General features: G+C 31.8%; 5 protein-coding genes and 1 long non-coding RNA gene across 16 annotated transcripts; 4 read left to right on the top strand and 2 right to left on the bottom strand.

Moving 5' to 3' along the window:
• The first annotated feature begins 8881 nt into the window (after nucleotides 1-8881).
• LOC112639140 lies at nucleotides 8882-10426 on the top strand. Its single transcript, XR_003123311.1, has 5 exons — nucleotides 8882-8929; nucleotides 9022-9426; nucleotides 9515-9736; nucleotides 9812-10007; nucleotides 10365-10426. It is a non-coding gene; the product is annotated as an uncharacterized LOC112639140 (long non-coding RNA).
• Nucleotides 10427-17347: 6921 nt separating this feature from the next.
• LOC105259422 (golgin-45) lies at nucleotides 17348-19588 on the top strand. Its single transcript, XM_011271336.3, has 6 exons — nucleotides 17348-17545; nucleotides 17840-18381; nucleotides 18471-18670; nucleotides 18838-18966; nucleotides 19050-19272; nucleotides 19348-19588. Exons 1-6 carry the CDS (start codon nucleotides 17497-17499, stop codon nucleotides 19510-19512), a joined length of 1308 nt encoding a protein of 435 aa, XP_011269638.1. The 5' UTR covers nucleotides 17348-17496; the 3' UTR covers nucleotides 19513-19588.
• Nucleotides 19589-20486: 898 nt separating this feature from the next.
• LOC105259436 (S-methyl-5'-thioadenosine phosphorylase) lies at nucleotides 20487-22553 on the bottom strand. The gene is made up of 6 exons (XM_020030040.2): nucleotides 22383-22553; nucleotides 21851-22011; nucleotides 21381-21601; nucleotides 21054-21256; nucleotides 20758-20967; nucleotides 20487-20654 (listed from the first exon to the last, which is right to left on the bottom strand). Exons 1-6 carry the CDS (start codon nucleotides 22398-22400, stop codon nucleotides 20616-20618), a joined length of 852 nt encoding a protein of 283 aa, XP_019885599.2. The 5' UTR covers nucleotides 22401-22553; the 3' UTR covers nucleotides 20487-20615.
• A 1165-nt stretch (nucleotides 22554-23718) lies between these two features.
• On the bottom strand, nucleotides 23719-26153 carry LOC105259423 (immunoglobulin-binding protein 1). The gene is made up of 4 exons (XM_011271337.3): nucleotides 25931-26153; nucleotides 25435-25776; nucleotides 24950-25356; nucleotides 23719-24857 (listed from the first exon to the last, which is right to left on the bottom strand). Exons 1-4 carry the CDS (start codon nucleotides 26051-26053, stop codon nucleotides 24644-24646), a joined length of 1086 nt encoding a protein of 361 aa, XP_011269639.2. The 5' UTR covers nucleotides 26054-26153; the 3' UTR covers nucleotides 23719-24643.
• Nucleotides 26154-26428: 275 nt separating this feature from the next.
• Nucleotides 26429-27371, top strand: LOC105259424 (splicing factor 3B subunit 6). The gene is made up of 3 exons (XM_011271338.3): nucleotides 26429-26600; nucleotides 26749-26867; nucleotides 26959-27371. Exons 1-3 carry the CDS (start codon nucleotides 26568-26570, stop codon nucleotides 27182-27184), a joined length of 378 nt encoding a protein of 125 aa, XP_011269640.1. The 5' UTR covers nucleotides 26429-26567; the 3' UTR covers nucleotides 27185-27371.
• A 1746-nt stretch (nucleotides 27372-29117) lies between these two features.
• Nucleotides 29118-122950, top strand: LOC105259426 (solute carrier organic anion transporter family member 3A1). Of its 11 annotated transcripts, XM_025412169.1 has the most exons (14): nucleotides 29118-29772; nucleotides 30163-30416; nucleotides 30914-31204; nucleotides 105340-105788; nucleotides 105977-106353; nucleotides 108117-108337; nucleotides 108701-108841; nucleotides 110929-111051; nucleotides 116703-116867; nucleotides 118734-118929; nucleotides 119825-119975; nucleotides 120624-120864; nucleotides 121198-121326; nucleotides 121629-122950. In XM_025412169.1, exons 4-14 carry the CDS (start codon nucleotides 105465-105467, stop codon nucleotides 121796-121798), a joined length of 2238 nt encoding a protein of 745 aa, XP_025267954.1. In that variant the 5' UTR covers nucleotides 29118-29772; nucleotides 30163-30416; nucleotides 30914-31204; nucleotides 105340-105464; the 3' UTR covers nucleotides 121799-122950. The 11 variants fall into 11 exon arrangements, with proteins under 11 accessions (XP_025267954.1, XP_025267952.1, XP_025267953.1 ...); XM_025412167.1 differs by lacking the exons at nucleotides 29118-29772; nucleotides 30163-30416; nucleotides 30914-31204 and adding exons at nucleotides 56543-56902; nucleotides 57083-58761; XM_025412168.1 differs by lacking the exons at nucleotides 29118-29772; nucleotides 30163-30416; nucleotides 30914-31204 and adding exons at nucleotides 56543-56968; nucleotides 57747-58761.
• Nucleotides 122951-127593: the final 4643 nt, after the last annotated feature.

Raw genomic sequence — 127593 nt, 5'->3', positions numbered from 1 at the left:
TCGACTCTGATAATTGCTCATCTCAGGATACTTTTCATGTATAATTAAACATATAGTGCATTTAAGGCAAAATAATAATGCGCGGAAACAATAAACGCGTATCAAATACTTAGACAAAAAAAACACCAAAATAATGTAACAATAAATGCGAATAGAATATGCTAAAATTCGCGATTTTTTACAATTAATTTTTTACAATTATTATTAATTCGCCTATTAATTATAAAAAATCGCGAATTTTATATTTTATATTTATTATATTTTATATTTTATATTTTTTATATACCAGTATAATTTATATATATATATATATATATATATATATATATATATAAATTATACTGGTATATAAAAAAATAAAAATTTTCTCTTTTCTTTATAAAATTTACCAATTCTTTCTAAAAATAAGAGAAAAAATATGATATTATAATATTTTTATAGAATTTTAAGTTACGGGATATAATATTCAATTTTTTAACAAAGTAAAATACTTAATTTAGTCAATTTTGTGAAAAATTTAATATATATTATTATATTTATACGATGTTTCCCGATACATTTCAATTTCGATTTTAAAATATCTTTACCGGTCTCTAGGATATATTATAATGGGATAAGAACAGGCAAGTCGTCTCTCTCTCTCTCTCTCTCTCTCTCTATATATATATATATATATATATATATATATATATATATGAAATTATTTGTATATATGAAACTATTTGTACTAATTGTATAATTGTTGGGATATTTAGATTGTTCTACTTTTTTCGACATTTCATGTTAAACAGAGAAAATACCATGCAAAAATAATAAATACTTTCATGAACTATAGGCTTTTATTATCATAGGAATCGCGAAAACCATTGATCATACATTACTTTTCAATCAATCATAAACATCTATTAAGGGAATAATTACACATTTCTAATATGAAAAAGCCATTTTACCATACATATAATAAAAACATATAATAAAAATTGTCGACACATTTATGCAATATCTTGAAAATGAAATGTAAAATAAAGCAAAAAGATTGAAAAATAACAGTAATCTCACAAAAAACTAAGTTTGTGCTGATTCAACAAATAAAATAAATGTTAACAATTGGCACTCTCGGTGTCCCCAAATATTCATTTTTCGTAATTTCACGTAAATATTCATTTTTCAGCATTTAACAAAATTATAATTTTGTCAGGATTGACGATTCACACAATATATGTGACAAAAACGTATGTATACTGACACATGTATGTCTCTACTTCTTCTTCTTCTATGTATTTAATTGGTCCATGTTCAAAAAAACGTCAAATTGTCTAATTTATCTAATTTGATTGCCCATCAACAAGTAAAAATAAATACAAAGAATGAGTATAAAAAAAATAAAAGATAGATCTTCAGAAGCCTTTGTTAAAAAAAGAATAAAATTTAAAAATAGAACAATTCAAATAAAGGATATGCATGTAATCCCTCTTATTGTATCCACAGACGACAACACTTTATACTATTTTTGTTATTATTTTGTGACAAAATTTCTTTGTATTCTGTTGCTTATGTATAATATATGTATAATATATTACAATAAGAGCAATACTATTGAATGCATTCAATAATTTAAATGAAATGATTGCTTAGATATTGTTAGAGACTTGACTTTTTGCAGTATTTCGATTTGAATCTTAGTATTTTAATCATAACGAAATTAAACGAAACTATATTCGTGGCGAACGCTTTATCAGTATTTTGAATGCTCACAAGAGGACGACACCGATCAAGCATACATGAAAGACGGGATGTGTAAGGTGTCCCATATGGTTATATCTTACTTTATTTGTCAAATTTATAATCTCCCTTTACTATTTTAAGTTATACTTATTACGATGTACTATTTGATTTGAATTGAGTTATACCATAAATTTGCAATTTATGTTACTGTTTGTTAAAAATAAACTATATTTCATTTCTTTTATCTTTAATTTAACTCTATTCGTAATAACTCTATTTATCATTTTAATTCTAAATTATATTTAACCAGGATTAATTATAAGGAAGATTGTAATTTTCTTTCAATCTTAATTTAAATTTTAAAATCATTTTATTTAAGTGTTATGTTTTTGTTTTCGTTTATATGAATTTTAATTTTAATTCTGTTTTTAATTTTATTTTCAGAAGCATTATTGCTTATATTGCTTATATATATATATGCTTTCATATATATATATATATTAAAAACTAGAATGTATTGTGTTATTAAGAATTAATAATTCAAATATGTAAATAAGATATTTTTAATTACACAGTTCGCTATTAATATGTTTATACATAATTTTAGTTTAGTATTATATAAAGAAAAAAAAGAAAGTTTAATTAATATATAAATTACTTTACGGAAAAAAATATATATTCGAATCACAGAGCACAAAATCTTTTGCTATATATTCCAATGATATCATATGCATATTCTTTCATTTTCTAAAAAATTTCTAATGTCTATGTCAAAATAAAAATTAGTTCAAATAATAATAATCAAAAAATTAATTAAAATTTAGCAAGGAATCAACTGCTGTAAAGAAAACATATAATTATTTCGGAGAAAAAATATGTAATTATTAATTGCAAATTACATAATTTTTTCTTCGAAACAATTATATATTGCAATAATTCGCGATATATTTAATCTCTAAGTATATATTTAATAAATAGTTTAATAAGCTCTGCTTTTTTTGTCTACGTAATCAATTTACTATATGTAAATAAATGAATTTATTAATACGTTCTATTAAATGTATATGATGCTCGAAAATTACATATAATTCGTGTAACATTTTCTATTTGTAACTTTTCAATAAATAATGAACGATGGCTAAAATCTTTTAATAGTTACTTAAAGTAATAACTGATAATATTTTCAAGATGATTCGACTTGATTGTTTTATTCTAAATATAATATTTTTACCAAACATTTTAATTAATATTTCAATGAATATTATTCTATCTATCTATTTTTATATCTATTCTTTATACTTGAATGATATGTATAAATATCTATTCCTTACGCAACTTGAATGATTTGTATGGAATGAAAAAATAACATTTTATGATCACACATATTACGAGCATATTTATGTTTGTCTGCTAATGGTCAGTTGGCAATATAAATTTTTCTTTCAATTTTTGAGTAAAAAATCCAAGAGAATCTAGCCGAGAATAATGAAAGTCTAATACTAATATATATAGGTCTAATACTAGCCAAATATACCTTTATATAGAGTGACATACATCGAGAAGAATTTAGATCTCTTAAAAAATTTCTAAAACCTGTGTTTAAAGCAAAATTAAACGATAGTAATAGATTACAATTAATCAAGAGACGTCTAACGTAAGCAAAAAAGTCAATGAGAACAAACACGCGACATTGCTTCTTTCCATTGGATTCACTAAAATAACTTCGAGGTCGAAGCAAAGATGTGTGTGCGTGTTTTATTTTTTGGTCGAGATCGACGAAGAGACTTGGCCTCGACGTCGGCGGACAGAAGGACTTGTCTTAACTCCAATCACGTTCCGGGAAAAACTTCGTGTTGCCCCCTGGGTACTATTTCCTATTTTACGATATCTACAGGGTGCTATAAACAAACTCTTCCTAGGAATGATGTAGGGTATGAAAGGAACCGAATGCGAAGTCGGAAAGAGGTCCTCAGATGAAAAGTTTGCTTAAAGTGCGTAGCCTCGCGTATTTTTTGACGATGCAGAGATTCAAAATCATCCTCAGGAGTATCACTCGCAAACCGCGAACTTTGCATACATCGTCCCAACACGAAAAGTTCACACCGCTGTTTTATGAATGATCTACAGAGATCGTTCTATTATTATACAGTATATTGTAGTCCAAATTTTATTATTGTTATCAAATTTTATTATTATTATCGACTGAAATGTAACTTTCGTTACATAAGAGCTAAGGTTGCTTTAATACTATTGCAATCTAAAGCATTTTTAAAAATAAAAACTTTTTTAAACAAAAGAAAAGTTCGCGCGGAGAGAGAAAGAATATCAGTTTAACTTTGGATGTAAATGCTAAGGCGATATGAAGGTCAATCTAATTTTTTTAAAGGATCTTAATTTGTTTATGTAAGCCGATTTACAATATGTGAAAAAAAATTACAAGATAATTAAAAATTGAATAGTTTATGAGATGTTTCATATGTAATAGATATTTTATGTAAAATTATATCAAAAGAATCTAAAATATCTTGTAATCTACATATACATATATATATTTAATTTTTAGTTATCTATAAGTTATGCATAATCAAACTTTTGATTGCAATGTGACACTTCCCGTTGATATCTTTTTTAATTAATATTTAATAATTATTGCCAAAATTACAAAATAGTAAAGGACTTTTCTATTCATTTTATTGCCCTCTGTTCCCTAAATGTTGGTTTAATCTTTATCAAACTCTGTATGTATCTTTCTATCTTGTTTATTTGTAAAAGTAAATTTTAATTATGTAAATAAATTTAAATTTTGTTAATTTAATTCCGAGAGAAATAGAAAAAGATATAACAAATTATATTAAAACAATAAGATTCTTATTATGCAGAAAATAATTAGCAGTAAATTATAACTATATTTTTAGTATTCTTGTTCCGATTTATCGTCTATGAATCATGTATGGGCAATGTGCTTGTCTAATAGCAACTATCAACAAATTTTCCATATACCATTATAAAATTTATTGTAAACCGATATCTTTTTGTCAAAACAATGTGCGCTGCGAATGCAAGCGTGATGGCGACCATACTTCCTAGTTCGATATTAACATCTTCGTCGACACTGTAATTTTCGTTGGGTTGATATATTGCTACGTCTCGTTGTGTAGCGGTGGCCGTATTACGGCTAATATTTCTCCTCCTTACAGAACGAAAATTGAGTACTTTATAAGGAGGCGGGACATTAATAACTCGTACCGGCCGGTATTTTCAGGACAGCTTAAAAGCTTTTGCCGCATCGATGATATATTGTATGCTCAGAAAAGTAGTGACACGGGCTCTGCAACACGTAAAAACTTGCAAGTTTGCGACGAAGAACCGGACAAAATTCATCGTGATTCGTATTTCGCTTATTGATGATACATTAACCAGACTCGTTTATTCGTTAGTTACTGTATGTACATAATTTGTAGAGCCTATGAATGTCTAAAGAACTCATGGAAATGTTGGATATGATCTGATAAAAAAGATTTATCAATTCTAAAATACAAAATAATACATAATTTAATATACTTATAATATAATAATAAAATTCAGTTATATACTATTGTAATTTTAATATACACTTATATTCCGTAAAAATCAGCATAGGACTCAAAAACAAGAATACTAAACGTTCATCAAAAATTAGGAACACCTTTAGATGGCTCTGACACGTTAAATTGTAGCACGATTATTTAATGCCCATCATTAATCAACGTGATTACATTTTTATGGCTAAATTCTATATGTATATAATAAGTCTATATGTATGTAATAAGAAAGATTAAAACAGTTTTAAATCGAGAATTATTCAATATAAAAAATGTGTATAATTAGTTTTAAAACTGATTATACTAGATAAAAACATATATTTTTATATTATATTACTCATCATATTGATAATAATTGTTTATTTAAAAAAATATTTTTAAAAAAATATAATAATAACTGATCATTGATATTCAAATCTGTGTTTTATATAATATTATGATATATTTATACACATAATAATATTCAGAATTTAATTTTACATATAATTTTATTTTAAAATTTTGTATTTTATATATGTATATGTATATTTTTTTAATTTTTAAATATGTCTTCTATGTGTGTGTATGTATATATATATATGTATATATATATATATATATATATATATATATATATATACACAGGGTGTCCGTAAATATTCATGGACGGACAACCTGTATGAAGAAGCAGATTTCGGATATTCACTGTAAGTCAGCCGCCCCTCGGGCGATCGGGACGAGATTTAAACAGTAGTGCCGCGAAATGGTGTAGAATTTTATGCAAAAAGAACGAAATCGCTATCGCGTCCGGAAGTCGAGATATAAATTGGCCGTTTTTCGTCTGCGCGCGGATGATCGAAATCGTGCACGACGCCGCGCATGTTGCCTGCCTCTCTCGCGCGATATTCACTGTAACGCGGCGAGTAAAATGGCAAGCCGAATGCAATCCGTCGAATAGTGAATTAAATATTTATATATACCAAACGAAAAGATGAATCGGAATGCATTCGTTCGATTAATTCGTTAAATATTTATATATATAAATTTTATATAATTAATTATTGTGACAATCCCAAAACAATACAGGTCATTCCTTCTTAATTTGAGCCAATCTACGTTTTTATTTCGTTAAGATCGAAAATTGGCGGACACCCTGTATATATATTTTACACAATATGTAAAATTATAAATCTATTTCAAATATTTTATAATAAATTATGATTTGCCTAAAACGATCTCTCTAATTTATTATTTCAAAAGAAATAATATATTTTATTATTAGATTAGTATACAAGATTAGTATAAGAGCTTTTAAATGAAAATATGGATTTGAATCACTTTGCATCCCTTATTTGCACTCTATTTTCTAATATTTCGTTATTTTCTTCTATGCACGAATTCAACCTTAAGTCTTGATTGATATAATTGATCAATCTTATTTTAATAATAATCTCTTCATGATTAATGAAAGTTCTGTATTCATGCATAGTTGTTGGCATGAGAACAATTTTAGCACGTTATACATTATCGAGAATTTGACAATTTTATTCGTGTCAGACTCCAATCGGAAGAAATGGCGCAATTAAACCGGTGCGGTTTATTATGCTAATGATATGTTCGATAATACTTTCAATAGTCCATTTTGTCGGTGATTCTGCATTCATATAATACGCGAGTAATTAAAGTGTGTTAAAAAGCGCTTCTGTTGGCGGCACAAGCAATGTGTCCGAGCGTATAAACTTTCACAGTGACATATCAAACGCAATTACCGATCAGGCCGTATTGCAAGAGCTATACCGCCCTGCTCAGATTACTCGGACTACAAACCCCTTAATTACGATTGCTTGTGCCTGGTACATAAATCAATGTATGATATTCGATACAGCAAATTTCTCGCACGAGTTGCAGTATTCAGTTTTCTTGTCGTTAAAGCACCAATCACAGTAGAGTCGTTCTTTAAATCTTCCTGTCTCTCTTTCTTTCCACGTTTATGTATATACGTGCGTATGTCTTTACATATATTTATAAAAAGAGAGAAAGCTTGAATGTAATCAAACTTATAATTGAATTTAAATAATTGAATAATTAATTATAATAAATATTTAAATATTATTATAATAATTATTTATACATATATACATGCATACAAATATCATATTGAAAATTTAAGAGACAGAGATGACTCTACTACACATATGATTTAAATAAATGTACATGTTAAATATGCAACTATTTCTACCCAATTTTATACTATTTGAAAGCCATTAACATTATTTAAATTATATTACATTAATGTAAAATCATAATATTTTATATTACTATGTCGCATTTCGAAAGTTGGTCCATTATTAAAGATCAAATCTTTAAAGAAATTTATACGTGATTGGATCCCATTTGTTCTTTTAAAATTAAATTACTCTAGTTCAAATTTGTTCTTTTAAAATTAAATTACTCCAGTTCAAATAAGTAATGGATTTTGTAAATTTTTCAACGAGGAGCAATTTTATTAATTAATTTGTAATTAGGATATTTAATTTTAAAATCTATTAATATTAATTTTCTTGATTTAAGTTTATTTATTTCTTCTGGGTTATTTTCGATTTGTGAAATGACGTTTTAGAAAAAGAAAAAGTGAATCTTGATCCGGTTAATAAAGCTTGTTTAATTTGAAAATTAACCCTTTTATGTATATTATATAAATTTATTTCATTACTAGCATATATTGATGTTTATAATATATGCTTGAATGAAAAAAGAAATGGCGCTAATGAAGCATATTAATTACATATATATGCGAGACGTATTTCTGGTCTATAAATTGTAGATGTAGCACAGACATGAACCAACCGACTATTTTATTATGGCATCGAAAAGTGGATGTAGCCATGTAGTTCCAGGCGGCGTAAAAGGTAGCAGCGTGACTCTTAGGCTAAAGTCACTAGATTAACAAAGTACCGCAATTTTGATCTCAATAAGATAAGATGGAGCAAAAATGGCGTCCGATAGTGCAGATAGTGCACACTTTGTGTAGCTATCTATACTAAGTGCAATTTTTCTAACCTTGATCCTGGTTTGTCCTATGTCCTGTTATGTGTGAGGTGAGAAAACTCCTTCTGTTGCGCAGAAAAAGAAGAAAATATCAAAAATGCCAGGTTGTTGCATGGAGAAATGCAATAATCGCAGCCTATATCTATACTATCGGACACCATTTTTGCTCCAGCTTATCTTATTGAGATCAAAATTGCGGTACTTTGTTAATCTAATGACTTTAAGATCGCCTAAAAGCAGATTATGATAAAAAAAGAGTGAAAACTATGAACAACTTTGTTGTTTGTTTTATAGATTTTAAAAATGGCTTGTCGTATACTACATATTTAGAGTTGTAAATAATTTGATAAAAAATGTTCAATCTGTAAACAATGGTAACGCAAATGAAATATATCATTGTCTCTAAATCATTATATATAATTAACATATGTGTATTTAAAATTACTTTATCAATTTAACTCTAATAAAATTATGAAATTTTTTTCAGGTATATTATTGTTTAATATTGTTTAATTTATTGCTTGTCAGTCATTCACATTTATTAAAAATAGTCACTTTATTAAATAATGTGAGAAACTCTATATTTTTTGCGAATAGTAAGTAGAACTTTTATGGATATAGCATTTTGATAATAGTTTATATTTACAGTAGAAAATAATTTGTATTTCACTGTGCTTTTGTTCTATAGGACCTGAAGATGAATTATGAAAAGGTGTGACAAGTATCAGTAATGCAGGAAGACGCAGAGGTAGAGCAAGAAGAGTAGTGAAAAGAGAGAACTCCTAAATAAGGAGCAAATTATTGGCATGGGAAAAATTCCGATACAATTTCCTGGTCTAAACACTCCTGTGTTTAGAGGAAAAGAATTAATTCAACAGCAAAAACTGCTTGTAAATCTTGAAAGAAAGCAAAAACTTATGGAATTATCACAAAGTCAGACCAGATCAATGCAAATAAAATTATTGCCATTGGATATGGTTGGACGAGTGTTACAATGGATGGCAGAAGCATTGAATCAGATCTTAGTGGAAAAGATTAATATTTATGCTATTACTGAATTATAATGGTTAAATCACACACATACAAAAATCATGTGATACGATGTCTATTTTCAATTTTTTTTTTATGTTTCAGTTCTAAATATTAGAATCTTATATAATTAATATCTTTGTTTTCTGCAGATACATTTGAAAGTTTTGAAACCTGGATTTTGGAAAACAAAATGATAACTTGTATGACCGGTAATTTAGCACGTAAGACTAGAATCAGTTCATTTATAGTAACTGGAAATGGAAATGGATTAGCTGGATTTGCGTTATCAAAAGCCAAAGCATCCCTAAAGACGGTTAAAAATAGGGCTGGTCAAAGACTAATGTATATTCCTACATATAAGGAATACACTGGTAAGAAAATAATTGTCAATACTATATAATATAAAATTTATTTCTTCTCTTTTAATATCACTTTGTATTTTTCAGTATTACATGATTTCTTTACACAGTTTGAGAATATAAAAATATTTGTAAAGAAAATTCATGAAGGATAATGGGCTTGTTTGTCATCATGCGATAAAAGCGTGTTGCGAGATAATTGGCATAAAGGATATGTATGCCAAAGTATAAGGAGGAATGTAAAACCATTCTTTACTGGTTTTGCAACAGATATGTATATAAAGTATTTAAAGGCATATTATACTTTTTATTTAATTTATATTAGAAAGAAACATTTTTATTTATAAAAATATATTAAAAATGATAGATCTATATTTAGTAGTTGGAAAGAAAGAGAGGAGAAATTAAAAGTGCATCTAGTTAATTTAAAAGAATAAAAATCTAAAAATAATACATAAAAATTAATATTATGTATTTTTTTCATGAGGAATGTGGGGCGCACATTTATGCATTTATTTATTTAGATGAGATTTACTTTAGAGCACATTCAGTATTCAACTTTAATTTTATTTTCTCTTTCTTATGATATATAAGTATAACATAATTACCTGCAAATGCTATCATTTTTGTGTGCTTACAGTGATACAGAAGCAACATTACAAGTACTATATTTACAGATAACATCTGTATAATAAAAAAACCAAAAATCTAATGATGAAAAAAGGATAAATATTGTAGACCAGCATAAGTATCAACCAATTATTCCACCGCTCTGTTTCATTAGAGTTGCAATTTTCTTTTATATCATAAATATTATAAATAAGATAAAGATTTTTGTACGTTTCAAATAAATTTATAAATTTTATGTATGTAATACTGCGCACATATTAAAAGGTGATAATATATCGCAGTTATAATAAGATACAATCGTGGCAATGTAGTGATTTTTGGATCCTACTTAAAATAATTTAATTTGATTTATTTTTGAGAAATGCGCACAATACTTGAGAACAAATTATTTTTGTGCCATGTATTACCTGTGTAAAATTGCACACACAGTATCATATTGTCTGCGATATATGAAAAGCTTCATCGATGAAATATGATTCAGATATAAGAAAAGTAATATAGTACTTGTAATGAATAACGTTAATGTGTAATACATAAATATTTTATATTTTAATTTCATATAATCAAGATGAGATAAGACACTCATGATTACTTTAAAAATGTGTCCACAAATATCATGTAACTTCAATAGCTGCACATTCGTCAAATTAATTCTATTGCGTTAAATGAATCACAGCAGCTTGTTTTAATTTAATCTAACCTAACCAATTATATTATATGCTCCTCATTAAAATGTGTAAAACTGTACGTCGCACATTTAATGCGATTAATATATTACGTACTAAAATGTAATACATTAAGGAAATAATTAAATATTATTTTTTAAAGCATGATACAATCCAGGCAGCATACGCTTGTATTTACATTCGATATCCAAAGCCACTGAGAGATTAGGTTAGGTTAGGTTAGGTTAGATCAAACAAATTTATCGTTTAACAGTTGGCAGCCCTACGAGATAGCCTGTACAGTACTGCGCGCGCGTACAAAATAAATTTGAAATCGCTTCTAGCATAACCATCTTCACGCGATCGACTTTATTTGAATTGTACCGAATCGAATTATGATGCCGATTTGTCCGAATGCAATTCGGGACATCGCGATGCTGTATAAGCGTCGAATGAGCACAAATTATCATGCAAATATGATAAATCAAATCTACTCACCGGCTGTTCCACAGGCCGCTCCTCCTCGGGACAGTTCGCTCGCCTCGGGACGTCCCATTCCGATCTTGATGCACACAAATCCACACGATATCATCAACGCGAACGCGCGACACTTTATTCGGCACTCCCGATACTCGCTCGCATCCGATAATCATCATCAAAGGCCCGAATAACGCGACGCAATTTCGCTCCATCTTCGCAATGACGCCATCACTGAATATCGTCAAAAATCGCTGTCGCGCGTTTCCATCGACACACTATAAAAGTCGCGCGATCATCCTTGGACACTCTCGACGCTCGTTCACTCGCGATATTCGTTTAAAAACGGTTAAAAGATGCGAAAAATGCGGATGTACGACGATCCGTGTAACTGCGTGTGACTCCGATTCACGTATGACGCGTATGACGTAGCAGTGACGTAGCAGTCACGCGCCAACATGGCGGACGAACCACTGCGCATTCGTTTCTGCGCATGCCCATTCCTGTGCTCAACGTTCGCGCAACTTTGATTTCTGAAAGCACATAATGATAAATATATAAAGATAGAATCAATTAATCATATTGGTCATATATGTAAACTTGCCCGAAGAAACAGAGAAAAAATTGAGAGATATTTTTAATTTCTTTTTCTTTTAGTAAAGGATGGAAATGTCTATTCATAGGCTTGTTCTTTTTTTCCTCTTTCGTGCAATTTCGATTCAATATATAACGTAAAAAATTCATAGTATATTATGCTAATGATATGAATTACGAATGATTCGATTGTTTTATCGCGCTTTTCCAAAGTCAAATCTTATAATATTTACTTTTGCATTTTAATAGATTGAGAGCGATTCATATACAGAGTTTGAAGAGATATCCATTGCACGACAAATTATACTTACGTTGATTAGTATTCATCAATACCGAACTGTTAATCGCGAATACGTACAACACTTTCACACATTTTTTTCGCAAAGAACGATATATGAAATGCAATATTTCGCGCATCGCGTTTCACTCATGCGGCCATTTTTCTTTGCTGTTTAGTATCGCCACCTGCATTCGCGTTAAACGCCAGAATTACGTAGTCTAGATACTTCGACTGCCGGTAAAGTCATCATTTTGTGCATGTCGGTAAATTGTTAAATTCACGTCGCGCAAGCATAATTTTTTTATTTGTAGTATAACAAAATATGTAATTAAAAATTCATGTAAGAAACGTATTTTTAATCAAATTACATATACTTATTCCGTTACTCTAATCTTGTACGTTAACAGATTTAGGTTACACACATTGCATAAAGCTTCCAGAAAAAAATATCCAGAGGCACAAATATTGTATAAACGAAAATCATGCGAAGATGAAACAATAGATTAAAGAAGCCGTATAATCATTGTACTTTTATGTATAAACGTTTCACAAAATAAAATCTTTATAAATGAAATGTTACATTAAAAATATTAGTATAAAATTAAATATCAATGTGAGATTTAAAATTTTTTGTCCTTTTTTTTCTTTAGAATTTTTTTATTTTTTTTTTCTAAAGATTCTTTAAGCAAGAACTGCTTCTTTCGCAAGACTATTGAACAATTTGAATATTTGATATTTTTCTAGTAGTTTAAATTTCGAGAAAAAATTCGAGAGAAAATTAGATTTTATCGTATTACTGCACATATCGATTAAATGCTATAGCAAATATGTAGTGTAAATATTTTAATTTTTTTGTATACGATCTACTTTTTATTCTATCGATGTTTTCATAGTGATGCACCTTGAGCACTTTGCTTCACGTTTGCAATAAAAATATATTAAAGCAAATTATTTTGCAAATTTATTATTCTAATTTTTATTTAGAAAGACTAAGATTAAAAAAGACGTATGCATTTTTTTCAGATATTCCTATTGAAAAAGACGCATCAGATAAAACTTTCCTGTACATTTTAAATGCGCCAAAAGATTTGCTCTTTATTCCACTTACTGCAATAATGTACACTAAAAGTGACAGATCTATATTAAAAATGATAGATCTATATTTAGTAGTTGGAAAGAAAGAGAGGAGAAATGAAAAGTGCATCTAGAGAATTTAAAATAAAAATCTAAAAATAATAATACATAAAATTAATATTATGTATTTTTTTCATGAGGAATGTGGGGCGCACATTTATGCATTTATTTATTTAGATGAGATTTACTTTAGAGCACATTCAGTATTCAACTTTTATTTTATTTTCTCTTTCTTACGATATATAAGTATAACATAATTACCTGCAATTAACCAATCAACCAATTATTCCACCGCTCTGTTTCATTACAGTTGCAATTTTCTTTTATAATATCACGAATATTATAAATAAGATAAAGATTTCAGTACGTTTCAAATAAATTTATATTTTATGTATGTAATACTGCGCACACATATTAAAAGGTGATAATATCGCAGTTATAATAAGATACAATCCTGGCAATGTAGCGATGTTTGGATTCTGAAAATAATTTAATTTGATTTATTTTTGAGAAATGCACACATTACTTGAGAGCAAATTATTTTTGTGCCATGTATTACCTGTGTAAAATTCCACACGCAGTATCATATTGTCTGCGATATATGAAAAGCTTCATCGATGAAATAAATGGTTGAATATGATTGAGATATAAGAAAAGTACTTGTAATGTAGTAATATAGTACTTGTAATGAATAACGTTAATGTGGAATACATAATATTTTATATTTTAATTTCAATGTAATCGAGATGTGATAAAACACTCATGATTACTTTAAAAATGTGTCCACAAATATCATGTAACTTCAATAGCTGCACATTCCTCAAATTAATCCTATTACGTTAAATGAATCACAGCAGCTTGTTTTAATTTAATCTAACCTAACCAATTATATTATATGCTACTCATTAAAATGTGTAAAACTGTACGTCGCACATTTAATACGATTAATATATTACGTACTAAAATGTAATACATTAAGGAAATAATTAAATATTATTTTTTAAAGCATGATACAATCCAGGCAGCATACGCTTGTGTTTACATTCGATATCCAAAGACAATGAGAGGTTAGGTTAGGTTAGATCAAACAAATTTATCGTTTAACTGTTGGCAACCCTACGAGATAGGGCTATGCAGCACTGCGCGCGCGTATACAAAATTCAAATCGCTTCTAGCATAATCATCTTCACGCGATCGACTTATTTGAATTGCACCGAATCGAATTATGATGCGGCGCCGATTTGTCCGAATGTAATTCGGGACATCGCGATGCTGTATAAGCGTCAGATGAGCACGAATTGTCACGCAAATATGATAAATCAAATCTACTCAACGGCTGTTCCTCCTCCTCGGAACAGTTCGCTCGCCTCGGGACGTCCCATTCCGATCTTGATGCACACAAATTCACACGATATCATCAACGCGAACGCGCGACACTTTATGCGGCACTCCCGATACTCGCTCGCATCCGATAATCATCATCAAGGGCGCGAATAACGCGACGCAACTTCGCTCCATCTTCGCGATGACGCCATCACTGAATATCGTCAAAAATCGCTGTCGCGCGTTTCCATCGACACACTATGAAAGTCGCGCGATCATCCTTGGACACTCTCGACGCTCGTTCATCGCGATATTCGTTTAAAAACGGTTAAAAGATGCGAAAAATGCGGACGTACGACGATCCGTGTAACTGCGTATAACTCCGATTCACGCGCCAACATGGCGGCCGTATGACGCGTTTGACGTAGCAGTGACGTTGCAGTGACGAAACGGTCACGCGCCAACATGGCGGCCGAATCAGTGCGCATTCGTTTCTGCGCATGGCCATTCCAGCGCGCAACTTTGATTTCTGAATATTGTCTACGGCTTTAATTAATAGCACATAATGATAAATATATAAAGATGGAATCAATTAATCATATTGGTCATATATGTAGACTTGCCCGAAGAAACAGAAATAAAATTAAGAGATATTATTAATTTCTTTTTTTTTAGTAAAGGATGGAAATGTCTATTCATAGGCTTGTACTTTTTTTCCTCTTTCGCGCAATTTCGATTCAATATATAACGTAGAAAATTTATAGTATATTATGGTAATGATATGAATTACGAACGATTCGATTGTTTTACTGCTGCCGCTTGCCACCCGTTGCCCGCTGCCCGCTGCTGCTGATGTCGGCTGAGAGACCCACATTCTGAAAAGAAAAAAAAATAAGAAAAAGAAGGGAACAAATTAGAATAAAAAGAGAAACAAATTAAAATAAAGAATAAAGTTTAAATAAAAGGCTCCTTAAACATAAAAGTAGGGAAATAGAAAAATTAGAGACAAAAGACAGAGATGAGCGAAAGCTCGAAACTGTAAAAGGAAAGAGAATTTATTATTTATATACACTATTTTTAAAATAGATATATTGCTTATTATTTTATTATTGTTTTATTTTTCGATCATTTAAATATATAATTCGGATTGAAATGCAGTAAAACAATCGAATCGTAGATCTAAATAATTAACTTAACGAAAAGATCCATAAAAGATATATTAGTTCTTTTAATAAATAATATCGTATACTTAGTCTATATAAAAATGGATTTATCTATTTATTTATTTCTAAAATCTATTTATTTCTAAATATTAAATACTATAAATTTAATAGTTATATATTTTGTAAAATTTAATTATAAAAGAATCTTGAAGATATTCCAAAAGAAACGAAGAACTTTTCTCAACGTAGAAAAAGTTAATTATAAACAAATTTATATTTAATCATTATAATTAATTTGTATTTAATTTTATTGGAATTTTATTATTAATTTTATTGCATTGTCAAACTCTACGCGATCTCTGTAATGATAGCTATTCAGGAATTAGGTACAGTAAAATAATCAATTATTATCGCTGAAAAGAGGCAATAATATACTTTTAAATCTAATTTAAACTTTTGATAAACGATATAAAATTTTTTTATTATAATGAGAAATCTTTATTAAAGATCATAATTGCAAATAAAAATGGAAATAACTTCACGAAGTTTATTAATCGTTTAATAAATAATTAATCCGTGTGTACGTGTACGTGTATGTGTGCGTGTGCGTGTGCGTGTGCGTGTGTGCGTGTGTGTGTGTGTGTGTGGGTGTGAGTGTGTGTGTGTGGGTGTGAGTGTGTGTGTGCGTGACTTTAAAGATATACTTGTATATAAATACAATTGTATATAACTAAAAATATATATTTCCGTTATGTTAATTATCCGATTTTTATTCGATCGTTTTATTGCGCGTTCTGAATCAAATTATATTTAGATCAAATAATATCAGAGAGAATATTTATTTATTATATTAGAATTCTAAATGTGTATGTGTGTGTGTGTGTACACATATATATTAGAATAGAAACGAAATAGAAATAGAAGAATAATCATTGCTCATAAAGATTGCAACAAAGTAATAATTTATAATTTTGATTCCTGTATCGTATAATCGAGTATCGTATTTCGAGAGCAATCAACTTTATTTATTAATATTAAAATTGTATATAACTTACGAATATATTCCACTTATTTCGGACGTTAATATCGCGACAACGAGGAATAAACTTTTCAAAAAAGTTCAATTCAACTATTTCATATATGAGACAGTTCTACCAATCACTGATACAAAAAACTCGTCAATTGACCAGTTGGTGAAACTGTTTCAGTCCTGAGTATTTTCTTAAAAGAGCTGTTGGCGCACATACATACGTGTATTATGTTTACGCGCGTCACGCGTTCGAACGAACCTTTACATTCTCGCGGGAAGACTCGAGCTCCATCTTTATTGTCCGTATACACCACACACAGACCCCATCACACACACACATGTGGAATTATCATTAACTAAAAGCCCATTTGCTTTAGACTTACGTAAAGTGTTATAAATATAAGTATGTTATAAAAATTAAATATATTAAATTATAAAGAATTGTATATTTGCAATAAGTTTCTACACTGCCAAACATGAGTAACTCTGCAAATTTTAAGAAACACAATACTCACTATCAACCAGGTTAGTTCTATTAATCTTATTGCAATTTATATAAAGATAACGTGTAAACTAACAAGTATTAATAGTTGTACGTGTAAACTAACAAGTAGTTGTACGTGTAAACTAACAAGTATAAGTAGTATTAATAATTGATAATAATGAGAATAAAAGCATATTATTAGCATTAATTAAACTTTTTTGATTATGTGTATAATGTGTATAATAATTTGATTATGTGTGTGGATGCAGAAAGAGAAAGAAAGTTGTAATATTTCAATTAATAATTATTATAATTATATTTCTCTCCTTTTCAAGATGTTCACATAATGGGTTGCGTCGAACGAACACAGGGAGATGGCATGGAAAATGTGACAGCAGACAAGATTGAGAGTAAGCAAAGCCGAAGTCGTCTAGGGGACACTCTCATTTATCATCCTACAAATCTGAAACAATTAAGATCAACACCTCCAGTCACTCCTACCGGTACAATAGTAAATTTAGTGCCAAAGAATATTGATAATATAAAACAAGAGAAGCGTATTTTGCATTCTTTAAAGTCAAAAGAACCAAAGTTTGTACCATATGAGCCTTACAAGGCAGCTGTTAATCCAATAGTACCATTTGAAAAAAAGAAGAAATTATCTAAGAATGAATCTCGCATGAACGCTACTATTACACAGATTGCTACAATGAAAATCCAAAATAATGATATGAGATTAAAAGATTGTGCAAAGGAAAATAAGGAGAAAATATTGGAAAATGAGTGGGACAGTGAGAAACAAATGTATGAAGCTGAAATTCGCAAACTGAAGGAAGAAAATAGTCAACTTGAAACTCAATTGAAATTTCAAGCACAGGTACAAAATGATTATCCATTTTACAACAAAAACTTTCATATATTTAATATTTATAATTTATATAAAAATGTATATTCTTATATGCATAGGTCAATGGTGAATTAAAGAACTTGTTGGTTGCTGCGGTAGGGGAGGATCTGGAAACAAGAGTTCATCTTTTAACCGAGGACAAATTGCAACTTGCCAGAGCCTTACTGAGTTCAGCACAACATTTATCTACGCATCAAGAACAAACAGAATGGTTGGCAGGCCAGTGTGAAGTTTGGAGAAGTAAATTTCTAGCTAGTAGGTAATTGACAGTTATTTTCAAGATTACATGGAATTTCTTCTTAATACTTATTACATGGTATTGTTGCAGTTTTTATTTTGATTTCTCTTGTAAAATTTTTATAATAAATTGTTCATTTAAGTTTTAATGAAACACCAATATGTCACTCAAAACAAAGTTTATTACAGCTTAATGGTGGAAGATTTGGCAAGATGGAAGGCAGCACTTTGTCAAAGAGCAACAGAACTGCAGGAAACTATAAAACGATTGTTAGAAGAACATAATATTATTCGTGATACCTCCCTTAAAACATACAAGTAGATTATACGTGCTTATTATTTCTAATTATCTATATTATATTTGTATAATCAAATTAATGAACAAATTTTTTGTTTTTTAGAATGCTTACAATTCTACGAGAGAAATTTGATCCTATAGGGACATCTAGCAAGAAACATGAATTAGCGAGTACTAATATCATAGATCTGGCACAAGGATGTTGTCAACTCACAGAAATTCTAAAAGTCAGTCTTCTCAGCGGTATTCCAGATTCAGAATTACGGAAGGAAATTAATATAATTGGTTTAGATATGAAAACACTTGCAGAAAATAACGCGGAAAAGGTAGAGTTGACTATTCAATCTTTTGAGAAGATATACCATTTTGATCGAATAATATTTAATATTTAAATGTTGCAGTTGCTAATGAATCAAAAATTACCCATGACTGGGAGAGAAGATATTGCCTGTTCCGCGGTGATGGGAGCGGCGGTTGCAGTTGGCGGGCAAATGTTTCTTCCACAATGTGACACCAATAACATGACATGTTGTCCGCATTGCAGTGGCGAGATTAAACAGATTTAAAAATGATTCCACTTTTATATCTTCCATCTGACATTTTTTACACTAGATATATAGAATATTTGCTGATTCTTTTGTTTATAAGTTATGATTCTTTTATTTATAATTATTTTTTTAAAATATATAAATACAAAATTATACTAATACTTGATCTGATTATGTTTAATCTTTATATAAGCTAAGGTCAAAATTTATAATTCTTTAGTTAATTTTTATACAATATATGTATTTATATATTTCCTACATGTATAAAATTTTTCTCTTATTTCAAATAATAAAGTATTTATTTTATCTTATGATTATTTATTTTCTTATGGTGATACCACCAATGAGATAATGTTAATAATTAGTAGATAGTTTATCATGTTAGGATGTTATACATCAGCTAAATCAGCATTTTTGAGTTATCATTGATAACAGACTTATGCAAACTTACTTGATGGGTGCATAATTGTAAATCTTCAGCAATATTGACAATTATAGTGTGTAGAAATTGAAGTAAAAATTGCTTTAATTGACAATATATGTATCAAATATACATAATGAAAAATTCGAGACCTAAAATCTAAAGTGAATCTAAACACAGTCTTTTTTGCCTGCTTTTAAATTATTATTTGTTTAGGTGTTTTTTCTGCATATATTTAAACTATAGTTTACAAATCTTTATATTTTAAAAATTGTTTAGAATTCTAAAAATTTCTTATTATTTAATTTTTTTATGACATTTTCCTATTATATTTTGGCATTAATTTGGGGATATTATGTGTAGATGTAGGTATATGTATATAAGGTATTTTTTTTATTTTAATCAATACATAACATCATACATACACATACACTACATATATATATATATATATATATATATATATATATATATATATATGCGTATATTTGTAATTATATAAAAATTACTGTAATATATAAATGTGACTTTCTTCATATAAAAATTCTCTTATACAAACAATATAAAGATTTATGCATATGGAATGTGTATATAATAAAGTTTTGTATCTTTTATACACTCTAATGATTATTTTTTATGATTATGTATATAACATATATGTATATATATGAAAATATATTTCAGTTTGTAAATAGGAGCTTTAATTTTTTGACGACATATTACTGGTTTCAATTAGGTCCTGGAAATCATTTCTCTTTTATCATTATGTTCTATGTACATATTACTTAAAAACAACATTTCTATACATTTATAAATACAATATTAAATAAAATAAACATTACCTTCAATTTAAGAATATCTTGTTTCCATTCTCCAGAACCAATAATTTTTACTGTTTCTAGTAATACATTTGTTATCTTATCAACATTTTGCTTGAATACAACTAGGACATCAGCTGCATGAACATTATCCTCACAATCTCTCCAACAATCATAATCAGTTGCCATTGCTATAACTGCGTACAAAAGACCTGCTTCTTTTGCCAAATATACCTGATTTGTAAAAAAATATAAATGTTATATAATATATAATTATATTCTCTAAGTATGCATAATTATATTTATTGTAATATATAGACCTCTGGACATGTAGTCATGCTAACTAAATGTCCACCCCAGAGACGTAAAGCATTACTTTCTGCTTTAGAGGAAAAGCGTGGTCCTTCAATGGTTACTATTGTTCCACCCTTTCTTATATTATATCCTAATTTTTTTGCTGCTTGTATTAAGATTTCTGACGTTCGTGGATCAAATGCAGGCTCCATTGGTATATGACATACCCCTATAATAAATTTATAATTTTTATTTAGAAGGAATATATTTTAATTATATAATAAATTTATAATTTTTATTTAGAAGCAATATATTTTAATTATATATGTAAAACATGTACAAAATATATTTACCATTATATTTAACAGATGTTCCATCATAGAGTGTTACTTTCCTGGCAAAAGTTCTGTCTATAAAGCTATCAGGCACAACTAATTGTCCTCTACTGATGGATTCTGTCAATGATCCACATGCAGAAGATGCCAATACATGGGTACATTCAGCAAGTCGCAATGCTTCTATATTAGCACGGTAATTAACTCCAGTAGGATTTATCTTATGTCCTTCGCCATGTCTTTATCAAAAGAAGGATGTTAATTAATATAAACATAAATTATAATAAATGAATAATAAAATAAAAATTATTTAATATAATAAATAAATATTAAAGTTATAATAATAAAATAATAAATAAATAATGAAATTATGATCAAAAAGCTAATATAAATTAAAACATATCTCAATGCATAACTCTAGATAACGATGGAATTTTCTTGGAATATATGTACAAATCATGAATGGAAAAACTTATTAGGAATTTCACCTGGATAATAATACTATATTTATTCCATCAATAGATCCACAGTAAAGATCACTAGAAGGATATCCAAAGTCATTTTTTGCATTCGCACGACGTACAATGTTGTTACATTTGAATGTTTTGTGCAGACAGTCACCCAGACCTGAACCGCTTATAATTCCTACCTAAGATTTAAAAATATATTTATAACATCAATAGCAACAATTTTATATCATTTTATACACAAAAAGAATATTTGGAATATATTGAACCCATGACATAATGTATGTTGAGGTATTTTTTTAGATACACATGTATTTTTTGGAAATAGTTCTTTCCAATTATATATATCTTATACATCTATTTTTAAGCCAACTGCTTTAAAGACTAAATTTTTTATTTATAAACTTTGATTATTTTAAAGCTATAAATTATATCCTCATATATTGTATGTATATATCTATTATTCTTATCCTCCAAAATTAAGATTTTTATTTATTTAATTGATATTGAAGGTCATTAGGACATGGAAAGTTTTAGAAATAAAGATTCTCACCTTAACTTGGTTTGCCATATTAAGATATTATTTTGAATCTGCAATATAAAATGTTCAAATCACCGTATACTGCCGTTGAGGAATGATCATGTATCGTATTATCTCTAATATTTATATAATTCTATTTCAGTTATAAATAGACACCCGGCTGATTAAATTGGATTAGATATGATAAGAAAGGTAAGCATAGATTATATAAGTATGATAGAAGGGAGATATACTTCATGTTTTCTGCATAGAAAGCGAATTTTGGCTGCGGTCAAGGAGACGCTGAGAATGTTTTGAAGCGTTTGATTGACCAATCAGGTTAAAGAAATCTTTACCCTGATTGGTCGGGAGCGTCCAGTTTGATCACGTTGCGATTGACCACAGCTAATTATATCGACTTGTGCCTAGGGTAACTAGCAACGATTAACCAATCAGAGAGTCCTATTTTGAATTGGTCAATTGGCGTCGTGGTCAATCGGATGCCACCCGGACTGAGCGAGGACAAGATCTGTGGAGGTAAAGTCACTAGATTAACAAAGTACCGCAATTTTGATCTCAATAAGATAAATTCTTTTTATTGAATACAATATATATAATGACTAGTATATAAATAAGAAGTGGAAATTATGAATTATCAAATTATAAAAATACATACATTATTGTCGCTCTATGAACATCAAGATATAACAATGAACAATTTGCCCTTATGTTTTTCACATAAATGTAATAGATCTGCCCTTCTGATGATACACGAATGCATCGAGAATTTATATTACAGATTATTAACGCTAAGATATTTTCCGACAAGATAGCCCTGTACTGTTAAACTTCTGTTAGAAACAAGTTGTATTAAAATATTCCTCGTGGCTTATTGAAACACGTCCAGTTATGAAAATGTAATATTACTTTACGTATTATACTATTATTATTTCATCTATCCGCGTATCTATTATATCATTTCTTTTTTTCCGAGAATCAAATGGAGCAAACGTTATTACAAGTAGGATAAAAAACTAGAAAAAAAAAGAAAAGAAAAACACGATATGAATATGGATCAACATGAATAACAAAAAAAAATATGCAAGCCATTCGTTGATGCAAAAATCGATACAATTATAATTACGTAAAAAAAACTTGCTCTAATGATTATACATAAAATTACATTCGCTTTTATTGTTTTTACAATAAAAGCGAATGTAATTTTATGTATAATCATTAGAGCAAGTTTTTTTTACGTAATTATAATTGTATCGATTTTTGCATCAACGAATGGCTTGCATATTTTTTTTTGTTATTCATGTTGATCCATATTCATATCGTGTTTTTCTTTTCTTTTTTTTTCTAGTTTCTCTATCAAGCATTCCTGAAGCGTCAATATCGTTCACAGCAAACCGTATATTAGCTTACGGTACTGTCAATCTCACCGATTCGCACGCACACAAATGTAAGCGTGAACACACGAGAGGGATCTCCGCGTGTTTACGCGCATACACGGAAAGACAATAGCCTTGTGTTGTAAGATACGCGTTTATATCGGGACCATTCACAGATGCTTAACTACGACTGTGTACACGCATATATATTACAGCACCTTCATGAATCATTAACGTCGAAATCTAGACGAGAGATTCTCTCGAGGCGAGCAAGCCGCCGTGACGTAATTTCCTGAAGGCTCGAAGAATCTAGGACGTGGCTGCGCGGAGAGCCTCTCCCCTGGATTTATATTGTATTCGCGTAATAAATTACTCAACTATTTTATTGCCGTCTTTGGACGAGTTTGCAGCATCTTGTAACATCAGTCTGATAAAAAGGACTCGTTTTCTCTCTGTTTACACACTCAACAAAATCTCATATATATTATTATGTACACACAAAGTTGAATATACCTATACTTGAAAATTATATATATATATTTTTGATATAAAATTACTTTGATATTAAATTATCGAAATTATCGAAAGTTACTTTAACCAATTTCGTGGAGATTATTGAATTCTTATTCAATTTATTTACAAGAGATGTAGGTTTATTTAAATTTGTTAATAAACATGAGATAGATATATATGTATATACTATTCCTTTTAAAAATTAACATGCTTCTCCTCCTACTCACAAATAATACCTATCACTGATCAAAAAATCCTACTAGACTTGCAACTTTGCATAAATCAAACATGATTTGATAAAAAGTTACAGCATTAGTGCTATAAAAACACGATAATGTAAAAAACATACCGAGACACAGAATATTGTAATAATTTTTAATTCTCAATTTAACTTCTGTTCGCACGATTACCCCATCCGCGACGATGCATGTCTTTATATTCATCCATTGCGCGCGCTTGTTCGAGATGTTCGGGGTCATCTTTCTCTTCCATCTCTTCCTTCAAGATAATTTCGTTATCCTCGTCGTTGGAGCTTGTATCTTTATTCACCATATCTTGCAGACATCGAGAATTTGTTCCATGCTTTGATGGATCGGGCCAACTAGAATGATATCAGAAAAGTATCATGCATATTAATTAACTTTTTTCTAATTTGTACTAAAAAAATGTTTATTATATATAATATTTGCTTACTCTCCATCTTTGACCCTTTTTTCATAAAACTCTTCGACTGTCAAGACTGGTAAACTTGGATAACCTGCTCCAAAAACTTTCTTCTGTACCTCATCACGCGTAATGATAATGGGTTGTAATTTTTGAACTGGAAATTTTTGCTTTTCAGTCGTATGCGATTTGGAAACCATAGTATGCGTTGGCCCCACTTCCGTCATCATGTTTCCCAAAATTACTTTTTCTGTTTCTAGAAAATGCAACTCTTCTACTATTTGAACTGCGTACAATTTTAGAAGAGTAACAAAGTATTCTCTTTTTGTTTCATCATCTACGTTTGGATTGTCTAAATTTTTCTTTAAAGTATCCAAGCGAGACTCCAAATCTTTCTCTTGTTTATATCTTTGTAACTTTGTATTTCTACGAGTTACCTAAAACAAATAGAATTATATTATTATTATAATAATTATATATAATTATCTGCAATATGATTTGAATAAAAAACTAACCATATCCTCCAACATCCTGGATTCACTCTTCAATTTATTTTGATTATCCCCTGCTTCCTTTTTTTCATCACTAATCTTTGGTATTTCGACATCTGTCAAACCGTATGTTTTCGATCGCTTCAAAAAGTCCACAAAATAGATTTCTGCTACTTTAACAAGATGCATTCTGTCATTGCTGTTGCATATTTTGGTGGTGAGCTTGCCCAATAGAGCTGGTAGTAAGAAATATTTGATATTTTCTGTAGCTACCTCCTCGAAAGTTTCATTGTCGCTGAACATATCCACTAAAGATATTAGTTTTGTTGCATCTTCAAACATACGCATTGTCTGCCTTATATCTGACTATAATAACCAGCAAGAAAAAAGAAATAACAAATTATTATAGTTTTCATTATTAGTATATAAACTTCACATAGTTTTTAACTTAATTGAAAGATATATATTGTCACAATTTTTGGTCTCATTATTTCAAAAAATTTAAAATCAAAATAAACACCTGTATCTTTGGGCTATTTGTCGGCTCCTGTGTATTATTAATACTGTTGTACAATTCGAAAGCATTGTCAAATAATTGTGACAGAGAAACATCTGAAATCGGCCCCGTCGCTTTAACGGACATGTTCTGATATGCCGCCTGAGAAAGTGGAGGACCAAAGAGAAGCCTGAGAAGTTGGGATCGTCGACTTGTAGAATAAACTGAACATCGCGATAGGTGAGCGTCGACTATAGAGAGAGGTACTACATAAGAAGGGGAGCGTCCCGTTTGACCACGTTGCGATTGACCACAGCCAATTATATCGACCTGTGCCTAGGGTAACCAGCAACGATTAACCAATCAGGGAGTCCTATTTTGAATTGGCCAATTGGCGACGTGGTCAATCGGGTGCCACTCGATTGGTCAAACGTTTCTCAGCGTCTTCTTGACCGCAGCCTTTATCATCATGAATTTTATACATCTATGGTCTACAAGTAAAATAGAGAATTTATTCTTCGATATTGGTAACTCATAAGGTAAACCTTCGCACTTTCATTGCTAAAGAATCGATTTAAAATTGACCTGGATTGGATTCTGTAAAAAGATCTTGAATTTTATTATTTTGCAGACCTTGGTAGAAAAAAATTAACTCGCAAAAATGACTATGGCAATGTTGCAACGTCGTGCTAATGTAAGTATATAACATCTGCATGATACGATAAATTATCTTGAGCAAAAGCTAACCTTAATCTAACCAAATCTAACTTATGTATGCGTATCATTATGTATACAGTTATGTATATATTAGTTATTATAAATGTGAAATTTTTTTGTTCAAGGTACGTTTACCACCCGAAGTGAACAGAGTATTGTATATCAGAAACCTACCATACAAGATTACAGCTGAAGAAATGTACGACATATTTGGAAAGTATGGAGCTATCAGACAAATTAGGGTGTAAGTATTGCATCATGCGCAATATATTTAAAAGGGTAACTCTCTCTGTGATTGAAATTTATTCAAATTATATCTTTCTCTTCTATTTCAGAGGTAACACCGCTGAAACAAGAGGCACAGCGTTTGTCGTATACGAAGATATATTTGATGCAAAGAATGCATGTGACCACTTAAGTGGCTTTAACGTATGTAATCGTTATTTAGTAGTTTTATATTATCAGAGTAACAAGGCATTTAAACGAATTGATGTTGATAAGAAGATGGAAGATCTAGATAAATTGAAAACAAAGTATAATCTAAATGATGAGAAAAAATAATGAAATATAGATATACGATTGTAAGGTATGTTCTTTTGTATAAAAGATTTGTATATGTAATTCACACTTATTAGAATAGGCGAATATGGTGAATTTTACATTATATTTTATATGCAATATATCAATTGAATAGATGAATGAATGTATAGTATAAATATGTGTGTGTGTTAACTAAGAATAATACAAATAAAATATAAATAAACTTTGTTATATAATACAAATTTATATAGAATTTTCTAATAGGTTTGAAAGATGATTTTTATATGTTTCTTCTGAATTTTTAAATTTGTTTACATATATAAATTTACATATTTTTATTTATTCTTCTGTATGTGTTTACTTCTAATTATCTATTTATTATTACAGAGCGATAGATACACTAGATACACGTGGCTTTTGTTGACATGCTCATATATAACTTGTCATTGATAACTGATATCTGTGTAATTTAATCGTCTGTCTCGTCTCTCGATATTTACATTTTGTAAGCCGAGTCCGATTCATTTACATATTAATCATGCTTTTTTTTAGAATGTTCTCATTTAGGATCAGCAACTAACTGAAAAACAAAATTATTTTTCGTATCGCCAATTAAAATAATGTTTAATTCAATCGAAGGAGCAAAAAAATATATTCTTCCAGACAATAATAATTATTTTGCTTCTCATAAAATTAAAAGAATATCGACATTACAATTGCGACGTCAAATAGGTCACAAAATAAAAGACTCGTTTATTTATAATCTGCACCAGTAAATGTACGTACAGCTTCATATGCGAACATACTAATATATCACGAAAAATTGACGATTCTTATCAATGACACTAATCGCGAGCGTAATCGCAGTGCTACGAGGTCGAATGTACACACGCGTGCGCGTCGCGACGCACCCATCGCGCTCACGCGCGGGCGGCTGCACGATCCGACCATTCGATTTCAGTCGAAAGTGAAAACTCGCTTGACGTTCACTGCGCTGCGCCTTGTCGTCTGCTCGCGGTTACGCTCACACTCGTTTGCAGGCAAAAACTTGCGGGGAGGCTGTATCCTTCGACGGTGCATTGATCTCGCACATCATCGGATTCTTCGCATCACCCGGTGTCGATGGCACTCGGATCCTTACGAATTTGCAGGGCGATCCGGCCTCGCGTCGCGTTATATCTTAATGACAGATAGTGACGCGTGGCGTCACATGTCGTACGATTGCTGCGGCGACGGCCGCACCATCGGCGACTCGTTCAATGCCGGTTTGCGTAACGCGCTGCGTTTCACACACGAGCACCTGGATAATGTCTTTGCCGATTCGAGATCCCGCTCGTGGCTGCTCCTCTCTGTCATCGCCGTCATTAGCCTGCTGCTGACTCGTTGGTTCACCCATCGTAGGATGCTATTACATCGTGATGCCGAAAGTTACTAGATCATAGAGGCCGACCCGGTATCGTCGAGCGATAATGATGTTTACCATATGACGTACGTCAAAAGAAAAAGAATTGTCAGCCAGCTGTTAGCGGATAGAGCACCCGAGACGCAGGAGGTGTGAATTGTAATCTTCCGTCAAGGCCTTTTATCACTCGGGACGATACAAGTGCAGCTCCAGATTTTTGCGGGACGCAAAAATGCGGCATGTTCAAGGACATTATCGGCGCATTAATCGGAAACGGATTCACGTTTCGTTTTATAAAATTACCAGAGCGTATCGCGACAAAGCACGTTCGACGATGCGCGACAATCGTCGTTTTTGCAGTGGCGCGAATAATTATTTTTTTCTCATAAATAAACGCCTATGAAAGTCGTGCAATTGTATATATTTTATATCGATCTACGTGATACTTATCGTTGATTGGAGTTAAAAGGTTTTACAAACTCTCTTATGTATAGTTTATAAATTATTCTTGGGGTTAAAAGGTTTTACAAACTCTCTTATGTATAGTTTATAAATTATTCTTGATTATGATTTTTTATTCGTTTGAACATTTTTGTGAGGGGGATGGCGAGTTTCTTGGAACGAAACAAAATCAAATCCACGCGCTTATATTATGGCCTAAATTATTTACGCAGGCACGCTCGTAAAAGGATCTCTCCCGATATTCTGCCGACATCTAAGAGTCATTTGTTTAATTCTCCTGAAAATAAACATTTCTATTCGATCATCTATCGAAATCTTTTTTAATAGTCGCAGAGTATGTACACACGAGCGTAACGATTTATTTCACTCGTGCAAGTATCCTGCGCAGGCTTAGCGCGTTGCTTAGAAACGCGTGTGCAAGCATGGCATCTCCTTTCGGCTAAATATCCGAACGGCAACGATTCGAACGTCTGCCGCCAATCCGTCCCGTAGGAGCGCAAAATGGTGGCGACGTGAGCAGTGCGCGGTGGACGCATGCGCACAAGTAACCGCGCCAATTCGGTCACGTGATCGCGCTAGCTATATTCAGTTCGAACTGTGCGTCCGACTGGGTGTCGAAACATCGAGTGCGCGAAATAGTAATTATTTACATCGTCTTCGTTATTGTCCAGGATTCGTAATGAGGGAAAAGGCGATGCGGGAAAGTACGACGATTTCCGACGACTCTCTGCCGATTTATATCGAGGTAAGCGCATGCTTTTGGCGAGGTATCCGATGCATTGTCGCGTTCTCCGTGCAAGAATTTGAGACGAGAAAACGACGTTATATGTAGGATCGATTTTGCTCGATATTTGTCAAAGATTATTTAATCCTTTCGGAAATAATAATTTCTGTTTAACGTCTATTATCAAGCATTTTGTAATCGTCGTAGAACACACACACACACATGCGCGCGCGCCAACCACACACACACACACACACACACACACATATGTATGTATATATGTATGTATATATACACATTGTAATAATTTATTTCATTCATGTAAGACTTGGCGCTTAGAAATACTCGTGCAAATGACATATATTCTTTTTTTGATTAAATGGCAAACATAGCCTTCTACTCGTTTCGCAGGAGCGCAAGATGGCGAGTGGGTAGTACTGACTGTTGCCGGCGCATGCGCAGCAGTAACCGCGCCAATTCGGTCACGTGATCGTGCTAGCTATATTCAGTTCGAACTGTGCGTCCGACTGGGTACCGAAACATCGAGTGCGCGAAATAGTAATTATTTACATCGTCTTCGTTATCGTCCAGGATTCGTAATGAGGGAAAAGGTGATGCGGGAAAGTACGACGATTTCCGACGACTCTCTGCCGATTTATATCGAGGTAAGCGCATGCTTTTGGCGAGGTATCTGATGCATTGTCGCGTTCTCCGTGCAAGAATTTGAGACGAGAAAACGACGTTATATGTAGGATCGATTTTGCTCGATATTTGTCAAAGATTATTTAATCCTTTCGGAAATAATAATTTCTGTTTAACGTCTATTATCAAGCATTTTGTAATCGTCGTAGAACACACACACACACACACACACACACACACACGCGCGAGCGCGCACACAACCACACACACACACACACACACACACACACACACACACACACACACACACACACACACACACACACACACACACACACACACACACACACACACACACATGTATGTATATATATATACATATATGTATATATATATATATATATACATTGTAATAATTTATTTCATTCATGTAAGACTTGGCGCTTGGAAATACTCGTGCAAATAACATATATTCTTTTTTTGATTAAACGGCAAATGTAGCCTTCTACTCGTTTCGCAGGAGCGCAAGATGGCGAGTGGGTAGTGCCGACTGTTGCCGGCGCATGCGCAGCAGTAACCGCGCCAGTCACGTGACCGCAACAATTCAGTCTGGACGCGCACGGTTGTGGTTGACGCTGAAATATGTGCGACAAGTAGTGATTTTTCACATCATCATCGTCTTCGTCGTCGACAACGACATCGCAGATACGTCCAACATACGTCCTAGGACAGGATGTTCAGGATATGCAGATATACATCCGGAATAATGAAGGGAGACCCGATGCGGAACGATCGCCTGCTTCACATTGAGGTAAGTACATGTTTTGTAAGTACATGTCTTTTACTATCGCTACTGTTACAACGCAATTGAATTTTTGAATAATTATTTAATATTATATATATTTAATATTTATTGATAATTATTATCTCTTTGTATTCTTTGCTATCAATTTGTATAAGTCTTAATACGACGATCATTGTTGCACTGAAATTACCTGTCGATTCGTATCGAGAGAGAGTGCGCGCTTTTATTCATATAATCATTGTTCTCATTGTTTTATTTTATACAAAAATTTAAGATAAAAAAAGGAATTAAATAGAAACTTTTATAAATAAATATTTTCTCATTTTTATATTTTAACTTTATCAATTTATATATAAATAAATAAATTCTAATACTAATAAATTGTTATAAATATATTGAAATTATTTACAATAGAAGTAATATTTTATCACATACTGTCTTTTTATATTTTTGCTTTATCAATTTATATATAAATAAATAAATTCTAATACTAATAAATTGCTGTAAATATATTGTAATTATTTATAATAGAATTAATATTTTATTACATATTGTCTAAGCTCTCTCTCTCTCTCTTTACTTTAGATATTTATTCAATAACATTTTTATTTCAATGAGAAATTTAATTCTACATTTCTCTTTACACATATATATCCTGTATAACATGCATATTTAAAAAGTGTCTAGAAGATATCTTGATATCTTTGGAATGTCTTGAGGATGTTTTGAGGATCTTTGAATATACATATATGTAGGATCATTTATAAATTTATAAAAATAAATATGATTAAGTAATTTTTTCTATAACGTATTTAACACTTTGAATGTAATGTGCGTGTTCTGAAAAAATATAATTAAATTTCTTATTATCAGATCGATTTTATCACATTTTTTTTAAAGTTAATACAGATTTCTTAAAGATTTCTGAAACTTTTTGTAATGGAAATAAGTGATATATAATGATTTGATGAAAAAACAGTTGGAACAGAAGGAAATATAATTTTTAAATATATAACTATTTATTTTAGTAATATATAATTTTTATTTAAGTAATGTTAAAATCTTAAAACGATAATGAGGCGCGTTGTTAAATTTAGCTTTAAGCTGCCTCTTTGATGATGTAATTAACTCAAAAGAAGAATAATGAATATGTATATAATTCGATGTACTATTAATGAGTTTCTTTTTGCAAATTAGAAAATTTTTCGCTAATAAAAGCATCGTTATCATTCTCGTAGAGAGCACGTAGAACGTGCGTCAGAGTTCCGTAGTATGAACGTATGTCGACTTCGAAGTAAACACAGAAATAAACGTGCCAAATAGATCGGTGGCGAATGCATGTCGAAGGGAAGGTAGAAAGACGGAAACTGCGGCGATGGAATACCACGTTTCCCCATGCGACTTCTCTATTCCTATGCAAGCATACAACGAAAATAGACACAGAAGGAAACGCGACGACCACGGAGAGAGACTTTTTAGTGAGACGTATGCTCTTGCAACGCAGAAAGTTTGTACTCAGATTTTAATATAAATCGCGCCTAAAAAAATGAAATTAATCTTAAATTTGAAGATGCATTTTTCAGTATTTTTTTTACAAACATTCTTTTCAAAAAATTAATTAAAGTTTAATCTTCTTAAAGTTTGTTTTTTAAAGTAAAATTAGAGATAGGAGAACTAAAATTTAGGCAACTTTTTAACTATATTTAAATAACTTCAGTTTATTTAAATATATTTATTTGAAAATATGTTTCTCAAAATGCAATGGCATGAAAGTTTTCAAATATCTGAAATATATTTTGTCTAGTACTAGCAAAATTTCTGAGACGCAACCTCTTTTCATTTTACTAAAACTTTATTTAACATGCAAGATATACACATACTTTTATGTCTTTAATTTTCAGATAATAATTTTGAAATGATAACAAGTCATTGAAATAATTCGAAAAAATGTGAAATGTTGCCTTTGCCAAATGCAATATTATATAATATATACAATATATTATATTTTTTCGATTATCGTATTTAGGAATTTAATATGATTTTTTTTCTAACTTAATTTTTCTCCTAAATGTTTTTTGCGCGAATATTTAGGGAAAAAATAACTGTCACATAAAATTTCTAATTACGACAATCGAAGAAATGTCAATATCGTACGTAATATTTACTGAGCAAATCGAAAAACTCAAAAGCAATTTTTGTTACATCGAGATTCTCGATAGAGATACGTCATTCCAACGAATGTTTTCTCTCTGTGTAATAACTAGGCTAATTGTTTTAATTTGTAATGTACGAACTTTATGACGACAATCGCACTTTGAATTGCTACGTAGTTCTTTCAGAACTCAATATATTTTCACGTGATAATATTCGAACTTTTTATTTAAATTTTATTTTCTGCTTTTTCATTACTGATGTTTGTCTAATTATAATGAAATAATATCTGATCTTTATGTAATTACGTAATATAACACATAATTTATTTTTGTTATTTTTGAAACATTATGAAGATTTGAAGATGAAAAGAAACTTTATAAAGATTTAAAAATAACTATTTGTTAAAAAATTGTTATAAAATATTTATTATAATTTGTTAAACTATAATTATTAATTTCTTTAAATATATTTGAAGAACTACGTAGATTAGCAAAAATGTAAAAACTGCTTTGCAAGGAATAGAATCATAAGGATTTAATTATATTTTTCCGTTTGATATCATTTTGATGGAAGCATTCCAAAGATACTCAAATTATCAAAACATTTTTTATTTAAAATAAATATAATCAACGATTCTTTTACTTGAAATTTCTTAATTTTTTATAATATTATAGTTTCTTTAGAATACGGATCATTTTCGTGTGATCATAATTATATTTATTTACAATTATTACGAGTGTGATCGAAACGACAACAATATATACCTCGTTTTTGCCGAGCGTCCGGGATTATGTATGCCAGAATTGTTTTCATTCGACGAAAACAGCCCTTCATGAAAATAGACGACCTCCTCCTCTCATTTCTCCCTTCCATACTCATTTCTCCCTCTAAAGCCGCGCAATGCATGTGCGTGCGGCAATGGGGATGATGCAGTTGGCCTGAATAAAGGTCGGTAGCCGATCTAGCCCCCCTGGCGTGAGCGGGTTGATCACCACCAGTTCTCTCTCTTTCTTTCTCTCTCTTTCTCTTTCTCTTTCCCTCTTCTCGCTGCCGTGCCACCCATCTCGGTATTGATTTTGTTAACCTTCTAGATTCTAGCGGCTGGCTCTCTACCCCTTCCGTTTTACTTCTAACCCCCTCGTCTCTGATGAAAGCGACGACATCTTCACATGACTTACGCAGCGTTTCATATCGAGACGATTTGTTATATTTTTCTATCTTACGAATGAATCTTGAGATGAAATTTCGATGCATTTCTCTGATAGGCAAGGAAATACTGAGATAAATTGGAAAATATTGTCGATTGAATCTCTTCAAAAATTCTCAATGGTTCTTGAAGTACGTACATCTAAATATTATATATGTATATACAATCGCATAAATTATTAAAAATTTCAGATGTTCGCTTGTTTAAAAAAGCATATTAAAAATATTAAAGTGATTATGAGATGTAATGTGATTTATTAAAACTAATCTAATAAATTAAACGTAATTTGTGATTAAAAGTCTGATTTATAAAGTATAATTATAATATAGCAGCATTTAGATTTCATATTATATTCAATTCTAAATTTTTAGATACAAAAAAAATGTTTTTTGAGATTTAATTTTGATCAAAATTTATATCAATTTTATATTTCTTTAAATAATATAAGCATCACTTGATATAATATTTTGCATAAATAAATGGAACACTATTATTCAGTAATAATATTACATTCATATTTTTACATTTAAGTTAAATACTTTTTCGCGATTTTAATCTTGTCGGGACGGAAATTCAGATAATACTACAAATAATACTATACATATATATATATATATATATATATATATATATATATATACATATATAATACGTTACTTTCGGAAAAGCAAATCAATGATATTAATTGAAAATAGTAATAGCATCAGATGTAAAAAAGCGAGTATCTAAAATTAGTCATTTTAAATGCGACTAATTAAATTGAAACTACCTTGCGGGATATCTAGACGTTAAGTGAATGCATTTTATAAACGTTTCGTAACGCCAGATTTTTATTGTAATTTACGATCGAGGTATTTGCATTTTTATTCTTACTCATGAACTCATAGTCATTAACGGATATTTACATTTTTTGTTTTAAAAACAATGAAATTCACTCAGATTCTGTTAGTTACATCACTGGATTGTAATACATTTGTTTAATTATAAATAATACATAATAAATTTTCCGTAATAAGATAAAGTTAGTATATATTATTTCAAAATTTATCGCGTTATTTTTTATTTGTAAATTTATAGATTAATTTAAAAGTTAGTTTTTTCGTAGTAGAAATTTTATTTTTACTTTTTATATACAATATGTTTAATTTTAAATGAAAAAGTATATTTATAAAAATATTAAAAAAAAATTAATATTGAATTATCTTTTTCATTATCAAGAATTAAATCATCAATTAAATCATCAATTAAACGTCTTCCAATTAAAAATAACCTTTTTCTCGTTATTGATTAATAATGATAATTTATGTTTTTTTTACTTTTAACATTAATTTTTCGCAAATGTTTGATAATTAAAGTGAAAAAATGGAAGAATGATGCGACTTTTCTGCGATTTCGATAATTTTGCACGCACATGCATTTGCTCGTTACACGCATATATATAATACTGAGAGGCTTGCTAGCGGAATCCTAATACTGTGTATCTGTGCCACTGTGTGAATTGAATTTCAATTATATACGTACTTAATTTACTTGTCATTCACTTGGTTCTCTTCGAATTGCATTCGCGGCTTTTGGCGCCACTCCATCTTTGCCATCGGTCGTAGAACATTCTGTTAGTAGTAAACTCATAAGAAAAATAAAAAATTGTAAATATCCTGAGATATCAGAAAGATTATAAACTTATTTTTTTATTTATAAAAATAAATCAAAGAGAAAAAAATAAAAAATATACTTAGAAAACATGCTAGAAAAATTTACATTAGGAAAAAATATATAAAAAATATATATATAAATAAAGTATTAGCATAGTAAGATTGTATCAAACTCCTTTATTTATGTAGATAAATCGAGCGCGAGTTATTCGTATTACAAATAAATTCGTAAATGTAACAGATCTACTATATGTTTCTGTATGTGTTTATAAGAAATAGACATGTGACGCATGTTTACGTGCTTGGTATGTCAACGCGATGTAGTGGGGATGTCTATTACCACAACGAAGTTACACCGAAGGACGAAAGCTTTATTATTGTACGACCAGCATTCACACTGAACAGGTGTGTGATATCTTGTTCATTAATAACGTTCCTTATCTATATAATCTTCGAATGTGATTTCAATCCTTACGTCCAATTAAAATTTCATCGCAAATTCAATTGTAAGTCCACTAGTATCTATACTGTTATATTATGTTACATTATATTATACCTCCTTTTGCATTTAAGTTTGTTAATCTCTTGTAAATTATATATATATATATATATATATATATATATATATATATATATAACAGTATAGATACTAGTGGACTTACAATTGAATTTGCGATGAAATTTTAATTGGACGTAAGGATTGAAATCACATTCGAAGATTATATAGATAAGGAACGTTATTAATGAACAAGATATCACACACCTGTTCAGTGTACGAATGCTGGTCGTACAATAATAAAGCTTTCGTCCTTCGATGTAATTTCGTTGTGATAGACATTCCCACTATGCCGCGTTGACATACCAAGCACATAAACATGCGTCACATGTCTATTTCTTATAAACATATACAGAAACATATAGTAGATCTGTTACATTTACGAATTTATTTGTAATACGAATAACTCGCGCTCGACTTATCTACATAAATAAAGGAGTTTGATACAATCTTACTATGTTAATACTTTTATAATTCAGCTAATTCACCGAGGATTTGTTACTGTCAGTATTTATAGACATTTATATACATATTTATATGCCTTGAGATATAAATCAACGATGATAATGTATCTCTATTGTCGCCTGAAGTACCAATCGCGCACGCATGTGTCCTTGGTAAATGCAATATGCTCAGACATGCCGATACGCACATGATTGATAAAAAGAATCTTGAATTTAATCTTAATTACTTGCTTATACATGTAGCTTTAAGCGCCAGTCGCTTTATACTTTTGTACACATTATAAAGAATCATGTGAAATTATTTCCAGGAAAATACGTAATCTAATGCATACACTTAAGTAAAGTTTACTATTATTAATCTATACGATATCTAAACAATTAATAAAGATGAAAATTCTCATTTTCAATCAATATCTACGATCTGTGATGACATTTATTTTTTTTACAATAATTAACATTTTATATTAATTAACGAATATTAGTAAATATTAATTACTTATATATAATTAATTATTACACAGTTTCCAAAATTAATAGAAGATTAATGTGTGGTGGATATAAATTTTCTTGATATTTTGGCGATATAAAACATTCGCAGAAATTTATAAACAAATCAGAAACTTATAAGTAAATTTTTATTTTCTTTTTATTAATAGTGAGAATTCCAGACATATGCTCTTTTGTAATTTGATAGAATTCGTGTTGATGAGTTAGTAGAATAATTAGCAGTGGAATCGAGAAAACCATATTAACCGCCTACATAGAGTTTTACCTTGTGTATCATAACTGAGATGTCTCATGTCGTACCGAGTTTGAAATTTTATTACCGCGAATCTCTCAATGCAATTTAAAGTCCGATATATTTTTCCATATAATAATATATTTCTCATGGGAGGATGCTATTCCAAGATTTTCTCGGAAAACAATAACGCGTTCTAATTTTTTTATATTCTTTGCGACTAAATATGAAATAAACATTAAACGCTGTCAGGGAATCACATTAAATAAAATGTAATATTAGATATTATAGTATACGATATTATACATATATATATATATATATATATTTTTTTGATTAGAAAATGTTTTTTTTTCTAATTAATAAATTTAGGAATTTTTGAGTAATATTTGATACATATTTTTTTTTACCGAAGATTATAAATTGTGCACGCGTTAATCTAATATAAAATTTCTAAACATTTACAATAATATATTAAATAAATATTATATATGTTTTTTAAAAACATTTTTTACATTTTATATGTGATGAAACAAATAATCATAAAAAAAAATTACAGATTTGTCTGGATTAGCTATTTCACCGAGTGCAAATGGAAAAAAGTTTCTCAAGTGTTTTCTTTGACAGTAGCATTCCGTATCGTAGTAATTTCCATATCGAGCTTCCTTTTCCTCGTTACATTGCGTCAAATTGAAACGGAAGCTGAACTTGGCGCGGCGTTCCAACATTAAAGTTACGTTTCGATCGGAGAAATCTGTTTCGCGATGCTAAAAGGAAGTCGTTATGCATGACCGACATAACGTGAAATTTCGTAGGTGTTGGTATGAGAAAGAGAAAGAAATTAATTTTTTTTAAGAAACTCTACGATAATAATCATCTCTTCATAAAAAATGGAATCTAGCGAATTTTTAACACAAAACTTTTATCGAATGTGTAATTAAATTTCGTAAAATATGTTTGTGAAAATTTGTGACATGCATATATCTCACGTAATAAAATAATTAATAACTAATGATGCAATTAAATATTATAAATAATGATTTTAACAATTATTAAGTGATTAAGTGTATATGAAGTTGGCGTATCATTTCGTAAAAATTCATGAATTATATATTAAGAATTTTCTTAATCATGTTTTTATATTAATAATACTCTAGTTTATTATATATAATTATTCTCTTTTTTGATAAATGTTTACACTAAAGTTAAATAGTTTTGATATGAAAAAATTGATGTTAATATATATGTTATATTTATACTATTCTTGCATTGTTTAATATATATATTTGTGATATATTTCTTAATGCTTAATTTGTTATTTTATTTGTGAGATTATGCGAATATATATCTAAAATATAAAATTAAACTTTTTTACAGATTCAATATTCTAAAGAGCAATTAACGAGGAGAATTAATCGTATATCAGACAATTGGGAAAGTGATATAAATTATGATTAATTAAATATATATTAAATATATATTAAATATATATATATATATATATATATATATATATATTATCATGTACAAATTAATTGAAAAGACGGATTTTCCATATACACATATTTATGTAGAGCCATGGCTCTTACCGGTACTCACGATGATAAATAGACGGTTACATGAATAATGACTTAAATTGTTGCATTAAGCAGATTAAGTGGTATTGTTTTTGCGCCATGTGGCGGAAATCTACTCCTTAATACCTTGTAATGCCAGTATTGTTGTAAATTACTCACAATAGATTTTTCGAGTTTCACGAAAACTAAGGATAGAATTAAAATAAAGAGAATACTTTCTAAAGAGCTAATTAGTAAAGGTAATAGGAATAGAATATCTTCTAATGAGCTAATGGAATAATAATAGAATGTTAAATATTCTAATGAGCTAATGGAATAATAATAGAATGTTAAATATTGTCCTATTTATTAAACAGTAAAATGAGATAAATTATCGAAAACTTATTAGAAAATTGAAATGATATTATTCGGATGATAATTTAAATCTATTTAGACATCTTTTTAAAATTAATAAAGGGAAAAATTTTTTTTAAATTACTTTACATTTTTTAAAAATTAATAAAGAGAAAAATTATCTTTCTCTAGTAAAAAAGAAAAAAAAAAATAATGAAATCGACTTGATATACTTATTTTACCCACAGTTAGCTCATTTTTGTTAATAACGTAATAACAATAGGTAACAAAATACATAAGTAAATTAATGCGATTCGTCGAAAAGTTATTTTTTTTACGATTGAATAAATATCTCGCTTTCACCAATAATTGTTGATGGTATTTATTAGTAATTCGTTAACGCTACAATCAGGCTTTCGCTCCGTAAAATAAATCATCATGATAATTAACGTGAATTCATTAATGCGTAACTATTCAAATTCTGATTCTGTCAAAATATTTATTCAAGATTGATCGAAATGGTGCATTAAGTAGATTAAGAGTTTGATGTTTTTTTTTAATAAGAAAACATTTTTATATGTTGTTCCGCGGATCTCATATATTGTTACAAAATAGTCCGTAGAAATAATTATTTTCTAATGAGACTTGGAATGCTATTTAGAGATTTTTTTATTTTTGAAAAGACTTTTTCAAATATCTTTTTTTAGTGTTTTCTCAGCTCGTGAATTACTTAAAATTCACAATTTAAAATGTAAAATGTTCGCCTTTAATTTCAGTTCTATATGGAGGATATCCAATTTCTTTTAATGTATTTTCCGATTTTTTTTTAGTAACTTTGATTATCGATATCCCGTCAAATTTAGTTTTCTTGAAAGCATGTGATAAGGAAAAGGAAGCATAGAAAAATCACTTTCGAAGAACTTTCCAAAGTAATTTTTATTTCTGTTCACTAATGAAATTACGTAAATCTTACTCCTTTATGTCCTTATTAAAGAAAATGTAATGGGATATTTTTATATTAATAATTTTTGACTAAGGAAAATAATATCTAAGTGTCTGAAATATTCATAATAAGAAAATTAATGTTAATAAAGATTTGTGTAACAAAATATCATTTTTGAAATAAAATTGTGAATAAATTAAACAATAAATGTGATAACGATATTGATGAAATGTTTGTTAGGAAAATTTTTTTATTTTTATCTTTTTTTATTATAAATTCGCAAAAAATATAATATTCCTTTAAATGCATTTCTTTGGAAAGGCTCTGTATACTGGTGAACTTTTCCCTTTTAAACTCTTTCACGATGTCTGTCGACGCAAAAGCGTTCTGGACAGAATCGATTAGCTGTGCTCAGCGCGTTATCACGCATTTTCACGGAACTCCTGATGGCACTCCTACTACTACCATTGTCTCTCAATGGTTTTTTTCTGGATATACTTTGGCATTCAGTTGATGGTATACGATTTTTAAAGCTTTCAAATACATTGCGATTGTTGGGATGTACGGGTAACGAGTTCTTTTGTCCTTTTATGAGTTTTTACAGCGATCTTTATGATTCTGCAATATTATGAGATAGAAAATGGCGAAGATATAAGGATGAAAGAAAGCTAGAGAAGTAGTAGAAAGGAATAAGGTAAAAAGAATGAGTAATTGAGTACATATGTGTATGTGAGGGATAAGAAAAAGAGTAACGTGAAATTTAGAAATTAAATATGATAGAGAGAATATACCTAATAAACGAGCAGTGTATATAATCGTTGGGGAAGTAATACGATTAGGTTTGTAGACGATGCCAGCGACAGCGACGGCGATGGCGAGGAGAAAGAGGCGAAGGAACGTAGAGACGGGAGAGCTTTATAATAGCTCAACTCTGGAATGAGGAAGTCTCGTACGAGACGACATCGCAGGAATACTAAAGTCTGGGTTACTAGTTGATTGTTGGTTACTTCGCGTATTCCAGGCTCATAGTGCGAACATGAGATGGAGCTTCCAGGGATTGTATTTCCGTCCTGAACGCCTTTGCGCTTTCCTGCCATCGTGAGCTGTTTGCATGAGTGAATGAAGAAGTATTTGCTTCTGGATGCATTATTCAGAATTTTTGGAAATTATAATTAAATAGATAATTTTTTAAACAATTAATAATGTAAGCCTGATTCTATCTTGCATAGAGTATACAGAATTGAAATTTATGATATATACAAAAGTATTGAGTATATATATTAATTTTATTAATTCAATTGTATTAATTAATTTAATTATCATAGCAAGTGTGAAACAATAAAATATTTAAATTATATATATATATATATATATATATATATATATATATTTGTCTTACAATGTAAAAAATTACAAGATTAAAAAATAAATAAAATTTCTTCATAAGGATCACTATTCTTCAAGTTTTGTTGTTGAAACGAAGGATAGATAATGACAGAGCAGAATAAGAAACATTATAGTATATCTATTAATCGCTAGAGTGCTTAGTTCATTCTGTTGATATTCAGTTTTATGATTTAGTATATTTATAATTTTATTACAAAGTTATGTTTAGCTACGATTTTGTATATTACACACATAAATATAATAAATAATACAGAGAGTAATGCACATATAATAATAATTATTGTATTTATGTAGGTATTTTCAGCAAAACACCGTCGGTATTTGTGCAAAATAAAAGACAAAAAGATGAATTGTATGTTGCAAATAAATACATATTTAAAATGCTATACAAAAATATTATATTTTAATCTGAAAAGTTATAGTAGTATATCAATGTATTAGTTAATGAAGACTACACCCAAATTGCACAAGTACTTTCATTACATTGTTATTTATTAATAATAATGTTTGTACAAAACAAATTAATTGATAATTGATCTTATTCATATAATGATCATATTTACTGCAAAACATCATATCTTTATGAAATTGACATGAAATGAGTGATATTTTTGTATAACATAATCGACGCAAATGAGGAAAACATATGAAAGAAACTCGAAACGTAGACATTGTTTATAGAAATGCTAAAAATTCTTCATATTGTCGAAGAACTATCTCGTTGGATAAGATAAATCTTGACTGTGGACAAGTGCCTCTTTATCACACATCTTTTTCTTCGTCTTTTTCCTGTTGGACATATTTTGTATGACAAAAAATTGGAATTCTGACAAAATACACCAACCGCAACTAAACGTGAAAAAACAATAACGGCGCCATGTTCACGTCGATTGACATTTTGGCCGGAGTATCCGCCTGCGAGCTTCGATCACTGCGATCTTTTTAATGCGAATTCTTTATTTAAACGCGTCAACGTTCATATAAATTACGCATATTTTATATTCACGCGTTTTTAAACATATAATGTAATTTTGAATTATTCTGACAAAAGTTAACAAATTCCTCGTCATTAATCTAAGAAATTTAATTATCTCGATATTTTAAATATTAAAAATAAGAACGAATTCATCTACAAATGACATAATAATAATCTTTCGCTAGAAAAAATAAATCAATGATTTGCTTGCCGACACCTCTTGATTGTTCACTCGTCCGGTGGCGACTTTGTCAAGGCCAAATTGTTAAATCGTTTATATCAATCAATCGACATAATTGACTTTCGACTTCTAACTCTTTCCCACTGCGCTCGATATGTCTCCGGCTTTGACCTACAACAACAACGCCAATGTTCGGCCCATGGTCTGACCAAAGCAGGTGAATCAGTCTCTTAAGAGATTTGCCCTTGGCCCTGGAGCCGAGACTCGTGATTCTGCTCTGTTGAATCGATTGCACGTCGCTCCAATCTGATGCGGTTGATGCACCGGAGATTCGAGCTAGACACGTTCCCATAATGAAGAGAAAGAAAAGATATAGGAGAAAAAGAATTTATTTTGCTTTGAAATTAAAACTTTTTAGAGTATTATGCACTTATATAAATATAATATACTACTCTTTATAAATAAATTATATATATATAAACGAAAAATTATGATAAATATAGATACACAATATATAACGAAAAAAAGACAAAAAAAGGATGTAAATGTAAACAATAGAATGTATATAAAAAGACATGCATCAATTAAACAATTTGCAAAAGAAACTTAAATCATGGAGTTAACTCTCCCAAATAGTTAGAAAAATGTATTCACATATACATATCAAATTTTAAATGAACGATAAAACATTACTCAAATATTGAAAAATAAAAAGAATCTTCTATGATGCGATGAAATCAAATTGTGATACAAGATACGAGAGAAATTAAGTGAGTAATTAAAAGTTCTGCAAAGAATTTACTGAGAAGAATTAAAAGTAACTATCAGAATTTGGGAACAACTGTATATGAACTCGTGTGTATTAATGTATCTATTTAATAGAAAGAAATTTAAAAAAATCGGAAATTAAATGTTTTTATTATCATGTGCTATGATGGAGAGAAGAAAGAAAGAAAAACAGATAATGAGATTTTAACTGCATGCTGCAGAGGCAGGAATGCTTTCAACTATAGCAAACTATTAAAGTTTATGAGAATTAAAAGTACATAGGGTAAGCTAGTCATATTAAAATATATAAAGTTGCTAGCAAATAATAATAACATATAAGAAAATTTATAAAAGATTGAGAAATATACATTAACAATGTGTGTGAGGGAAAATAATAAATCAATTATTTTTTTAAGAATATAATGAACAAATTTAATTATGTTTTTTAATTTTCATTACGTTAATTTTCATTACGTTAAATTTCTTTAAAAATGTTTATTTATTATTTACTATTATATTTATTTATATTTATAAAATGCATATTAGATTATATTGTAAAGGATGTTTTATCAGATATCCATAGAGCTTAGAACATCCGACATGAATATCGATTTCTCGAAGTTCGGCACAGTACCTAAAAGAGGGAACATCGACGGGTGTGGTCGAGGAGTATGTACATCGATCGGCACTTTAGCCTCGACGATAGCACACCCTTCCGTGCAGTAGGCAATACTGGACAAAATTTTTGAAATAAATTTAATATAAATACTTGATAAAAAGATATAATGCTACACAAAAATATTATTTAAAATAAATATTTTTTATTTATATGACAAACAAGCAATATTTAACATTTTTGCAGTTATTCCAAATAAAATATTTATTTCATATTTAATTGATAATAATCATAATGGATAAGATAATCACTGTTCTCTATATATTTTTAGCTTGTTATTTATTATTACTAATTGTTTATTTTATTTATTTTTTTGCCATTTAATATGAAGAGATTTCATTAAATCGGTTTTATTGTAAAATTTCTCGATGTTTATCTTTAATCTTTGATCTCTTGTTAGTTGATTTCATATATATTTTATAAGATTTAAATTGTGATCGTTAATATGAAAAATATTTTATGAATAACTGACGAATAGTTTTTAATAAGGCCTGATGAATGTTTTGGATTATTGTTGAATCGCATCATATTTAATTTGCAGGCATATTTGCGGATTTTTTTGAATATAAATAATGAATAATAAATAATAATATTACTTTATGAGAACATAAATTTTAAATTGTTTTGCTCTATTTTAAGCTCGTCTATTATTCTTTATATTAACGATACGCTACGAGACTATCTTATTAAGTTAAATAAACGACTAGAAAATTAATTTCTTTTTATAAAGCCGAACCTCGAGCATCTGTTCTCATTAAGTTAGATTCACGCTTGATGTTTTTTGTGAGACATGATATTAGATCATTGGTTTCACTCAGTGTCAAACTGAATCATTGGAACGCTAATAGAGAAGATACTTTTTGCGTTTGTGCTAGTTGCTGCAAGCTAGCTAGAAAACCGAAATTAATACAGGGAATCCAGTGGACGGGATAAATCGAGTTGCCAATAGCTTGTTCACCGAGTTGTTTTCTTTTTATCTTTCTCGTTTTCGAATTTAATCCACGAATGGGGCAGGCAGGGAACGTACAAAGAGGTGGATTCCGTCTAGACAGGCGATGACGTCACGAGACAAGGTCGGCCGTTGTCTGCCTGGCTCGTGGTAGCACACACATGCGCCCTCGTGGCTTCATCTTTCTTTCCTTCCCTTTCTCTTTCTTTTGTTTTTCTCTCTCCTTTTCTCTAAAGTCCGGAATCCCCTTCATTCCCTCGTCTTCCGTTAGTCTCTTCTTGGCTCGCAAAATATTTCACAAAAGCTCATGTCCTTCACGAGAGGGGATGAAACTGCCAAACCGCCCCCGATAAGTCGGTGTTTCGTCTTTCCTTTTCCGCATACGTTTCCACTGGTTTCGAAAACAAGGCGACAGTGGTGAACCTATAATAGACCTATAGCGAACGTTGGGGATGCAAAAAGGAGATTACATAAAATCGCGAGTCGATAATGAAATAGTAGGCCACTGGTCTTTTTCTTCTATAGATGCTTTCGGCAATCTTGCAAATATTATTATTACTATGATATTCATTATGCTTAAAATAATTGTGCGTAAATATGTAAGTCAATTACAAATAGTCTGAAGATAGATTATATTATAGAAATATGTATATAAACATATATTAGCGATTGGGTCTCAAATATACATGTCATTTGCTATCCAAATGACATTATTTGACATTAAAATGACATGGGCTTGCTACTTATGATGTATAAGGTAAATTATTTTAAATGTACCATCTCATTATGTCAGTCGCTTTTTAATTCATTCGCTTGTCGTGAGATTTCAACACTTCGCATCTTTAGTGACATATATACATTTATACATTTCCACGATACATAGACACGATTGAATACATGTATCGTCAATTTCTGTGCAATTGCAGTTTTTAGAACATCGCATTTTTTATTTTGCCAACAGATCGGTAACCTCGATGAATACTGCCAGTCAAGACGATCATCGATCACATTGAGATCACTATCGTAATGCTTTTGACTGTCCGCGAGACGAATAATATCTAAATTTATGCTGTTCTATCCGCTTAGTTGATCGCATACTCATCAATAATTCAGCCAGTCCACGAACGAGAAACTCGAAAACAAGGCGAAAAGAGAGCCGACGCTCTTATGTATATTCGACAATAGAAACGATCGCGTCATACTTTTACATCGTCGCAGACGCGTTACCTATGTAAGAGATATCGGCATAAAATTGAATTTCGATTTTTCGAGAGATAGCAATGAAAAAAACACGTGTGCATTTCAATGAATACGCGAGCATAAAATAACAAGGCATATAAAAATTGAAACTTTCGTAAAAACACTATTAGAAAATTTACAAATAAAATTTATTTGATATAACAATTGCTAATAAGAATTGATAAATAATGGATAAAGAATGATAAAGAAAATCAAAGCAAAGAAAAAACAATTGCACAAATGGATTTTTTAAGCAACAATTAATTTTTCTAACAATAAGAATAAGAACGTCTATATTTGAACTATTTAACATACGTGAATATAAATATTTTTGCATACTAATAACACTAATTAATAAATAATAAAACGACTGAAATATACGTATATAATGTAAAAAGATGTATTTTAAAAAATGTATATTATTATTGACAGATTTTGATATAAATCAGTTTTGTGATACGTGAAACGTAAAATTAAAACATTTGCATCATTATTTTTTTTACATTAATCATATTATACAGAAATCGTTTAGCCGTTTATTATATCATTTTAAAATTCAATACATTATATAATATTTATTTCTTTTCCATTTCTTTTAAAATTAATTATACATATATAATTTGTAATTCTTATCTTTTTTTTTATTTACTTTAAAATTAAGTAAATGAGACAGTATGTTATATAACTAAAAAAATAAATTATTATATATAAAAATAATAAGACTTGCGTGCTTGTATGCAGGATCAAATTGTTACTGCTATATAACGATGGTTATGTATGGATAGGCAGACAACTGACATTATATAGCTGCGAAACGAGACGAGTGGAAGGTAGAGATTCCAATTTGAGTTTTGACAATACAGAGTGCAGACCACCGCTAATTTACTAATTGAAACATAATTGCCTTCTTGGAAGGGACAGACGAAATATATATCGAGTCAGGGTCAACGGTACTGCATTAGAGAGATTTAAAGATTGTAACAATGAAGGGCAATTTGGGGAGATCCTTGAAGTGCATCATTAAATTACCTCGCGAAAGATTTCATCGTAGTAATGTGTGATAGCATGCGATCACATTATGTAAAACATTATGCAAGAACATATATATTGTATATCTTGATATTTTTTTATTCCTACATTAGTGTAATATATTTTTGTTTCATTGCTAAGAGAAAAATATGATTATATTTTATATAAATAAATAATTTTTTTTCTTTATAGTTAAAAATCTATGATTCGCTGCAGTTTAATTCGTTGCTAAATATTAAAATTTTTAAAGCACAAATTATATCATATACACAATTATTCTCTTAAATTGCAAATTATGTTATTTATTTTCTATAAAAGTATAACTTATTTCAGCTTTTCAAATAAGAAAAATCTATATGATAGATGTGTTTAAACCTAGTTATAATTGCTGTTTTGATTCCTCGTTTCTATCGTAACGATAATAAAATTTAAGTAAGAAAAATGAGCAAGAAAAATAATTATTATTGTTGGTTCATACAAGTATAATCTCTTATGGAAAAGTGGCTCGGCGTTTGCTAGCAACGGTTGTTTAGACAGGCAATCAATATCGTTGCTCTCCTTGATGAATAATTTAATCAGAGGTTAATCCATATGTACTTCATTAAACGTTAAAATGGCTTAATCACTTCCGCATGTATACGGTGGTCAATGTTCTTCCTTGGTGGCCGTATGCCGTGTGGAATGTGCGTGCGCGCTCATTGTAACATTACGACATTATTCGCGGTCGTCGTCGGTTTCGTAATTTCTGTCTGGCCGCGTGCAAGCGTGAGAGACTGCCGCCTCGCGTTAGATTGAATCTAATTTTCCAATGGAGGCTAACACGCTCGTTCACATTTTTTTTTCACGGACTGTCGACGCTTAAAGTTCTCTCAGTTTATTTGCCAAATTCTTAATCTTTCTTGTGAGCGTAGGTTTGGACCATTTTGCTTCTCGAATACGGAGGATGTACTTATAAAATAGATAAGCGCATATCTCTTGTATAAGCTAAAAATCTTATCGATTTGAGAGATTTATGTTTATACTCCTTAATTTTTCGCTGCATATTCATGTTTAATTTGTCCTCTATAAATTTAACTTAATTTAATTTGTTGCATTTTTACATTTATTTTGCGAGATGTTAGACTGAAAAAGGAGATTTACAAATATCTAAATTTAGTTATATTATTGTTGTATTATGATTTTTCTTAAAATTACATAATTTACATAATTATTTTGTTCGATTTTAAAAATTCGATTTTGCCGATATGCTATGTGACTTTCCATGTCCGTCGAATTGATATCGAAATAATGGCGGCGGCTTGATGTTCCAATAGAGGCGTAAAATGTATTTGCATCGATATCTGGGCTACAGTGTCTCATTTTTCAATGAAGTCCAGTCGATCTAGTCTAATGACGATTCATCGTCACTGACTGTTTGGTTCAACGCACTTGCACTCCGATTCTCGACTGCGCAAATAATGCGAATGACGGCGACAGTGTTTGTCGCGGTTCAAACTTTTCAATATTTAGTAATGAGGAAATATCTTGTAATAAATTAAAAGGTATTTGGAATGCAAAGTTTGTCGTGACAAAGGGCAAAAGGTGTAGGTTGATTAAAATTGTGTCTTTAATTTCAATACCGTTTATTGCACAATTTTCGATAGAATGCAATAATTAAATTATCATTTATCAGAAAATGTTATTTAATATATGAGCAATATATTAATTCTTTGAATTTCAATTTATAAATATTAGATAATTACTATTTTTTTTATATGAAAAGCCTTTCTTATTCCATACATATTATAATTTGCATATTAATAATTATTATTTTTGCTTAATTAATATGGAAATATCTTGAGTTTAAATATTTCTATTTAGGAATATAAATCTCTCCTTTCTAAAATATTTTATTTGACTTTTGAAACTTTTGAAATACTGTTTCATACAAAGTATTGGCGATAAGGGATTACACGAAAACGATTGCGTAATCTTGAGTCCGAAAGTCTTTTTTGCTTGATTCCGCATTCGAGTGTTGCATAAATCGTATTTATAAAGAAGAATTACGTGCCGGGAACGACAAATGTTTGAATTCGTTTGAATTCCTTTCTTCTATTCGATGACGTAAGCGCGCCGAATTGAATGCGCATTGCGTTCTGCTGCTGTGGCTATCGTAGATAAGAATCTGAGCTATATTATCGCGGCCGGCTGTTCATTTAGAGTTGCAGCACAAGGAATAATAATAATCGTACAAAGTAGAAGACGTTGTTTACCAGACTATCTTATCTCTTTACAAATATCATATATATTTGTGCAGCATTTTATAATATATATTTATAAATAGAATTTTAAATAATTAGACGGATAATTGAAAAAAAGATAATTAAATCAGACATATTTTGATAGAAGTATTATATAATTTTATAGATTATATTAGAAAGTTTTATAGAATTTTTATAATATTACAAAATATATATTTTTTTGCAATATTTAATTATTGCTCAGTGTATTCGTTTTGTGTCAAGTAAAAGTTATATACCAAGTAGAGGATCGGTTCATAAACATAATAAAATGGTCCACAAACTACTTCATTATGGTAATATCTATAATGCAATACTCTTGTTGCGAACCCATTTGATCAACGCTGCCAACAAACGTCAATGTACGATGCTATTTAACTAGATCTACCATGTCGTTCTAGCGATAAACAAATTAATTAGTCGTAAAGCCACTCTTAACTAGCTTAGATGCGCATACCAGTTTAAAGTATTTATATGACACGATATGCATTAATATCGAAATATATATATATATACAATTATATTTTTAAATTTAAACTTTCTAATCGCGTACAATCAATTTATTTCTTTAAATATTATCCGATGCTTTTTTAAACGCGTCTATTTTAATTTATTTGTATATAACAATTTTTAAAATGCAACAAAAGTAATTGTTTTCGCTGTATCGGTGTTATTGAAACGAATCAATTAGTGCGTGCAGTCGCATTTTTGCCAAACGCTGCTTAATCGATTGACCTTTTATTAGCGCGATTTGCATTTTTCGATCGCGTAAATTTCTCGAAATTTTGTACCGCGTGATTGTAGCGTGCGTTTGTTTGTGGGACGATGCGCGACAGACAGAGAAAGAAAGGAAGAAAAAAAGAAATTGTCCCGTCAGTGAATGTAATGAAAGTAAATGGAAGACGGGATGAGGAAAGCGACGCAGCAGTTAGCCCGGTGCAGTATGTGGGCCAGACAACAATAATTGTTCAGCGTTTCCTGGTATATATTATACCTCATCTAATTGATAGAGAGAAGCCGCCGCACTAATTCAGACGTTGTCATCGTGCTATCTTTAGCGAGGACTCTGCGTACTCATCGGGTGTGTGTTTTCGTATGAAAGTACCCCCGGAAGCTTTCGCTCTGCGTTTAATTACAATTGTAGTCATCCATCTCATTAGAACAAAGTAGTGCTTATAATTGCAAATATTTCGAGACGGTTAATAATCTTTTTTAATTATGTATTATTTAGATATCATTTCGATTAACATTCAGATTGAATGTAATAAAGAAATTGATTTTACTAGAAAAATCTTAATATATAGAATCAGTAAAACTTTTATTTTCATGGAAATATTGATTACAAATATTATACTATAGAACTTTATAAAGTAGAGATATCTGCGTTATTAATGTATTATAAAATCATCATCATCGATGCATCCTTGATTACCTCGCCAAGGGTTTCATTGAAAATTCTTTTCGGTGTCAAGGATTTCTTGGTGTTAAATGATTATGGATAAGTAACATCGATCAGTTGCGTGTCGACAAGTAGTATTTCTATTGCTCGAACATGACATCACTTACGACGATCAATCTCTGTTATCGAGCCTCTGTCGCAAGGATCACGCCGTCGATGTAGAAAACTTCGTTATCCTTTTATTTATGAGAGAACTTAGTCATCCTTATTAGCATTTCGCATTTTTTACGCGATTTTCTAGGATCGCAATGTCCAACGAAAGTCAATTTACATTCGCGTCGGAATCTAATAAGAGATTCTTTCCTCTGGTAAAATTTCTCTCAAGTGAATCTTGCTGGTTCGCACTTTATACGTATTAATAACGTAGATAAAAAATGAATCTTCTTATAATTGTGATTCGTATCGTCATGAAATTATCGTAATGTTATTGCTATGTTGTCGCTATCGGAAGCGACAAGTATTCCTTTTCGCGACATACATACAAAATTCGCAGCGACTCTCGGCAAACAGCGTCGTCGAATTCGATAGCGTGGCCGATCTAGGCGCGAGCCGCACCCGAAACTTGGTCTGTTCTAATCTGTCATGTGCCGTTGTTCGGTAAATAGAAAATCCTGTCTGCAATGTTCGCATAACGGTATATAACGGCGATCGTGGCGGGCCGGCTCGTCGTAATCGCGTCGCGACGCCCGCTGTGGCTTACCCGATACTCCGGGCGCGAGTACCTCCGCGTATTCAATCGACGGTCGTACGTGACGATGATACGTAGGTTGTGTGTTACGTCGGCGTATTGATGTAGCCGGCATTACATGCATCGTGTGTTCCTGTATGTACCTATCTCGACGCGCGACGATGCGCGCTGAATGCCAATCGTCGCGCGAAACGGTTCGATACGCGCGGATTATGTGCGCGAATTTCTTCCCGCTACGTCGAGCATTGACGTTGAGATCGAAGACAGATGCCCAGATGGCCGTCTTCGTTTCCTGATGATACCTGAGGAATTTACGAGCTGGAAAGTCTCTCTATGAAAGTCTCTTAATGCCTTGATGAAGATATTTGGTGATAGAAAAATTTGTGTCAGAGAAAAAATGTGAGGAAAGTACGGTTGAATTGAGAAATACACGATGGAAACGCTCTTGCATTTCTGAATATACGTTTCTTTTTTATTTCAAAAATTTCTTATTCAAAAATTATTGAAAATAATTATTTGAAAATAATTATTGATTATATTTTTGATTGTACAATCGCGTATAATCAATTTTTTACGATAAAGTTTGCAGAATTTTTTGATTTCATTGACAATGATATGAAATGAGCTAAGCCTTTATAATTCGATGCATCCTTGAATTTGGGCGTGTCCATTCTCTCAAAGTTGCTGCGAAGTTCAGACCTGACTTCCATCCCTCTTAAATGTCCAATCGTCGGTGACTTTTTTTTAAATCTCTAGTTTTTTAGGGGCCGCCGGATATAAAGGGCCGACTGAAGATGTAGAACCATCTACCTTTGTTCGTGAAGTTAATTACTGCTCGTTCTTCGTGCAGCTTTTATAATTACTTGCAAAACTTGTTAACATAAATTTATAATTCATAACAAATTGTATTATTATATTTTTATTTTATTATATATATATATATATATATATATATATATATAGTTTAATATTTAAACTAATTATAAAGTATTTAATATAATTAGATAGAAATGAACTTAATACTTAATATAGACATCTATTTCTAATCATATTTTCAAAAATACTTTTTATCGTGAGATATATTACAAATTTATCAGTACAATTAAAATTTTAGTTATTTTATATAAGCTCTAAAAGAACAAAAATGTTTGTTTGCAAGTTATTAAATTTTTAAATAATTCTTTTTATATCTATATCATATTGGAGTTTCTAATCAAATTTCTCGACTGTGAAACGGAAATTTTGTCATATCTTTAAATAGCGAGAACACACCTTTTGCGGTGAACCAAAAGAAATACCGCAAAGGACAATATCAGTGATTATTACGCGATTGATTAAAAATGAAAATAAAATTGTATTTTACGTTGCTTTATCGAAAACAATTTTTCACGAAAGAAGAAATATGCAGTCTACACTTCTTACATTTATGAATATGTCAATTCTTTAAATAATCCGATTAATCATATTTAATGAAAAGTTTTTAAGTAGTAAATTATTCGATCCTTTAAAAATGAGAGAATTGAATCAATTGTGAGACTGGATATACTGTTTTTAAAAAAGTTTTTTTATTTTTATATAAATATCTTAAAATAAGTTATATAAATATCTTAAATTATAATTAGTTTTTATAAAAATAAAAATATTGCTACTAAATGAATTTAAAAATATTCAATCTTGAGAGCTTTTTGAATAAAACGATAAAGGAGGAATAGTATCCAAATTATTTAAATAATAATAAGAAAAATATAAGTGAGGTTTTTGGCTTGAAACTATAAAAAATTTTATGTGTGTAATAATTAATTTGATAATAAATAATAATAATTCTTGCTTTTAATACAAATTTATTTTATCTAAAAACAATTATTATAAGCGAGGTTTTATAGTCTCTTAATGTGTTATTAAAATATAAGACAATATTTTTAGCATCTGATTTGCTAATTCCATGACTACGCGTAAATTTTTGTCAACCGGCTAACCTATGGCGAACCACACACTAAAGTCCAGACAGGATACGAAGGATTGAACCTCGTTAGTCCCTAATCGCCAAATCGGAGCTGGTACTTTTGGCATCCCATGACACTCGTATTATTATCTTATCTGGTTAGATCGATTCAAATTTTAATGGTTAATGTTTACATTTTTTAAATAATTTGATAAAAATCCAGCGTTAATAATAGCAAAGATTTGAAAGAAATAGACAAAGAATTGGAAATTTTAAAATTCAAAATTTAAAGAAAACGTGATAGTGAAAGTGTATAAAATTTTTAAATATTTCCCTGTTAAGAAAATTAATAATGAATAAAAGATATTATCATATTAAATTGATTTTAACAATTTGATTTATGCTTGTTTAAGAATATATCATTTAGCTTTTTATTAATTAAATACGTTATATATATATAGTATAGAACAAGTAATAAATATTTTTTAATATTACTTTATAAACGATTAAAAAGTTAATGGAGAAGAATAGTATTAATTCTTCTATTGAAAAAGAAAGAAAAACGTTATAGAGGAAAAGAAAGCAGAAGGGATCCAGAGTTTTCAATTGTCCAATTTATAAATCGATTTCTATCAATTGGAGATTTATAAAGGATTATATTTTGACAATGACTCGATCGTACAATATTTATTAGCCATTAGTTTCTGTTTTCATGGAATTTTATTTTTATAAAGTCGTAAGAAGGTCAAAAATGTCTAAGGAGAATAATCATGAAGGGATAAGGAGAGGGAAGTAGGACGGGTGACTATGTGGTCCGGCAGTCTGGTCAGTCGATTATGGGGCCGAAACGAGCGCCGGAGCGTCTTCCAACCAGTTTTGGGCAATGTCTTCGCTCGTAGCTGTAAAGACGAGGATGGAGAGTTTTGACAGGATTTTGAGGGAAGTATACTGTTTATACGAAACTGAGAAAGAGAGAGTTGAGAAAAACAACGATTGAGGAGGAGAATTGTCGGAGGAAAGGTATTCGACCAAAAGAACGAAGAGACACGGAAAAAGAGAAACAGGATTAGACATGGAGAATGAAAGCGTATTTGAAAGTGAAGAAAGCGTAAATAAATTTAAGTGAAGATTGATGAAAATGTTGAAAAAAATACTTTAAAAATAAAAAAATGAGTAAAACGCGAAAAGGAAAAGAAACGATTAAATAATAAGAAGAAAGACAGAAGAATATAGGAGAGGAATATATGGAGATATTATTAGAAAAATCTTATTAAATGTGACAAAGAAAAATAAGCAAAAAATGATAAAAAATATCTATTGATATCTATTGAACAAAGATAAAAATACACAAGAATAAGAGAAATAAAGTATAAAGTCTAAGAAGAAGGTACATTAAGGAGGAGAGATGTGAATAACATGTGGTAAGAATATAAGAAGGGAAAAAATGATGAAAAAATATATGTTTAAAGAAAGAGAAAAATATGCACACAGAGAAATATGCATGAACAAAATGCGAGGAAATCAAAGAACAAAATATACAAACATATATCTTATTTTTTTAATAGATTGCACAAGGTGATGATATAGATAATAGAAGTCAACCTAAAAAAATATAACTAACCGAGGTAGAAAATCTCTAGACCAAGATAAAGATGGAAGCGAGAAATGGAGGAGACACCAAAAAGGAACCACCTTGACATCGCTAAAGAGGAAAAAGAATAGCGTCGTGCCGAAGAAGATGAACAGCATCACGAAGAAAAATAAGAAAAAAAAAAAGAAGAAGAGAGCTAGTGGAGGCGGTCGTCGAGTTTGAGTTTCGGTTTCGTTCGTTTCGCGCCTGCTCCGCGAGCTGAACAGGAGCTGAAGAGTGAACCTGTTCAGCGACGAGAGATGAGATGGTAGATGGAAAGAGATGGAATGAGAGTAGGAATGACAGAGATCGACGGTACGACACAACCGCGAGTGCGTCAGCGGTGAGAACGAGAGAGAAAGAGAGAAAGAGAGAGATAAGTTTCTTCATGAGAGTGGAGCAGAGCAAAACGGGGAGAGAATAAGAGAGAGGGAGAGAGAGAGAGAGAGAGAGAAAGTGACAAAGAGGGAGAGAGGAAGGAAGAGAGAGATAGAAGCAGAAGAGAAGGAGAAAGGAAGGAGGGTAGGAATGAGGGTGGGAGGGAGGTAGGGAGAGAGAATAATTTTTCGCGCGAGAAACAGACAGAGAGATCAACGCGGGAATGTGATAGAACAGGCGAGAGAGACGGAGAGAGTGTAGCAGAAAGAGAAAAAGAGAGAGAGGAGAATAGACTTGAGGCGCTCTGCTCCCAATAGTGACTCTCGCCCTCGGTCAGTCGTGTTCGAACCGCGGAGCCGCGAGCATCGTCTCTCTTGCTTCGCCAAGGGAGACTTCGGTGTTTATCACTTCGTATGTCTAGACTAAACCAGCACGTGCGGGACGACGGGAAGAGGAAGAAAAAAGTGAGGGTGAATTGGTACGTCAAGGAAGTTTAATCTAAAAAGGTGGCACCTTGATGATTGAGGATTCCGCTTAAAAAAAGGTTTGCATGAAGTAAAGCGAAAAGTGGAATTGACCAAATTTTTGTATTGCGCGAATATAAGAGCCGAAGAAAATAACAGCGGTCCTAGGAAAATAACATTCTAAACGTTGTTAGGGAAAAGCGCAATCGGTCGGTCGTTCAGCTAGTCATCGCGAGGATCGACGAATTGGCACGTGGGAGAAGCTTGCTCTGGAAGCTATCAATCAATGCGAAGGGAGCAGGTCGCAGTGGGATGATTATTCGCTGCAAGATTGCTCGAGAGAATTGTTCGCGTTAAGAATAGAGAGGTAACATATATCGTAAACGCGGCACAATTTAAAACGAAAATTTTTCGAGTTTATTGATCGACTACAGGAAAAATGAGATAAGTTGTCGCCTTTTCTTTTCGATGTGGAGGAGCGCAAAGAAATTTTCTAGGAATCATAATTTTCGCACTAATATTAGCATATAGAGATCAGCACGATTGATCAAGTAATTGTGAACAGTAGCATTTACCTTGTAGATCAACATTTAGACCATCAATTGTGAAATTTGCTTGTCAATGACATTTAATAATCGTTGCAAAAAACATTAGTTTGTATTATCGTTAAGTTTCAATTATATCAATAGTCATTAATTACCATCATTCTTCCAACCGTGTCGGACTAAACTTTCTGATTGTCAGTCTGACATTCGGTCCTCGTGATACTTGAGGAAATAAGACTCGTGAAGCATCCTGATAATAAACATCCCGAAAATCGGTTTAGCTTTACTTAACATCGATTTTCCGATTTGGAAGGAGCGATTCCGAAGAACCGGAGAGCCACAATAATCCCAGCATGATTCGTCAAATGCCGTGCACACCGAGATAAGACAATCCGCGCAAAACAGAGAGGCTGGCATCAGCGTGGCGGCGACGACGGCGACGACGTAGACGACGAAGACGACGACGAAGACGACGGCGACGACGACGACGACAACGACGACGACGACGACGACGACGACGACGACGACGACGACGGTGGCAGCTGCGACGGATGTCGGGTGTGGGAGGACAGTGGTGAGGGGACAAAGGATCAATGGATCTGTAATGCGTGCAAAGTCCGATCGACGTGCACGACGACACGGATACCTAGATACTGCAGATCTGGTCGCAGACGGCGAGGGAGGCGAAAGAGAGGTCGGCGGAGATCCGGCCCAGAGTGGTGGGATAAAGACGAATGAGTATTTTTCGAGATTATCTCTTTGAGGGAAACGTCGGAGCAAACTCTCTCTCGGTGATATTAACGACGACATCAATCTCGTAAAGCGCGAAGCAGTGCATTTTAAGATACGTACGATTAATGATCGAATGTGAAGAAAGCGGAAGGGACAATAGCGTGATAGAATCGGTTCCTCCAAATTGTATTCAGATATAAAAGTGAGGCAAATTTCGCAGCGACGAGGAGGAAGAAACGAACAGGACGCAGCACACAGCACGCAGCGTGTGTGTATGTATGTGTGTATGTGTATGTATCGTCACAGCGTCGAGGAAGCAGCAAAACGTCGACGGAGGACGCGAAGCTATTGCTATTTTAGAGCCCGCCAAATATCTTGCCAAGGTGGTACCGCGTTGACTGTATGTGTTCCTCTTTCTCCCAGTTTCTCTTTCGTGCTTCCCACGAGTGTTCTTCTCTCTCTTTCTCCTTCTCTTTCTCTCTCTCTCTCTCTCTCTCTCTCTTCTCTCTTCCCGGCTGATTCTCCCTCATGAACGAGCGGCCGATTCTGCGCCGATGACGCATGACACCAACCAAAAGCACTGCGACCTGTGACAGGTAGGAGTTGCATTTCTCTTTTTTTTTCTTTCTCATTCTCTCGCGACTTTGATCGCGTGGTGACCGTAAGAGCAATGACTCGTGATGCTCGACAATGGGGGTTGCGATGGGTTCGGGGATGCTCTTTCGAAGGGTTGATCGAGACCGTGAGGAACTAACGCATTCCGCGGTTGACTTACATCCGGGGCGAATTACTCGTTACCCCTTAGGCTACGGTAACATGAGAGAAAGAAGGATGTAATTCGATATTGCATCAATACTTTTAATTAGTAATCATTGTATCTAATTCAATCTTATTATATTTTGCTTTTGTAAGTGTTTGCAAAAAATTACGTAAAAAATGTAAAGCTATAAACATATATTTATTATATATCTCTTCTCTCACATTTATGCAATTGTATAACGTTAAAATGGATTTAATTCGATAAAGCATACTAACTTTTTCTTTCTAATTTTGTATCTCAATCAATCGCTGAAAGTAACATGTCTGATACCGCGTACGTTTCGGAACAAACTTCGAGTATGGATGCTAATTCCGACGTATATCGAGATTATTTTTACACGTGTTTCGCATACTGCGTCATTGGTGTCTCTCAACATAACATCGCAAATTCTCTTTCTCATATATTAAATATTTTTTACAATAAGGGAAGCACATTTACGTCGGGAATTATTATTTATGATAATTAGATGAAAAACTTTGTATTATTATATACTCGAAACGCGATTTTAAACAATAATTCGAAGCAGCTGCTATCTCTTGAAAATTTCTCATCGATCATCGATATCTACGTTGGCGATATTCCCGTCATTCTGTCACAATGATGCATCGAAACGTAATATTTTTTAATAATATTAGCCATCTTTAATAATAACGTCAGCAATGGGTCAATAACTTATCATAAAATGTACATACGAATTAATCTATTCCAACTTTTGTTTTTTTATTTTCATAATATTTTAGATAAACTAATAATATCTGTTCAAAAATATACGTTTCTAATAAATTGTGTTAAATTAATCTATTAAATTATGAAAGTGAATAAATAGCAATGACTAAGAAATAAAGTGTACAAAAGAAAATAAAAGTAGATAATAAAAGTATGCGGTAAATATTGCGAGAAATACGATTGATAAAATATTGATTGATAAAAATTTATTAAATTTATTAAATTTGTCAACTCGCGCGTGTTAATTAATCAGACTTATCGCGATTGAAAATGCTTTTTATTTTCGATACGTACAGAGTGAAATATCTTGGCTATTGATACGACGACTCATATTTGCATCATGGTTTATTTTATCGGCTAGTCAAGCTCGGTCCTCAGAAATTCGTGTTTTCTGTCGCGCATGGCTATGGCGCATGGACCGGACGTCGCTTGCCATATCTCCCACTTGGGCTGAATTATACACGAGGGGGATAAAATTCGAGATTGCGCGATGCGACGCGACACGCTCGCTCGAGGGACCTTCGAAAATTCTCAGGAACGTGATCTGTCGTCCTGATGAGCGCCGATTAACGAATAAAATTATACGTGCACCTCGATCGATTGAATAAATACGAAAGGCAATAAGAAAGCCTGTTCTCTCGGTTCATTTATACGAAATATCTTATTATTTGCGACGATCTGATAAGGGGAATCGCTTTGGCGAATTTGTAAGTGGATTAAAAGAGCAAAATGAAGGCTAAAATATGATCTAAAGATTTTTTTTTATCTCGAAGCTTTATGGAATTATTATTTAGAAATCTCGATTATGACTACTTTAGATGAGGAAGAACGAACTAATGACATTCCACGAATCCCACGGTGAGAAGCAACAAAAACTTGGCTTCAACTTTGTATAATTGACACTGATTGCGAAAGAGAAACGTTCACTTTTCAGTTTCCTTCTTGCGGGTTTTCTCCGCTCGATGATTTTGATGAAAGAAATCCATCCACGAGAGGATACATCAAAATAATTTATAAGCTTTCTTCGGATCAACTTTATAATTTAATATTTTCATCTGTATAAGATTATTGTATTAAACGTGCACATCCATTAGATTATAAACATTCTAATATTTACTTACTATAGTTAATTTAAATTATGCATAAACTCTAACATGAAATTCAATTTAAATTGTGAATAAAACATGTATAAACACATTAATATGATAAAAAATGCAATAATGAATGCAATAATATAACATTTAAATATCTCTTAAAAATAATCGAAATGTCGAGTTCGGTATTTCCAGAACGTGAAATAATTATCGAGTGGTGAACGCGATTTGACGAATTTTTTCCCTGGTCCAAGTATCGAGTGTGATTGATGGATATACATAATCATAGTCATGTAGCAAAGTAATAACTCGGATCATTATGCTGTCACTTGCCACAGATATACGATTTGCATAGTCACGCGACGCGAAATGCGAGCATTTCAATGATCGACGCAAATTTCACGAGTGCTTCGATTATAAATTTAGATGTTTAACTTGCTCGCTCGTCGAGTAACAAGTTTGGTTTAGTTTTAAAAATATTCTACACCGATATATTTACGCGTATATTATTTATTATTAGAAAACAACGAACGCGCTGTATATAAATCTCATCAAAGGTTTATACGAGTAAATTTTAAAGCTCCTTTCATACGTGAAATTTATGATCATGATTATGCAAGCACCGAGTGCGTTTTTGATATTAAAATATACATATATGCTAAAGACATATATATGTATACATAAGCTAAATGTTATGTATATATTTTTAATATCATTTTATCACGCTACATTCTAGAAGTTTATTTTGATATTACACATTTTGTACGCACTTGTATATAAAACATATTAGTATATACCTCTATTTTGCTCTAGAATAGGTATCCACTAATTGGAATAATAACCTTAATCTCCCACGCAATTTTTATCATATCCGAGAAACTTACGAAACGCCATGCTTTATGTACATCTCTTTACTTATCTTACTCGTAATATCATGCTTGAGTAGCGCGTTAGAGTCCAGACGTTAGCTAAGCAAATATTAGTCGTAGAAACAAATAGATATTAACTACATTATGCTAACGGATTAATGCGCCCGCGAAAATGCGTCGCTAATTATGTCTCTAAGTTTTATAGATAATATAATATATAGTTTTATAAAACGGATTCTCAGAAATAAGTAAATCTGTCAAAATTGCAAAAACGGAATTTTGCATCATAATATTTTCACACTGTGCTGATATAATATTTTCCAATATATTTTCAACAATGATAAAAATGCTATATTATATTTTTTATTCTTCTTAATTTATCGTATTATTTTTTTATATTTTCGAAACTGCTGAAATGTGTGCTGTATTTTATTGCGATTATGTCTTTGATTATTATTGCGACATTTTGATATTAAGATCAGCATGTTAAATAAATAATTAATGAGATTAAAATATCGCAGTAATTATGGTCCGAATGACGTAAATTGATTTTGACTTAATTTTATTTTCATCTCTTATCGGATTGATAGCAATTCTGCAGTCGCAGTATATTTCACGAATCAGTTTCTACCGTGAAAATCCATCGTTTTGATTTGTCGGTGGCACGGAAAAAAATGACATGACTGTACACTTTCGCTTTCATTAAATTAATGTGTTGTAATTTTATAAATACACATTTTATAAATACACTCTCACATTAAACCGGTTATCGATATCGCCCGCATGCTGCGTTTATTATCATTCGCGTCCCGGTCCGAGCAACCTTTGAATAATTCTAATTCCAAGAATACGCGCGTGATTATGTCGATACTCAATTGCTGAGTGCATTTTCGTACATACAATACATATATTTTCTCTTTACGCAAGCGCGAAGCTTTAATCTGAACACGAAGGTTATCTATCGCGCTCCGATTCTGTCCGAGAAACATCAAAGAGTCAAGCTGATACTTTTACTATCGCTAAAGGCGGGGATAAAACATATCTATCAAATATTTGGAGGCGATTTATAAAGCGGCATTGATACGATTTGATCTTTTTCCTTCTTAAAATATTTCATATTTAAAAATATAAAAGTAGGCATAAAAAAAGAGTAAGCGTAAGAGAGTTACTTCTTATAAAATATGTATATACACATGACGTAAATGAGTTAACTGTACAAGAATAATCAGATGATTATCAAATAAATAATGAAAGGATTGGTTGAAATGATTACATAAGAGGAAGTGATAATACAAGCGGATTTACAGAGCAAGGTTTAATATCCTCTATACGGCCTGGCACACACAGGAAGACACGCGGTCACGATCTGCAGTCGGAGTCCTCTGCAGAGGAGAGTCGACACGCCTCGTGCCCATTACACGATCCATCGATCGTGATAAAATAACGAATTGCCAATATCGAAGCCGAATTCGCTCAGTCGTTTGCTCTTCGTATAAGAACAGCTGATGGGCGGTGATTTTGCTTTGATGCCCGCTCGCTTATCGATTGACGGATTCGAGCCATGCAACCTGTCCTTCATTATCCAAGTTATGATCAAATGAAATAATTCGATTGAGTCATGTAATCCTTTACCTTGTTTCTGCTTTTATGCTAATAAAATTTCACAATTTGCGCTTTTAAATGTATTGTAAATTATTTGCATAATAATTGTGAATCTCGATAAATATGTTTCGCGTTTTTTATCTGATCACAGAGCATCTCTTGAGCGAATTTCTCGAAATATTTGGTGTTGAGATAATTTCGTTTTAAACTAGACTGCTACAACCAGTTACGAGACCAACTTAAACTATACGGAGCTATATAAAACTAAATTGACTCCTTGCCAAGACAAAAAAGAAGAATGTCGCAAGTGTCCATTTGTCATATTGATATTAAGACAATAATAATACTTTATTGATATAGATAGTATATCTATTTTATCATTTATCACTTTATCTATTTGTGTAGTTTTTTTTTTGTTTTATACACATCAATATAAATGTATGGTAAAAATCAACTTTAATTTAAGCTTCAAATATGAAATAAATGAGTCAATTTTGAAAAATTTTTTTATATATATCAAACAAAATTATATATTGGATTTTAATTTTAATATTATATTTGTACATTTTTTCTTCAAAAAGTCTTAATTACATATAATAATATAAAAAGGAATATTTTCAAAATAAACATAAATAATTTTTATTTTAATTCTGTATGATATGAAATATTTCTTTCTACCATCGCAGAAATTTTATAAAATAAAATATGAATTTTCTTTTAGATATGGATAACTCGACGTCAATTGATCGAATTAAGAATATATTTGGTCCAAAATTGCTTATTATAATAACGGAATAATAAAATGAAATTATTATATACATATTTTATATTCAATAATTCTATTGCTGTGTTTATTTGTTTGAAAATAATTTTTTTAATGATTTATCTGATAGATTAATTAGCATATGCTTTGATGGATGTGGCTTAAAATCTATTATCTTAATCTCCATTTCCGCATGTGCTTATTATATTGGTACGCTAGAGCGCGTCTATAATGTGCTTGATGACTTGAGAACGAACTTTGACCCGAGATTATCATCAAGTACGATTCTATGATTGATTTGCGTGTGATAAACTAAGTACTTCTATGAGGGGGACAATCATAATCTCATGTTTAAAATTAGACGATATGAACATGAGTAACAGAACAATCATGAGAATCGATAAAACTTATAAAGAATTCTATCAATCCCTAATTTGTATGCAATTTCACTTTATCTTTTGCGAGTTTCGGCGATTTTGAACTTTATTTGCCATAGTGTCTATGTGAATATATTCTTCACTTTTTATAAATATCCAATTATATTGAATATTAATTTCTGGATATAGATATTAAGGCAAATTAAAACTGATTAATCAAATGTTACATACTTGCAGATGTAAAATAATATAACATTATTTTGTGTCGATTGGATCCATAAAATAAAAATTAGTTTTTGATCTCCTATGTGGACTTTTTTCTACGATATTTGTAATTATATTCAATTTGAATTAATTATTTATGAAACATCAATTAAAAATATTTACAGATACATGGTAATATGCATGAGGTATTATCATGAATAAATTGATTTGTGCGTAATATACAAAAAACGATTTAATTTCTAGAAATGCAAGTAAATAATAAAATTTTAATTTTAATTCTAATTATTCACACGTATATACATACACATAAATTTTAATATAATTTGTAAAGTTTACAATATCGCTTTTTATGGGAAAATATAATTTGTAAGGTTTATTTATGTATCATAAATTTTACAATAGTCTCTTAATTAGACCAATTTTTTAAAATATTAATTATTGCATTAGAGAATGTATATAAAAAGTGTATATAGAAATTACAGAATTTATATAAATTATTTTATTTATTCGAGACAAAAGATTTAGTTTCATTTATCAAACGTAGAATGCAATAGTATTTCCTTCAGCTTCTGCTGCAGTAAATTTGTTTTTTAAATTTTTAGTAAATAACGTAAAAAATGCATGCAAAATGTTTTATGTTTATATTCGAAGAAAAACACATTAGCAGATCTATGCAGCGATGTGTCGTCGTAGCAGAACGGAACGAGTTCCATAATGACAAGCTAAGGAAAAGTTCTCGTGCATGGTCTCGAAGAGTCCGGACGTAGAGTGCAACAACATGACCGCCATGCATTCTGCTATCTTCCGCGATCGTAATCACAGATGCACGCGGGGTTGAACGTAGTTATTTATAACGTCTTTGAGATGGTATGTGGTAGAGCACACAATGATGATATTGCACGTCGAGAAATGAAAGAAAGAGTAAGAGTAGGAGAAAAGAAGAAAAGAAGAGAAAGGAAAGAGGAGAAACAGAGAAAGAGAAAGAAAGAAGACGCAACGGTAGAAAGAAAAAGAGAAAGAGTCAAATAGGAGGATGAGTGTAAAAAAAGAGGAAAAAGGAGAGGGAAAGGAGAGAAAAGAAGGAGAAAAGAGAAGAAGAGAAAAAAGAAAGAAAGAAGGGAAGAAAAACAAGAAGAGAACAAGAAGAAAGGAAAGGGAAAAGAGGAAGAGAGGGAAAAGAAAAGAAGGAAGAGATAGAGAAAGTGGGAAAGGAAGACAGGAGAGAAAGGAATTTTAGTAAATAAATCAATGTAAGAGAGATGACAATTAATATTTATTTTAAAAAATATTTATTTTCTGAAAAACATAATTTTAAAATATGTTTCTCTCTTGCTGTTATCAAATATTTTATAGTTTTGAAAACTGTTTACGTCGTGATTCGCCTTGATTGTATCTGGCTTATGAATAATGTTTGAGTATTCATATCTCAGTATCATATTTAATTATTTCTATTTCTTTATCTTATTACCAGCACTTGAACTGATATACATACTTCATGATATACCAGCCTAAAAGAATTGCATTGATGTAGGTTATGGATTTTTCAATTAAATAACTTAAAATATGACTTCCAAAAGGTTAATTTTCTTTTTTATTAATATATATGCAAAAATTTCTTGAACGATATAAATTGCAAAACTATTTTTTTTTAAATATGTAATACAGATTTCAGACATATTTTTTTATTTTTTCTATTTAATTGTAATTTTCCTATTTTTTTTCTATAAGTTTTATATTTGCATCAGATGTGTAGCATCTAATTTGCATAAATATTTATTCTACTTTTTTAAATTGGTCATGCTTATTCCGGTCAATTTTGCTCCTGATAGAGAATAGACAAATAAGTATGCTTTCGATGAAATTCATAGGAAAGCGAGAAGAGAAGTAGAATAAGGAGGCCGAGAGTCCATTACGATAAGAAAGAAACTAAGAACGTGGAAAAGGAATACTCTTGCTCGCGTCCCGTCCATCGTTGTACAGGTACGAAGGCGTAGGCTGGTGTTACAAGAATCGCAATGAAAACAGGTTTAAAAGGGCTACACTTTTCGAGGGTGTACTCGACGGAGAAGTGCATTTACGGCACCCTTCGCGCCCTTTAACAGACTTTTTTTGACTCTTTTCCCCGCTTCCGATGTCGAATAACTCTTCTCGTACAACAAACGTCGCACCTTTAAAGGACAACATTTTACTTATGCAGGTGATAATCGCTGCCATTATGGATAATTGAAGGAACAAGAAAAGATTATGAGAAAATTTTCCGTGAATAAACAATGCATTTACAATTAATTAATGAATTATCTGGTCTGATTAAAAAAATTAATTTGACTAACATTAAAAGTTAGAAATAATCATACAAAATAAATAAAATTGATTTCTTAATAAATGCAAATTAAATGTGGATTGTGATGTTTCCAAAATGAGAGAGAGAGAAAGAGAGAGATAATTCCCTCCTCCCCTCTTCTAAAGTATTAAGAGAGATTATAGATTATAGAGATTATAGACTAGAAATAAAAATTTAGAGTTCAAATGTACATCTAGAATAAGTCTCTTACATATGAATAGATAGGTACACAGAGTATGATTTTTTTTTAAATATACGTTGGAGTGATTCTATTGTGATTTATCTATTTATGGAATGATATCGCAATATCATTATTTGCATGTTTTATTGGTATGATATGATAAGTTTGAGATTTAATGTGATATGAGGGACAGTTTTGATATTAATAATCTATTTTCTATATTGACATTAATAATCTGTTTTGGTCAAGAGGAATTAAACTGAAAAAGTTATCCCAACGATTGGGAAACTACGATCCTAAAAAAATACAGATGTTAAAATATAGGGGAGATAATCTGTTTTAGGTGAAAATTGATACTCTCGAAATGTTAGTCTAAGAAATTTAAGGAAAAAATGCAGCCGTTATCTGACCACACACACATACACACATACACACACACATATGTGGAAACCATTTCTAGCACAGTTTATTAGAAATAGAATGCACAAATCTTTTTTAAGCAAATAAACATCTTTATTATGGAAATTTTAATTAAAATATAATATCAAAAATTAATATGATGTGATTAATGTGATGTGCCTGGATATAAAATATATCTCTTTTTGTTAGACAAGTTAAAGAAACAAATTGTTTCTTTGGATAATCTTGAAGGCTGGAGGTTACAAGCTCGTTCGTTAAGATTGTAGTTCTTTTTCGGCAAATATTGTAAAACTCGGTTTATTATCTTCGCCATAAATGCACTCTTACTGCGGTGCTTAAACAATTAATCTACATCCGCCGGTTCGTTAACTTCGCGATGTTAAAGTTTGCGTACAAGATAAGAATTTTGTTATCACCTCCAGTTTACACATGGTGTTACGATTCAAGGCTCTCAAGAAGAAAATATATAAGGCACATGCAAAAATATCGAATGCAAGGAAAAGAACATATTCTCAATATTTTTATAAGAATATTTTTATAAGAAATATTATAATTTATCTAAAAGAAATAGCTTTTTTTAAATTAAGATATATTAATTAAATTCTTGTTAATGACAAATTATATTTTTATTAATATCGTCCAATTACTATATTTTTTTGGTCTTGCCTTTTTTCTTATCTATATGATTTTTAGCCAACGGTCATAGACTCATATCAAAACATTTAATCAATTTAATTTGTTTTTTTTTATATCTAAGATTGGGAAATAAATACACAAGAAACATCACGGTATTTTACACATGTTATAATACAAATATAATAAGATAATAATACAAATATGAAAAAGTAAACATTTCCTGTAATTAATTATCTGGCAATTTTGCCTCTGAGCAAATATTTTTTCTTATATTGAGGAACATTAACATGATTATTTTTTTAAATATATAATTCTATAAAAATATTTACTCATAAACAAAATTACCTTATTTTGCTGATTTAAAATAGTATATTCTCCGTGTACAATAATGCGTAATGAATCGAATTGAATAAATTTTCTCGCTGTCGCACATTGCGAAATAACGCATTGCAGCGGAAAATATTTACGGCGTCATTTTTTACGAAATCAACTTCACCTTCGGGAGTTAACGTCCGTAATTTATTTTCCAGCACGCGTTTTCTTCGCGTCGTGCCATCGTCGTTGCATCGCCACGGTTCGCGAGTGCAATCTAGCCGAATGATATTGCACTATACGCGATGCCGATGTGCCACATGGTACGGCGCGTGATACCCATGAATGAGAATTAAAGGCCTCGCGCCTGTGTGAAACGATATGCTGGATTAACAAGGCGAACGTCAAGAGTGGAATGACAAATACCTGACACCGATTGTTACCCCCTTATCATCATTCTTTTAATCCTTTACCTTCCTCTTTCTCTTCTTCTTTCCGTATCGCAACATCGCGTTAGGAGATTCTATCAAACTTCTTCATAAAAGAACACGTTATAAGTCCTACATATTTTGCACGCTAAATAAATGTATCGTTGTACGATGATTGTCAACATGAAATCACATGCATATTGTTATCTATGAATTCTTCGACGAAATCAATTGTATTTTCCTTAACTTATTTTGTAATATTTGATAGTTTTGTAATATTTGATAGTTGATTTTTTCCCGGTTTTATTACAAACAAAAACAGATAAAAGAAATCTATTATAATAACTAAGCAAGCAGAGTTTTTCCAAACCTTATTGGGCAATGAAAGCGTAAATAGACCAAACATGAATTTTCTAATAATTGTATATCCCTCCTATTTGAACTTGAGAGAGGCCCCCCAGAGAGAGGCTGAGCTATCTGTCAGGATATAGATACGATATGAAATCTTTAATGTTGACTCATTTCATCTTCTTTGTACTTTGTATTTTCATTTATCAAGAGGAAGTTATATTTCCAGATTTGCGGAAGTTGTGATCAAGAGGAAGTTGTATTTCCAGATTTGCGGTTAGGAGAGAGTCTATGAGAGTTATTGATAATTTATATTTCAAATTTAGATTTTCATATATAAGTCAAAATTATTATTAATTCTTGTAAAATTGTGAAGCCAATACTCTATATCTTTGGATTAAAATTAAATCCTTTATAAAACGATTAGCTATGGTCGTGTAGCTGCGTCGTTATTTCAAAATTAACATAGATTGAATGGATCTATTAGCGAATAAACATGTATTTACGATCAACATCATACATTATCCTGCGAATCATTGCCGAAATAATGATCTTCGGTGATTTAACGATGGTATGCTGGTGAATGATACCACCCGTGTTGTTTCTGCATCTGTGTATCTTGTTGTTGTATGTGTTGGCGAAACTGGAGTCGCTTGTGACTCGATTTTCAGCTCCAATTTTCTCAGCACCTAAAGTTTCGGTTGTCAATGAATGCATTGATTTAAGATGTTCTTTTGTCCAAGTCTCTCCTAAGGAAAATTTGAAACTGCATGTAACGCATAAAACTCCTTTCAATGTGTCTTCGTGAACTTGGACACGTTTTAAAATCTTTGAAGAGGAGGGATGTCAATAAGGCCGTTTTTTTAGCCCACGTCAGAGTCGCTCCAAACTGGCATTTTCTTCCTGCCGATGTATCTTACAACCTCCTAGAATCGTTTGCTGTTCGAGCAATTAGAGGCTGAAAACGGTTCTAGGAGGTTGTAAGATACCTCGGCAGAAAGAAAATGCCAGTTTGGAGCGATTCTGATGTGGGCCAAAAAACGGCCTTATTGACACTCCTGCTTTGGAGTCTTCTTCTTGAAAAAATTGAATATTTTATTATAAATATGTCGAATATATATTTTATAATTTCTCCTTTGATATAAGAATTTTGGCGACTTTTTTTAAAATAAATCATGAGAAATGTACAATAGAAACAAGCATTTTCAATCGTAAATGATTTCAATATCTATCTAAAATCCATCATTTCAATCTATTTCTATTTATTTATATATTAATATAAAGACTTAATTGTAATATATTTAATTTAATGATATATAAAAAAACATACGTATAATATTGATAAATGTTTTTTTTTAATTTTTCTTCTTAATTTTATATAAAATTTTAGCACAATTGTAATTGACAACTGTAATTAGTATTTTAATTGTAATTAATAATTAATTGGTTAAAATTAATGATCGGTTAAAATTAATGTTTCTCATATTTATAAAGTTCAAAAACTTACATAGATCGTGTTATTAAATTGTATATCTGATATCACCCGATATGTAAACTGAATGATACATAAAGTGAATGATACACTTTTCCACTTTCTCCGCGGCCGAGATTGCGCGAACCTTGTGCATTTAACGAGACGAAACTCTCCTTCATCCTGTTTATATACATGGTGCTCCTGAAATATAGACAATTCTCAAAGTTTTAGAGATGCTAATTTACGCTTTATTTTTGATTTTTATTATATTTCATATTTTGCAATTTATTATATTTATAAGCTTAAAAGATGTTTTCTTTACAAATTATAAAAGTTGACTTTCAAAATTTATTCTCATATTAAAAATTAATCATCCATGCGGTAATATAAGTCTGATCAATAAATGGTTTTACATATATAAATTATCACTGATATATTAGCAAATAAGCTGAAAATAAAATTCAAAAAATATTGTTTAAAAATTTAAATTCTACAATTTTAATTTTTGCTTATAAAAAAGTAGAATCAAAGGCATTGAGGAAAATGTAATATTAAATACGCAATATTAAAAGTGTGTCATAATATTAAAATAATGATAATAATTCCATGATAATAATTTTTCGATGAATCATTTTTAAAAGCTAAAATTAAGACACTGTCAATAATTTCATATTCGATAATAAAATTGCGATAACGCGATTAATTGCGATTATTGATCATCCGTATCAACACGATGTTATGCACCAACGCAAGTTGCGTCGCAGATCTGTCAACATCTCGTAATAATCGAAGTTGTCGATCTGATCGGTGCTTCTATACGTTTATGTCATCCTTCATTATTTCATGACGCAACATATGTTTAATCGCGTTATTCATTCAGCGCAGAAAATTGTAATTGAATAAAATTGCGAAAAGTTCGCTGTAAAACTCTGAATGATCTAAAAGCTAAGACTGGAATACAAATAATCTTATTATTATTCACTATTGTTAAATTCGAAGCATTAAAGTGCCATGTTGCAAAATGCACATCTTTCTTGCATATAAAATTGTATGAACTTCTTATGTTCTTATATAAAAAAAAAATCCTTTTAAAATATAATTTATAATATAATTCTTTATTTATATATATTTTATAAAAATTTTGAATTAAATACTCAATTATTTATTCATAAAATTAAAGGATTTCGAATATGTAGAAAAACGGATCTTTATAATAATAAATTTTTAATAAACTTGTTATTACAAAATAATCCAATTAATTTTACGTATTTTTCCGATTTATTCTCATTATCTTCGTCGTTCTTATCGCCCGCTAAAATGTCATTAAATAACGAGTCTGCAATATTTGCATGAGAGTCGCTGTGTGTTCCCATTTCTCTTTTCAGCGGTCGGTTGACTCGCGGTTGTATAACACTAATGAAAGTACTCCGACAGGCAACGTTACATCTATACGACGATGCCGTCCATCGCGTATCCTTTAACCGGTAAACTGTCATAGCCGTTCGTCATCTCGTAGCTGGTCTCTCTCGCGGTCTCTTAGCCCGTTCGTATCTAAACGAGTACATAACGCGTGCCACCGGCATGCGGTACTCCAGATATTGAACAACTGCGGTTCTCTATAAGATTCATGCCGTTTCGCCAACCGAAATAAGCGCAATGATCTACTTCGCAATGATCATTCGACAATTGAGATTTCTTATGCGATTTGAGATAAATAAATAAATATTAAGTGTATAAATGAATATTTTCTGTTGCAAATGTTATCATATTATTATATTTGTTGTATAAATTTTGTAAATTTATTTGTTTCTATAGCATAGTTATATATTTCTGTAACGGAGATATCAAAATTTGTTATTGAAAAAACATTATTTTTCCTCGCTTTTTTTTCATTGAATAACTTATTTTTTATCGCAATTTTTCGAAAGTTTTCTTTTTAATATTCTTGTTTCAATAATGCTAGATAGCTACTTTAATAATTTTGATAATATTATTTAGATTAAAATACTCAATGTAAGTCGATATTATTGGAGAGAGAACTCTGAGAAAATATACACATTCTTTTTATCTTATCGAAAAAGTTGATTTGGAATTTGAGTCGTAAGTAGAAATGCATTTTCGCATGGCATTATCATGTTGATTATTTTTCAGGTCGGCGATACTGTGCAAGTGCAATTCGCGGATACCGATATGCGAGATAACGATATCGCGGTCGTCAGGTGATTTGATTGAGGTCAATTTTACCACTAATGTTGTGGATTCGCAGATTCGTGCATAAAAGTGCACCTGTCGCGTATTTTCCAATCAGGTGTCGCCATATGCCGGCTCGATAAGATAGTGCTTTTCCTCGTGATAAATTTATTGAGCCTAGAGTGCACCGTTGAACGCGTTTACAATTTTTTTTCCTTAATGGTGGACTTCGTTGTTTGTGCACTGCAAAAGCGTTTTATTTTAGAGAGCCTTTATATCGGGAATAGCCCGAATCGATATTTCGGCGGAATGAGCCGGGATCAAAAAAAGACGTGACAAACTTTAGGCGATATCTTTTTGTAGTAACAAATATCGTAAATTATAGGACAAATATATAAAAATAAAAATGTGCAGGAATATATAAAAATAAAAATGTGCAGAGAATTACATTTTACGACAGAAATATAATTAATTGTAAATATACAATGTCTCGTATTTTTTTATTTGATTTTTCATATAAGAACGTTATGCAAAAATTAGACGATTCATGAAATGATTAATGATAATTATTTACATCAATTTACGTCAATTTATTGGTTCAAATTAGCATTTAATACCAATTCTAAAGGAAAATTTTATATTTTTCATGAGTAATAACATGCCATAATTTATTCAAACGGAATTCAGAGCGAAACGTGGTACAGCACGTCGTTTATTGTTTTTTATGTCGCTGACTTTATCTGTCGACCCCGCAGAGGGATGATTACCTAAGGTCAAGCGCATATTTGTGCACTTCTTCATTCGTCTCGCGCACAGGAAATTTTATCACTAATTATCTGTGTCTCGAAGATACAACAAGCCGCGATAGGGTTAAGGTCAACCTAAAAATAAATATATCTCACACAAATTGCAAATATTTATATAATACATAATTATATTTCTCTAAAATAAAATAGAAATTTTACACGATAAACAAATATGAATAACAGAACTGAACCATTCATGGACAATCTATTTCTTCTGTCTCAGAGCGAAACTAATAACAAGTGATTTATATACATTCAATATAAGTTACAATTCACTTTCAATGATAAAATGTTCCGTTTTAGCAGAAAAATAAATACAAAATTCTGTTATATATCATATAAAACAATAAAAATTTGGAACCAATATAATCGGATGAAGAAGACAATTCTTTTCCATAATATGCTCAATTTGTTGATTTTATTATTCTCGCATTTATTATTTATATATTTTCTTGCACATTCTTCTATATATATATATTCTTTTTTATTATATTTATAACAAAATTTATTTTTATCAATCTAAATATAAAACACAAATAAATAAATAAATAATATTTCCTTTGAAGTAATGCAATGAGGCTTTATAGATAGGCTTTAATTCTTGATATAGCTAGTAACGAGTTTTCCTGACTAGCTAGAAGTTCGCCGTTGCAGACGAGCATACAGGGCGAGTGCAGTAAAAGGCGATGCGCGTCGCTCATATCGGTGTACGCTCGTTGTGATTAAGGCCATGGTCATCAGAGTTGCCTGCTGGCGTGGATGCGAATAAGTTAAATACTTGGCTCTGATCTAGGCTCTTATCGTACCGCGTGCGCGCGCCTTCGGTCACAAAGTTCCTGCCTGTTTGCAACGCGAAACCGCTGTTTGCTAATCATCGAACAATACGTTATTTATATTTGAGAAAACTCGTTTTTAATTATATTTTAATATCGATTTTTCTTAGAACCTTAATTTATTTTAAGACTTGATATAGAAAAAAAAATTTGATACGAAATTTTAATCCACGAATTGTAAAAACAAAATTTTAACAAACGTCTATATAATATATTGATTAATTTTATTTAAAATTAAATTTTTTAATATCCTTTTTTAATATATAAATCTGATAATATATTGAAATTTTCTAACATTTTTAAATTTACAATTAGACACACAGATACACATGTACTTTAATTAATATTAGTCGAATAATAATTTAAATAATTTATTTATGCTTTCAAAGAACACATAAAAACTAAACTTTATTTTTCGCTTTCAATGAAGCGTCAAATCCCTTCGGCGCACGTATCATTGTGTCTGCGGGATGGATGATTTTCCGAAATTTCGTGACACGCGACGGGATTTGCAGATGCGAGGGAGACGCGTGCGTTTTCGTATGCAAGATGCGTTTCTGCCGGGCGGGCGAGTTGCCATACAGAGGTCTTTGCAATGTTCGTTTCAGTGTACGAAAGGGAAGCGGGGAAAAGAGAGAACATGACGCCTAAAAGCGTACACTTGTGCGCACTCGTAAAACATGCTCTTACTAGCACATATGAGCGCGAGAGAGACACAGGATGACAAGGAGAAAAAGAGAAAGACACTCTTGGGTGCAGCGGTTTCAAGATAAATAAAATGCGTGCGTTTCTCATCGTCACACAATATTGAGTTAATTTTTCATGGTTTTTTTATATTTGGAGGGATAATATAATTAGATTATAATTAGATTATAATAACAATGTTCTTAACAAGTTTTCCACGTTTTTTACGAAAGTTTTTATGGAATAAATTTATTGAATAATAAAATTTTTGGATATATAATTGTAAATGGGTTTTCACAGAAAGTGATGAAGTAAATAAAATGACAGGGAACTATAACATTTGCATAGTCTTAAACGTGCGTTTTTAAACACTATCGTAAAATCCGCGTACTTGATCTGTTACGCGGTTGTCAGACTTTAGAAAAATTTGCAGTAATATTCATTGCGCCAATAGCTACGTTCTATCGACACCACGGTTTTATTAGAAATACCGTATGACGTGGATTTAAGTGTTGGCACAATAGACACCGTTTATTGACCCTTTGCATCGTAAAGGCACGTTTTGCGTGACAATGTTGCTTCGTTTTATTACTTCGTAGTAATTGAACGCGGTCGTTGGCGTAGATATCATGCTGTGAGCTTCTTGCGGTGGCAGTATCTGAGAATAGTATATTAAAAGATCATAAAAATCCAATGGACGTGTCTGTAGAGATAGATGTCATAGAATATCGTACTTCCAAAGTCTCGGTCATTTTTCGTTACAACAAAAAAAATTTAAATGCAATATATATATATATATATATATATATATATATATATATATGACATGCGGTTTTTTAATCGATTAATAAGTTTGATTAAGGGTAGAATTAAAAAAGTGCTCATTGATCATTATTTTGTTAGATTAAATTTTATCATATAATATTACGTCATTGTCAAAAGTTGTTTGTGAATTTGTAAATATCTTTATTAATCTGTTTTTTGAATTATATAATTAATGGATAATTAATTATATGATAAATTGAATTATATAATAAATTATAAATTTATTAATAATCAAAAGTTGAAACTGTGTTTATAGAGCAATTGTAAATAATATTTATATATGAACTGATTACAATATAATTTATAGATTGCATCATAATGCAGAATTGAAAGAAAATGTAAATTAAATTAAATTACTTATGAAAGAAATACAATAAGCTTCATATATTTATATAATTATATCAGAGAGAATAATTTTATGCAAGTGCATTGAACCGTTACAATCGTATATAGAGCAAGAGTAGCCAAGCTTTGCCAGGAATCAGCTGTCGATGCTTACTTGAGACACAGCATGCAAGTGTTCACGTGTGCGTTTCTTGGCACGTGTGTCTGGCCATTTACGTTTCACTCTTCTTCTCTTTTCCGCTCACCTCTATCTACTTTAACTTCCCTTTCGCATACACTTGCATATACGCATGTGACACATTTGATTCAGTACCAGTGAATGAATAATTCTATATCTCTCTGTATTTTGATCAACTTTATCTTCCTCCTCCTTTTTTATATCGTCTTCTTTGTATATTTTTTTTTATTTTTTCTCCCTCTGCATCTTTTTAACTGCGGCACACAGCCTTTCTTCTCTTCTTGCCTGCACGTCATTCCCTCTGCATGGTGCATGAATCGTACGTGTTAGTGAGCCAAATAGCTACGAAGAGGCCAAATAACTCCGAGAGGTAAATGACTTCAACGCGTGGAGGAACCTCCGCCGCCGCGTGTATGTCGATGCGGGAGACGGAACCTGGCATCCGCCGAACTCTCGATTAGAGAGAGAGTAAGACCTGTTCTGGTCAGTCCCGTGAAGTCCTGAGAAATTTCGATTCAGGAATCCTTCCTAAGAATTTGTGTTTTCCATCTCAATAGAATTTAAATTTAACAGTTAATCCAATATTGTGTGTTTTGAATAAAGTCATAATCTTTACTCAAAGCCTGTAACTAATATGTATATAAATTTCGAATTTACATATTATTATATTATTTTGAATATTTTTTCTTATTTTGAATATTTTTTACTTAACAGAGACTCTGAGATTATCTTGTAATACTCTAATTTTGTAAATTTTCGTGTGCATAAAAAATTTGTAATATAATAATATAGCGAATATGTCGGATAATTTTGGAGAATTTGTTATTTTTATAGTATGTGTAATATGCATTGCAATTACATTTTCTCCTTCACATACTTTCAATATATTCTTACATCAAATAAAAAATATAATAATAATCTCGCGCATCTTATATCAAAAAGTTAGAAAATAATAAAACTTAAAATAAAATATAAAATAAAAAAATGTTCCCACTTTTCATCCAAACATAATGAAACGATGGTTTTATTTAAGAATCGTTTTAATTTTCAAACAAAGAGATCCCACCCAATTTACTTTTGCTTTTTACGTACATCCGTGAATGCATGTTCCTTCATTTATATTTGTAATATCGTGCTCGCATACAATTTCGCATCGCGCGTTCACTCGCAAAACTCACAACAAGCTCTCCGCAAGCAGCATGAATATCTCGACGCGTATGTAATTACACGTGAGAAGGTATGAACGAACAACGAACTTATCGGACTCATTGGTAATACCGAGCTGCCACGCAGCAGATTGCAACGCGTGTGGCGTGCACGTGCAGGTGCATAGCGCACGTAAACGGACGATGGCAATGGGACGTCCAACAGGAGGGATTCCGCACGTGGGTGGACGAGAGGTGCGCGCTTGTGCCTGTTATTCCCAGAGATGAAAGTGGGTCACGGAGTCGCCGTACGCGGATGAATACGGGGGATAGAAAATGCATCTGCCTGTATACGCGAGCGAGAGAGAAAGCGCGCGCGCACACACGCATCTGTATAAATGCGTGCGTGCGTAGACGCGAGCGACGACGGACATCTCGCATCTGCATACATGCCGCGCGTGTCCGCGTCTCCATTGTCGAGCTTTTCCGCCCATCGTAGCTTCCTATTTGCTTTTTACGTACCGCGCAGTCCGTTATATCCTCCTCAGGTACATTATGAGATTCCAGATCTAATTTTAATATAACTTTTTTATACGAAACATTCCGCACTCTATGAATAAATATTTTGGCTCGTGTAAGCGTTATCTCTTTTATACGATACACGAGATTTATATTTGCCGTTTGCAAAAGATACCGAACAAAAGATGTTTGAATTTACATATAGAATTAATACATATGGCGTGAAACTTTTGCGCCCTTTAAACGTGCATTTTATTCTATTAATACAATTATAATGGATATTTTGGGTGCAGCATCCAAATGGACAACGAAATTACAAGCTTCATACATGTTATTTATTTATACCTCTTGCGGGATATAACGTTCGAAGCTTTTATATCTGATATTCGCAAATGTAGCAAACAACAATAGCGTGCATCTTCACGTGCATTGAACGCACGCATCGGACATCCTTACGCGTATTGAACGGCCGCTCGTTCCTTTCTCCTCTCGTTCTTTCCTCTCTTTTTTCCTCTCTCGTCGCTCGTTATTATTGCATTGTGCGCATACATGACACATATCGTTCGTGCAGCTCGCGCACGTTTATTACATAATGAGACGCGCTCGTGTTTAAGACTGCACGCATAGAAGGTCCCTCGCGCGAGACACGAGTACGAAGCGCCTTCAGCGCGGCTATTATGCACTCGAGAGAGATCCATCTCCCCCGTTTCTTTTTTCTTCTTCTCTTTCTCTGTTTTGCGTGCTCGAATCTTTCTTTCTTCTTTTTTATTTTCGTTTCCCCGGTATGCGAACGTTGCGTGCCGCATCATAGGAAGCTGCGATGTAAACAGAAATGCGTGCATACGCGTTCGTTGTTGGAGTGCTTATGCTCCGAAGAATGCTGCTGATTCTCGTTGATGACATCATTGCCTCGGGATTAAAATTACTATAATAAGTTTGAGTATAAACGAGCGTCATTCTTGTTAGGCTTCCTATAATCCGGCACGGTGATATTATTGTTAATACGTTTCTTTTCTATGGTTTAGTCTTATGCAAATGCATGTCAAGTTTGAAATTATATAAAGCGATAATTGATAAGAGTCGAATATTAGTCGAGAATTCATATGGGTCTAAGTATCCTTTAGATAAAAGAGAAAAAAAATTTCTTCAAACGTGTTAATCTCTATTCAGTTCTTTTACATTTGAATATTTACGTATCTTACATCTTTTTATCTCGCACCTTGTTAGATTTTACTATGTAAATTGTGGTCGTTTTATTTTTTTGTACAAAATTCTTTCCTACAGATTTTTGACTCAAGATCAATCAACGTCGTTCACGCGAGTATTAACGTGCAAACCGGCATTCGAAAAGAGCCTGGCCTCCATGGATGCTTGACGTCATTTGGCAAACATTCTTATTGCTCGTACAACCACCTCTTATTTCGTATACATCCTCTCTCTCTGTCTCTTTTCTATTTCTCTCTCTGTCTTTCCTCCACGATCCTCGTTCGTGAGGAGCGGCTTTCGTCGAGGTGATTCGCCTTTTTCGGCGCCTTTCGGGGCCCTGGAAGTTTCCGCGAGGCCCCTCTAATCACAAATTCGAGACAAGTCACACTTTCACTTCGTTCGCTTTCCTTCGAGGATCGACAAAATCCTGTCGACATTTTCAAGGAGACAAAGTAACACGCGCGTGTACATTGATTACAACATTGATTTGATTTCTGAAATTTGGTGATGAGACATGAGAAAAATAATATTCGCAGAAAATTATTTTAATTCACATATATTATGAGGAAATTTATTAATAATAATAAAAGCAATAATTTATGTGATTATATAAATTTGAAATATACATATATATGTGTATGTACATGACTAATTTAATCCTCTCGCACAGCAACATCCAGTCGAAAAGCATCCATGTTACCTGGACGTAACGAAATATAATAGCGTATATTTTTAATAATTAATTCATTTATTTGTGAATGAAAATGTTTTTATAAGATCTTATGAAATATATGTAAAAATGTTTAGCTAAACTATAAAAATTTTAATGAGTAATTATAATCGCTTGTTAGTTCGCAGCGAAGTTGCGTAATTGCAGTATTAATGCTCATTAAATGAATGAATAAGAAACATGTGGAAACATTGTTTCACAATATATATTTCAGTAATATTACACGTCTACATCCCCGACGAGCGAAAGCAGCGAGGATGACAAATAGGATCGATAAGCATATGTATCTGCATCGCGGTTCACATTAGGCCGCCGCGAATGTAGGTAACCGAATTAAATTGGCTGCAAAAATAACCGAATGGGCATTAGCCTCGTCGGGGGAAACCTGCGGCTAGCCTTAGCAAAATGTCAATACGTGCGGCACTTGGAGAGAATAGGGATTCAAGCGACACTCGTGTCGCGCATATAGGACATCTGCGCATACGCGCGCAACGATGCAACGACAATCAAGTATGTGTATATGTGTGTGTGTGTGTGTGTGTGCAATGTGTGTATGTGTATAAGTGTTCGAACGTGCGTCAGGAGCGACGGTCTCGTTGACCCAGTTTGACGATTCCGTTGCAAGCTGCGAGCAACGCCCGCCGTCGTCCATCCTCGTGCTTGCATGTGCGAATGCACGTGCGTCGAGAGAATCCCTATCGTGTCCGGAACCGTTTGAATCTCATCGCGTCCTCGTGGTAGGAACTCGCCCCGATAGCTCAAATATTTCTGTAAGCGACTATTTTGATTATTTCAAGAATATAATTCTCTTTTCTCTATTTTTAATTTTAACATAGAAGAGATCTTCCTCTCCTTCGAGGAAAAAAGCTCGATTGAATAGCATCTCTCTTATTATGGTTTAAATGAGTATTTATACATATTTGAATATTTCAATAATTAATTTTTAATTATATCATATATATTGTAGTCTATATTATTATATGGCTTCTATTAATTTTTCTTATGAAAAAAATATATACAAATAATATAAAAGAGTTGCTTTCATGCAAGTTGATGCTTTAATCATTTTTTAGATGATTTTATTGTTCATAAAAGAATGAAATTTCGCATTATCTTTGGTCAATCACTGGTCTCGCATTATACGGGAAAAACTGTATTCATAAATACATTTAAGTGGAACGAAGAAATTTAAGAGATCTTAATGGTATAATCTTACGGACTGGATGTAGCTCTGAATTACAGCTGGCCGGGAATGCATTACATTTTCGCGCTTGCGTTCGCGCTGGTGTCCGAATTATTTGAAAATCAATAAGTGCCGCTAAGAATACGCAAATGACCTGATGCACTTCCAGTGCACTTATTCGCGCGCAATTCAACCGATGAGGGGAAGGCTCGCAGAAGGCCGGCCGTTTGCTTCAAGGTGAATTTATAGAAGTACGACCGCGGATTATTTGCGGATTCGCTGATGGAGGTCGCGTATAAATTTCTGTTTGAGTTTCAGACGCGAGTACAGCGCGTGTGTCGGTTAATGCTCTTTGGATTTTCGAAGGACTTTGTTCGTTTTCTTGCGATAATTATTCAAGAACGCTGTGATAACTAACGCGAAATTATCTTGAATATTTAAGATTGTTCAACTATATTATCATTCAATTATTCAGACGCACTTTGTCTCATATGATTTAAACTTTCTTTTTTATTTGCAAGATATATATGCTTATAAGAATTAAATTTGATTATTTATTTCAGCTGCAATATATTAATAGATTAATAAATATCTCAGTATCATGATAAAATCTTTTAACCTTGTTAAGAATTTTGTATATCCGTTATTTATTATCATTATTTTCGAGCATCATTTTTGATATTGATTCGCAGATAGATGCATTTATGAGAACATTGCATTAGATTGAAAAAAAGAAATACGTATCGATATATAATAATTGATTATTTATGAAATCTTTTCATCTATTTATCTCGTTCATTGACTATTTTCTCATACATCTATTATCGACGAAGAAGTTGGACGCTTCGTGTTCGCAACTAATAACGTCGATGCTCGTTCGAGAATTTTGCATTATGTTTTCCTGCATGAGTTTTCCTGGCGAATCGCTTCTGTTCTCTCGGACTCACATTTGCAGATAAGAGACACTTGTGTCTGTTCTTGATATATCTCGATAGTCGTTGCGAATAGACGCATTGTGTCACGTCACCTTGCTGCGTGGCATGCGTATTGCGTCTGCGATGATATTACGGCCAATAACGCGTCGCGGACACCTCGCGCAATGTAAACTCTCGAGTCTCAAGTAAGTTGGATGACCAGACGGCACTCAATTCCAGACCGACTTGTTCAAGCATTCTCGACCAGATCGGGTGCGACTTCGTCGCATCTAACGACTTCCAAGGATGGAAAGTCGGCGCACGATAAAAATAAGCGCGTTAATTCTGCGTTTATTCGCACATGAGCGTTGTCGCGTCTCAAAATTGCTCGATGAAAATGTTATTAATTGTGGAAATTCAAGCAACTACTATAAGAATATCGATGCGTGATTAATAACATTAATAAATTGTTATTTTAATTTCCTGAATATATTATAATTTATTTTATAACACTTGCTTCATTTGATATTGATACCGAATATATAAATGTTTTATAATGTAATTTTAATTAAAAGATATATGTAGAAAAGATAGGTAGAAAAAATTTTTTAATTATTAACTAGTAATGAATAATTATAAATTAAATTTCAAAATATTTTACAATCAACAGTTGCAAAAATTTTTGTCATCGCGTTTCACACAATTATATTGTGCTTCTGTGCAATTAAATTAAATTAAATTATAACTTCAGAAAAATTACACATTGCACGATAAGCGTAGAAATTTATTTTCACAATATGCATCAATATTTCTATATTTAGCGCAAGGATACATCGAGTGCACTGTCTTCGGCTCAGAATTGCAGCCGAATGTATTAACAGTAAACGGTGACCCCTTTGTAATGTATCTTGAAATCTTTGAACAGACTTGTTGCCGAAATTTCGTGAGATTCGACGACGAAATTGACAGAGAACATGTAATCTGAACGCGCTTGACGATACAAATCGCGAGTCGTAACATTCTCACGACTTTCTCTCCCTTGATTTCTCTTTTTATTTTTGGGTTATAAAACGACAAAATTTAAATAATTGATCGTCGAAAAGATTATACGATCGATAAAACATGCGCATTTAAATTAGACTTAAAAAGAGATGCTAGAAAAAAATATCAGTCATCTTTTAAAAATAATTAAAACATTATACAAGAAAAAAACTTGTCATTACAGTTAATATATATTTTTTAAATATATCTTAAAATACACAGATTACTTCTTTTTCATAATTTTGCATTTCTTCGATTTACTTCTAAATCATATACCTTACGTTTATTTCTCTCGCCATTTTGCGACGCTTGAAATAAAGCTGGAAATAAATATCTCATTCGAAATCTGGAACGCATTTGAAATTTGTATTAGTAACATATATAACTGATATAAAAATAGGCGCCTTAGCGCACATTTTCGAATGTTTTCAACTCAATTTACATTTCATGATACGTCAATATCCATTATTTATTATTGAAATATATAGTTCGCTCAAAGTATAAATTTATAAAAGTTATATATTCTCTGATGGAATCGTAGCATCTGAATGTATTTCAGAGAATGCGATTAAATTTAAATTTTGTTCAGCGATTATCTTTCTCTCGCTTATCGAGGAGAAATACAGAGAATACGAAATAAACATTTGCAATTAATGTCGGTGGGATTAATAATGACCGCGTTGCGCAAAATTCGGCCTCGTCTACGTCAAAACCGACGTCAACCCCTTAACGGATATTTAGGCCGATGCGCTCTAAATCCCCGTCCGATATACCACGGGTGCACCGAAAACTGGTGCATCGTGCCCCGCAGAGGCCATCCCCGGCGGAGACGACCGCGCTTGCGCTCGGCGATGCACCCCGTATGTCGATCGGTGCATCTCGGTCGGTGCTTTTGCTCGGGTAAAGCACGTCGGTGTCGGCGAACCGTGTGCTTGGCGAAGTAGGTCAGATCTCAATGGCGAGAGACAAGCGCGCGCATGTGTATGCACATGCAGCCGCTCGCTCGGTGCACGCTTTTGCTTTGAAACATGCTACTGAAACATGCCCTGAGAAACTCGCGCGAAACCGTCTCCTCTCGATTCTTTTCTCTCCTGATTTTTCCTTTTATCCTCCTCGACGGCGACGTGAGCCTCTTTGTCGGTCGCGATGGTCATCCATGACGGATGCAGACTTCGATTAGAGATTCACCGAGCGATTGGAAATCAATGAAAATTCTCTCGATCAGACGTAATTATTTAATTATAAGTAGATTTGTATCTCCTGATTTCATTCTTATAGTCTATTGCTTTCAATATTGTTTATTATTTATGATTCAAGCGATCATAACGTGTCTTACAAGTAATGGAATGATTATAGAATGGACCGATATATATGTTGCAAGGCGGTCTGATTTTCCATTGTATCAAACTAGGTCATCGATATCGAGAACATAGAGAGAATTAAGCGGAAGGACGGAGATATGTAGGAAATTCTATTTTGTAGCGCGTCGATAATATCTCGGAAAGTGAAACTAGGTGAACCGAGTCTATGGTTCAATGAAGAGAAGTTTGGAATTCAATCTTGCACAATAGAATTGTGTCTTATAATTGTGAATCTTATAATAAATCTTATAATATAAAAATCTGTGCCACTTACACATAATATTACAGTATAAATATAATACTATTGATAGAAAAGCTTTGCAGTCCAGCGTAATTTATTCGCGTTTAATTACATTCAGTCTTTATGTATGTATAAACCGATACTTATATTATTCGCCCTTATTTAAAAAAAATCTTGATTACTAAGATTAATTTAATTTAATTTAATTTAATTTAAAATTTAATTTAAAATTCAATTTAAAATTCTTTTCCAGAGAGATACAGATTAAATGTATAATTTCGTTTTTTATTACAGCATAATAGATGTATAAAAATTTTTTCATTTGCATGATGGATTTTCCACTGCTTAAGGATATAAGAACCGATTTTAATGGAACGCATTTGAAAGAGAATCATGCCCGGATGACCTCAGAGTTGCAGAGCTTCAGGGCTGCAGGTACGCAATTGCGACCTGTCCCATATTCTCATAGAGAGCTCGGACGCTCGATAACCGAGATATCGAGACGTGACGTAGGTAGAGAGGCGAGTGAACCGGCCTGCAGCTTCTGTATGCGTACGTACGTGTTACGCATTATATACGTACACTTTGCTTAATGAAACAATTGGACTGACCCGGACTACTGCTCCGACGTTGTCGACATTCATTTCGTGAAAGAAAAATACAATACACAAGTTACAATTATAGATCATCACGTGATGACGATCATCACATTCCTTCTCGATGAAAAGAGTCGTTTGTCTCTTTACTATCTCGTTTTGAATATTGATTTAAAACTAAATATTCAGCATTTCAAGAAATTCATAAGCCATGTATATTTATACTTATCAATGCTTATTCAATTTCTTATCATGTTTAGACACTTTATCATAAAGTATAATACGCTTATGACTTTTGATTATTTTATCAAACTTATTCAACAATATCCTCATTATTTTGAAGTTCGATAACAGCTTAATATGATAAAAATAATCTTGATCTCGTATGAAAGAAATAAAAGATTGTAGAAAATATTCTATGTGAACGTCATTTGAGAATCGCTATGTTGTTTACGATAGATGCATCTTGGAGCATTTTCTAAGCATTGCACGTGCCACAACTCTGGTCAGTGGTCTTATTTCGTGAAATTATTGTCGCGATAGGCACTAGTCCGGGTCAAATCAATTTGTTTTATTAAGCGGAGCGTGTGCAATGCATCACACATACGTGTCATTTGGTTACGAGGTGATACAGCCAACCTCTCGCACTTACACCTACGCGAGACTTATGATGAACATGTGGAGCAGGTCGCAGCTGTGTACCTGCTGCGCCGCAAGTGCTCGTACCGACTTGTATAATACGCGATGGATTATTTAATTTACTGTACTTTACGAGTCTGGCGTCTGTGTGGCACGATGAGCACTTATTAGATATGACGTTAGTTTTGCTCAATTTAATGCGGGTATGCAATTATATAATACACTCTCAACTGATACGAAACGTACTTCATGAACGTGAAAATAAACATATACAAAGCGACTTATTAATTTATTAAATTTTTTATTAATGTCTTAAGATTTGTTAGAGTTATCAGTTAAAGTTAATTCATTAATATTAGAGGTAGTATATTTAAATTATATTATAAAAATATAATATTTATAAAACTTTACATATATGTTTTCATACCTCCGAATTTTCGTCGCTGAGATTGCACGCAAACCGCAAGTGTAAATTTTTTCGTCAGGTGAAAACGAAGACATGTGCATACATATTGCGCGTATATCTCGCACGGAGCTAAACGAATGGACCGGTTGCGGGAATGAACCTTCCTGGGTATTTATACCTGGCGCACCGTAACCGAGGTCTTTCGTTCATTCAAATGCCTCTGCTTCTTATCATCCTTGCTTCCCGCTTAAACTGTCTAGTTCGCAACCGTGTTGCCTTTTTCATTTTTTGTCACTTTTCGCATCATCAATCGATTTCCACAATTCTCGATCTTTTCGTCTTTCCTTCGTCTGCGGTTTCAAAATGATTTAGTTGATTTTTTGAAGAAGTCTAAACTAAAGCTATATTGAAGTAAAAATTGTGATTTATACATATATGTTAGACTTAGTTTCGCGCAATTGTTTATTTATTATTCAGAATATTTCATTTCCATTATCTCCTTTCAAGTATTTTTTCGCGTTAATACACATCTTTTTAAAAATTTTTTAAAAATTTACACAAAAGAATTTAAATACACTGTAAGAATTTCTATGCTACTTTAGAGTTATGTAATAGTAATAAGTATTTACAAAACAATGTACAAAAGCGGCAATAAATAAAGGGTTACGATAGTGAGACAAGCTTCGAAAAGGATTGCTTCAGGTTATAGTCTTGTCCACGGATTCCCATCTTTTCCAGGAACATTCTCTTCGATCCATTACGACTTCTTAAACGATTCATTTCAAGTGCCCCCTTAACAACGTAACGAAGAATCCACCGCGCGAATGTTGTTTCCGCGAATTCATTAAGACTGGCATACGGTGTAAACTCCCATGGGGTGCAACCACATAGTTGCTGAATGCTTGAAATAAATGCACAGTGCATGAGCCGGAGCGGACGATTTACACGTATACGCACGTGAGTGCATGCGACGCGTCGAGACGATGACAACAAACGGGTTTCGGATTATGAGTTGGCAGACAAAATGAGTTGTCCTAACCATTCCTTTAAGAACGACATATTATTTAAGGATCTCATATTAACAAAATGATGACAGGAAATTTTTCATCTATTACTTTATTAATTATATTTTATATTTAGTAGTTCATTAATTTATACACACACACACACACACATACATAATTTACATAATATGCATATGCAAGAGAGAGAGAGAGAGAGAGAGAGAGAGAGAGAGAGAGAGAGAGAGAGAGAGAGAGAGAGATTATAAAAATTACATAACGATAACTTTTATACAGATATTTAGCATCCGATGTTATAAATATATAATTTAATTATAATTATTGAATATCTTTTAAAAAATGTTTTCAGATTTCATGGCGAGTATATTTTAACAAGATGTATATAAAATTATAATTATTGGATAAAGTTATAATTATAGATTTCGTGTGATAATATTTAAATTTTGCAACAATTTACATATATAATTTGTTGTCAATTATGTATTAATTTTACATTTGAATTAATTTGAATGAAAAATGAGACTTCAAAGCTTATTATTCTAAGAAGAAATATAACTAGTATGAAGTAATAAACAATAATAATATAAAGAATAATTCATTCTGTCCACTCTCGAATAATCTGATCAGAATGCAATCAGAATGACACTTGAGTCAATAATTAATATCTTCTTCTTTATTTTTAATAATTTTTTCATTTATACGCAGTTTATAATTCATGTTTGATAGTCATTTTAAATATAAAAACAATTTCTCTATCAAAACTTAATCGGAATTGAAAAATGTATGTTTTTTGTTTTATAAATCATTTAGAAATTTATTTTATTTCAATACCTGTACGTTCAATTCTATTCATTCATTAAATATATCATCAATAAATGAAAAGAATTGGAAGATAAACCGAAAATCGAAGGTAAAACTATAAAATAAACTATATATAATTTTTTAAAATCCGTAATTTCTAGGTAATCATTAAATTTGATAAATTGAGTTTTTGATTGTATCAGCAATCGGGTTTTTGATATAAAAGCCAATTTAATTTTTGTGCGAACACATTTATATTTGAGATTCAGATCGCAACGATACGCGGATTATTATTGCTTTGCAAGCGATGAAACTGTAGAAAACTATCGTGGATCAAAAAACCTTGATGCCGATGCACTTTCGCAAATTATTCTCGAAGATCCCTTCATTGCGCCATGATGCAACCCTAGAACGTAGAATGTAGTATATGCATATGAGCGACGACGGCAGTATAGATTTTAGTGCGCCGTAAGCTAGTACATTATACCGTACGGGTTCTCTTAAAATTAGTTTGTAATGAGTCTGTGAGATCTGCCTCTATAAATTAGCATCATGATACATCTTCAAACGCGCCGGAATTGATCAATTTTTCACTGAAATGATATAATCGAGATTTTTGAAGGACTTTAAAATAAATAGATTAATGTTTGGCAATCTGATAAAGTTTAAATTAATTAATTTTCGGAAAAAATAATTAATAAACTTCCATTCCACAAGTTCTTTTTTTCTCGTTTTCTTTAGAATAAAATTTAAAGCGATATAAATTGTAATTTAATCAGTGATAAGAATTACTATTCTGTTCGTTGATCGGAACGTAGATTCGCGTCTTGGTTACAACGATGCACGACGAATCGAATAGGGGCGACCTTCATTGATGGAAAAGAAATAAGAAGAGGGAATAGGTCTCAAGAAGACGACTATGGCGCAGATCTCGAGAGAAAAGACGACTACAGTGTATAGGTTCGGCCGTAAAGGAGGTCTAAGCGAGATTGTGTGTGCTAGTCATCTCGCGTGCTCATTCCACGTCAAGTTCGTGGACTTGCTTCAAATTGAGAGTAGATAACTGGCTATCGTGCTCGGCCACATCTAATCCCCGCAACGTTTGTTACAAAAAGCGCACATTGTTGCGCGCATTACAATGAACCCAACAGACACACACATTCGCACTCAGAAAATGCACAATATCCATGCTAGAGTATTATTGCCACAAACTAATACACGTTACGGGGCGCATAGGCGATATAATAATAGATTGTATTCACGGTTCCCTTTCCCTTTCTCCCCCCTTCCCTCCCCTGGTATATGCTGCGGTGCACGCGGCCCCCACCGCAAATTACGGACAATCATCCCCGCCGCTCGCGCTATCCGTATCATCCTTTTTTCGGCAAATAACACGGTGCGCACATCTACAGGGCGTTCATAGGCGAACGATGATGAGTTATGGGATTTAACATGTAAATTGATTAATATTTAAAAATTCACATTTAATAAACTTGCAAATTACCTCTTTTTGCGATTAAAAGAATTTTAATGTTTTTATGTCAAAACTAGATATTAACAAAAATTATATTAATTTAAACTTCTCGAGGGAGAAAGAAAGAGAAAGAGAAAAATCTACTTTTTATATTATACATTATGATAATTTCTCTTAAAAACAAGAATAATATCTTTATCATAATTTAATAAAACACTCCAGGAAGAAAGTCAATAACTTTGTTAAATCACAATTTCGAAAAATTTTAAATCAAAGAATAAAATGATTTTAATTGATTGATTTAATTTAATTAACTTTATTGTGCTCTACTACTAGAACACGTGACGTTAAAAATTGAGTTAAAAATTATGTTATTAAATGTATCAGTCCTTAAAAAAATATATCATAAGGATTAAAATTAATAATATTTTCTCATGCATCAAATATTAAATGCATTATCTTCCGCAGCAAGACTATAACTAATTATTTATTTTATTATTAGTTATATTACATTCATTAATTTTAACGTCAGATTCGTACATGATAATCTATTGTTATATATATAATTTTACACGTATATTTCTTCGAAAAACTTTTATAGAATTCGAATCGCGAATTCATTTCAATCTGACCACCCTGTAAAAGCCCTTCGCTATGACTAGCGTGGTATCGAGGTATCGAGGAAGGGACTATTCTTTATTACACCGTGCAGTCTACAGCTCATGGAAGCACGGACACCTACGACCTGACCACACGCAATCCTCCATCCTTGTTCGCTCTCCCTCACTCTACCCTGCCCTCCTCCCGTCGCAATTGATTTACAAACCCTTATTAAGCTTACGTACGCGCTCGAATTGAGCAGATGGCCGGCGGACGAGCGCGAGATGTCTTTGTGCCGCAATTGCAGCGAGGTAAGTGCGGAATTATTGGAGGGCTTGATGCATTAACAAGAGAGAAAAGGAAAATAAGAGAAAGAGAGAGATTATCGTAATATGCAATACTGCATGCGAAGCCTGGGAAATTATTTGAATATCGGTGATAAAATATTCGGAGAATGTACATTTCCGTAATTAAAACTCATTTTTATTGGATTTTAATTTTGAAGATACATCATTTTTACATCAATATTTTGTGATATTTGGATAAGAAGTAAATTATTAAAAGAGAGATAGAGAGAGAAGTGTATAATATACTTATAAAAAGAAATTAATTTACGATAATAATTTTGTGTAGAAATTTTATAAACTTTTCTGAAAATCAAATGACTGATTAAAAATTTTTATTGTCTCGCGAACTTTGAATAAGAATGTAATTTTACGCATTTGTACGAGACGAAGAAGACTCGATTGGGGAAGATTTCCGAGGGCGAATAAGGATGCATTGTTTTTAACGAAGTAGGTCGAGTATGTCGCCCCGCTTTCGCGATATATTTTCCACCGACAATGCTCCCTTTTTTTTGGAGAGAGAGCGGAGTAATATTTCATATTCCCGTTCCTTCAATGCTTTGTACCAGAGCTCGGTGCAGTTCTTGCCGAGCTCTGATTTATATATATAAATATTTAACGAATTAATCGAACGAATGCATTCCGATTCATCTTTTCGTTCGGTATATATAAGTATTTAATCAATTAATCGAACGATTACGTTCGGCCTGCCATTTTACTCGCCGCGTTACAGTGAATATCGCGCGAGAGAGGCAGGCAACATGCGCGGCGTCGTGCACGATTTCGACCGTCCGCGTATAGACGAAAAACGGCCAATTTATATCTCGACTTCCGGACGTGATAGCGATTTCGTTCTTTTTGCATAAAATTCTACACCATTTCGCGGCACTACCTTTTAAATTTCGTTCCGATCGCCCGAGGAGCGGCTGACTTACAGTGAATATCCGAAATCTGCTTCTTGGACTCACACTTAAGTGTATTAGAAGCGCGCGGCGACGAGAGTCGTCCCACTGTAATCCGATACTACGAGCGCGACGAATCGGTGGACGGATCGCTCTCCGAGACACGATGGTGGTTTGCGATATATCGAAATACCGCGCCGAAAAATGACCCGTCCTTTTAGTGGCGAGAAAATGATGCGCTATCATTTCCACACCACCTTGCGGTAGATAGCATGGTGCGCTTTTTTTATAGTGGTTTCCCCCATAGGCCTATTCCACTCTCAATTTGAAAATTATTCAAAATGCCATTACTATACGCTGAATATATCGTAAATGTAAAAAATTAATGGTGACAGTACCTTTTCAAAAATTGATCGTGGTTGAAAATCCCTCGATAAAATGTATTGCACACGTTGATAATGATACGATGATAAAATGCTTCAAGAATCCTTTCTTCATCTCGTACACGAAGGCGCATTGCTGGACCGGATGTCCCGATATTATGCACGACACCCAGTTTCACATAATTATTACACGTAAAATTGTACGGCCATTTGGTTTTCGTGCACGACCGAGAAATGATTCCATGTAAATTGCGGCCGCACGATAAGTATTTTCTCCCGCTAATCCGTATGCCACAATCATATCCGTATATTCCTGCAGAGTACACTTTATTTTCTCTGTTAATTTATTACGCAAACGCAAGATTTTTATTAAAATCTTAGCTCTCGCACGTTGTTACCAGACTGCGTACGCCAGCAGCACGCAACTACAGCTGATAGCTGAGCGGACATGTGAATGGAAGCGTAGTGCGCAGGCGTCGAACTCACACTACGCTTCCATTCACATGTCCGCTCAGCTGTCAGCTGTAGTTGCGTACTGCTGGCGTACGCAGTCTGGTAACAGCGTGCGAGAGCTAAGATGTTTTAATAAAAATCTTGTATTTGCGTAATAAATTAACAGAGAAAATGAAGTGCATTTTGCAGGAATATACGGATATGATTGTGGCATACGGACTAGCGGGAGAAAATACTTATCGTGCGGCCGCAATTTACATGGAATCATTTCTCGGGCGTGCACGAAAACCAAGTGGCCGTACAATTTTACGTGTAATAATTATGTGAAACTGGGTGTCGTGCATAATATCGGGATATCCGGTCCAGCAGTGCGCCTTCGTGTACGAGATGAAGAAAGGATTCTTGAAGCATTTTATCATCGTATCATTATCAACGTGTGCAATACATTTTATCGAGGGATTTTCAACCACGGATCAATTTTTGAAAAGGTACTGTCACCATTAATTTTTTACATTTACGATATATTCAGCGTATAGTAATGGCATTTTGAATAATTTTCAAATTGACAGTGGAATAGGCCTATGGGGGAAACCACTATAAAAAAAGCGCACCATGCTATCTACCGCAAGGTGGTGTGGAAATGATAGCGCATCATTTTCTCGCCACTAAAAGGACGGGTCATTTTTCGGCGCGGTATTTCGATATATCGCAAACCACCATCGTGTCTCGGAGAGCGATCCGTCCATCGATTCGTCGCGCTCGTAGTATCGGATTACAGTGGGACGACTCTCGTCGCCGCGCGCTTCTAATACACTTAAGTGTGAGTCCAAGAAGCAGATTTCGGATATTCACTGTAAGTCAGCCGCTCCTCGGGCGATCGGAACGAAATTTAAAAGGTAGTGCCGCGAAATGGTGTAGAATTTTATGCAAAAAGAACGAAATCGCTATCACGTCCGGAAGTCGAGATATAAATTGGCCGTTTTTCGTCTGTACGCGGACGGTCGAAATCGTGCACGACGCCGCGCATGTTGCCTGCCTCTCTCGCGCGATATTCACTGTAACGCGGCGAGTAAAATGGCAGGCCGAACGTAATCGTTCGATTAATTGATTAAATACTTATATATATCGACCGAAAAGATGAATCGGAATGCAATCGTTCGATTAATTAATTAAATATTTATATATATAATTATATATATAATATTATATATAATTATATATAATTATATATAATATAATATTATATATAATTATATATAATATTATAATATTATATTATATATAATATTATAATTATATATATAATTATATATATAATGTTAATCTTTATATATATTTATATATATAAATATTTAACGAATTAATCGAACGAATGCATTCCGATTCATCTTTTCGTTTGGTATATATAAATATTTAATTTACTATTCGACTGATTGCGTTCCGACTCGCCTTTTTATTCGATATATATAAATATTTAATTAATTAATCGAACGATTGCATTCCGATTCATCTTTTCGGTCGATATATATAAGTATTTAATCAATTAATCGAACGATTACGTTCGGCCTGCCATTTTACTCGCCGCGTTACAGTGAATATCGTGCGAGAGAGGCAGGCAACATGCGCGGCGTCGTGCACGATTTCGACCGTCCGCGCGAAAAACGGCCAATTTATATCTCGACTTCCGGACGCGATAGCGATTTCGTTCTTTTTGCATAAAATTCTACACCATTTCGCGGCACTACCGTTTAAATCTCGTCCCGATCGCCCGAGGAGCGGCTGACTTACAGTGAATATCCGAAATCTGCTTCTTGGACTCACGCTTAAGTGTAATATTTATATATATCGAATAAAAAAGCGAGTCGGAACGTAATCAGTCGTATAGTGAATTAAATATTTATACATACCAAACGAAAAGATGAATCGGAATGCATTCGTTCGATTAATTCGTTAAATATTTATACTTTGTACTTTCTTTTCGTGTGCACGCGAGATCGTTTATTGCGAGTTTGCGCATTATGTTCCGTGTCACTGCTCCGTTGCCAGCCAACTTTTACGCCAACCCCTGCGCTTCTTCCGCGCTCGTTTGTTTCAACCCTCAATGATCCTTATAGGCTTCATAGAACTTTTCCGGTTCTGCGGTGTTCCATTCATACGTTTCTATATTGTTCTATCTTCCATCGTTAGCTGAATGAAAGAGCGACCCACATGTATCATACTTCGAAGTGTATAATTTATATTGCATGGAAATATCGTAGTTAATTGTTATAATATGTATTCTAAATGCAATTTAACTGATATTATCAACATGTTCTAGAAAGCCGCTAAAACAGATTATTATTATGATTAGCAATAAAATTAAATGCTGTGCTATTTTTTTGGAATATATAAATTATATTTACATATTTTATAATGATTATTTTATTATAAATGCGCATGCACCAAAGACGTAGGAGTTATTAGTTATGCAAAATAATAATAGAAAATAATAATAAAGACATAATGCGCTACTTAACGACATATAAATTGTGTGGAGCTCGTTCTCTTTTGCTGCAACTGTAATATGCAGTCACAGGAGGTGATTTTGTCAGACAAATATATCGCGGAAACAGCAAAGTTCACGTCTTTTGACATCGAAATGGGAAAGGACTCTCCGTCGTAAAACTCGTTAAATATCCAGCAACGCGTATTATGCAGCTGCGAGGGACAACGCGATGTACCTTGGCAACGCCTTACATAATGCACGTGTAACTAACGTCGTCAATTTCTCGTAGTTTTATCGCTCGTGGGAGAACAACGAACGCGAAGTGTCGGCCATTGTAATACGTTCGCACGTTCGTACTTTGTGCAATAAACGAGAACAGTACGTTTCGCGTCGGCATCTGTGTCTGCAGATATTAAATGTAACGCATGTACTTATGTACATGTGCATTCGAGATGTTAACAGCAGACATCAAATATATTTTTTTCCCGAGTATTTCCAACACAATCTTTCTTCGCTAATGTGCGTTTCATATGCGTGTCGTGTTAATTACTTTTCTATGTAAATAATTTCTATAACACACTATGTATTTTTAATTTAAATTATTTTTTTATATGTTTTCTCGATGTCTTTATAATAAAATAATCAATGCTTATTCTTTGATATATCATTTATTACAAAAAAAATAATTTGAAAATATTTATTGCGTTTTTATATAATTTTAGCATTATGTTATCTTTGAATAATAATATATATATATATATATAATGTATAAAAAATACATGTTCCATGAAAATCCAAGATAATAGAGTAATGAGGTATATAATTATAAGTAAAGTGAAATAATAATAATAAAGTAATAATAAAAAAACAGAAAAAATAAAGAAAAATTGTAAATTTAAAAAAAAAATGCTCTTTGAGATATATAAAAAAGAATAAAACCAAAGAAACGTATAAAAAATAAAATATACAATATTTGTACACATGTATGTATAAGAAAAAGATTATAAATAATATAATTATGCGTTTACATTAATAATGCGCGAGTTAATATAATAATAGTAATATTTATACATATACTTTAAAAAGTATATTTGCGTTTATATAATTTGAAGCAGATTCAAAATAGATTTCAAAGTTTTCGCGATTCCTCAAATAATGACGTAGAAATATCGTAATATCGATATAATAATCAGTATATATATATAAAATATCTTTTTAAAATTACTATCTTTTGGAAGCAAAATGTCATCTAAATTCGAAAGAATTTGAAAATTCTGCATCATTGCGCGATGGAGATATTGAATTATTAATATTCTCCGCATTCTACAGCTCCCGGGAAGCGAGCGAACGATATTCACGATGCGGCACGATGCGAGGGGAAAATACGTTCCCTTTCTTTCGCGTCGCTTTCTACAATAGACCGGGGCTGGAGATTCTCCGCTGTTCGCGCTCCGCGGGAATTACTTTCGCTACTTTCAGCTCTCCCAACAATGCCATGATTTAATAGAGATTGTGGGCACGCTCGCGCGAACGCGCTACTTTCATCTTTCTTCGCTCGATTACGACTTTTCTCATCGTCATCACTCGTTTCTGTATATAGATATATAATACAACCTCTCCCACAGAGATAACGAATGTTTAATATTCCATTTTCTGCGAGTCAATTGTGCTCATAAGGGAGTTATTAATCCAATTCTTTCGAGCTCGTAAAGTTTGTTTATTCAATATAAGTAATTTTTCACGTGGTAATCAAAAAGGAATATTGAATATTATCATAATTTTGCAAAATTGCAATAACATATAGTGTGCAAAACATGTTTAGCAATTTATTTGATTCTATAATAATTTTAATAGATGACTTTGCAATTTACGAATTAATAATATATTTATAAAAATCGAGGAAACGTAACGTTTAAATTACAATTTATAATTATAATAACAATAATAAAATTTTTTTTAGAAAAAATTTTCTCGAATGAGAAAATTTCATGTTGATCGTGATGTTTCTCCACGGAATTTTTGGATACAAACTGAATACATGTGGGAGATGGTCTCGGCATGCTGCTATTTTCGTCTTGTTCGACGTAGCATATCTTTCAGTCTCTCTGTCAAAATTTCAACGAGCCGTACATTTACGCGGTAATGATAGTAATGATGGTGACTAAAACACACTATCGAGATATTTAGGCGTTATTTCTGTTCGTCCTTTGTTGCGAAATGAGCAACCTTAACTGTTCATGCATATTTCGTCTCAACTACTTAAAAAAAAATAAAAGTCAAAATTTATTTAAACGTCATGAAAATGCATTCCTCGCGATTGCCTGCATAAAGCTTTGCGTCGGTAAGGAAAAATTGCACGAGTTAATGTGTGTGTTCTTTTGTAAATATTAGTGAAAAGCAGGAATTTCGATTTCTAGCCCCTAAGCTCTTGAGTGCCACGGGCAGATTCGTCGTTTGCGCATGATTAATATCGCGGCCGTTGAATCCATCTAGGTTGCAAACATCTGCGTGCGATGTGGAAATCCGGCGCCATAATTAATGCTGGATCAGACGGAAAGTTTATCCGAAAATAGAGCGAAAATACACGCGAAAATACACGCGGACAGTGAGTGGATGCATTATAATTTGCGAAAGAGCTATCTCGTCATGGCGTACGGGATGAAAAGCGACACGAAAAAAATGTAATAAAACATAAATGTGTATGTGTCAGAAGGAAAAAATAATTCTACGCATTTAATGAAAAAAAAAAATAATTTTAAATGATTTTTGATAATGATTTAATTTACATTTAACAATAATATTCGCGTAATCTTGTAATCTTCTAATACATAATGATTTTTAAAATCTTACATTTAACTTGCAAATTAAGATTCACATCTGAAATTAATTAAATAAAGAATAATGAAAAATAGACTTTCTTAAACTTAATACAAGGTCACATTTCAACTCTTTTAAATTATATACAATGTTACAATGATCCGCATGTAATACCACACATATCTATTATTATATGTATAATTTATTATTATATACAATATACGTATAATACATACATACAGCAATCATATTTATAAATCTTTTTTAAAGATTTCACAAAGACTTTTTAGAATGCATCGAAATCGTACAAATTTGTTTTCTAAATGTTTAGTTCTAAGCAATGCAATTTCTCCATTTTGAAATGACGGGGCACTTCAAGATCGGATATCGATATGAAATACGTATTATACGTAACTATCGAAGCGGTTCGATTCGATTCGCGAAGCGTAACTCTGTGAAGAGTACTGTATGCATAACATATTCAGGTTGCGACACTTGTCGCATAAATGACGTTTTATCAGAACGTCGTATAGCCTTTATACAATATTACTCTATAAATATATATATGTAATTTTTAGAAATTCTTTAAACAATAGATAACTTTGAAATTTTTGATTTTTTTTATATATTTTATATATTAAATATATTATTATTTTATATATTATATATTTTATATATTAATTTTATATATTTTATATTAATTTTATATATAAACTTTTTTATATATTAATTGAAAAATAATTTCTAATTTAAAAACAGGTTTCTTTTATTTACACCTTATCATACTATAATTCTACTCTTAAAATTTTATTGTTAAAAGAATAGATTAATAATATAAAAGAAATGAATTATTTCTTTTTCTTTCGCGTTTGCAACAGTGTGCAAACCTAACAAAATGTACAATTTAGAGAACTGCATAAATTCTTTGAAAATTTATGCAGACATCAACATGGAACGAGTGCGTCGAGTGAATTTGACAGATGGTTCTTTGCTTTTTATCGCGATGGAGCATTTAACATGGTCTAGGGGTCTGTTTATATACAAGTTTATCAATGTAACGCATTACAGCATGTTTATGCATAACCCATTTGAGAGAAAGAGAGAAACAGAGACATCCGCCCGCATGTGATTCGTTTTCCTTCACTTTTACTTGATAGCAAATTCAAGATACAATGTGCAACACAAATAACAAATTACGACTATTAACAAAAGGAAAGCACCGATACTGCAACTTAAAATTTTTATCAAAATTTGATACGAGAAATTTATGGACCGTGTAAAATAAAAATACAAACGAAAAGAGGATTATTCAACAAAATGTATCAGCATTTAAATTTACTCATCAAGTCATTTATCGAAAATATTTGATCAGAAATTTGTAGAAATAACAAAAACTATTCAATAAACACAAGCAATAATAATTGAAATTAAAATTTATATCCAAATCGAGAAATATTGCATAATCTTAAAATCTCTTCTCAATGAGAGATTGATTGTTATTTTTGCACATTGTAAGTGATAAATTACCAATTTAATTCAACGAGAATCGATCTCATTTCTCGTTTTGAATTAAATTGTTTGATAAATTCGACAACTCGATACTGATGGTCCATTTAACATACGTGAATTGAAAACGCGATTAACAAATTATAAATGGATAACATACGAATATAAGAATGTTTTAATGCGGTTTTTCTTTTAATAAATGATTATGGCTGCAGCTGGGAGAACATTAACTGCGTGTTAACGTTTTAAACAGCAATTTTTGCCTTCGATAAAGAACGTCGAGGTTATCATTAATAACGATTATACTTCTCTTTTCAGCAAAGACATTAGTTTTAAAAGTAAGATTATATATTAAAGGATTTCAATAATCCTCAATATTAATTTAAATATTGATCTATTCAGATTATATATTGATGATTTTGTGATCTCATAATCATGTTTCAAATTGTGCAAATTTGCTAAAAATGAATTAACAGTAATTGATAAGCATCGATCAGAAATTGGAATCTTATATTTAATCCATATATATTTAACCCATATATGATAAAGAAACAATAAATGCCTGATTTAATATCCATATAAATTAAGAGATAAAGATTCACAATATATCCTTTAATATTGTATTTCAAGCGAGTTTTAAGATTTTGGAGTCGATTCACTTCAATATCGATCCGATATATTTGCGATGATACCGATGATCATAAGCGACTTATGAATGATACTCGATCACGTGGCGAGAGGATCTCTTTTGAATTGCTCTGTATGACAACTTGCTACACGCTGGCATTGAGGTGTAACCTAAGCAGAATAGGCTAACCAACTAACCACGAGACCACGTCAGTAGGACAGTGAAAGGCGACCTAGACCAAGTAGTCTCTCCAGCCGCGCCGTGCAACGTTGGAACTTAACAGAGAAAGAGGGAAAGATATGGAGCGATGCAAAGGGAGAAAAAGAGAAAGAGACGCACGTGTCCTGCGCGCGTGTATTAGTAACGCGTGTGTGGCGCGTGTCAGCCTCTACACGCATGCTGCCGATGCGCTCGCTTGTTGCGAGGGAAAAATAGAGTTGCAACGAGAGTCGCCGCTCGCTCGCTCAGGGATATTTTAACCACCCCGCTGTCGGAAGTAGAGTTTTAAAGCGTCGTTAATGCTTTAACGTTAAATTATTCCGCGGGCCTCTCGACCGAGTCGGAGTCGACCCTATTTCCAGCGTTAAATAACTCGGCGGGCGTTGTCCGAACTCCCCTCATTTTTTAATTGATCTCGGCCGTTCGATTTTCGCGACGAAAGAATGCATCTCTCGAATGCATCGCATCCCAGACAGCACACATGTCCAAAAGACATCTAAAAGACTACTTAAAGACGTCTTAAAGTCCTTTAGACGTCTTTAAGACGTCTTTTGGCCTTTTTGTGCTGTATGGGATTCTACGCGTCGGTTTTCCGAAACTGACATGAGCTGACCGACCATGTCTCGCCCGCGAACTTCTTCATCTTTACTGGCCGCGTGTGGGTTTTCCTGGGAAACGATTACAAAATGTTAGAGTCTCCATTCAAGCCTACGGGCGACATACCAGGGATAATTTATTACCGGAAATTTCTTCCCTGTAGTTGCGTCATCGCACCTGGTTCTACGCCGCACGTAGGAACGGATAGACAAAGTCACGTTTTCATATATAAAAGACCCTGCGGCTATGTATACTATAGTAATGATCGATCTGGAGGACACATTTCATAGCGTGTATTTGAAAGCAAAAGAACATTGTGCGTGGGTATCATTATGTTCGATCTCGATTTTATTTGGTTCCATCTTTCTTTTGCGTCGCAATACGTAGTATTTTGCATAATTTATAAATTTTAACGTAGCGATTTGAGAGTTTAAAGTATACAAAAATTGTATATGTTTTTATATTCATATGCTAACTATAATATTAAAATTATAATTTATTATAATTAGTCTTATTATTATTAAGATATATGCGTATCTATAATTCAATAAACATATTTGTTAATTCGCGAAATTCTGTAGAGGAATAAAAAGGAAATTGAACAATTTTTCGAATTTTAAAAGTATTGTTTTTAAACAATATTTGGATATTTGTTTATTATTTTGCAAATTTATTTTTCTTTAAATAAATTACAAAAGATTCAAAATTACTTTAAGCTAGAATTGTTAATATGCACGACTCTCCGTCTGACTTCTGCGACTGATTCACTCGCGAGATATTTGTGGGTCGGAGAGCTGGTTCTGCGTTGAAGATTTTCACTCTGCGGACGCGTGGGGTAAGGGCGGCGACTTGTCCGAAAAGGATTTACGATCGACAAAAACGCACTCTCGCAGAATTTCGCCATCGCGACCAGCCGACCGTTCGAAGCGACGAGAGAGTCGGTCCTTTCGATTTCGTTCTCGTTGCGAGATTGCAACTTCTCTCGAGACTCTCCGACTCTTGCTGTGGGAAAAGAGCGAAGATAAAAATAACAATTTTCGATGACCTCCTTGGTCGCTGAAAAAAAGAAAGTGCCTAAGTCTGCGTTCTGGGAGAGAAATCAATTCAACACAGTGATATTTATTAAAATGTCAAGATATAATTATGCCAATAGTATTATATAAATTTGTCGATTGTCAGTTATAAATTTTCGCGATATTACGTGCAATAGCAAAGCTTCTCTCAAAATTTGCAATTATTTATAAATGCGTTCGAATAAAGGTGAATTAAATTAAATGAGAATGAAATTAAATGTAATTGAAATTTAAAGATATATGGAATAGAGGAGATTGTCGATTTTGTAATATTACATAAGATGATATAAGATATGCTTGATTAACACGCAGACGCTAGATCTATATCTGTTTTCAAGACGGCCGCGAACTTCATCCTAATTTTCATGCTCGCACGTTGCATGCTAGTGAATGGCGAATGTTATAGGGTCAATGGCGCGTAGAAACGGCGCCGTAGCACCGTAAACAGATTCGTATTCTTAGACAGGATTTTAGGGGTCAGCCACCATACGTCGTTAAGCCATTAACGATGATATAAAATCCCCTCGCTAACGCACGCGATGATGTTCCGCAATTTCCGCGCTGTTTATTCAGCGTTACTGGTTGATCAAATTGCGAGTATCTGCTTCAGAAGATTCTGCGCATAATAAGCGAAAATAGCGATTGATTTCGCGAGCATTTCATTATTAGATTCGTTTTTTTCGTCATTGATAATTTAACTTAAGTAATAAATTATAATAACTTGAAAAATTGAGATGATAGATATTTTGATTCGATAGTAAAGAAATGTTATGGATATAAAACCTTTTTTTTCTACTTGAATTTCAAGATGTATGTTTTCGAAAGTATGTATTATATTTAGGTATGATATAAAATGACTGATAAATATATAAAATACGTACTTAAAAAAACATATTATTAGCTCGGAAAGCAATCAAACTTTTATTATTTTTATAAGAGCTATCTTATGTGTGTGTCTGACCATAATATCTGTATCTACTATCGAATCAAAGTATATCGCTATTTTAGTTTTTTTGACATAGATAGATATAATATTCGAAAATACAAGATTGCGGAAGCTAAAAGCTTAAGATTATGCATAAAAAATACAGAAACTGAGTAATAAAAGTCAAATTTTGAGATGAAAATTTTATTTCAAACAAATTCATAATTTTCAAGGATACTTGAAATTATTTTGATAGAAACCATGTTTATAGACAATTTTTTCGTATTTTCAAAAGTACAGAATATAAAATCCAATTTTCTAACAAAGTTTTCTTCAATGTTTGTAGCTTATTAATTACTCGCATTCTTATCTCACGATTTGAGAAGCGGATTCGCGCATCACGAGCATACAAGTTTTCGAGCGCATAAGTTGGCATGTAACTATGAAGAAATCCCAAAGCGAAAGTGAGAACGCGTCTCTTCGTCGTCTTCGCTGTCATACATATCCAGCTTTTAGCGCACAAACTCCTACTCATGCTGCTGTCAGTGAAAACCGCACCGATGCGATAGCCCGTAGAATGGAACGCGAGGGAAATGAGGAAAGTCGGGCACCGATGAAAGTGAGAGGACGCCGGCTACAGGGTGTCTCTCAGGCAGATTATTCCGCAGTCGATCGCGAGAGAAAGGGGTTTACTTCTAAAGCTTAAATAAACAAAAAAAGAATTATTCATATAATTATTATTTTTGGAAAACATTATTTCATATACAATTTTTTACATAAAACTATTTAAAAAAATCAATGCCTTTCATGATTGTTGATATTAATTTGTACTCGTTCGTTTGGTTCTGGATCAGGCTTAATAGAATGGCTAATCCAATCAGATAATTGATAAAAATGAAAAGAATGCAATGATATATACCTCTAAGTAAGACAGAATAAATCAATTTTTTAATGATAATTAAGTGTTCAAAATTCATAATCATTGTTAAAAATCACATAGCCAAAATCCGCATTTTTCTATATTAAAACGCAAAAATTCAAAATTAACGAGCGTCGAGAAACTTTTCGAAATATCTATTTTCTACAAAAACTCAACCCCGGTCGATTTATCTCTTATTTTTTCAACGCCTAAGAAACGCTTATCATGCTCGTTGACAATAACATTGTCAACCGTCGACGAAAGCTAAGCAACATACGGGCATGCGCGCCCATATGTCACGATCAGCTGATCTCCAATCAGCTGATCGAAAAAGATCGTGCGCATGACAAGTGTAAAAATCTTAACTCCTGACCTCATCGGCGGCCAATAATGCGCGGCGCCCTAAGGTCACCACTAAAATATAAAATTAATTGGTTCACGTCGCAACGGGCCCAAAAATTCCACTCGCTATATAATGGGTACCACGCGTGGACCCACCGAAGTCTGGCACCGAAGTCTGGCACTTTCGGTATGGCTATTATCGATAAAGGTAATATTATAGGCTCGCTCTTGTAAAACCGCTCTCTTGTTAAATATATCGCTCGCTTTAACCACTCAGGTCGCGGTTCGTAAAGTTGTCGGATTAACTTCTCTGTAAATTATTGTACATATTAACTTTTTTTTAATAATTGTGTGGTGTGTTGAATAAAGAAAAAAAACTTGGAAAATACAAAAAAATTTACATGCCGTGTGAGGTCATTTAGCTTTAGTACTTTGTCTGTGCCAGTCCGTCCATCACTCTCTCAAATTTCTGCGCTGTCGCGGCAACCCGCAGTCGTTCCGCGAACATTAAGTAAATAAATAATTAAAGAAAAATAATTTTAGTAACGTCTAGATTGTTTGAAAACGTATTTTTTGGGTAAATTTTTTAAAATGTATCCGTGAAGAATAACTGCAGCTAATACATATGTAGTAAATAGAATTTAGTTTTGTTGGAAAATGAGAAAATGCGTCAATGGAAATTTTTACATTTGCATGAGAAAAAATGACTTATACATGATATGAATAACTCATTTTTAGAATAATTTTTCAATAGAATTTTCTGAATAAATACGTGTTATAGACTCGTTCTGCGTCAGTATAAGTTTATTTATAAATCAACATTTTTATTTTTATATCAACAAAGTAAATTTCTTGCAAGATTATTTCTCTCAGTTGCGTTCGTAATTTAGATCTAGGATTCTTGCAAAATAGATTGCGGATCGATATAAACATGCTCTATCCCGTACGTTGATAAACAGATTAAATCGCAGAGAGAGAGAATTGAAATAGTTAAGATAACGATTATTACAAACGCTAAAAATTAATGATTTTGATTTATGAAATATCATAATATCGTATTATTTATGAAATATCGATACATGTAATTTTAAAAACATTAAGAATATTATTAATTTTACATTAATATTATTAATTAATTTACATTAAGATTATTAATTTTGAAGAAATACGCCTTTTATTTGTCTTTTTTATTATACGTGTCTAATATTTTTTCCTTCTGGTTACAGATTGACCATACGAATGCCAGTCTTCTGAGCGGACAGAAGATTTCGAGGAAGAATCTCGGCTAGAGTTGGTGAAGGTACAAAAGACGCAGGAGGAGCGACTATTGTTTCGCGCAAAAAGAAGAATAATGGCAGGCGAGGACACGCAGATCCTGTCGAACGGTAACGTGGAGGCCTTGACGATCATCCCGCCGAATATGGCAAACGGAAACGGGCTGATATGCGGCGGCAAGCAGCACAACAACAACGGCTTGATACCGAACGGGAAGTTGCATAGCGGGATCGGTGCCGTGGAAAATGGCAAGTTGATTGTGCCGGATGAAAGATCGAGCAGCCTTCATACAGAGTTCGACGATGCCGATATTTCCTGCGGATGGGGTCCTTGCAGGCCCCACTGGCTGCAGTACTTCGCTACGAAGCAAGCCTTCCTAGTAACCTTCTGTCTCACCTGGGTCAGTATGTTGAACAAGTGGTTTTATAATTTTCTGTATCACGTGTAGAGATCCATAAATTAATAAGTTTCGTAAATTAGAATGAACAAAAGTGAGTGCAATTTTATAGATTAAATATAAAATATTTTTCGTATTTTGTTAATGTGAATTGACGTAAGATCATTTTCGTTCTCTTTGTCAATATACAGGTGCTGCAGGGCATGTACTACACGTATTTCGTCTCCGTCATCACGACAATAGAGAAGCTCTTCCAGATCCAGTCGAAGACGACGGGCATCATCATGTCGGCCACGGAGATCGGTCAGATCGGATCGTCCCTGTTACTAACGTACTATGGCGGCCAAGGTCACCGGCCCAAGTGGATAGCCTGGGGCATGATTCTCTTCGCCGTGAGCTCGTTCACCTGTTCGTTACCTCACTTTATCTTCGGGGAACAGCTGATCCTTCAAAACGAGATGCTGCTCAGCGGTGTCGGGCCCGGCGGTAACGGCCGCGGGCTTAACAATACTGATCCCATACCGGCAAATCTCTGCAAGTTCCCGGAAAGGAACAACACATTAGACGGGTGAGTGCCATGCTGTCAAAACTCCTCTTCGGTTATTTTCTTCTATTCGTAGATTCTTAATGAGTGACGCCTCCCGGCTAATTTGACAAAGGCTACGGACGATTTATCATAATGAAGAAAGATGTCTTCATTAGCTTAATCTTTGTGATGAAATAGTAGCTAGTTTGACAGTAGTAAATCATCCAAAAATAGAGAATTAAAATTTATTAGTCGTAATTATTTAAAAATTAAATTTTATAATATTTTTAATAATTATATTATAAGTAATATTCAATTAATTATCGTATTATCAGCTTGATTAGCATTATCAGTAAATTTATATCGATTATTTTTAGTTAATTTATCATTATATAGATATTGGATAGAGATTGTCTTTTTTTTAAAGCCATAAAGAATAAAAACAAGCGTGCTTCAATTTTAATATATCTTATTTAATATATCTTTCTATATCTATTATCGTTTTAATATATCTATCTTAAACGTCTCTCTCATTATGTAATCATTATAACTATATTTATATTCTTAATTTATTATTTTTTGCTTAACAAGTCATGAAAGAACTTGTCCATTTATTTATATTCGTTTATTAGTCAATGGAGAAACGTTTATGGCACGATTCGAGAAAATTTATGATCGTTGTCAATTACAATGTGTCCCATGGAAGAATAAGGCAGCATGTAAACGGTCAGTTGTATTACAGTTTTAAGCAGAGATATAAGATATAATCGTTTGCCATAAACACGTGATATAAGGTGGAATATGCCAAAGTAATAGATACGTAGTTTTGCCTTAAAATCGTATTGTACAAAAACCGGTTTGTGTTGTATTTCTGCGTGGTAAGATGCACCAACGGTTTATGATTCGAAGGCAACTAACAAAACGAATTCACGCATTTTACATCATTACACAGATTCTCTTTACTTACATCTTTTAAATCTGTTGCTATTGAAAGTAAGAGATCGAGAATAAAAAAATTAGAATATTTATTTATTCATTTGCTAATATCGCATATAAGAGACAATCCTAAGCTACAAAGAAAGAAATCCATTCTAATAAAATAGAATTATGTCAATTATATTTTTTTGATATCACGGAATTGTGCGTTATGGAGCATACAGTTTCACTTATCGCCATGCTGAGAAAAATGATTATGTATCCGCACAATTTGGGTCGCTCCACGTAGGCGTTAGCTTCCTGATATAATTCCGGAAATAGTTGATTACATGTTTTAACATGAAATAGAATATAATTATCGGTGCTAGATTTAGGTAATGATATGTATATTAATTCAGCTAATATATTTACTTAAATATATAAATACAAAAATAAAAGAGAGAAGGCAGATTTTTTTATAAATTTTAAGATTTCGAAATTGAGATATTATTCTCAAAAATTATTGATTTTGTAGATATAATGATTATATATATAATAGAATTTGATTGCAAATATCAAAAATTTTTTTAGTTATCAAGATTAAGATTTTTTTAATCCCATTTTTTATTTCTTTTTTTTGCTCTCTTTTATTTAGTTTTAATTTTTTAAACTTTCGGACACACATAAATATATAATACCTTTAATATCACTCTAATGTGTTTACTTTTTTTATTTTTTTATAGTACAACATACGATAAATATACATACGAGAGATTATCTAAAATTAAGTAATATTTATGTTAATGTTTATATCAAGAATGTTTATTTCGTCGAAAAAGTATGACACTTTATAATCAATTTTATTCTAATCTCATCTGATTTTCTTGAAGATGGAATATATCGACGCCAGCATCGCAGACCGATTCATCGGAATATTGCAAAGGTGATTTTCTCAGGGAGCAGAGAATACAGAGCAAGATAACTACGGTGGTGCTTGCAATATTTTTCGTATCATTGCTCGGCGTAGGAATGGGCCAAACAGCAGTATATACACTTGGTATACCCTACATCGACGACAACGTGGCTAGCAGAGAGAGTCCTTTATATTTCGGTAAATTCTCATCAATCTGCAAAAGTTATAATAGTAACTTTTATCTTTTTTATATATTTTTCATTATAATAGACATATGAATATTATATTAAATTTCTTTTAATGATAATCAGTTTTCTATTTACTCAAGCTATTCGAATATTTACGTCTATTAAATTTCATTAAAAAAACACTTCATAATTTTTATAAATGTATTTATCATTATTATAAAAATTATTATATTTGTAATATGTAGATTATATTGATATTTATTTATCTTTTTCTCACATGATTATTGTTCGCAATATGAAATAATAAAAAATATATTAAAATTATATATTAAATTATATACTAAAAACAAAATCATTTGCTTATGTGCAATAGCAATTACTATTGGGGTGCGGATTCTCGGTCCAGCATTAGGCTTCATTCTGGGTTCCTTATGCACGATGGTTTATGCGGATTTGACAAGGACTCCACAAATCACGCCGACGGATCCAAGATGGGTCGGTGCTTGGTGGCTTGGTAAGTTTATGATAAATCGTAATATTTATCAAAATTAATGACTAACTTAGTTCCAAAAGCCAATGATGTTCTTTTTCTAAGCTGATTAAAGAGAAAAATACTCTCTCTTTGCAAATAATTTCGTTTCAGTTTATAGAATTAAATATATAATTGATCTATCATGATTTTTAATAAAGCATTTAACCTTTGATTCGAAGTAAAGATTTAAAAAAAAAATTTGAAAAGAGAGAGAGAGAGCTAAAAATCGCTCGACCTTCATTGTTCAAATTGCGCAGTTAGTACTGTACAATCAGCTATTTGCGTTTATTACGTAGTCATGCTTCGTCTTTCGTGCTTGTTGTCATATTGAAAAATGTCTGGCGACATAAAAAATAATTTTTTCAAGTGTGATGGGAAAATATTCTCGTCACTTTCATGATCGAGCAGAAACATTTCGCATTGAATTATTCTTATTTATCGCAATAACAGTATTAAATGCAACACATATTATATCAATTTTGTATAAAAATAATTATAAATATTATTATAATTATATAATATAAAATTTATATACATATAGGCATAATTATTTATTATTGCACGTCGATTGACAAATGTTAAGGAATAAAATCGTATGTTTTACATAAAAAAATTATTTCTTAGCAATTTTCAATTAGTTTAATTATGTATCTTCACAGAAAAAGAACAAAAAGCTTATTATCTAAATAGCGATATATCTATTTATATATCCGAATGATTCTTTCCTTGTACAATAACTTCAATTCAAATATTACATACAAAAAGTTCTATAAATTTTTATTTAATATTTTTTGACATATCTCTGTCGATAATATTTAGTGTATTAAACGTCCTTAGGATTAGTCTCTTAAAGATGTCTCTTAAAAATAAACAAACTTTGATACACACATGATAAATATTTATATAATAATCGTTTGTATGATAAAGTAGAGATATAAACATGAAAATCTCACAGTACATGATAAAATCATCATCATTTCAAAGTTAACAGTACAGTCGCAAGCATTACAAATAAATTTACACAACGAATAATTAAACATTTCAAAGACACTATTGAAAAGAAAAACCATTAAGAGTAATAAAAATAAGAAAAATGAGGGAAATCGACTTGTGTGAACTGCTCCGTCGAACAAAGGAAGAGAGGAGAGAAATTATTATTATGTATGAGAACGGTGATTCAGAGTACAAAATTTCTCGTAAGACGAAGAAACCAGTAACAAAAATTAGAATTATTATTTATAAATACAAAAAAATGAAAGCATTAATTCAACGTAAGGAAGTACTTCAACGCTCACTTAACGAAAGTGATTTACAAATGATTAAAGAAGTGTCACCTGATATGATAAATTCGATATGCAAGATGATATCTATTGAACTAGAACAGCAATTAAGTGAAAAAGAGACAAAAATTCAAATGATAAAAAATAGAAAAGTAACTGCAGAAAATTGTGTAGAGAACTTAAAGAACTTGGCGAAATGTAAAAAGAGGATTAGAGACATATACAAATTCATTGGAACATATAAAAATTTATTGTAAGTTATATGTAAAAAACATATATGTTAAAACAAATTTATATATATATATATATATATATATATATATATATATATAGAATAGTCTATACAAAGGCTTATATATTTATGTCTATTTTTCTATAAAATATTGTGACATTTTTTCATAAAACTTAGAAAAGAAGAAATATAAAATTTTTATATCTTATTTACGCATTTTCCAAGGACGTCTAAAAAATATATAATTATATATATATATATATATATATATATATATATATAATTATTTATATAATGAACTTCTATTATAATAAATAGAAAATTATGTAACATTTTTAAATTGAAGTTAGTTCATCGTACGAATATTTTTTACTTTTATTTGTATTTCAACGAATATTTCTCTCGAAGATATTTGATAACATGAGAAGGAAGGGGAAGTACATTACTGTGATCTAATTTATTTGGATAATCGCTGTTTCGCTATAATCCACAATTATATCGCGAGACAATATTATTTATTTTTTGAGAATTAACTCTTTTTTCACATGATGTTTCAGGATTAGTTTTAATCTCAGCAATGCTGATGTTTGTCAGTATTGGAATGTTCGCATTTCCGACGCGTTTGCCGAAGAGCAGGACACCGCCTCGACGAGCGGATGCCAAGAAGCCCAGTCTCCGAGGTAAGTCCTGATTTATCTTTCGAGATTTGCTCCGATCGCTCTCGTTGGCCGTTTCGGCTGCGTGGCATTAGCTTAATCTGTTTTTATGACTCGCCGTAAGCTGCTTCGTAGCAAGTTTCATCCCTTCCTTTATTATCTCTCTAGCTTTCTCTCTATCGCATGATTTCCTGCGTGAAACGTCTAAAAGTCCTCGAGGAAAGGATAACTAGCGCAACCGCAGTTTGATTATGATATGGGTTTATTCTCGTTGCTGAAATGCGCGCCAGTAAATATAGGGCATACGTCATTGCTTTCTCTCTTTTTGCGATTGCAACTCGTGATTTGCGATTCGATTGTGATATCTCGATATCTGATGATAATTTATAGCGTATCGTTGCCTGTGATGATATTGCATCATCATGAAAAATTAAATAAGTCTCATGAAAATAGAAGATTATGAATAAAAAGAACCATTTTGTGAGTAAAGTTTCAAAAATGCATAAATTTAGAAAACGAAAAATTTGATTTTCTTTTAATTACATATAAATATAATTTTTAATTTAATTGTTAAGACATATAATTATGTTATGGAAAAAAGTTTTTTTAATGATTTGATAGATCCGAAACCCTCATATATATTTTTATAGATGGAAATGATGGGATTATGCGTAAAATTCAATTATTCTATAATTATTACATTCAATATAAAAGTATTGCGATAAATATTTGAAAAAACGCAGAGCATGATTATTGTTAACAGCAAGTATTTTTGCTGAAACGTTCTCACCGAAAGGTGAAATTTTGCACACTTGCCATAGTATCGAAGGTTAACGAGAATGCAAATAAAAGTCGGAGACACAATGTGCTCTTCGGAAGTAAATCGGGAACTTACGATTTTTGCATACAATCTGTTCTTTTGTGCATCAAGACAACGATATATCGACGTTCTTTTTTATGCATCTGTTGATATATTTTTTTTTTCAATTTATTAATTTAATTATGTCAATTTAATTATTTTTTTTCTTAATTTTACTTGACACTGTAATTAAAAGATAGAAATAAAAAAGTATGAAGATTATTCAGAGATAGTTTCTAATTATGTTACGAATACATATATTGAAATAAAATCGTAATTGATTTATTGTTGAGGTCAATTTGATGCCCCAAAAGAAACGCTAAATTCTTTCGACACGCAGACTCTTTTTTCCCTCATTACTATTCTGTAAATTTATTTGTAGCATACTTTTTTATTTTAATCACGAAAAAACATCTAATGTCTTTAGAGCACGATTATATTGTGAATAACACAAATACATATAATTGATCTATAACAAATCATATTTTTAAATCGCCTTGTTCATTAATTCACGCAACAAGATGAATCATTATCCCACATTCGCAGTTATATCGATATTTCGCGCAAAATTTCGCGATATATCATCATTCCCCTTTGTCGCCTAATGCGATTCGATCGGCTCTATCGGTATGCGCATAAAAGGAAGAATAAACCGAACAGAGATGATCTCTCAAGCGTGAGTCCCCCAGTGATCCAAGGTCAATAGCGAATTTAGGTGGCGAGAGGAAGATGCCCGATGTCGCCTTTGCCTATACATAGTATAATACGTGCGTCAAACCGGGAAAGTACGACCGAGATTTGCAGCTTTCGACACACCTGTAAAAAAAGTTGGGCGCATGATTAGCCTTTCCTTGATGGAGAATCATCTCCTCGAGCGAATCTCGCAAATTCGGCGACCGTGAATAATCGACCTCGTCCCTGATTAGATTTTTGCGCGCGCGGATTATTTTTTGTTATTTTGCTATCGCAGTTTTCAGCGCTAAACATGCGCTGTCAGAAATGGCTCTTTGAAGACGGTGCTTCATGCTTCGTTTGCGATCCAATCACCTTGACCTGTTTAGCCTCTGATTTCTCCTAAACCGCTCAAGGTGCGTCAACAGAAATTTAATACATCGTCAAATTAATGCGCGTTTATATTAAAATTGTTATATATATTGAGTAATTAAATAAATATTATTAATTAATTCTGGAATACTATATTAAATGGCATAAACATATGAATAAAATATTATTCATATCTTTTTTCTTATAAAAACTTTTTTGAAATATGTTTATATGTATAATATGTAATATAATATACATATATAATAAAACCAATATAAATCAAAAATGGATTTAAAAATGCATTTTATTTTAATTTTCAATTTTTGACAAAACAAAATGTTTATTCATATAACATTTCAAGTTAAATAATATTTGCAATTAATACGCAAGGACTAAAAATTAATTTAATAATATTAATGTGTGTAAAATATTTTATAAATTTGGTTTTTATGGTAAAATAAAAAAATAGGATAAATAAATGAGCTTAAAAAATTGTAGATCTTAAAATTAAATACATAGAATTAAATAATTATAACTAATAACTAATATAATTATAACTAATTATAATTATAACTAATAACTAATATAATTATAACTAATAATTATTATATATATATATTTTTTTTTTTAAATATGTGCCAAAATAATTTACTTTCTCTCTCTTTTGATATTTCAAAAATTCCTCATTAATTACACAAATCATCATACAACTCAGCAACAACTTGTAGCTTGTTCCGAAAGCCCTGAAATCATCGGATGCTCCTTTAACGGACCCTCGACACTCGGGGATGGCTCGTTCACCCGTGTGCGTTACACGCGCGTGTGCGTCACGTGCGTGTGTACGCGCGTGAGCGCGCACGCCGCCGCTTTCTCTGCGTGTGTGCGTTAATAATAATGACTGACCGACTCGTGCACCGAGGTGGGGCAAGTTCACGGTCACGCGTCGTGTATAGAAGCGGTGGTGGACACGCACGCGCGTACGTTTTGCGCGTGTACGCGGACTAACGTGCGTGTGTCTCTCACTCTGCTCCTTTTTTTTGCGTTTTTTTTAAGTTCTGTCTCTTTCTCGGCCCCCTTCCCCATCTCTCTCTCTATGTCTTTTTATATATATGCGTTTGCCACAAGCCGTATTATTTACATATCGTCGCGCTTAATTTGGCGAATCACCTACGCAAAAGCCTTTTTTAATGCGTCTAACTTTTTAACTCGCATGTCTAGTGTTTTATTTATTATCGGACGCATTATTATACCTTGTTTCAAGCGAGTTTTTAATTTACATATATATGATGAATATTTGAATATGTTTTAGACAGAGTTTATTTTCGCAAATCCGGATGTCTTATACATATTGTTTTTGGAAGTAAAGTAAAGTAAATGATAGTTAAATATGTATCTCGAATTTACAACAATTAAAATTTGGTAGAAGCCGTCTCATAGTATTTTAATCTCGCTAATTGGATTGCACAAAAGTTATTAGATGAATTTAATTGCTATTATATCATTAAATTTGATGAACACAATTAAAACATACTTCTATGCATTAATTTGTATTGATCGTGTTAATTTTCTTACATATCTCGCGCGTTAATTGCTAATTTTAAGAGAAAGTTGCAAAATTGAAAATCTGTCCGAAATAAACGAATATGTATTACACGGTGATCGGCACAACGTACGCATTCGGACCTTTAAAGGGCATTCTATACGATAATACTCGGAGCGCAATGTTAGTCACGTTTGTCTACTCATGGTCTGTGGGACGTCCCTATGCGGAGTTGCCACGACTTGTAGCTGGGCTTACTCGGATGCCTAGAAGACTTCTAGGCAGTCCTAGGTATGTAGCTTCGTTTGCACGCACAAGGTTACGCATATACTGTACACACGCTATAGTATCATGCGAAAAAGATGCTCGACTGGTCTGAGTAGATAAATTAACATAACGTTCAGAAAGAGAAATCAACAATGTATTTATTTAGTTTCTCTTTCGACTGAGCGAATTATAAAATGAATTAATTCCTTGACCTTATTTTCCAATTTGAATAAATTTAACTTGGAAATACAATACATTTTTTAAGATTTTAATTAAAAAGACGTTATTAATTTGGAAATACAATAAATTTTTCAAGATTTTAATGAAAAAGACGTTATTAATTAAAATGACGTTAGAGTTTATTTGAGCAAATAGATTAAAATAGTCGTCAAACAGAAAAACAACTGAGAAGAGGAAAATATTTATTTAGCTTTTCTTTTAAATGAGAAAAATGTAAAAATGATTAAATTAATTGAAGTAAATTAATCTTTTTTTATTTGATCTCCGATTTCAATAAATCTGATTTCGATCTAACGAATAAGAATGCATTAGGGATTGTGTAGAATTTTTAATAATCCAAATTTTTTATTTAAAACATTTTTTAAAATCCATTTTATAATTTTGATATTAACTAATTAAATAAATTCCAAGTTAATTCCAAAGTGCTACTTCTATCTATACATTTACATTATAGCAGATATTTAAAAGGAGACGAGTTTCTTATCTTAAGCTTTACTACTTACCCGACTCATCGAAAACGAAGAGAGACACATGCGAATATTCTCTCGTTCGATTCGATCGTAAATTGATGAGAGGAAGAGACTCGCAAACATTTAGCGAGTCTTGATAATAATTTCGAATGTTTCGGATGTTTTCTTAATCGATCCTAGACTGTTGGCGAACTATAAGCGAGTTTCCAAGCAAGTCTACATATACATTTCAATGGGTCAATACGTTTGGTCGTTCGAGCGGGTATATCTTCGTCTGGCAGGGACGCGTATAAAAGTCTACGCGTTTGCGACGCATCGATCTCCACCGATACGTATGTTAGGCGAAACTGCCAGTATATGTCTTTATCATTGTCGTTATTGAAGTCATCGATATTAAAATCGTTTGTTGGCGGAATCAGCACCAAAGACGTCTATCACGTATGGCATAAGTTCCTTCTCTTTTACCTTCTCTCGGCGTGAAACTTTTTCTCCTTTAGTCTCGCTCTCACTTCGTCCACCGTCGAGTTTTCTTGGATGCTCGAGGAAGGATATAATACGGGAGAAGAGAGGAAAGATTGCCAAGGCTAATTAGCTCGTCCCTCGTAATCGAGCTCGTAAATATACAAAGAATTGCGGTAGACTCCATCAGATTTGTAGAGAATAAGTGTACGGCTTGAGTAGAGACAGAGAGATCAGGCAAGACCGAGACTAATAAGAGATAACCATGGTCATTTCAGAGTCCGACTAGAATATCGCTAAGTTTTACGTAATCTTCGCCCATGAAACGTGTAATATGTTGAGTCGATGACCGATATGTCGCACATACGATATGAGATTCATTTGTTTAGAATGGTTACAATTAATTAAAAGACATGCATAGTTATCAAGATATTTGACGTCAAAACTTCAAAGGAAGGATATGGCCTTCAATTACAGAGCGAAAGAAATATCTCTGTTTGTCAAATATGCATTTACAATCAAATAAAGTTTTATTACAATATCGAGTAACATTATTATTAGATTCTATTTATTTATATTTATTTTTCATGAAAGATAAAAGATGGTTTTTTTTTATAATTGATAATAAATATTTCTTCCTTATTGAACGATAATTGCTCCTTGTCATTTCGTTGATAATTTATATTATTCTGTGTGTAAAATTTATCAGGACAAATTAAGTATGTGATCAATTATGTGAATTGATAATTATATTAATTTTTATATTTATAAGCGTGCTATAACATTTTGATTGCAGATTTTCCGAGTGCAGTGAAAAGACTACTGAAAAACGATATACTGATGTTCAGGACAGCAAGTAGCGTGTTGCACATCTTGCCGATCGCCGGTCTTTACACTTTCCTGCCAAAGTACCTCGAAAGCCAATTTCGTCTGCCAGCTCATCATGCGAACATGATCTCAGGTAATTATCGCGAATGAACATGCAAGTGGATCTCGAATGTATGTACACTCAATTATACATTCCAGCCAGAACGAATTCAAGAAAAAAATAATTTTTTCTTTACATTTTTCTTAATGTTTCTTAATGATTTTAAAGTCTCAAAAATGGTTTATTTGAAAATTTTTTAAGTTTGAATAAACAGTTTCGAAAATGTTGATTAGATTATCTACATTTAATTCTTAATAGTCTCATTTACAAAATTTTTTCCGCAATATTTAGTTGCAAAAATATTTTTAATATTGGTAACAAATTCCATTTGAGAATTGAAAATTTTAACAATATACTTAATGTTGAATGGATAAAGTTATCAATACATTATACTAGTATAATATAATAATAGTATAATAGTAAACGTTAAAATAAAATAAACAATAAATAAATAATCTTTCCTCATAATTTTAAAATCAAATTTTTAAAAATGTAACATTTTGATAGCCTGAGTTGTATTTGATGAAATTATTATTCTCTCTCTTTCTCTTTTTCTTTCATCAAATTTAATCATTCTCTCTATTTTTTCCCTAATCTAAGAAAAGTTATTTTTTTGTTGAATTGTGTTATTAATGATAAGTATTGTGAGAGCGATGAATCATGTGTGGAGTAACAGCAAAAGTTTTTGAAAGATTGGCAATGTCGCAAGATTTTGCCACTGAATGTCCGTCGTGATTACGATGTAAAGTGGACAATTTGACGTAAATGACACAACGGATATGTTATTCCACCGAAAAGAATTATCCTCTCATTTCCTTTATTGTACAGAAATTTGTGATGCGAAATTTTTTTTTGTTGGTCAATTATACTGAATTACTTACTTTGCTTTTAACTTTAATTTTTTTATTTCATACAATTCAAGAAAGATAATTTTATATATAAAATTAATAAATAAATTTTATATATAAATACTAAAATTAATAAATAATTTTATATATAAACAAATATATATATATATATATATATATATATATATATATAACAATTTGCAATAACATTTTATAGTTTTAATTTAATTTTTTTATATTTAGGAATGTTATTTAAATTAATTAATAATATATAGAAGTTAATGTTACGAATGAACAATTTGATAATCCGCAGAATAAATTCGCGTATCTCAGTATTAATTGTATGATGCCTTATTCCATGTGCGGTGCATGCGCGCACGTGCTAATTTATGATGATTGTTCGTCGAGAATTGGCGCCGGTCGTAGAACAAGGCTGCGCTCCGCTTCTCTATTCTATTTCTCATTGTGCACCCGAGTATTAATCTATGGTCGTATTATTTGAGGAATAATTTGGTACAAGTACCCGCTATATGCCGTATTGTTGCGCGCGATGCTATTATATTGATTTCGAATTATTTCATAGTCGCCCGATGAAGTTATATAAAGCCAATGAAAATATAAGTAGATATTCTTGAAACATCTTACGATCAATTTCTAACATTACAATTTGGTTTTATTCTGTATATTTAATAATTTGTAAATATTAAAAAGATTAATATTTTTATCATACGTTTATATTAGGCAAAATTAAATGAAATTGAACAGCGTAATTTTTGATGTTTTAATAATAATAATTACTATTATTTTTATTATTATTACCTAAAATCTTTTTTTACTTTTGTATAAATATATTGGAAGGAAGCATATTTTTTTATTAATCAAATTGAAAAATAATATTTTTCTTATCTAACAAAGAACTTTTAATGAAAACTGCTTTAAAATGAAACGATGGTGAATCCTTGAATTCTCATGACTAGACTATGATGCAAAGCATGAGTTACCAAGTGAATGGCTTTGGACGATCGTATAATGAGCGTGATTTTTTGTGCAGGTGTTGGCGGCATCCTAGTTATGGGATTGGGTATTATAATTAGTGGTGTATTTATCTTGAGAGCGAAGCCTAACGCGAGGTTTGTCGCAGCCTGGATCGCCTTCACTGCGGTCGTTTACGCGATCGGCATGGGTGTATTGATGTTTATTGGTTGTCCGATGGACGATTTTGCAGGGCTCGTGTCACATTCTGACGGGTAAGGAAAATCTTCTCATGTCTAACAAAACTTAAAGTTGAATTAAATTAAGTTGAGAAAAATTTCACCGACACAAATAGCAATTATTATCTAACAAAATTTTTTTATTATTAATATTAATTCATATCACAGAAGGATGTTTGAAACAAAATTATAGCGTTTGTAAAAGTTTAAGTATCTTCGCATTCTTGAATTAAATGACACAAATCTATTTTACATTTTAATATTTAATATCTATTAACAATGTTTTCGAAAATTTGAGTCCATTGTTTGTAATATTACAAAAATTTCGCGGTTATTTCTTCGCGTAAACTTCGTATGTAAACGACGATGGTAGTCGATCGCTTAACAACAAAAAACAACATGTTTCAATGTATATCTTATTAGAATGCGCATCGTAAATATTGCATATATCGGAAACGCGTGAGAATTTTTCGCTTTCGCTTGTTACCAGTCTTATTTACAAATCAACAATATCTTTCAGTTTCTACAGATGTGTGCATTTTGAGTTCTTGCACTTGTTGTGATTTTGTTTAGTTTATAATACTTCATAAACGTTATATTATTTATAAAACATGAATAAAAAATCTAATGCATATTATATTCTTTAATGACTGGATTTTAATAATTTTGACAGTTTAATTGATTCTCATGCAGCGAGATACTATAAAAATAAATCCTTTACAATCTCTTATACACATTAATGTTATATCATAGAAAAATTATATAAAATTGCACAGGGAAAAAAGTTGATAATGTTTAATAATATATTTCGAATATATTATACTGGGATAATTTTTTTATGCGTATCTCCGCAGATTTGTATTAAATGATAAGCGATTAAGTTTAGCGAGTTTAAAGATCAGTTTAAAAAACCAAATCGACATTTTTGCAGACTTTCCAGCTTCGAGCCAATCTGTGAGGCTAGCTGCGACTGCGACCGAAATAAATTTAGTCCAATCTGTGGTGCGGATGGCAGAACGTATTTCTCCGCGTGTCATGCAGGCTGCTCGAATTATACGGTCGCCGACGGCAAAGTGGCATCGGTAAGTGCTAAGCCCAGTAGAAACAACACCCCGCAGGACATGGTCTGTGATGACATGTCTGTTTGAGCGAAATTACGCGGGATACGCGATAATAATTGAAACGGTCAGCTTGGAAACACCGTAGCAATTGTGAGTGTTGCCGAATCATTTCGGAGTACAATACAGAATTCTGGAGTTTTTTGAATAAAGTGAAATATTTAGTAACACATATATCATATTATTGTGCCTGTTATTATATTTATATTGTATCATATATCATTATCAAGATTAATTTTGAGTTATGTATGTCTCGGTTCTTTTTGATTTCTGAATATCAAAGTATTGTGTACGAATTTCTGAGCACACATACTTTCCAGATATTTTTATCATTATCTATCAATGTAGCAATGATAAAAATTTAAGTAAAGAAAAAAGATATTAATTCACATATATAAAATAATTTTAAAAATTTGGAATAAAAAATGCCAATAAATGAATAAATAGCAGATGACTGTGTGAATGTAATTATATTTTAGTAATTCAATTTTTTAACAATTATGTTTTTAGTATACGAGAAGCCTGACAAAATATGTCGCAAACTATCAAAAAATTATATTCTTTGATTTACGACTTTTCTCCTCTGATAATGTTATGTTTAATGTTTCGCAGTTTTATAATTGTCAATGCATCGAACACAACGTGACGATACCGGAAGCGTTCAGCACGGCGACCATCGGTTATTGTGAACTCGAGTGCAGCAACTTTTGGGTTTACATGATCCTGTTTTCGGTCTTCGTTTTTATCCATTCGACTAGCGAAGTAGGCTCCATGCTGCTTATTCTCCGATGTGTGGATCCCAGAGATAAGGCCATGGCGCTTGGTCTGATACAGTTCGCCATCGGATTATTTGGTAATTACTTGATAAAAAATATTATGTTCAAGGGAAATAGATATCGCAGCGTGTCCTTATTCAAGAACTTCGATTCAAGTAAAACGAAAAAATTAACGGCTGAAGTTTGATAAAATTTTCTTAGATTTAAGTTTCGAAAAGAGAAATATATTTTTTTAACATATAATGCAATGAATTGGTTTCGGATTAGTAGGATTAAAAAATAAAAATAAATTAATGTGAAAAATTGGTATAAAAAAATTAAAAAGAGAACTTTCTTTAGTGTGAAAAAATGTCTTGAAATTACCTTTTTAACAACATAGTATGCTTAATATATTCATTTCTTTACTTCAGGTAATGTCCCATGTCCTATCGTTTATGGTGCTGTGGTAGATTCCGCTTGTCTCGTATGGGAATACGCTTGCGGTGAGCGAGGCGCCTGCTGGCTTTACGATTCGAATGTATTTAGAATGTTCTATCATGGTAAGCATATTTTAAAAGAGAGATGTTTGAACCCTCCATTTATTGCGAATATTTAGATTCTAAGTAAGAGATTTCGATAATTATATTAATTATTCGAGTATATTTTAATTAATGTAGAATAATTTCTTTTTCAATTTGTTAGACGACTTGAAAAACTATTAATAAATAAATTAAAAACTGAGATTTGCGAGAGCAAAAGTGTATACTAGTAATACATAAAAGCGCGGTAATACGTGCAATATTATATATAAGATTGCGTACAAACATAGAGTTTGCGTAATAGCGCGAATATCTCTCGACAGGTACAACGGGCGGTATCCTCGTGTTGGCCTTCGTGGTGGATATAGTCGTCTGGTACAAGGCCGGGAGCATAAGCTTCGTGGAGGAGCAGGAGGGCGAGGAAGGTACCGCGGAGGAAATGGCGACGTTAAAATCGCAAGACGCTCAGACGATCGAGAATGACTATTTGTGAAGGTTTCGCATTACTCTTTGCGGTGAACGGGTCGTGGCCGATGCGTCGTCGTCATCGTCGTCTAAGGACTCAGTGCAGTGTCGTAGAATACATGGGGGCATCGTTCTTCGCGAAAAGTATACCGGAATAGAGATCGCCGTATGTTCCGGGGACGCAACGAAGGATCCACTTGATGATTACAAGTCAAGAAGGATCTTCTCTCGAATGAGTTCGTATCGACGAAAGTCTAGTCTCATTTCTCTCCTCGACAGTAGGAGACCGCCTCTCAGGACAATCAACGCTGGTGATGCGAATGTTTTTAATGTCCGCGCGCGCGAAAATCACAAGAGGACTGGTTGAAGTAGGTGAATGACGTGAACAATTACTCGCGAGAGAATTGCAATTGTTGAACGAGGAAGAAACAGATACAATTGCAAAGTTGAAGGAAGAACTAGAAGACTCAGAAGATTATGATTCAATTACGATGAGCAGGAAGAAGGATTGCATGACTTCTACGGAACAAGCACAATTACGTGAAGACGATACCGATTACTGCATCGCGAGATATTCTTGTAAGCATGGGAGAACTGTATGAAAGATTAGCTCTTGAGTTAACTCGGCAGTTATCATCAGATTCAGACATAAAAAATCATTTGATGACAGGAGAACGACAGAAATAATCATGCTCGAAAAGAGCTGACAAGAGCGACTTATTATATAGGTCTCCCCCAATCGCGTCTCGAAAAAGTTATAGTAAGGTTTCTCTCTCAGGGAGGGCTGTCAGTAAGTACACGCAATATAAAAAGTAATACTTCCGTGCCTACGAAACGACGGTGCTTGCGGCGAGCACGCGGGATTCGCTTCGACGGATCCGGAGAATCGAATCGAATCAAACCACATGGGCGGCCTCGCGGATAAACGCGGTTCGCGACAGTGAGGGATTGCATCGTGCGTTGCGCACCGGTGTTGATTAGTACGGCGTTCTCGTTGCTGCACGTTATCTAACGGTAACATTTACCGTGACGCGAAAGGAAACGCGGGGCACTACATGCCCTAACATAAGGCTGCAGCTTTTTTATTTATTTACTATATAGAATTTTGTTATAAAAGGGGTTCGTGAATGAAGAAAAACGTTAAGGAATCATTTGATGCTTCTAAATTCGAACAGCAACAATAAAAAAAGATTTATTGTGTTTAGTTATAAAATTATCAAATTTTTTAATTATCTTGATTATTATAAAATTTTTATTAAAAATTTTTTATTTTAAAAGATAGACAATTTTAAATATTGGGATATATAAATATTGGGATATAAATCCTTAAATATTAATATACATATTAGTATTATATAATACTAGTAGTAGTATAATATATAAGTATATATAATATATACACTTATATATTATAATACTACTAATGAATGTAAAGTATCAATTATTGAATTTCACTGTTTTGGAATTCAACAGAGACAGCTATTGGTTAGTTACTCCTAATTATTTATCGCAGCTATATTCAATTATGACATGAGATAAAAATTTTTGTTTCATTTATTAATGAATAGCTATCAACTCGATCAATAGTTTTGTAAAATAGAATATGCAATACTGAAAAATAAAATATAAAATATAGAATTGAATTATCATTAAAATATATATGTGTAGATTTAATTAATATATTTATTAACATAGAATAATAAAAGAAGAATTTCTTTGTTTTATCAATTTTTATGTCGAATATAAAAAAACTTTTAAATTATTTTGACATATAATGGAGGAAAAAATTTACATGATTTTTCGCTTCTGACATTATAATTTAATGCTGCAATAAAGAATTAGGAGTTTTAAGAATCTGTTATTCTTTTGGAACAGAGTTATAATTTAGGATTAATTGATGGACGTAAAAAGAAGCTTGCTGACATAGTAGAAAATTTTATCAATTATTATCTTCATAACAAAACTTGAGAATATTAATTTTATTTATTTACTAGAGTTTTAAAATACATTGTAATAATATTTTGATTCATATTTTGTTATCAAAAATATGTTTATTGCCATATTGCATTATATATAATGCATTTTAACTATATATACATAATGATAGATGTAGATTTGTGTCTCGAGAATCTTTACGTTAATCTGTTTTAGTATGATAAATGTAATATGTTAAACACCTTCAAAATTACTTTACGATTTATTTTTTTCAATGAAAAATTGTGCAAACAAACATTTTTAAAAAACTTACAATGTCTATAAAATCTAAATAAATAATTAAATAAGTAAAGGACTATATGAAACACCTGAAAACGTGATCAAAATAGATGATTACAAGTCAGAGGTTGAATATTTGCAGAAATATGTATTAACCGAAATGTTACGGTTATATATTAATAAATTATAGAATATTTAGAGGACATGAGATAATAATTTCTCAAATGTAGTAAGTTGAAGGCTCTCAGAATCTTTTTATATTTAACTGTTTAATTTAAATGTAAGATATTAGGGGTAATCTAAGAATCTAAGGCGCAAGTTATAAAATGTGCAATATTATTGAATGTAAAGTTGCAGAACAAAAAAGAACTGTATGTTTCTTCAATAAATCTATTACTTTTTTAATGTTAGAGTTTTAATTTAAGAATTGGTTGATCGCGCGCGTCAGATATATTTCAATTTAAATCGAAATGAATAAACACACGAGTTGATATGTTCCGTGTTTCCTTTTCAAAGGTAGCACATTGTTCGATCACACGGTGCGCATTACATTAGTTGCGATCATCTCCAAAAACGCGTAAGAAGAAAGAAAGGCGAGAAGAAAATACCGATCATTCTTTTCGATCAATCGTTATACGATAGGAAATGTCTTTCTTCTCGTGGATAATGCGCATAAAAAGTAAGCAAAGTACGCATATAATTATGTACGTGTAAGAGAAAGATGTATACTTGCGTATATAAGTGCGTGATTATGTTTAACAGTTTAAATCATCAATCTGGTCAATCAGTCTTCGACCGTTCATGAACGAACATCTGCGCTTTTAAGCTACGTGCCCGTGTGCTGCTTTAATCCTTGCGTATCCTCTTCCCGTCGAAACTTGGAAAGAATGCGATCATTATGATGATTGATGTGTGTCAAATTTTCACACAAATGTCTTGTGCAGATGGAAATTGTCCGTGAAAAGCATGACATAAGAGAAGCATCGCGAACGATATAAATCTAAACTACAAAGAGCAAATTTTAAATGCAAGAAAAAAAGAGTCTAAAAGAAAGAAAATTTTATAATTGTATTATAAATTATGTTATTATATATAATTAATATTTGTAATTAATATTAATATATAATACATTAATATATTATCATATATAAATAATTATATATTATAAATTTGTTTTTAATTCGAAAATCAAAATTGAAAAAAATATAGTTTGTACTATTTTATTCGTTGCGATATTATATGTTGAAATAAAATAACAATAAAATAGTGATTGATAATTATTATGAAAATATTTCAAGATAGAAGTAGATAAATAAATAGTTTCTTTTGCTATACAATATCATTGCATTTATAAATTTGTATGTAATTGTGCCTTTTTAAGAGCAAAATTACATGTGTTTTAGATCTATATTATTAGTTGCACTTTGAATACAAACAATATGCTTATTTAATGAATGATCAATTAAAAACTACAAGCTATAAAGATATTACTTAAATGCATACATCAATTATTGAAAAATCAGAAATGTAAGAATAGTAAAGTAATACGCGCTAAATACAATATGTCAAGGATTAATACAGCAACAATTACTTCCCAATATACTTCTCGTTATTGTTAAAACGAGTTCATTATTTATATTTTGATTTACGACTTTTATAAAATAATAAAAGAGTAATTGTTAAGCTCTGAGATGTTGACTATTGTTTTAACAATGATGCGCGATGTATGGACGAGATTCTAATATATGATAAATTTACAATGTACAATATTTTTATCTATGAAAGGGCTCGCATTTTTTTAACACGAGGTTTGACGCGCAGACGTTCGTGTTGAGCGGCTTGAGACATTTTCTTGTATGATTGGTTCTCGATTTGCATTAAAACGCATTATAAACGAAATTTTGCAAATGGAAACAAGTTTTCTAACTAGTTTATTTCCAGATTTCGCATGATATTCAAATTTATCTTTTAAATATATATTGATCAAAATAAATATTAATTACGTAAATATTGATTAAAATAATTTTTCATTTTTGATGTAAATATTACTTTAAAATATGAGAAATTATCATGTTATATAAAATTAATTGAATTATAAAATTATAAAATTATTTGAATTAAAATTCAAATTCAATTAGAATAAATTTTCAGTGAAATCACGAAAATTATAGACTTTAATTGTATTTAATCTTGAATTATATACGATTTTAAATTTGTCGAATTATTGAGAACGGATTTAATAATGCAAATCGAGATTTACATATATTTATGCATTTATTTTTGCTTTGCTTTTAAGTATAATATTCAAATACACATGCACATAAACATCCTCATATTCGGAACTCCTCTCGGATCTCGGATGACTTCTTAGACCATCACCCCCGTCCGTAAATTTTACGCTCTCATAAAGTATTACAATAGTAAACATTGGCATAGATATCTATAACATAATTATATATTTGTGATTTGAAAAATACTTTTCACGTAATGACTGGCAGAAGTCTCCAAGTGATGCGGAATGAAAAAAAGCGAAAAAGAGAAAGAGGAGAATGAAGAGAGATTGACGAGATCGAAAGTGAATATACATGCGATATATTTTTAAAAATATGTGTCATATGCATTGTTTTGCTTTCGATCTCTAAATAATTTAAAGAAAACAGAAGAAAAAGAGATAAAACAAAAAGTAATACCAATTATTATTATTATTATTATTATTGCACTAATGCAATAGGTTGAAACAGCACAGCCAGAGGATGCGAATACACACATACATATACACACATTCAAAGAGACAAATGAAGAGTTTAAAAAAGCTGTATTTTAATATGATACACTTTACACGCCGTTATGAAACACGCTCATGAATGACTGATTGTCTAAATGCTTTTTAGTGCTTCGCACATTTTCTGCAGCAATGAAAGAGGACATCGTCTCACATTAGTAATATGCGTTTTCCGTGTCCACGTAGAGAATTGCTTGTAGTCAGCGTATATGCGAAAAAGAAGAGCAGATGAAAAGAACGCGCATTTAGAGAGAAATTGCGCAATGATTAATTGAGAATATTGGAAACATTCTTTGCGTGAAAAAGGGAGAACATATTTGAAATATTAGCAATCCAAACAAAATGATTGATTAAATTGCTTGATGATTAACTGATTAATTGCTTGAAGAATATTCTAAAATAGAAAAAATTATTTAGATGTTGGATAATTTTCTTTTAATGTAAGTTATCGGAAATTAAATAATTTTTTTATATTTGAAAAAAAATATATGAATATATGTATATAAATTAAATTTTGAACTGATTGTTTGTGTGATTGTCAATTCAAATCTATTCTCTCTTTTTCACGTACGGTCGGCTTTCCGGTTCGATCGATCTTGTCGATGGTTATTAACCTTTAAACACAGACGTAGTTTAAAGTTGTACCATCATGAACCTACTTCATAGACTATTCAATTTTTAAAATTTATTATTCTTTCACATATTTATATGTAAATTTCATTTTTTACATATGCATCTTTTTGTTACGATTTTCGTTCTCTTTCTAAATATGGCATATGAATTTTTATCATATCTTTTCATTTGCAGGAATTGTTTGTGTTTAAGGG

The sequence above is a fragment of the Camponotus floridanus genome, unplaced genomic scaffold (genome assembly GCF_003227725.1).
Source record: "Camponotus floridanus strain SB8 unplaced genomic scaffold, Cflo_v7.5 scaffold48, whole genome shotgun sequence".
NCBI classification, from domain to species: Eukaryota; Metazoa; Arthropoda; class Insecta; order Hymenoptera; family Formicidae; genus Camponotus; species Camponotus floridanus.
The sequence above is the reverse complement of the archived record's forward strand: the minus strand, read 5'-3'. Positions and strand labels throughout refer to the sequence as shown.

Coding starts and splice junctions, on each gene's coding strand:
- LOC105259422 (XM_011271336.3), top strand. CDS start 17,497: ATGAGTAACTCTGCAAATTTTAAGAAACACAATACTCACTATCAACCA. Junction 18,382..18,470: donor AATTGAAATTTCAAGCACAG/GTACAAAATGAT, acceptor TTATATGCATAG/GTCAATGGTGAATTAAAGAA. Junction 18,671..18,837: donor AGTAAATTTCTAGCTAGTAG/GTAATTGACAGT, acceptor AGTTTATTACAG/CTTAATGGTGGAAGATTTGG.
- LOC105259436 (XM_020030040.2), bottom strand. Junction 21,257..21,380: donor AACATCTGTTAAATATAATG/GTAAATATATTT, acceptor AATTTATTATAG/GGGTATGTCATATACCAATG. Junction 20,968..21,053: donor GCATGACTACATGTCCAGAG/GTCTATATATTA, acceptor TTTACAAATCAG/GTATATTTGGCAAAAGAAGC.
- LOC105259423 (XM_011271337.3), bottom strand. CDS start 26,053: ATGTCCGTTAAAGCGACGGGGCCGATTTCAGATGTTTCTCTGTCACAA. Junction 25,777..25,930: donor CAAATAGCCCAAAGATACAG/GTGTTTATTTTG, acceptor TGGTTATTATAG/TCAGATATAAGGCAGACAAT. Junction 25,357..25,434: donor CCAGGATGTTGGAGGATATG/GTTAGTTTTTTA, acceptor TATTTGTTTTAG/GTAACTCGTAGAAATACAAA.
- LOC105259424 (XM_011271338.3), top strand. CDS start 26,568: ATGACTATGGCAATGTTGCAACGTCGTGCTAAT. Junction 26,601..26,748: donor TGTTGCAACGTCGTGCTAAT/GTAAGTATATAA, acceptor TTTTTGTTCAAG/GTACGTTTACCACCCGAAGT. Junction 26,868..26,958: donor GCTATCAGACAAATTAGGGT/GTAAGTATTGCA, acceptor CTTCTATTTCAG/AGGTAACACCGCTGAAACAA.
- LOC105259426 (XM_025412169.1), top strand. CDS start 105,465: ATGGCAGGCGAGGACACGCAGATCCTGTCGAACGGTAACGTGGAGGCC. Junction 105,789..105,976: donor TAACCTTCTGTCTCACCTGG/GTCAGTATGTTG, acceptor GTCAATATACAG/GTGCTGCAGGGCATGTACTA. Junction 121,327..121,628: donor ATTTAGAATGTTCTATCATG/GTAAGCATATTT, acceptor ATCTCTCGACAG/GTACAACGGGCGGTATCCTC.